Raw genomic sequence first — 121618 nt, forward strand, 5'->3', positions numbered from 1 at the left:
CATCAAAGATCTGGGGCAGCAGGGGGGACAAAAAGGACGCGAACACCTGAAGCAACGCATGCTGGTGAAGGGAAAGTTTCCCATCAAAAGACGCAGGAGTCAGGAGGAGAGTATTGTTCCTGCTAAAAGATTTAGGAGCCTTCTCCCCATGACAGTCTCCCGCTTCACCTTCCATTCCGTGCTGGGACAAGGAGCCTTTGGAAAGGTTGTTTTGGCTTCTGTCCCTACCAGGGACTCCCCGGTAGCGGTTAAGGTCATCAAAAAGAAAGCCATGAAGACTGAATATATAATAAGAGAGAGGAAGATTCTGGAGGTGGCTCGGAACAGCCCATTCCTGTGCCATGGATACGCAGCCTTCCAAACACAGAGATGCGCAGTCCTTCTCATGGAGTATATGGCTGGAGGGAGCCTCGAGTCATATCTGCGGAGGTTGGGCTCCTTCACCGAGACCGCCTCTGCCTTTTATGCAGCAGAAATGGTGTGCGGCATCCAGTTCCTCCACGCTCGGGGAATAATACATCGCGACTTGAAGCCGAGTAACGTCTTGCTTGATGGAGAGGCTCATGTAAAGCTCGGCGATTTTGGGTGCGTTGCAGAAAATATTTTCGGGACCGCACAGACCACAGGAATTTGCGGCACATTTGCCTACATGGCCCCAGAAGTACATCTCAAGCAAGCATATGGCGTTGCCGTGGACTGGTGGTCCTTCGGGGTGATGCTCTTCCGCATGCTGAACGGAGATTACCCTTTCTTTGCCGGCGATTGCAGGAGGACACATTTCCTTCATATCGTGCATGGCAACCCCCGCTATACCAAAAAGCTGAGCAAGAAAGGTCTGGACATCTTAAAGCATCTCCTGAAGAAGGACCCTCAGCGTCGCCTCGGGGTGAAAGGAGACATCAGGCGGCATTCGTTCTTTCAAAGCATCAAGTGGGACGACATAGAGAGCCGACGTGCAACTCCCCCGTACCGGCTGGAAGTAAGATCAGATCTCCACCAGAAGAAGCTCTGCAATATTCCGTCAATTCTGCGGACCCCGGAGGACATTTCCTCTTCATCCAGTAAAAAAGACCTGTCTGGCTTTACCTTTGTAACCCCAGACTGGATGAATTGAAGGATGGACAGTGCCCCGGCCAAGTGACTCCCAAACTCTTGTTTCCAAAGACAATCCCAATAAATGAAGGAAACAAAACGCACTTTTGGTTTTTGTATCTTCAATTCTATAGAACTCTGGATGGCTGTAAGTGGGTGTGACCTCACAATACAGTCTCTGCCTTTGTGACATCATACACCGTGACACCTTTCATATACTCTGAAACACGGAGTATAACAAATAAAACTAAATATCAAACATGTACTTTCTGCACCTCGCAATTAACACAATCCGGGTGATACTTCGGCCAGCTGACCGGCAAAAAAGGGCAACACAAAATCTGCCCCAAAACAATGAATTCCGAGGCCAGAATAAATATTAGTACCCCCCATGTCCAAGTCAGAAAATACCCCACAAATAAATAAAACGCCCACAGTAACCCTTTCATTTCCAGCAACACAGCCACATCTTATGAGCTGGATTATCAATTAATATATTACCATAATTATATATAATTACCATTTATTTACACATTATTACTACTTATATAGAGCCACCATATTCCGCAGCGCTGTACAATGTCTGTTATTATTATTGATTTATATAGCGCTATCATACGCTGTACAATGTATTTTATTATTATTTACACATCGCCACCATACTCCATAGCGCTGTACAATGTTAATAACACCTGATCCTCTAGATCCCTCTAGACTGTAAGCTTGTTTGAGCAGGGCCCTCCTCACCTGTTGTCTCTGTTAGTCAATTTATGTTACATACTACTTGTTATGTCTTGTCTACCCATTGTACAGCGCTACGGAATTTGATGGCGCTATATAAAACAATAAATAATAATAATAATCTCTATATATTGCTGTATAGATTAAATAAACAAAATATAGCAAACCTAACTGCGGATTTATCTAACAAAACTGTTGAAATAGAAAAATCTGGCAATGCTCATTTAATACATAGAGTTAACAAAACCGTGACATTTTCTAAAAGCAAATGTTGCTATAAAGGGAATAAGGTCGATAAATTAATCACAAATAAACTTAAAAAAGAAAACAGCAAATAGGTTATTCACTAAAATTATAGATACTGATAAATAAGTTATGAACCCTGATAAAATCGGCCTACGTTCTTGAAAATTTTAGCAAACTCTGTACAATCTCCTATCAATACTTCACCGAGGAATATTTTAAAGATAAAAGATCAAAAGTAACTAATGAACAGATACTAAATATCAAGATTTATACAGCAGTATTAGCAGATGGAATGAAAATTATAATTCAGTCGTTGATTCATTCAGACCAAGTAGGTTTCAGTGAATAATAGAAGAAGAGTAATAGACACATTAGACTTTAGCCTTTGACAGATTCAGATGGGATCTCCTCTTAAAATCTCTGGAAACCTTTGGATTTAATGCTAGAATGATAGACGCTATCAAGGCTTTATATACTATCCCTACTGCTAGAGTAACGGGATCAGGTTTCTCCTCATCACCGCTCTTATATTTTCTCTCATTGGGACCCTTGGCCATCTCGAATAGAGAAAACCCTAGCATCAAATGCTTCACTACTGCACACGGGGAGCCTTTATGCCGATGATATACTAATCGCCAAGGGAAATCTGGAGAACCCGGTATAAGAAATAGTGAAAGCTATAGACGAATACGCCATATATTCAGAATACAAGCTCCATTTAGAAAAACATCCCAAACCACGTGAAATGCAACTTGATAAACAAACTTTTCACCCGGGCTAAAGATGACATTAAACACCTAGGAATACATATCTTAAATAAGTGCTGGAAGATAACTTCCTACCACAACTCCAACAAACAAATAAAAATCTAAAAGAGTGGAAAACGCTGGAGATTAACTGGTGAGGAAGAATAAATTCTATTAAAGACAATATTCTCTCAAAATTGACATATCTTATTCAGATGATCCCACGTTCCTAAACCCTGATTAAAACTATTACAAACAGCATTCTCTAAATGTATTTTATTGGGTAGAAAAGCGTGATATAAAATATTAGAATGCTAGCAGGTTGGTCCATGTTCTCATTACCCAAAAACACAAACTAGAGAGGTGACAGATGGCCCCATAAATAGCTGGATATCGCTAGTATTAAAAATGTACTCACTCTGTATGGCGGCCTGATAAAACGAATGCCTCTTTGATGCTGTTTTCAGTTGTTTAGGGTTTTCGGCATCCGCTACGCTCTTCCTCTGTATGTCTCCGTGTTTGAGGCGGTGCGTGTTATTGGTGTGATTGTTAATATTTGTGTTTTGCCTAAAGATCAGTAATACATGTATTAGAGAGCTACATATATGTTTTCTCTGGAAGATGAATAGTGTATGTGTGTTACAGAGAGCTGTGTATATGTTGGGCTCTCGCCGTGTCTGTGTGCAGGAGCGTCTGTGTGTCAGAACTATGACATCACAAGACATCGCTGTTCCATCTCTCATTTCCAGGGGGAAGATCATGCTGCTGCCGGATATAACCGGTTTCTTTTTTAACTGTAATTTGTATTTGTGTTAAACACACGAGTCAGAACCCAAATTTTAAGGACAATATGGAGATGAGGGATAGTTAATACTATAGACTGTCAGCAATTCCTGTACATATACCAGGGAGCCGGTCCGTGTATATAATACAAAGCAGAGAGGGGCACAGCGACGGGTTCTGGCCTAGGCACAGGCCTCCACAGTTTCCTTGATTCCTTTAAAAGTGGGGCACCAGGATATGATGTCATACCCTGATGCCCAGAATGGGATGGGGCGGCAGGAAACACTATCCCACTTAGGCCTCAGTCAGCACCAAAGGTAAATACATCACTGGGGGCCACAGGTAGTTCTCTGTCCTCCATCCATCCTCAGCTCCAACGATATTTATGGAGACATCATTAGGATGAAGAGAGTTGCTGGAGATCAGGCTGCTGGATACCCATGAAATAATCTCCCACGAGGCACATAAATAGTTAAAACATTATTAAAGATTGTAATGTATGTTTATGTGTAATAAATAGTTTTATGAATTCCAGGCTGTTGTGTGTTTATAAGCGGAGAGAGGATGAGGCTCCCCGTGCGGCCTTGTAGGGTTGCGGCCGGTAAAGTTGTTTCAAATCAGGCTCCGGAAACTAGAGACATAACGGAAATTGTTACAATGTCACACTGTGTGCGGAGGGGCAGAGATCAGTCTGTTGTATTACGTGTGTAGAGGATCTGGATATTATGCCAGCAGGTGCTATTACAGATGTGGTGGAACTACTCCAGAGCCTCTGTATTATGCCACCAGCTCCTGTATTGGGCTCCAGACCCTCTATTATCTCCCATTATTATCCCACCCAGCCTCAGTATTGCCCCCAGGACCTTATAATACCCCCCTCACAGTGTCAGAAGCGTGTGAGAGGAAGCTGACAGGTCTATGCTTCATTCCAGCGGTGGATATAGAGCCTGAAGTCAGGAGGGGAACTCACCATAACTCATCCAGACACTCACACTAATAAACACACACACCCAGACACTCACACAACCAATCAGCAGTAATACACACACAGACACTCACACAACAAGGCCCATACGTTAACACACATGTGCACACTAACACAACCTAGACACTCACACTAACACAAATGAATGCTATCCTACCCAGAGACACACACAGACACTAACATACCCAGACACACACAGTAATAACATACCCAGACACACACAGTAATAACATGCCCGCACACACACTAACATATCCAGACACACACTAACATATCCAGACACACACTAACAAAACAACAGGAGAATTCCACGCATACTCAGCAAGTAAGTATTGGGGATCCCATCACACTATATGGCTATATAACACTCATCCTGTCTAACAAGCCTTAGATATAGCCATATAGTATGAAGAAATCCCCAATATATATTCCTTAGAGTACGGTATTTTTGAATGATATTCACTGGGTATGCTCTTGCTTTGTTTTGTGTATTTATTAGCTGGGAACTCTTCATGTTTCGCCCGGAGACTCCGGGGTAAAGCGTTGCTTCTCTAGGTCTTCGGGTCACTGTACAAAATCTCCGAGTCTCAAACTCCACCCCTGCTTATTTCCTTTTTTCTACCCCTTGCAGATATAATATATTTGGGGGTTAGCCCCACCCCCAGCATCATCAGCCCTGTCCACTGACTGACGGCAACGGGCCCACCCCTGATGGCATAAGACCCGCCCACCCATCTGCCTGCCGGCACTTTATAATGAACGTAATACGAGCGATGGCTCTGGGTAACCAGGACCTAGCTGTCTTATATCCCAGCCGTGGAGTCTCTGTCTACATCCGTAGCCAAAAAGTCACACGCGCTCACGTATAGGACAGTCAAACGACGGGCTTCTGCGTGTTCGCCAAAGGGAAGCCCTTGACCACCGGGTCAAAACTGCCCCAGACAGATAGACATGCATTAGCTCTTAGGAAAAAAGAGGAAGGGTAAAGATTTACCGAGACATACGTTCTACCACAGTAAAAAAAAACATCAAGAGACCGCTGAACGTTTCGAATCAAAAGCCCCGCTAAATCACGCCAAGTCCCAGAGGAGGATAGAGTTTTGGAACAATATATCCGATGGTCTAAGATAAGAGGTTCTGCTTAATTTCTTGCAGGTCACAATAGGTCCAAGTGTTTTGTTTTTTTATAAGTCTTGGTATAATAATAATTCTACTCTCTCATTATATGAACAAGTTCAGAATCAAAGTTAATTATTACTCCCTATTTCAGATGTTGAAACGTGAAGTTAGAAGCTCTCGGAATACGTAAGTAAAGCAATTATATGTTATAATTCAGGGTGACAAATCGTTACTGTCGTTTTTATTCAAGGAAAACATTATATAAAGCTGCTTCCAAAGGTCGCCCGTTATCTACGGTGATAATCAATACAATCAGCATCGTAAATCTACAGATATGGATCTTTTCTGATAAATGGCAGGATTTTCCACTCCCACATTTTAACTATGGATATTTTTTATGACATCTGGCAATTATGTGGATTATTTAATTCCACGCCATACCCTAGATGAGAGTGCAAGTTTTCATATACATTATCCCATAGCATCAAGTAGGGTAACCTCTATGTTCTAGAATCCTGTGATCATACCTGGGGGGTCTCGGGGGTTTGACTGAGTCTCAGGGGTTTTGCCCCAATCTCGAGGTCTCGGGGTGAATCTGACTCCTTTCTATCCCCCCTCTGTGATCATATATTAGACTCCCAATTGGTGCTTTGCTACCGAGATGTTACAATTGATATGTTACTGCATGCAAATAGGTGCCTCTGCTGAAAAAATGTAGCATAAGCAGGAAGCATACTTCTGCGCATGCTCAGTAGCTCTCCTAAAGAAGTCAATGTGAGCTGAACCCCCATTGACATCAGTAGGCGTTTTAGCCACCACCAAATTCTCAAGGTTGTTGCCCCAGTCTCAGGGTAAAGGGGCAGATTCTCAGGATCACACAATCTGGAGCTGACTCCTTCCTATTCTGCCCCTGCTGTGGTCAAATATGACTCCTTGCTTGGATGCAGGTGACTCCGAATGAATGAAGTTTCCATGAGGGCCGGTATTAGAGCCATTTGGAAAACACATTTGGCCAGTCATGGAATCTTCACAATGAGCTATTATTGGGAGGGCTTGATCCACTGCCGTCGCCTTAGATCTGCCGCCTAGTCGGCCTAGGCCTGGGTACGTCACCGATCATTAGCGAACATAATTCCTCTTGTTTCTCGATTATTTTATTTATTTTTTGTTGCGCTCAGAATGTTATGGCGAGAGCCACTCTGGTCTGTTTAATTATTTATTCCATTTCAATTTAATACTATTTTTATTTTATTTTTCTATTAGTTTTAACTATTTTAATATTTTTTAACTATTTTTATTTTACTTTTTTAATTATTGTTTAAAATATTTAAATTTTTTCATATTTTTGGAAGAGGAAGAAACATCCTTTGTCCCTCTTTTTTCACTGTGCTCACATAATTTAATGATAAAAAATAAATAAATAATAAAACCCATAAAAATATTTTTCTGCCTCTGTTACCGTATCATGATAGCAGGGATCAGACAATTGTTCCTGCAAGCTGACATACTGATCTAACACAAGGTTCCATGTCTCTCCCCTTCAGTATGTTTCCCGAAGGGGGTCCTGAGCCAGATAGAAGCTGTAGAGGAGGGACGTGGAACCTATTGTAAGATCAGCTTCGGGAAACAATTGCCTGATCCCTGCAGTCATGGGATAACAGAGAGGCAGAAAGAGTAATAGTATGACGTGGTTTCCCGAAAGGGCACCCAATTGTGTTGGATTTTATCTTACAGTTCATAAAACAACAATGTAATCTTAATGTAGCAAAGAGACTCGTCTACAAAGGCTAGGTTGGTGTCTCTTAACAGAGAGAAAGCACTATATGTCCATGGATAGATCGCCACGCAAATGGTATTATTGGCCCTTGGTACAGGTTTATAGGTCTGGGAAAGCAACCACAAAGAGTCAGCGCCAACCGGGGAAAAGGTGTCTTCTTGTATTATTAGATAACTACAGGGATGGGCAACTAGAAGCCACATAGCAACGGTAGGGCAAACATTTCCACCACCTACAACCACCCAGTGCTTAATGGGAGCCGTCGTCCGGCGGCAAAGCCATAGATACGCCTCTGATACAGCCATACGCACAACATTTAGAAATGTAGGGGAAAAGCAAGGAGGTAAATTGCCAGGAAAAGTGTGAAATAAGTATTCCTTCACTGAGAGGGTAGTAGATAAGTGGAACAGGCTTCCGGCTGAAGTGGAACATGGAGGAACTCAAACATGCATGGGATAGGCATACGTGTTCCTGAGAATAGGGCAAGAACCAAGTAAGGCTTGAGGTCTTATAGTTAGCAGTAGTAGTTTTTGCTGTAAAGTTTCAGCCCTTAATCAGCCCTTGGTCCAGGCTTCAGATGCAGGAGCCATACAGCTATTCCATTCTTTAAATTCTCTCACTGTATTAGCCTCTACCACCTCGGCTGGGGGGCTGCTCCATTTATTTATCACCGTTTCCGTAGGGTAAAAACCCTACAGTTTTTGGGGGGAGAAAAAATACAAATTTAAAATAATTTATGTATCAAAAGCATTAGCAGACACAGACATGAATCCAAAATGCACTCATGTTTTGCTGTTTATCCTTAAGAATCTGTAGCATTCCTATCTATTTGATCACCTGCAGATTGCAGATGATAAAGAGATGGCAGGTTAGATAAGCCTCTGCTATCGTAATGATCTCCTGCCCCGCTTCTTGTTTATTTACTTTCCCCATCGAGTATTTCAGGATGCGTCATTAGATTGTGAAACTGACCAAACCCTAAATGTCCTTCTTTATTCGCCTTTGATCCACACACCACGTCCCCGACTTTCTTTCCTGTCATATAATTTAATTATTGAACGCGTATCGGTTTACAGCAGGCAAGCCACCGAAAAAGAACAACTTTTATGTAAGGGGGTTATCCCGTATCCGTATCCCCCCCCTGTGCTATGTACTGTATGTCACGAGGTAGAAAACCAGCAAGTCTCCTGGGGTAGCTCAGATTCTAGGTTCTAGAGTGCTTGGAGAACAATGTTGCCTCCTTTGGCTGGTCATCCCTAATTAATGCCAAATAACCTGGAGGGGGGGGGTTTATCAAATAACTTTTTTGCCCTAATATGTTTGTCACACATTGACAAACCCATGCGTTTCTGCTATGACATACATAGGCCCGGACATTGGCCCGGGAGGAGCACCGCTTCTCTGGTTCTCCAGGTCAACACTGGAATCCGCAAGGGTAGGTTCCGGGTAGCCGGAGCCCAAAAGTTCCCAGGTAAGGGCGTAACACAAACACACCTGCATACACACTGATGGCCATTGACACAGATCCTACCTTCAGAGTATCTCTGCTCTGCTAGCTGCAGGCCGCTGACCGGGGGGATCCTGACGCAGTAACTCTGACCATTGCGCTTGCCTTACAGAGAGCCACGGAGCTTCCACTTTTACTCACTGTAATATGTGACTACAAAAGGTTCTAACTGGAAGCCCACCCTACTATCACTGATCAGTCTACGATAAATAAGCCCCGATCTGGACACCCACGTCTCCGACCAATTCTTTACAAGGCTTGACACCAGAGGCCTTGGGGCAAATAGAATTGTTATTCCATCCATGTAGATGCTTACAAACCCCTTGCTGGAACATCCGGAAAAGTGTTGCGGTACTGAAAACACGCATAACCCTAATGTATCTACACAGCATGACTTATCCTTCACTTGGGAGAAGCTCCATTGTCAATGTCAAAACATAAGACTCTCTCGGGAAAGGTAAAGGTCAGCCAGAGGGCCAAGGACAGCCCCAGGTGCCCCACCGGCGGCCACCCTAATGACGACGGATCAGCGGGACCATACCATGACTTTCCATGTCTTAAAGACGCACAGGGGCTTTTAATCCAGGTCCCTTGTAATGAGCAGTGGCATACCACAGGTCTGATCACCCAACAGGGCAATATGCCCCCCCCTACAAATAAAAAATAATACATATATTGCAGTCCATTTCAAGGTGAAATTGTAAAATAAAAGTAAAATTTCTAAGAAAAAAATGGCCTTGTCATGCAGGTTTTCGAAACAAAAAATGAGTTAATAGAAAAACGAAGAAAATAGAAGAAAGAAGAAAATGTCTCTTTGCCCGTGGAAAATGCTATGTATGGACCTTAGGGGATTCTAGGTGATTCAAACCACACATTTTGGTACCCAAGGCAGTAATTTAAACCTGGTTTGCGTTAACAAGGTCCTCGTTACACATGAAGGGGTTCAGAAAAAGAATGAAAGAAGCAGCGTTTGAAATGGTCTGTTCTTATATATCTTTTCTTCACATTCCAAACGTTAACATCCCAGGAGGGTTTGATGTATGGAAAATGTTTTTTGCCATAAACTGTATGTGTTTTGTTGCTAATGGATACAAACTTGTCATTATGGGGAAAAAAATCAGGGTGAGATCATCGAATCACAAAACCGTCTCCTGACCTTTGTGACATTTTTCTTTAAAGAAGAAAGATAACAGCAAAAAAAAAAAAAAATGTGTAGTAAAATATATAGAATATATTAATTCATATTTTTTGAGATGTATTTGAGATTGTAGATTGAATTGTCACACGTAAATAAAAAAAATTACTAAAATATTGAAATAATTCTAATTTTATTATTCTTTCTGTAATATAGCTACAAAAAATTACATTGTTCAACTATTTTATGGGGGAAGATTTTTATGTATCAGTATTATATTTTTTTTAACATCACCAGAGGGCAGCTGGTACCTTTTGCCCCGGGAGGGGCAAGTAAAGCCATGTGGCACCAAGGCCTCTTGCCACCTCCATGTAAATGTCATGCAAGCCACTACGCTGATACCACCAGGGTCACGAAACATGACGTTACATGACCCCACCATGTTCCCAATTACAATAGCAGGCCAGCCAGTCGGACCATCTATTTAGACCAGCCAAGGAGGCAATTGCCCGGCCAGCCTACCCCAGCCCACCACCCAATACCATACCTCCCAACTTCTACCCCCCAGAAAGTCGGCAAAATACTACATAAGCATAAAACCTACCATGCAACCACACAGTCGTAGGCCTGCTGGCCCGTAAAATCTCAGTGCCGGCCCGCCATCGCCAGTCCGGCCCTGAATATAACCCACACCTGCTGGGTGTTTCAGCATTGTATCTACTATCCACACGATGTAGAACGGCTACAAAGATTTTTAGTCTGGATCTTTCAATTTTAAAATATGATGTATTTTTTTTAAAATACTTAAATGAATCGGCGTCCAACACGGGAGAATGGTATGGAAAACCGGATCAGCTCATAAACTTGAAACCCAAGAGTTCAATCTATGTTTAAGTTTCCAAATCACGGGCCGCTGAAAATGAGACATTTACCAGGCAATGGAACAAAGCATTTCGATTCCTGCCCTACAGGTCTCATGAGACTTTGTTTCAAACGGAAGACGGAACTTGGAATGATTGACAACTACATTTTAGAACTAAAAGAATTAAAGATCAATAATTTGCACCCTTACACCGACAAAGTAAAGTAATTGGATGTTGCTTTAGATCAATATTACCCAATTAAACAGAGGCTCTGGAACGTTACAAGGGATCTAGATTATAGAAACTGTTCAAATAATCAATTCATATTTACTAATGTTGAATCTAGGAAAGAAAGCGGTTATGGGCCTCAACACAAAGAGTTAAAATTCCGCCTGTGAATGATGGAAACGACATGAATGAGGGCACTTTGTAGCGGATCCCTGAAGTTTTGGACAGAATGAGACCTCAAATCAAAGGGAACCTTTTCAAAGTGAATCAATAAATTAAACAGCTGCAGATATATTTTTTATATATTAAGAGAAAATATACATATGTCCGGCTTGGAGAAAAGAAGGGAGAAGGGATGGGATAGAAACTTTTAAATTCTGTTTAACAGAGTACAGGGAAGCTTATTCCAAATGAGGAGAAACATTACAAGAAGAGGAACAGCCTCCCAGCAGAAGTGGTAGAGGGTAACACAGCGAGGGAATTTAAACATGCATGGGATAGACATACGGCTCCTGAATCTAAGACGAGACCAACGTCTGATTAGGGTTTGAGTCTTTACAGCAGGAGAAACGGACGACTAGACGGGGGCCGAATGGGTCAGCAGAGTCTATGTTTCTATCTGCCTAGGAGAAAAAGAAGGATTTATTAAAAATTTTATTTTACATTGATTTTGAATATATTTGGGATATATATTTATTCAGATTTTAAGAAATTATATTTAATTTAAAGCAAAAACTTTGTAGCCACAGATACCCATCATCAATAATGGGACGGAGCGCTGAGGGAATGTGAATAATATATAACGTCAGTGGCGGAACTACCGGGGTCGCAGGGGTCGCGACTGCGACCGGGCCCTGGAGTTCTGCCAGTCAGGGGGGCCCAAGGGGTGCCGAGCGGTTGCTGAAAACGACCAATCGGCAACTCTTGGGCCCCCCTGACTGACAGAAATCCAGGATGCCTCTGCTCCCCGCTGTCGCCGCCACCTGCCTCAGCGCTGCCCAGAGTGCAGTGTTGGGAGCGTGAGGCGTTTGTCTCGGGTGCCGGCGCCGGCACTCGAGACAAACGCCTCACGCTCCCAACACAGGAGTTGACGGTAAGTGACCTACAAAGGGGGGGAGGGAAGGAGTGGGTAGATCGTGAGAAGGGGGGGGCAGGGAGGGAGAGGGTAGATCATGAGAAGGGGGGGCAGGGAGGGAGAGGGTAGATCGTGAGAAGGGGGGGAGACTGTGAGAAGGGGGTAGGGAGGGAGAGGGTAGATCGTGAGAAGGGGGGTTAGGGAGGGAGAGGGGAGATAGTGAGAAAGGGATAGATTCTCGCACCGGGGCCCTGGGGTTTCTAGTTATGCCCCTGTATAACGTGCAGCATTTTTTTTCTAGTACAATGTATAGATCAAAAACTCCGACCATAGAGCTTGTCTTCCACTTTTTAGAGAAGAAAAGTGCAAATCTTTTTGCTGCTTATGCTTTGATGTGTAGCTAAGTCACCAGTGCCTTATACAGTTACCGTGTATATAACTGTGGAGGTGGGTTTAAGCAGCTGTCCTCGGGGGCCAATACCGATTGTTACCAATACTTAGTGTCCCCACGTTACTTCACCCACATCACGGAACACTTTTGGGTCAGCCCCAGGCAAGTGATCATTTTACCTTCTGCTTTCATGATGCCCAGCTTTCCAACCTTTGCACAGAATAATCACGTTGTCGACGTCAATCGTTTTCTTCGCTCAGCCGGTGTTGCTGCAATGAGACATTCACTCCACTGATGTCACCATGACATCATTAGGGGTAGCATCCAGTTCCAAGAAAATGTAAAAACAAATTGAAAAAATATTTAAAAAATAATATAAATTTAAAAAAAAATAAAAAATAGGAGCCCAAACACCTCCCGATCCTTCTGCAAGAAATATTCATTTTTTAAGAAAAAACCTTTCTTACCCCAAAGTACAAAAATAAGAAAAGATTGGTTAGCATGTAATGGGCACTTTATGCCATTATAAATAAAAATACGCTACGTAAAAGGTTTTGTAGGAATTTTTCTTTTTTTTATTATACATTATATGATAGGATGAAAATAATGGTGCCTAAAGAAAGCCCTTTTTGTCCTGAAAAAAAAACCCCAATAGGGTACATTAAAAAAGAAAGAAGAAAATTACAACTCAACACAAACACCGCAGCAATGTTAAAACGTACAAAAGACTTCTGTTTCTATGGCAACAACCTATCAGTGGCTGCTTACTGTTAGATGGTTAAAATTAGAAGGGGGAACTTGGTTAATCTGAGAATATCTTAATGTGACATCTGCTTAAATACTCCATGGACACCGTAATGGGACTGAAGTTTTATTATTTAGGGATCGATGCAGCACTTTCTTGCCTCCCATTATTTAAAAAAAGTGTAAAGTTTGTAATATGCCCTTAAACGGCTACATGAAGCAGGAAACACGGAGAGCTGCAGCCGAGTCTCCCAGTCATCTGCAGCAGTGCGGGGCTCAAGGCGCTAACAGCCGCTTCGCGTTTCAGGCCGGTTTGTCTCTCTCGGCTCCCCGTCCCAGCTGCTGCGTCCGCCCTGCACGCGCTGCCACGTCACATTGGTTGGCCAGACATGGCGTTCACGCTGTACACCCTGCTGCAGGCCGCCCTGCTATGTGTCAATGCGATGGCCGTGCTGCACGAGGAGCGCTTCCTGAGCAAAAGTGAGGAGGACGTGCAGGGGATCGGGGGGCAAGGAGCCGGGGAAGGAGTGATGGAGGGGGCAAGGGAGCTGGGGAAGGAGTGATGGAAGGGGCAAGGGGGCTGGGGAAGGAGTGATGGAAGGGGCAAGGGAGCTGAAGAAGGGGTGATGGAGGGGGCAAGGGAGCTGAAGAAGGGGTGATGGAGGGGGCAAGGGAGCTGAAGAAGGGGTGATGGAGGGGGCAAGGGAGCTGAAGAAGGGGTGATGGAGGGGGCAAAGGAGCTGAAGAAGGGGTGATGGAGGGGCAAAGGAGCTGAAGAAAGGGTGATGGAGGGGGCAAAGGAGCTGAAGAAGGGGTGATGGAGGGGGCAAAGGAGCTGAAGAAGGGGTGATGGAGGGGGCAAAGGAGCTGAAGAAGGGGTGATGGAGGGGGCAAAGGAGCTGAAGAAGGGGTGATGGAGGGGCAAAGGAGCTGAAGAAGGGGTGATGGAGGGGGCAAAGGAGCTGAAGAAGGGGTGATGGAGGGGGCAAGGGAGCTGGGGAAGGGGTGATGGAGGGGCAAAAGAGCTGGGAAAGGAATAAGAGAGGAGCAGATATCCCGGGCAAATGAGCTGGGGAAGGGGTGGTAGAGGAGCAAAGGAGCTGGGGAAGGGGTGGTAAAAGGGCAAAGGAGCTGAAGAAGGGGTGGTAGAAGGGCAAAGGAGCTGAAGAAGGGGTGATGGAGGGGCAAAAGAGCTGGGAAAGGAATAAGAGAGGAGCAGATATCCCGGGCAAATGAGCTGGGGAAGGGGTGGTAGAGGAGCAAAGGAGCTGGGGAAGGGGTGGTAAAAGGGCAAAGGAGCTGAAGAAGGGGTGGTAGAAGGGCAAAGGAGCTGAAGAAGGGGTGATAGAGGGGCAAAGGAGCTGGGGAAGGGGTGGTAGAAGGGCAAAGGAGCTGAAGAAGGGGTGATAGAGGGGCAAAGGAGTTGGGGAAGGAATAAGAGAGGGGGCAAATGTGCTGGGCAAGGGTAATAAGTAACTCCTGATGAAGTTAAGAATCCAAACCTGTTGTCTCCAGGGGTAACCATGATTTAGCGAGCACCCACTGCACAGGGGTACATGTGATGGCTTCCAAGCCTGGCTCATTCTTTCCCATATGTTTTTTGTATTTAGAGGCAGTTAATCCTGTGGAATAATTTTAAAAAAATAACAAACAAATAATAATAATAAAAAAAAAGTTAAAACAAGTGAGAACAACAGAACCCAGCATTCTAAGGGCTCCCTGTGTGTTGGATCCCATGAGGGAAACAGGCGGTGTGTGCAGACGCACATAATATAACACGGCTTATTGCAAAGGAAATATGTTTGAATATGTTGTCAGGATAAATAAATAGTTTCTCCGTTCTGACCTCTCTCTCTCTCTCTCTCTCTCTCTTCTTGGCGTGCAGTCGGCTGGGGAACGGATCAGGGGATTGGAGGATTTGGAGATGAACCAGGAATCAAATCCCAACTGGCCAATCTTATACGATCTGTGCGGACAGTAATGAGAGGTAACGATACGTGTTCTACTAACTTTAATATTCGAGTGCGTGTGGCGTACCCCAGCACGGTTGGAAATGCTTACAGGGGGGGTCTTTAAATGAAACCCCTTTACCTGTACTTTGCAATGTTCTGATTAAGAATGTTGGGGTTATGACATCATGTCCCAGCTCCCTACTTCAGAACATTGCTAGGTGGCCTCAGGGAACTGATGATTGGGGTCTGCGCTGCCTAAACACAGAACGGGATCCATTCCGCAGCTCAGTATGACAACCTCAGCGGAACCTCTGATCTTCCCGACCTGCCCTTTATCATCACTGTCAACAAAAGATGGGGCAGGGGTCAGGAAATGGGACGGTTCCACTAAAAAATGGGGTATATGGTCCAGGAAATATATATATATATACGGGCAAAATGCTTATCTATTAAAATGCAACAAAAAAAGTATGAGAGCAAACCAATTAGCAAGCACTCATATTAACTATTTCTTCTATTATCTTGCTTTCTTCACAGTGCCCTTAATTATCGTCAACTCGATAACGATTGTGCTGCTGTTACTCTTTGGATAAAGAAGAAAACCTCTCACAGCAACATGGAGCATTCTAACCGCGTCTCACGGACTTTCTACCCATCAGCCCTACACTTCGCAATAGCATTTCCTCTTCGGTTGTTTTTTGAACACGGATGAATGCGGCAGTATATATGAAGATACTGACTGGTGCTATATACCCTTAACCAGGGGCAACTCTTCATTTAACCACAACCGTCAACAATACGGAACTGTATTCGCTATAACGGGGTCCTTGACCTCATTACGATTACAGCCCCTCCCCCCAATCCTATAGTGATAACAGTGATAGTTAATAATCTAACAATGTTATTTTTAACTATTCTGAGATCTGGTCCCGGATCCCCATCGCTTGCCTGTCATACCCCTTGGTTAAGAACCCTCTGCATTATAGGGTTTAGACTCGAGTTCGGTGATGTCACCCGGAGCACTCCATTGGAAGCCTGAATAAAACCCAGCAACGTTATTCCCCCTTGGTGCATTCATTTACACAGCGGCCCAGACGTGAACTGTATATTATAACCAGTAGGCATACCCTGCTGTAAAACAAAGAGTTTCTCCCCATATTGTGTATATCATTTTTTAAAGGAAGCTGTTGATCAAGAGCACGCAAGTCCTCGAAGTCGTATCGCGTGGCCTTGTTTACAGCCCGGTGTATCAAGCACTGAAATGTATTGTACATGCTGTAGAATAAGTGTGTTATTGCGCTCCTTTTTCCCATCAAAACCAATAGCTTGAAGATTTTCATCAGTAACTATGGCCGCCTTGATACCATAATCACAGTATCTTTGTAGTTTTGTGTTGGCTTAATGTAAAGCGCAAAAATACTGTACATTATCTTAATGCATAAATCAAGGGAAAGTTTTAACAATTGTTTCCTCCAACCCATGATGTCATCACCATGCAGTCAGCTGAATTAAATCACCTGCTTTTGCTTAATGCAGGCAGCATTCTTATTATGTTTAGGTGATGTCTTGTAAGAAGTATAGAGTGTATGTTCAAAGGACCCTTTTTTGCGCATTCCACAACACCTGAAATATATAGGATTGTGTTACTATACCATACAAACCTATTGCACAGATGTGTTCAAGGACAATTTGTATTAAACCTTTGGTTGTTGTATCTTTATTGTCGCATAAATCTTGTTAATTATAAAAATATGCAAAAACAGATTGCTTAATGTGCAAAATGTGTAGGTTTCAATTAGGCCTTCCTGTAGAACAGTATCCGGTTCTGATCCGCAGTACGCAGTGATTTATATATAAGTAACCAGTAACGAGGAGCTTGAAACAAACCATTGTCCGAATCGTGCCTGGGTCCGTGTATAGATCATACGTGCTTTGTGCGAATGACTCGTATCCGATGTTCGTTTCTTTATCTTGCGAGTGTTGACTTAAAAAGTCTTTGTCCCTTTTAAAAAAACAAAAAAAAAAAACACAAATTTTAAAACCGTTTCAGAATTTAATTTTGTAAAGACAGATGTCTTTTTTTCCTGTAAATACATTTTATTAATGTGGTTAAGGATCCATAATTAAGTGATATGAGAGAGAGAGAGGACTCGGCGAAACACACAACATATTATTATTGTATTTTTCAGATATAAGAATAAAACCCATGTTATTTTGTGTTGTGTCCTACCTTTAACATATTTGTGACAATAGCTTCGTAAAGGAACTACAAAGTGGTCGATTCACTAGAGAGTTGTGTTTCAGCTCCTGGTCTTCATCAATGGTCAATCCCCGATGAGCTTCTTTCGTGGCTGGCCCTGTATAATGTATGGTTACAACAATGAGTGAATTTCTGCAAAGTCTCCTCACACATTGAATTATATTATATACAGGGCCAGCTCGATCCATCTGCTAGGGTTTCCCTCATCTTAATAAATAGTAAGTTAATAGATTTAAAACCGCAACTCCTTATATAAAGGTATTGATATATTTCATTTGTCTTGTAAAAACCCCGCTTAAGAAGTTACTCCTCCACCCAAAGCCTCCATAACAGGTAACCAGGGTCACTGTTTCTTAGATACCCTGCTTAAAAAATGCCCAAATATCTCTAAAAATTAAAACAGCCTCCGAAGCGGTACTCCATTTATTTATTTATTTATTTTAAAAGCATGAAATTAAACACTGAAACTATTGCCTCATCAATACGTGACAAAACGTCACCGTTTTCTGAAAACGAGGCTTGGAGCGCATCGATAGTCCCCGCATTCTGGCTCACGGGGTCCTACGATGTATTAAGCTGCCTCCACGCTGCCTGATTGTCTTGGCCGGTGAAAATACACCTAATTTCGCGTGCTGTAACCAGGATAAATTGCGTAACTTATAATGAAATAATAACTCGAAACGTATAGAGCTAAAATAACGTACCTAACGTGATTAAAAACAAACAGGCATGCGATGGGGCACCCTGGTCCGTCAAGCGCGTTGGGTCCTGCGCGACTGTGCAGGTATGAGAGAGGTGTCTGTGCAGGGCAGACCTGCGCTAAAAAATGGCGGGCTCTTTGTTATTTGTCGGAATTATCTCGTGTTATGAGAATGATGTTATTATTGGTGTTTAATAACTTGTTTTATATTAATATAGATCGTTTAGTTTCATCCATGTGGTAAATGGAACTCAGTGCATTGCAATAATTTGTATATTTGTCTGTGCTACTGACGTGGAATGTCCATTTAATACTTCATATCAATGTCACAGGATAATATAACAATATACTTTGCCGGATAATAACACCGGGGCGTTCGTTTTGAGAAGGAAATCTAATTCAAAGTTCTGTGGGAGATACAATTCAGAAATTTTAAAGTCTATTAAAAAGCAAGTATTGGGGGGTGATTTATAAGGTGGGGCAAACTTAAAAACAGGGGAAAACCCCCCAAAGTTGCACCTGTGCCGATGTGCGTATTTTGTGGAATTCAGTAAAACTGTAAATGACGAAGCAATGACATCATAAAAAGAGGTCGATCCCTTGTATAACATGCCTGGCATGGGGGAGAGAAACATTTAAGAGATTTAACAAAGAATGGCGGCTAGACTCAGACCACGGAGAAGAAAGGGAGCTGCAGTTCTGTAGCTGAAGCTTCTCCCTAAGGTAAGTACCGCAAAATCTTGGGTATAATACTAGCAGGACTTGTGGAAATGGGCTGCGTATTATATACTTGACCGAAAGATATGGTTATGCTCCACGATAACGCCATGAGAGCGAATGTGCAGCGTTAACCCATTCATTGCTGTGACCTTGACTGGTGGGGGACCCAGTCACAATCAGCATTGAAAGAGTTAAACTAATGTAAAGTAATCTCCAACAGCACTGATCTAGAAGTCAAGGGTACTGCCAGGTCGGTTGCTGTCAGTGATGACCCCCTTCCATCAGAGTAAGGGTTCATCCGAATAAAACACGTAATTAATAAAAAAGAAATATATAATATTTTATTATTCTTAAATTTTTAGTGCGTAACGGATTATTTTGTTATTGTTATATAGCGCCATCATATTCCGCAGCGCTGTACACTGTGATCACTACCTGGTCACTGATAAATGCCTTTTTAGCCGCTGATTTTTGATCAGATTCCCTGCCTTGCAAGTAATCTGATGGTGGAAACAGATTTTTATTTTGCAATATTTATTTTATTTTAAAAATAAACAGCTTCTCAACTCAAAAAAATTCTGATTAATGACTCTTTAGATCATTGATGAGTCTCACTGGTCATCGGCCACCGACCCGATCTGGCGGGTGCGTATTTTGCGCTGCTTTGTTTTCTTAACTTTAACTTTATTTTCTTACTTTAGTATGCATTGTCTTGTGGTGAGGCTGTCGGAGGCATTAAACTGCAAGGGAGGACTTTATAATAGCATTAAGTTGCATGTGTACAGCATGGCGGAATATGATGGCGATATATAAAACAATAGATAATAGTGCGATAGCATCAAGAAATATATTTTAATGTCCTACAGGTTTAATGGCTTCAATTACTCTTGAACCAATCAGGAGCCACTTCTAATATGTCTTTATCCTGATTGCAGGTGTCGAATGCTCTGGTTCACCTGCTGAGAAGTGGTTTACAGATCGTTTGCACACAGCCTTCCACACATCCATCCAGAAGTTTAACCTTAACCTCGAGGCTCCTGATGTTAATTCCTTGCTGATAAGGTCTGTGTAATCTGGTGTCATATGGCTTGCACTGTTTAACCCCTACGGCTCACGAGAGTGCGTGTAGCGTGATACAGGATCGTGACACATGTGTCGGTGGAGGTAGTTAGAGGTTAATGCCGCTGTAGGAGGCAATGGAGTTCCTGTGTTAAAGCTGGTACTGATAACAGGGGCTCTATAATCAGGGCCGATAAACCAGACTGATTGCGGATCAGGGCTGTAGGTTCCTGAACTGAGCGCTGGCCAATCATCTGCTGCTTGGGGTGCTTCTGTCCCAGGCAAAGGAGGAATTTTACTTTGTATGTACTTAAAAAATAAATAAAATAAAGAATTTCAAATATATGTATATATATATATTTCTCCTTGAGCATATCCCCCAGCGCTGTATACAGTAATATCCCCTGCAGCGCTGTATACAGTAATATCCCCCCCAGCGCTGTATACAGTAATATCCCCCCAGCGCTGTATACAGTAATATCCCCCCAGCGCTGTATACAGTAATATCCCCCCAGCGCTGTATACAGTAATATAACCCCCCAGCACTGTATACAGTAATATAACCCCCCAGCGCTGTATACAGTAATATAACCCCCCAGCGCTGTATACAGTAATATAACCCCCCAGCGCTGTATACAGTAATATAGCCTCCCCTCCCCCCAGCAATGTATACCGTAATATAACCCGCAGAGCTGTATACAGTAATATAACCCTCAGTGCTGTATACAGTAATATAACCCTCAGTGCTGTATACAGTAATATAACCCGCAGAGCTGTATACAGTAATATAGCCCTCCCCCCAGCGCTGTATACAGTAATATAACCCCCCAGCGCTGTATACAGTAATATAACCCGCAGAGCTGTATACAGTAATATAGCCCTCCCCCCAGCGCGGTATACAGTAATAACCCCCCAGCGCTGTATACAGTAATAACCCCCAGCGCTGTATACAGTAATAACCCCCAGCGCTGTATACAGTAATATAACCCCCAGTGCTGTAAACAGTAATATAACCCTCAGCGCTGTATACAGTAATATAACCCTCAGTGCTGTATACAGTAATATAACCCCCCAGCGCTGTATACAGTAATATAACCCTCAGTGCTGTATACAGTAATATATCCCCCTCCCCCAGCGCTGTATACCATGATGTAGTTTGGCATTGACAAAATCCTAGTTTTATCTCATTTGGCCCCAATAAACCCGTTTTATCGGCAGACCTTGAGGCGGCTGCTATTGTCAGTCATTCAGTATTTTGAGTGACTTTCCCGGCTCAGACTCCACACCGAGCTGATTCTGGATGGCAATGCTAATGAAGTCCGTTCCTCCGTAGACTTTCATAAGTCTTTGTGTCTGACTGAGTGATTAGCTCTGAGCCAATAGATCTAGTAGATCGGGGTCAGATAAATGAGCAAGAATTCATACAAATGGCTGATATGCAGCGGCCGGAAATCATTGTAACAATTAAATCAGGAGGCTCCCATTACCTGCTGGTTACATGTTAACATGAGGCAGGAAGAGAAAATACATGCCACAGGACTTGATTAAAACATTCTGCCCTGCATGGGGCATTTGTTATAAAGCTGGCCATTAGCCCTTTTTTTTATTCCTATATATCATTACCTGCTGCTGGTTCCTCCTGCCTTATGCCCGCTCTCTGCTTCTACATAAAATGTGTGTATTAAACCTACATGGGATCTTAATTCATGCAGAAGTTCTGAGCTTCTTTTCTTTTTTCTATGTCTCAGTTGTGTCGTTTATTTTTGTGTAATGCAACTAAACCACGAGTTTAAACTCACAGCGCTGTGGTATATGATGGTGCTATATAAATCAATAATAAAGATCATACCTAGGAACTGTTTAGGTTTGTGTCGGAGTCTCCGGGGAAGTCCTGCTTTTTCCTGGACTCCAGGTCAGTTTCTTCGTTCTTATGGCTTTTAGGTTTAGACATGCACCCCCCCACACACACACACACTAAAAGGGTATCTGGGGCAAACTGCCCCCCTACCGCCCCACTCCTCCCAATCGAGTAGCCTACTCTGGGAAGTTTCCAGGTTGACATAATGAATAAAGCCACAGGTAGGAATGAGATTTGGTTATAACTCCCACATACTGCAGGGGGCAGCACTTTACATGTAATTGTGTCCTGGAAGGAAATGGCCGGGGTGGTCACACTACACAGGGGGATATTGTTGAAACCCCACTAAGTACTGCAAGGTTCAGATGTTAATAACATTAACTAATAACATTCTTTATGTTCCACGTCCTTATATCTCACAGATACGGTTTCTTTTGTTACTGCAGATGGCAGCCCGGCGAGTTCTCAAGGCCGTGTTGGTGGATCTCAGCGGCACCCTCCACGTCGAGGACACAGCTATACCCGGGGCACAGGAGGCTTTGAAAAGGCAAGTTACTAAATCATCCATCTGTTTTACTGCCGCAATGGATATGGTTTGCAAGAATGGAGAGATCTCAAGAACCCTTAACCCTTTTTCTTCGATTAACCCCTTAATATGTTCAAGTAACATGTTTCTCCTATTATTTCTCTATCCACGTTCTATTATCTCCTGTTATTATTCTACCACCTCTGACACCGCTTTTTGATCTTCAGGCTCAGGAATGCCCCCGTTGTCATTCGCTTTGTGACCAACACAACCAAAGAGTGTAAGAGAACCCTCCTGGAGAGGCTGAGACGTCTGGGCTTTGACATCAGCGAGGACGAGATCTTCACGTCATTGACAGCCGCGAGGAACCTGGTGGAGCAGAGGAACGTGCGGCCCCTGCTGTTAGTGGACAGCAGCGCCTTGAGTGACTTTGAAGGTGCGGTTACTCTTCCTTTAAGTGTATTTCTGGGGGTATTGGATCAATACACATTACACACGGGTCTCTATTAACTCATTAATGAATAGCCGATAAGACAATAAGTTTAGCCTTGTTATTAAATAATTACACCAAAAAAAATGGTCTCAGAGAAGACTGAGCGAAGACATTCGTGTCAACATTCACAGATAGCATATTAACCTATGAGACCTCCGAGATCACTTCTGTAGCTCTGATGAGACATTACGTCTGAAGACGGGACTTCAGAGGTTTACACGGCGTATGTTTAACATTGAACGTTAAATTAACCCAACTTGTCCATGGAGCTCCGAGGTCCTATTGCATAATATTTCCCAGCATGCACCTGGCACATTCCTCCTGGTCACTTCAATATTTTATTTCTAACTTTATAAATAAGTTAAAGATACGCCTTATGTGCCACCGACCACTGATTGCATCAAATATATCATGATCCGTCATACAGCGCTGCAAAATATATATAGCTACGGCGCTATATAGGTCGGTAAATAATAATTATAGCTACCTTACGATATGCTTAGTGTGTTGAAGCACATTATGGTATATTTTTTGGTCTGCTGGAAGTTGACTCGTAGCTCCTGGTCAAAACAAGTAGTGTGTTGAACATATAGATTATTGTCCATAAACCATTCGTTCCTGAGCTACATAAATTCTACATTTCAAATACTACTAAAATTCTGATCCGCCTCCAAGGACACTTACAGGTCCTGTTGTTAAGTTGGCGGCATTAAAACTTTCCTTCTATTTCCTCGTTTTTCACCTGTAGCTTTATCTTGAACAAGAGCAGCTAGAAACTTGGCTTCGGGATGCAGGTCCTTGCACGTAGTGGCAAGTTAAAAGTGATAAGATTAGTGATAAGACTCTGGTAGAATAATGGAACTCGACTTCAGTCATTTTCTTACTGAAAGAAAACTCTATCTTCACAGAATCTTGTTCTTCTAATACACTTTGCACATTTGAGAGGGTGGTAGATAAATGGAACAGCATCTCAGCAGAAGTGGTAGAGGGTAATACTGAGAGGGAATTTCCTTCCCCTAGGTTTAGTTTATGATCTCTTGTTCTAACATTTCTTATTCCTTGAAATGAGCCTCCCTCCTGTACCCCCTCAAGCGGAGATTAAGGTGAGGAAACGGGGGCACAGGGATTTGGGACCCCAACAGAAACTGTGCTAACGTGGGAGAAATGCCACACTCATAATTTAAATCATTTCGTGTAATCCACTACCCTTGTCATAAAATTCCATGAAAAAAAAAATCTGGTTTTGCCCCAATAAAATCCCTTCATCTGCAGACCTGCTGTCTGTCGTCAGTCATGTGATATTTTGGGTGACTTTCCCGGCTCAAACACCACACTGAGCTGATGCTTTATGGCAATGCTAATGAAGTCCGTTCCTCCATAGACTTCTCTTACTCAGTGTCTGACTTGGTGATTAAGACTGAGCCATTCTATTGTTTCCCACAGGCAGTATGATAAGGAGTCGGGGGTGTTTCGTAGATCGGGGGTCAGATAACAGAGCGAGAACTCATACAAATGGCTGATATGCAGCTGCCTGAAAACATTATATTATGAGGGAAAACGAATAAATAATTTCTGTCTCGCACTAGTAATATATTGGCAGTTATTGACCTTTAATAATAATTGTGTTATACAGTAAGTGCTGTACTGAACGTATCACAAGAGAATTTTGCCATTTTTTCACCACAGTTAAAATGGCGTTTTTTTGCTTTGCTAAATTTCGTCCCCGGGCTCTGAATTGAAGCGCGACTAAAATTCCATATTTGAATGTACAATTCAATTATTTCAGGATCTTTGCTAAACTGACCTCTATTCTTTTCCGTTCGCAGGAATAGCCACACACAGTCCCAACGCGGTGGTGATAGGATTAGCTCCAGAACACTTCAACTACCAAACCATGAACGAGGCCTTCAGGTGAGGATTGTCCTCATTCCGTTTCATGATTCATATAATTGTCTGGCTGCTTTTTATCAGACAGATTAATTCTGACGCTCCACGGGGACCTGAAATGCATCTCAATACCATTCAGTTTATTGGCATAGTGCTCCGCAGTAGCCTAGACTAGCAGTAAAGCAGATATACACTGTGAGGCTGTATATACCGTGTTTGCTCCATTATAAGGCGAGGTTTTTTCAGAGCAAATGCTCTGAAAAATATCCGTCGTCTTATAGTCAGAACTCAAATAGAGGTCTGACTATAAGACTAAGATCCAGATCCCCCGCAGCACTGCAGGGGACCCAGATCCTGCTCTCCGGAAGCCGGTGGAGTTCCGTGCGACGCGCGCACACCACCTCGGCTGCTGGCGGCACTTCCTCTGGGGGCTTCTATGACGGAGCACCGGCATCACATGACCTTCCGGTGCTCCACCATAGAAGCCCCGGCAGAATTGCCGGCAGCAGCGGAGGTTGTCTGCACATTTTGTTTTTACACTGGTCCTTCATAACTCTTCCTAGATAAATCCCATCATCTGTAGTAAAGATCTCCTCCATCCACAAGGAATGCCTTGGCTCGATATTCACCTCGGGGGGACAATTGTGGCCCAGTGATAAACGGGCCCAAAACACAATTGGAAGCCAATAAAGCCCAACGTGCACCAATTGGTCTGCGCTAAAACACATTACCAGAAATGTTATGCATTAAAACACATTGAAAGGATACAGTCCCCGAGTCTCAGACACCCTAGTGGCCATGTGTGGAATTGCAAATAAGCAGACAGCTTCAGGCAGTGGCCCAAGGTCTTTAAATCAGAGCAGCCCAGCAGACAGTTGCCCCCCGGTCCCTTGCCAGTCCCTCTTTAAACGAGCCCAAGGGATTACCCAGAAGGCCCTGTGCTCAACATGTCCTTCATCAGGACCCCCACATGCACAAACCATCGTTTTTACCCGACTCCAGATAGAGAGGGAGTTGATGTAAACGTGAGGCCGCGCATGCTGTTTTCTCAGGGTTACGACGCTTTATTTAATTTTATCTAATCTGGTAATAGCTCTTATCTTATCATCCCCGTATCTGCTGTTAAACTCAAGTGCTTTCATGGTTGAGCATCTTGGCGTCTTCTATTTTACACTCGCCTTTCCCTTTTATATCGTGAGGATGATCCCCCGCGCTGTCCAGGTCAATGCTTTCACTGCTGTTATGAACTGTGTGTTATTGCCTGTAAATAGTCCATATCCCACGTCGTATAACCACAATATAGCCTCGAGCTCAATATGTTTTGTAACATTTCTGTGTTTGTCTGTCTCAGGAAGTGAACGCTGTGACTCTATTCAGAGATTCATTCCACACGGAATCTTGTGTTAACATTCTTTTTTTTCAATTCATTATTTTTGGGGGCATTTGTGCAAAAGTCTACTTCTCATTTATTTTATTTTTTTTTTTAAATAAAGATTATATAATCAATATTGTGACTCATTTGCGTCAATAAAAATTGCGCAATTAGAATTTATTTTTAACCTAACGTTTAGAGGCTATTTCTAAAAATGCTTGAATATATATATATTACTTTTTTTGTTAAACTAAGTTGGTTTTCTGAAGAAATAAAAGAAAAATCTTTGTTTGCAAGGTGGAGCAGCCCATACTCCTGGCGGCCCTGTATTGTTTTTTGGCTTCCTTTAAAGATGCTCATTGTATTGTCAGGCTGGCGCTGGACGGGGCTCCAATCGTGGCTATCCACAAGGCAAGGTATTACAAGAAGAAAGATGGCCTGGCCCTCGGCCCCGGGCCCTTTGTCACGGCGCTGGAATATGCCACGGACACAAAGGCCACAGTTGTCGGGAAGCCAGAGAAGACCTTCTTCTTGGAAGCCCTGCGGAGTACCGGCTGCCTTCCGGAGGAGGCGGTGATGATCGGTGATGTAAGTACTGATAGAGAAGCGGTACCCGTTATCTGCCGGCGGAAGGTACCTGTAGCTCATCCTATTGAATGGTGTTGGTGGACAAGCCGTGGCAGGGCAGGAGAGCGTGCAGGAGCTACAAACCTCTCTCCTCCGTCTTGTCAGACCACCCAGCACCTCAAATCTGCTTCCCCCCAGTCTGAGGGTACTTGTGTCCATCCCCATTCCTAGACTGTAAGCTCTTTGGGCCGAGCCCTCCTCACCTTTTGTTTCTGTAAGCCCAAATTGTTATGAGATGCACTGCTTCGTATGTTTGCCCATTGTACAGCGCTGCTATATAAATCAATAAATAGTGGGGTAGTTTCTCTTTCTGTATCTGGATGGACGCCTGTGTTCCCTGGTGGCCGCTCGTAGTATTACAGTTACCGGCACCTTTATAGATGCAGGTTTGGGGGAAACGAGACAAGGGAGCAGAGTTCTTCCTGGAAACTTTATTTAGAACCTTTAAACAAGAAGAATGTAACTCATTATTATCTCTTTCTTAGTATTCATTAAAAAAAAAAGTAGCTGGAAATAGTGGTTCTCAGCCTCTGTGATTTGTGTAATAGAAGTAGGGTTGCTGTAATTTTTTTTACAGCTGGCTGCCTACAATCTACCTGCTTCCCTGGGTTTATACATCATACATACTGCAGGAGGCGGCGTTATAGGTGCTGATCAGCAAATAAAAAATTGGATGTGTCCAGGAAAAAAAATAAATGTTGATATGGCAACCTTAAATAGAACCCAGAAAATGCTAACGAACTCTAGATTGTAAGCTCTGATGTATCGGTTTGTCTTAGTCTTCATTTTCTAGTCTCATCACTCACCTTGAATATGTTTATTGTAAGAAGCGCTGCGCGAATTGTTTGTGCTATATAACTAAAAAGATAATATTTATATTAATGAACTCTAGCTTGCGAGCCTGGCTCGCTGTCTCAGTCTGTAGTCTTCTAGTTTTGTCAGACCCTTTGAATGGAGGGACTTTACGGAGCGCTGCAGATGTTGTAAGTATAGTAAGAAATGCAGCAGTGCCCTCCTGTGGTGTGAGCTGGTAACTACCATCCTGTATGACATCACGCCGGGCAGCTGCCTGTCTTTCACAGATTTAGCGTTTCTTTAACACCTCTAATGACAATTGACGGTCTGGACACGTCACGTGAAAACAAGCGGTTAACGACAATGGACGTGCCAGGACCGTCATTACTTCTACGTTCGCTTTCTGCACCCAAACGGTGGTGTTGTAATGCCTCATTGTCGGCATAAGGGGCCACGTCAACATCCGCCAAACTGTATGGCAGTGGACGCCTGTTTTTAAAACTTCAATGGTGTCGCTGAAATGCCTCGATAGTGAGATTGTCCCAAGCAGTCATAACAGCTTGTTGCGCGGCTCTTCTATTGGCCGACGGCCTGGTCCTACCTGGATCGTTTAAGATCGTTAGTCTTTCACACGCCGGCCGCACGCAGGATTTAGTTTTTGTTCCCAGCGCAAATAATCGTTTTATATACGCTGCATTCACTCTCTGTAGGATGTATCCTATCTCTCCAGAGCAAATTCTGCTCACCTCTCACCCGACATGGGTCTCCTCTAATATTTGCCCTCCTCCTCCTGGAGCCCCTTCAATTCCCCAAATCCCCCCTTTTACACACAGACTGCGGTGGTGTGAGAACGCCCCCTTATGAGTATACCATGGGAGCAGCCATTGTAAGTGTAAGCTCACTGGGTCATTGGTTTGTAACTTTCCGTCTCTCTCCTGCAGGACTGTCGGGATGATGTCGGAGGAGCACAGGATTCTGGGATGCTTGGGATACTGGTGAAAACTGGTAAGTTTATGGGACCAGTGGAAGGCTTACTGGTCCTTAAAGATCTTAACTCAGAACATTCCTGTAGAGATACTTGGCATACAGAAAAAGCTTCGTGAAGGTACAGCATTGAGTATACCTGTAGCCTTTTTTGATGTCCTGTTCTCTGTATTACGTTGCTGTGCGTTAAACAGACTCCTAAACGTGTTTTCTTTGTTGGCCGACAGGAAAATATAGACCGGGAGATGAAGGTAAAATCCAGCCGGGGCCGCACCTGACGTGCGAGAGCTTCCCGCACGCCGTGGATCATATACTCAAAGACCTCATCTAGAAGGAAGACGCCGAACCGGAACCGTTATCCGCGCAGCTCGCCGTTTGCTGCTAATAAATGAAACTTCTTTACAGGACGGAGATGTATCGGATGACGGAATCCGTGTTTCCGGCTGAATAAAACCATTAAGATGCTCTTGGATCTCTTGCGATGCCTGTAGGTAAATTGTTAAAAATCCTGGTTCCAGGCTGAGGTCTAATTGACCAAGGGGGGGCGCAGTTACACATCAGGGGGAGATTTAGCGTCGACGGTTGTCATTAACCTGCTCAGAACAGCCCAAGATTTTAGCATCTCCTTTCTCTGATTTTGCTTCAGGAGTTGTGGATGCGTGAAGCAGCTTTCCAGCCTTACGATGTGTATTTCAACTCCTTGACTGCACCATGGGTCACTAAACACCACGTGGCCCTGAACTTCACCAAACATGTCCCACAGTGCGCCCTTAGCTCCTCAGCTTGTGAGTGCCACCTTTGCCCCAAGCAGCTTTAGTGTCCCCAAACAGCGTGCATGTGCCATCTTTGCACCAGCTTGTCAGTGTCCCCAAACAGCTCGTCTGTGCCATTTTTTCCCTTCGCTGACTGTGCAAGCAGGGTCAACTGATGTAACAGGACCCCACCGGGAGACGGCCTTTCTGTGTGGGTTCATAATTGTTTAGAAAGTGCCCTTTTCTTAACAATTTTGAAGGGGCACGAGAAGACAGAAATAAATGGCTGCAGGGGTCGCCCGGGCCCCGTCGCAGCTGCAAATCCTGTAGTTAAGTCCATCGTCTGTAAGCCTCTGCTGCAGGTAGAGCTTGGCTGGCCCTGTATAATGCAGAATTAAATGAGTGAAAAATCTTTTCCTTGTGCATTGAATTATGCATGGTGCAGGGCCAGCTCAGCTCAAACCCCTTAGTCTTCTAACTAGCGGATACTGGAGGGTGAGGGCCCCTTACCGGAGGTCTTTCACCAGACACAGGAACGCATGTTTTTTTTCTCTTTGGTAGGCTGCCCCACACTTGGAGTATTAAACCACATACCCAGCCTTAAAGTGCCAGGGCTGCAAGGTCGCCCTCAATACGACCCCACACACACACACTCTCTATATATATATATATATATATATATATATATATATATATATATATATATATATATATATACATACACACACACCACCCAAAGCCCACATGCTACGCATAACAAAAACAATAGAATTTTTAATTCATTTAAAAGCTTTACACAGTAAAGTTAACTTTCAAAATAAAAATACTTTGGTCCTTACACCCCATGCGCAGCGCGGTCTCTTTGGTAACGCGTCCGAGCTCCGTCACACATCCGGAAGGCAGTTGTCGCGGTTTTGTAAAGAGCTTCTCAAACCGACTCGAATTCCTTCTGCCAGGCCACGTATTTCTGGGTCAGACTCTTGGCCGACGGCTTGGTGTGAGCCAAGACCTCCAAAAAGTCAGAGGTGGTGACCGTGTCCAGCCGGATGACCGGCAGATCCTTATCTAACGGGGAGGAAAAAAACGCACGGTTATTACATCTATAGTTCTTAAACTAGAAATGGGTTTAATAGAAATGAATAGAAAACTAGAAATGGGCATTTCAGCCATTATAAGCATTTGCCCCTAAACCCCATCCCCGCCCCCCGCCATACATGTGATGCACTCCCAGGCACAGGAGACGCTGCAGGAGAGGGTCTGTTCATTCACATGGGTGCAAAGTGCTCTCATTGAGTTTAATAGGGACACTTTCCTGCCAGTGATCAACTGTTTCAAGCAGCCAATCGGTGATAAGAATAGTCAGAGGAGGGCATTGCTGCAGTATGGCTGCGTGTTCTGCATCTATTTTTCTTTTCAGTTTTTGAAGTCACCCACAGAGTACTTTCCACGCATTCTTCCAGACGTAACTCCTTATACCCCTCTCCGGGGCAATACTTACCCGGCTGGTGATTTTCAAGCGCGTCAAAGATTTTTCTCACCGGCCGCATGGCTGCCTCTTTACAAACCAGTTTAACGTCAGACCCGGAGTAACCCTCCGTCTCCTGCGAGGAGGAAAACCCGTCGACATTTTCAGGTATAAATTTATTGAAAATTATTAACATTATACGTAAGGACGGCTTTGGGGCCGGAAAAGGCTGCAATAAATAAAGTAGAGGGGAAGGGATAGGAACTTTAATGGTGTGTGGAGGGTTAGTGCGTCTGCCATAGTTTATAATATACCCATGACTGTCACATGTTGCTGCATTTTGTGTGTAAAGTGCTGCCCCCTGCAGTATGTGCGAAGTATAACAGAGTAATTGTTTCCTGCTGTGAGTTTATACACCCTTTAAGAATTTAAATGTTTTAAGTAAAGTGCAGAAATGTTACCAGAATCTAACACTAGAGGGTAAGAGGCTTAGGTGGAACATAAGAAAATTTTACTTTACAGTGAGAGTGGTAGATATGTGAAACGGCCTCCCAGCAGAAGTGGTAGAGGGTAATACAGTGAGGGTATTAAACATGCATGGGATAGACATACGGCTTCTGAATCTAAGACGAGACCAACGACTGATTAAGGTTTGTGTCTTTACGGGCGATGGGGGCCGATCTGCGGGTAAGTTCTGTGATGTGTGTCCTACCCTGGCTTCCAATGGATTGAAGTGAAGGTGGGGTGTAATAAATAGCAGGGGGGGCACTTACGTCTCCCAGGGTGCTGTAATCCAGGTCGGTCCTGAGCTCCACTCCTCCGCTGTTGCTGACGGGCGGCAGCCAGTGCTGGATCATCGCCTGTCTGGCCTCTTTGCTGGGCAGGTCTACTAGAATCCTCTTCTCCAGGCGCCTTAACATAGCGTAGTCCAGCTCCCTGCGGGCACAAGGGACCCCCCCAAAACTCAGCGACATAACGGAGAACGCTACGGGCCGTCTGCCCACTAGCTTCAGAGTGTGTGTACGGGTATCACTAGCGGGTAACACACTCGCCGATATCTCCCCATTTTAGGCTATAACTGGGAAAAATAACCTGAATTACGGCTCTAGTATAGATTCACATAGACTTCTGTCTATATGAGTAACCCACTGACTGCCGGAGAAGTGACCAAGACATTCCACCTCCGAGGGTTAACGAGGGAACGTCTGTAATAAGAGTTTACAGAGTGTAATAATAATAATGAACGGCTGGTGGAAAGGGAAACAAGTTCAGGGCTGGTAATGTTCGTGCAGGTCGTTGCCACAACAGAAGCTCATGACATAAACATTCATGAAAACTATTGGCTGTTAATATTCCTTGGGCACATAATATGAATCAACCAATATAGTTTAACATAACATAGTAAGATATATGTAAAAGTTTCATAAGCTTTTGGAACCTCGGAGGTCTCTTCTTCAGAAGTGACCCTTTTCATTATTTGCCCCTAAAGCTTTCCGTGTCTCTCTATGGAAGTGACTGAATATCGTACGGTTATAAACAAGCTTATGTGATGTGTAATTCAGTGCCCGCGTAGGATTAGTATCGTGGCTTCTCGTACGGTATAGGCCACTGTCAGCGTTGTTAAATGGCGCATCATGCATCGTCAGCCACCATGCGCAGAAAGTGCCTTCACTGATGGGGAAAGGAATGAGCAGGCATTCCGCTAGAGCTGCAGCTTCCCCCAAAGGTAAGTCATGCATTTTTTTTTTTACAGCTTATAAAGTACCGTAATTGGCGTTCTTGACCTAGGAGGTGACCCGGCACTCCGGAGCGGCCCCTGGGTGAACACGGGGCTATTAAATCTACCCCAAGATGCTTTGCAGGACACAAGAAAGGAGACGCGTCGCTCACTTCTCTGGCCGCCGTGTTCTAAACTCATGGGAACAGATGGTACGGAGATCTTGCTCACTGGAGCTTACAATCTAAATCACTGAGGACCTGAAACTTGTAAATACTTTCCATTATCCTTTATGTTGCCGTCTATTTATAACGTGAAAGATTACACAGAGCTCCACTTATCCAGTGAAAGATCAGCCATGTTTGTGGCGTGCGCACTTACACTTAAATCAGATTACGGGGCCACTGGAAGCTTTAAGTACTTTACACTTGAAAGTTAAAATCCTTCTTAGCTAAACCGTAGTAAATAACTTGAGAATGAACTCTGACGGCGTGTTTTAAATACTGGCATATGGTTCGTGTTTATGAAAGATTATTGGGCGTCCAAAAAGGAGAGAGAGAGTTCACAATTAATCTTTAAATGCTTTAACCAAAAGCAAGATGGCCCCGCGCTCTAAATACAATCTTTATCTGTGCTTAGAGGATCACGGATATGTATTCACAAAAGCATTTTCTGTGATCTCTTACCACGGAAGATTGGAAGCAGCTAAAACAAATACAAGATCATCTGATCGGGACAAGCCGTCCATCTGCACCAGTAATTCGGTCTTCATCCGCCGGCTTCCCTCGTGTTCCCCCCTGCAACGGACAAAGACTCGCTGACTTCTGCGCAAGCAAATGCTTCACCACCATGTCTGAGTGCAGGTATTACATATACATACGAGGGCGACGGGGTTTGCTACAGGTAAGTATGCCCAGATATGTAAACACAGAATCTGCCGGCAGATCGGCCCCATTCGGCCTCTGTCTAGCCCCCTGTAAAGAATCAAACCTTAATCAGTTGTTGGTCTAGTCTTAGATTCAGGAGCCATATGTCTATCCCGTGCATGTTTCAATTTCCTGACTGTATCAGACTCTACCACTTCTGCTGGGAGGCTGTTCCACTTAAATACCCCCTCACTGTAAAGTATACCCTTCTTCCATTCCATCTGACCCACTAGTTGTAGATTATGGCCTCCCGTTCTAACATTGTTTCGCCTTTGAATTATTGTGGGACGTTATACCTACCTGGGGAATTCCTTTTGCAAAATATCCCCTGATGGGTGGTAGAGGTGTGTATATATATTATATATATATATTATATATCTATCTACCTCTAGATTATAAACTGGCAAACTGGTCCCTCACTCCCTAACGCATCGTTATATCTTAGTCTGTCAGTTCTAGTTTTGTCAGACCCTTTGAACGTAGGGACTGTAAGAAAAAAAAAAAAAAAAAAGTATGATGTTCAATAAATAATCCCAAACTCACCCTGGACCCGCTCCCCTCTGACTCATCACAGACTCCAGTTCATCCAGGAAAATAGTGGAGGGAGCGTGATATCGGGCAAGTTCAAACAACACCTGTGCAAAAGGACACATCGTATAATGTATTGGTCCAGCGTCATGTTCTTTAGGTCATCGTACAGATTGTATCGTGCAGAAATGAGATAAAACGACAATCCTCCGCTCATAACTCGCGTAACGCGATGGGGGTTATAGATAAACGGTGATTTTACAGCAAAGTTTGGAAAGTGATCTTTCCACCACGGCAAACAATGGAAGGATCCTGGCTTAATTGATCCATAAATCGGTTGCTATGGAGATAAGGTCCTTTTTATAACCATTATTATTATTTTCTCCTAGAAAAATGCTCCTACCCGCACGAGCTTCTCGGAGTCTCCTCGCCACTTGCTTACGATGGTGGAAGCCGAGATGTTGAAGAACGTGGTGTTGCATTCCGTGGCCACGGCTTTCGCAAGCAGCGTCTTCCCGGTGCCTGCAAGATGGACATACAAGCAATACAAAAAAAATTACCGTATATTCCGGCGTATAAGACGACTTTTTAACCCCCAAAAATCTTCTTAAAAGTGGGGGGTCGTCTTATACGCCGGGTACTTACCAAGCCGGAGGTTCCCACGAAGCCACCAATCTCTCTAATCACTACGCGCCGACTATTGAGGCCGAGCGCAGGGATGCCGTCATGTCCCGGCGCCCGGCATCAATTGCCGGCGCGTAGTGATGAGGGAGCAGGGAAGCCCGAGGTCTGGCACTTGAGACCTCGGCTTCCCTGCTCTCTAATCACTAGGCGCCGGCTATTGATGCCGAGCGCAGGGATGACGTCATGTCCCGGCGCCCTGCATCAATAGCCGGCGCGTAGTGATTAGAGAGCAGGGAAGCCGAGGTCTGAAGTGCCAGACATCGGGCTCCCACAACTGGATCGAAGAAAGAAGACAGAAGATAAGGTAAGAGATGGGGAGAAAGGGACAAAGGGGGGAGAAATATATATATATATATATATATATATATATATATATATATATATATACACACACACACACACACACACACACTGGTGTGTATATATATATATATATATATATATATACACACACACACACTGGTGTGTATATATATATATATATATATATATATATATATATATATATATATACTGGTGTGTATATATATATATATATATATATATATATATATATATATATATGTGTATATATATATATATATATATATATATATATATATATACACATACGTGTGTGTGTGTGTGTGTGTATATATATATATATATATACATATACATATACATGTGTGTGTAAAGGCAGGGGTGTGTGGTGAGGGCAGTGTATAAATGTGTATGTATGGACAGGCATACGTGTAGATATATATATATAGATATATATATTATATATGTGTGTGTGTGTGTGTAAGGGCAGTGCATGTATGTATATGTCAGCAAATCAACCAGCAAATCACCGGTAAGGTACATCGCTTGCCGTGATTGGCTGGTTGTTGTACGCTGGGTAGAGGGGTAGTCTTATACGGCGAGTATAGTCCAAACTCTATATTTGGACTGTAAAAGTTGGGGGTCGTCTTATACGCCCAGTCGTCTTATACGCCGGAATATACGGTACTAACAATATAAAATACGTTGATAGGTTGTTCAGTGTAGATGTTGGTGCCACAAAAGCATCCGAGAGATTTACCCGGGGGTCCGTACAGCAAGAGTCCCTTCCAGGGCGAGAGAATTCCCGTGAATAGCTGCGGATACTGATGAGAAAACGTAGTGATTAATCAGACGCAGGTAAAGTGCAACGTAATTCTATTCCATATATCTAATTTTTATATTATTGATAATGAGTGTCCCTTGGCTAGCCTTTGGAAATGGCTGGGGATAGTCAGAGTTGGAAGCCTGGATTATGGATTGTGTGTTAATACGGAACGCGTCAGTGTCGAGAACGATCTTGTTTTCTTCTAGAATAGAATGTTTAATCATCTACGGTAACATCATAAACGATCCGTACGAGCTCTGCAGAACTCGTTCCTATTAACCGTACTGCCGTGACGCTGTTTGAATGGAAACACGATGCAACTCTGAGTCTGCCGGGATGCAACTTGAGGTCAGATCTAAAAACTGTGTAAAATCGCACACATTCGAATCGATGTAAAATGAGACCCGCCTGCCACGTCTCACCCTTATAGGATACACCACGGCCTCCTTCACCAGCCTCTTGGCTGAATCGAGTCCAATTATATCATCCCACCTCACGTTAGGGTTCTGGAGGTAAATGTCCTGCAACCAAAAAAACAGGTTTTTGCCAATGCTGACCTATATTACTGTATACAGCACTGGGGGGTTGAATTACAGTATACAGCGCAGGGGGGGAGGGTTGTTTTGGGTTATACAGAGCTGGGGGTTATGCTCAAGGAGAATGTTTTTTTCCCATGGGTCTTTTTAGGAACACTCTATCCACTGCCATATATCTGTACGTAAAGTGTGAGCTTATCTTGTAAATGCGGTTGAAATAGAAGGTCGTACCCGGCTTATCACGGTGGCCAACTCTCTCATTTCGCTGTTTGCCCCGACAAAGGCGCTTACAGGTTTGATGAGACGCTCCTGGGAAGAAGAAAAAAAAGATATATTTAAATAACAGATTTTGTGGGTACCGAGATGAGATTTCTATCTTTAGTTTAAAATACTTCCAAATTATTTGGTAAGTCGGTATACGTTTCCGGTCCCAGGGAACTCACCGAAGGATCTGGATTGGAATTTAGGCTGTTCAAAGAGATTTCATTACTCGCCCCTTTGATCGCATCTTGAATCATACTACGGAAGTCAATTATTTGCCCCTGAAGGGTTAAATGATAACGAATAAAGATTATAAGAACAGTTACAGAGATATCACCATAAATAATAAAAGAAACATAGAGATTAAGGTGTCGTCGGGCTGTTACTATGTGGCCGGTTCTTTGTTTGAGTTGCCGGAACACATTTTTATGGCACTTGTAGGCATATGGGCAACAAGCCAGGGTTTTAGACACTAAAGTATGATAACCTGTTCACGAGAATCCACCTTAGGTACTTTATAACATTATCTCTGGCCAATTTGAAGACTGAATGCTGAAGGATCCTATAGATGCTGAAACTCTGCCGAGGTCATCGTAAACTGTATTCATGTCTCATCCAAACAGAACAAGCTATAAGATAACTGATCGCCTGATCCATTTGCAGGAGTGTTAACAAAAGCAGAATAAAGTCCACTAAAGCCAAACACAATATTCGCTACAATCGTACCCAACTCAAAATCTGTCTTCGGTGAATAAACTGTTGGTATCTCCGAGTCAACCAGAGGCCATTTCACCGTAACTGCTATATTTTAGATCATAAATACATGCAAAAAGCAGCATCAGGATGGACAACGTATTTTAAACATTAATTATTCCCCAACTTTTACTGGGTTTATTTTTATCACAAGGAGTTGTGCTTTTTCAGTAATAAATAATAATAAATAGTATATATATATTTTACGATATAAAATAGTATTTAACAGCAATTAGGATAGAAGAGCCTCTTCACTGTCATCTGATTTTACGAGCGGCCGCATGTTACTGACCCGTCTTGGATGGCTTCCATCTCCACTCTTTCCAGTCTTGTTCATGGATGAAACATTCAGACCGAACTCAGAAGTCTCAGAGGAGCCGGCGCTGCCGTTTTCCTGCAACAGAAATAATTTACGGAAGGTAAAGGAATATCCGTGAATATATTTCTTTAACTTATTTTTATCTTTACAGAAATTTAGAGGCACCCTTACTCTTCTCTGTAATCTCCCAGAAACGTTTAAACTTGGGGATTAACTTCTCACCCTGCCTAACCATCTTCTGAACCTGTGACTTCGACGGGTTCTTTGGTGATCCCAGAAGGAGGGGAGACGTTCGAGTACGCATGCGCACCCTGCACTCCTCTCTCTGACTGGGTTCATTCACATAACAGACCCCCCTAAACTGTTCTAGTTACAGGTTGATAGAGTTAGGTAGGTTTATTCAATTGTGCTACTTTAATATGTTTAAAGTGGGGTTTTTCTCCCCGTTGGACTTCACCTGTGACGTGTTACCCACCTGTTTAGCTCCCTCCCTGCTTGGCGTCTTCCCGTTCTCCGTTGTTCTGGTGTTGTACCTGGACAGCGGTCTCTGCACCGGGTGATGCTGATGGATCCTCGGAAGGCCTTGTGAAGAGTTACTGCCTGCTCTGCGACACGGAGGTTTTAGCTTAGAAACAGCAGTGAAATCGCTCTTCAGACCCACGATGAATAGAGAATGAATCATACATGTGATCGTGACCCCACGCATGGCAATACACGGGCAATCGGTGATGCCTTCCAGCAGGTCCTTAACAAAACTCGTATAGCACTGCTAAGGGGCAATTATTTCACTCATTATCCCCACCCTGTGGCAGAAGACGAGACCAAGTGAAAGGAATTCATGCAGAATGCTAAAAACAGTGATTATTAAAGTCAGGTCTCAGGACCCCAAAATAGTGAAGATTTTAGGATCTGACCCCCTGTACCAATCCCAGTTTAATCTCATTATATAAGAGAGTGCATTGCCTTTCGTATTTAATCCCAGGGACTTCATTTGCAGGTAAAATCTCCTCCGCCGCACCCCTTACATTATATTACGGCTGTTATTTATCCGTAAGGTGTGCGGCTGCGATCAGGATTTATCTCTGGCAGATCACACATGTTATAGAGGTTGTTATTTTTCTTCTTCTTCACTACATGTCCCTTCAGAACGTATTATTCCTTTACCAAGCATCGCCACAGACCGTGATGTCCTTGTACTTTTCTTACTCCTGATCAGGAATACATTTACCCCACCATGCAGAGAATTCTATCCAGATTCCCTACCATATAGTTTATCTGATATAATGCTAAAAACATAGAATCTGCCCACAGATCGGCCCCATTCGGCCCCCGTCTAGTCGCCCGTTTCTCCTGCTGTAAAGACTCAAACCTTAATCAGTCGTTGGTCTCGTCTTAAATTCAGGAGCCGTATGCCTATCCCATGCATGTTTACATTCCCTCTCTGTATTAATGTCTACCACTTCTGCTGGGACGTTGTTCCACTTATCTACCACCATCTCAGTAAAGCAAAACGTCCTTACAATCCATCTAAGCCTCAGACCCTCAAGTTTTAGACTATAGCCTCCTGTTCTAACATTTCTACTCCTTTATAATAAAACTTCGCTCACGTGTATCTTCAAAACTATACCAGCCATGAACATTTTTCCACATTGAATAAGCGGGATACTTGCCGACATCCCCTTATTCTAAAATACGAGTCTGATGTTTTCTGCTGCTGGGTAAAATCCACCCAGTTCTGAGTTGTAATGTAAAATCACCAGGCAGAATTACAAATGTTAGCTCAAAGTGCGCTTACCTCCTGAATTTTCCTCCACTTTGGGGTTTAGAGTTTAGCCGACTGTCTAAAATAAAACAAAAAATCCATGCATTACAAACCCATCCAACTTCAAAGGATAACAGAGAACCTGCAAGGGTTTGTTATACATCCAGTAACGGTCTTATCGGGGGATCCACTGTTGTTGGGGGGACTTGAAAATGTAATACAATCTGCATTAATAGCGCTGGAGCCGGCTGCCGGTAAGTACAGCATGGCAAATAGTTGAGGTGGAGAGATTATGCAGAATCCCCCCCCATGCATTTACGGGGGGGACACCGAATAAATGTAAAGGGTCAGATTCAGTAGTGGAGGGGATCCCCCATTTGATGGTTAGCGTGTCCCCTTATCACGTAATCAGACGGACCCGTCACCTACGCAGCCTTTTGGTGTCATTTAAACTCATACCTGGGTCGGCCGCCCTCTTAGTGACTTTGGGGTACTTCTGAAACTTAACGTAATAGTAGCTTTCGTATTCCAGCAAAATGCTCTCCAGATCTATGTTGTCGCAAACTTCGAAACGTCTCAGATCTAATTTGGTTTCTTGCTCCAAAGCGTTTGCGGAATCCACATACCTGGAGATTTAATAACACGGAGCGCAGGTTAATAAGAAATAATAAAAAGTCACTCGGGCGCCATAAATGAATAGAATCTTTAATAATATATAAAGCCATCTCCTGCTGTTTCTATACACATTATCGGGGCTTTTAGGGCTGTAGAACCCTGCGATCCCCTCATACCCAGCAAACATTCTGACCTCCTAGAAAAGAGGGGCTTTGGGGGGGGAAGGGCCAAAGGGAGAGCTGGGTCCCAAATAAGGACCGGACAAACTAATCAGACATTAAGATGGCATGTAAAAAAAAAATAGAAGTTAAAAAAGGAAACAAGTGAAAAAATATATATAATTCATGGCCCAGCAGACATTCCCACCAAATGTTTTCTTCCATTATGAAGCAAACAGATCATAAAACTACCCACCCTTCCTGCATCAAGTAATGCATGATGAGAATAAGGAGGTTTTTGCGTCTCGCTTCCGTCCGTAACTCATCCTGGAAAGGGAAGGGTTAAGATTAGAAAATGTTTCATATTTCCCGCATTATTCGCCGTTTAATACACCAAATAAATCTATATCACTGTTTGCATTAATATAAACAGTATTATGTATATATTACACGCCTTCTTTGCGTGTACCCTATTGGAGCGACCACGTTAACCCAGAATATATATAATTATTCCTCCCCATTAAGTTATCTTACCCTATTGCATACCTCCAAAGTGTCCCAATTAAAGCGGGATAGCCCAGATCTTGAGCATAGTCCTGCTGAGCGGCCCCACTGATTTTGTGGGCAGCGGGGACCAGCAGCCAGTTAGGAAGATTAGGGGACTGAGTATGCCTACCAACTGTCCCGCTTTGCATGGGATAGTCCCCGTTTTGCCACTATACTCCGGAAACTTCCATCTCTGTCCAGCTTTTCGGGACGGACGTAGAGCTCAGTGGGTCAGTGGGATTTGGGACCACAATCCCGGGACCCCTTATTTCATTCCATGCATAGTGCGCAGGCACACAGACAGTAGAGCTGCCAGTTTGAGTGACAATCTACCTCCTAAGCTCCGCCCCCTGGCATCTTGGCTGTTGGGAAGTAGGGACTCGCTTTTTTTTTCGTATTTATGGAACATTAAATACTGCATTGTTAGTTACAGAGTAATGACGGTTTTAATTGGCCCGGAGTTTATGTCGGCAGCGATTATTAAAATGCAAATAAAAAAATAAATAAAATGTTGAATGTTAAGTAAGATAAAACTGTATAAAAAAAGCTAAGTGACAATGAAGTAATTAAACAGAACTACCCTGCTGCTATCCGAAAATAATAAGCAAAACGCTAAAAATGCACAAAAAAAATTATCCAATTTAAAAAGCAATTAAACCTGCGAGGGCTGCAGTAATTGAAAATATTTATTAATGTGATTAAGTTAATGAAAGGGATCCGTTACTAGCGCGTACAGCACTTCATTCTCATCTAAAGCAGGAAAGCCAAAGGGGATTTACAGTCTTCGATTCAGGAGCCATATATGCCTATGCCCTGCGTGTTTAAATTCCCTCACTGTACTGTATTAGCCTCTACCCCCTCTGCTTGGAGGCTGCTCCACTTATCTACCCTGCTTTACATTCCATCCAAGACTCTTTAGTCTTTAGTCTTAGATTCTGGTCTCTTGCTGTAACATTCCACCTTCTTTGAATAAACTTCCCTCCTGTACTTTGTTAATCCCCTTTAAGGATTTAAATGTTTCTCTCCCACTTCTCCTCTTCTCTCCCCCAAGCCAGACATATTGAGATCCTTTAGTCGTTTAGTCCTTAGATCTCTCTCCAATGTGTCAGTATCCCCCTGGAGATGGGGTCTCCAGAACAGCCCCCAGTACTCTAGGTGAGGTCTGACCACTAATGCCTCTCGCTATATAGCCCGGCGCCCTGCTTGAACTTTGTTACATTGCTTCTTACCTTTAAATACTCAGATATAATTGTAATCCTCCGAGCGTCATTTCCACATCTCCTAACCGCATGCACTATATGGGCAATGTTTGGAGGAGGTTGGAGCGGAAGAACTTGACCGGCCGTACAGAGCCCCGAACCTCAATCCCATCGAACACCTTTGGGATGAACCGGAACTGAGATTGTGAGCCGGGCGTCTCGTCCAACATCAGTGTCTGACCTCACAGACGCTCTACTGGATGAACGGGCAAAAATTCCCACAGAAACTCCCCAAAACCTTGTGGAAATCCTTCCCAGAAGAGTGGAAGCCGTTATACCCGCAAAGGGGGACACCAACTTCATATTAATGTCTGTGTATTTAGAATGTGATGTCATCAAAGGCCCTGTTGGTGTAATAGTCAGCTGTCCCAATACTTTTGTCCATATAGTGTATGTGATATTATTATTACGAATTGTTTTATATAGCGCCATCATGTTCCGTAGCGCTGCACATTACTAACAATATATGTACATAAAGCAGTCTCCACTTTCAAACTGCTATTATTCTTCCGAACCGCGTAACAAAAGCAGATCGTGGTAATGAAAGGGCTGTTGTTGCCATAGCGGCAAACGTGGCTGCCTCGTTTCCCCGCACAGCATTTACCTGACCCCACGCGGAGTGAGAGAAAGACTCACGAGGCCTCAGGACAAAACAGTAAGAACCCACCGAATGCTGCCCGGAGCGAGACCATAAAGCATTCTCTCTACACTCTACGCAATATATTATAGTCGTTATAAAGGGGCCGACACCGGCAAGTATCCCCGGCGCGGAGGGCTGAGCTGGCTCCTACGCCGGACCTTCATAATGTTTTGCGAACTCAAGAAGCACAAACGCAACTCTCCACTTAGTGAATAGACCCCAATGAGATTGGGACCCCTGCCCTCTCTTCTGTAGCCCAGGCCTTACCCTCACTTGCCAAATACCCTAATGCTGTTACAGTGACCGGTGGGGAACAATACCGGTACCGTGACAGATAAACACGCAAGACACGGCCCACAATATTCCTGCCGGCATTTATTATTATTGTTATATATAGCGCCATCAGATTCTGTAGCGCTGTACACAGGACTAAATAAGTAGTATATAACTTGACTTATAGGAACAACAGGTGAGGGGGGCCCGGCTCAAAGAGCTTACAATCACTTAACACGTTTTTTTATTAGAATTTTGGGTTCATAATATTAACATATATATTATATATATATACACATACATACTTAATGTGGGGAAAGTAACTTAAATACCGAACTGAGCCGGCTCTTTGTAAAACCGATAGGCGTCTCCGAACTATAAAACTACCTCAGCACGAAGGTCAAAACCAAGCGCGGCTTCCAGTCAGAGGCTCAGAGCATGCGCAGTGCGCACTCCCGGAAGCCGGTGGAACGCATGCGCCATCTCCATAGCAACCAGGAGAAACTCAAAAACCCTTCCGTGCAGAATTGCCTTTATAGCTCACATAAGAAATGGGGGGTGCAAAAGATGGTCTAACAGCCAAATGCTGGATTAACCCTTCCGCTTCCACCCATTAGATACTTAAAGGAAGGGATGCACCCTGACCTGTATCACGCATGCACAGAGACAATGTATATATTGGGTGCTGCCAGCCCACGGTGTCCCCGAGCGCCCACACCGCCCCACAGCTTACCGCCTCTCTGCTCTGGGAAGCCGCCTTCACGGCCCGGTAGGAGAGCTCCATGCCGCAGAGCCCGAGAGCTACGAGAATCGTATGCTGGAAAGAAAAAGAAAAACAAAAAAAAGAAAAAGGGGTTTAGCCGGCGGGCGCGGCCTTCTGCTGCATGACAGCTAAGTGAGCCAATAGGGATCAAGGTGGGCTGACACTGACCAATGAGAAGTGAGTTGCCGGCAGACTCAGTGTATCGGGAGTGTGTGTTGTACGGTATCGTCTGTAAGGAGCAATACTAAGGCAACGTGTTTAATATGGAGCAATCGTCATAGCAACCAGCGGAGTTTTTTCTACACATGTTTTATTAATACGGTTAATTAGTATTTTTGTGTGCCATATACTAAATAAACAAATTTAAATAAAATGCAGTTGTAAGCAGCAGAATGAGTTTGATGTTGCACATAGATGCTCACACACGCACATTCATGCTCACACATATGTGCTAACACGTATGCACATACAAATCCATGCTCACACACACTTACAAATACACGTACACACACACACATGTAGTTCAGGAACATGTATTGAAGGCTCTCTTTATTTGAGTTACTGAGGGAAGGTGTCTGGGCAGTAGAGAAGTCATGGGACGAAGCCGGGTCAGCAAACAAATCACACTGGGCAGGAACCAAGCCTCATCAGCAGACAGAAGATGTGGTCACTGAAACAGGCAGGAACCAAGAGAACACTGCACCAAGAGAGCGCTGCACCAAGAGAACACCGCACCAAGAGAGCGCCGCACCAAGAGAGCGCCGCACCAAGAGAACGCCGCACCAAGAGAACGCCGCACCAAGAGAACGCTGCACCAAGAGAGTGCTGCACCAAGAGAGCGCTGCACCAAGAGAACGCTGCACCAAGAGAATGCTGCACCAAGAGAACGCTGCACCAAGAGAGTGCTGCACCAAGAGAGTGCTGCACCAAGAGAACACCGCACCAAGAGAGCGCCGCACCAAGAGAACACTTCACCAAGAGAACGCTGCACCAAGAGAACACTGCACCAAGAGAACACTGCACCAAGAGAACACCGCACCAATAGAACGCCGCACCAAGAGAACGCCGCACCAATAGAACGCCGCACCAAGAGAACGCCGCACCAAGAGAACACCGCACCAAGAGAACACCGAACCAAGAGAACGCTGCACCAAGAGAGCGCTGCACCAAGAGAGCGCTGCACCAAGAGAGCGCTGCACCAAGAGAGCGCTGCACCAAGAGAACGCTGCACCAAGAGAACGCTGCACCAAGAGAACGCTGCACCAAGAGAACGCTGCACCAAGAGAACGCTGCACCAAGAGAACGCTGCACCAAGAGAACACTGCACCAAGAGAACACTGCACCAAGAGAACGCTGCACCAAGAGAAAACTGCTCCAAGAGAACACTGCACCAAGAGAGTGCTGCACCAAGAGAACACTGCACCAAGAGAAAACTGCACCAAGAGAACACTGCACCAAGAATCCACCAGCTACGCCATCAAAGGGCAAGGAGAAAGTGTAGGTCTGGGATTTAAATATAGGAATCAAGGTCAAGCAAAGTCCTGAAGTTATGAATCAGCAATGTCATGTGCATTGCATGGTCATGTGACCACTGTACGTCCTGGAAACGTGCCTACTTGCACGGCAATGGAGATAAGGCCTAACAGTGTGCGTCTATGGCCCATAGGGCGGAAAGAATTATGCCCAATGCTGGTCAGAGAAAGGGGATTGGTACGCTGCCAACAACCGCGTTGTACAGACGTCTAAGGTTAAGAGCCACGACTGTTCCCAAGGACCCGGCCTTGCCATCGGAATCTGGATTCCAGTATTGATTGGATCTCATATTCATATTCTGGTCCAGGATTTGGTGGAGATTTGGCAAAATGATTAAATTCCTGGATAGGGAAAGTTAATAGGAGACTGGATTAATCTGTTTTACAATACATTAGGGACTCATGTATTTGGGAGCCAGTTTTATAGATGGCATATTGAGATGAATATATCAAGTAGACAAACAAACCCGGTCTGGAGAATAAGTAGGTGCTGGTAATCTCTTGCGGTCGGCCTGAGCTTTCTGTTTAGTGGAGGGCGAGGGCAGGGTAGACTATGGCGATGGGCATGGACAGCAGGGATACCTGAAGAGTTGGACAAGAAAGGAACCGGGTATTGGCCGTCGACAATGGTAAGTATTGTTGAGTTGTGATCTGAAGTGGGTAGCTCCGCCATATTGGCTGTTGGCCGTAGACACAGGAAAAAATAGGAGCTACAGAAGGACTCCACGCTCCCATTCTTTTGCGGGTGGTAAGCCGTGAGCTTAGTATTCTTGGAACCAGGCCGGTGAGAAATGATATACTTGAATCTAGAAAGGAATAGCGCCCCCATCAGGCCTGCTGTGGATTTAGACATTTGGCATTGCTGATGTACTGTAGGTTTTTATGATCTGGAAGTATAGTAACAGTTACTTGAGCCCCCTCCAACAAATGCCTCCATTTCTCCAAGGCAATAATCACTGAATTTATAATTCTCAATTCCCTACTTTTTTAATAATTAACAATTCTGAATTAATAATTCTTGATTCCCAACATTGTAATTCCTCTCCGCTGGAGAAAACTCCTTGGAGAAGAAGTAACAGGGATGTAAAGGGACCTTCACAGTTCCGGCGCTGATCTCTGACGCGTCGGTTTCAAGGATGAAGGGCTGGCTTGGGTCAGGATGGATGAGCACTGAAGCAGAATAGTCATTTTTATGTAGAAAATGGTACAATTGCCTCGAGCAGCCAGTTGTGCTGATCAGACCCATTTTTGGGTGCTCCTACTTTAGAGAAGTCCTGTATGAATCTTCTGTAATAGCTGACGAAACCCCAAAAACGCTGCAAAGCCTTGAGCCCTTAAGGTTTAAGACATCTTCCAATTTAGCTTGGTCCAACTCAAAGCCTCAGGCACTGATGACCAATGACGTACCCCAGAAAAGGCACACTTTTCCAATTTGGCGTACTTGTACAAGGTTACACGTACCCTGGAGATCCTGTTTGTCAAACAGTATTTTTGACAGTAAAATGGTTTTGTCCATGGTAATTGATACAGGGCCATAGTGTAAAATCCCCTTTCTTCGTAACGAAGTACAATCCAGCTCCGGCAGAAGAATGGCGGATAAAGCCCTTCTCTAAATTTTCTCTTAAACATTCTACTCCTTGGCCTCGGTTTCAGGTGCCGACAGGAGATACACCCTGCCACGGGGAAGCATTATCCCAGGAAGATCGATGGGCCATCCATAATGACAACGTGGGGGTAGTTGGTCAGCCTTCTTCTTGCTAAACATGTTCAGATAGGTGTGATAGGGCGCTGAAGCGTTGGACGTCTCTGTAGACACTGTAGCAATGTGAGTTATTGGCTTGATACATGTAGTTGTAAGGGATATTGTAACCAGTATATTGTAACCGTTAGACCAAATATTTTGAAATAAAGACAAACACACTCAATTTGGAATAACCAAGACGTGGACTTTTATTTAGCTTAACCCCTTAAGGACAATGGGCGGTCCCTAAACCCACCTTCATACAATATACACAATATATATATATATATACACAAAGCCGACCACCCTAAAAGCCGGAAAGCAAACCACCACAGAACCAGTTAATCCCTATATGGGACAACTTTAACCACAATAAAAATATTTTTTTGGGGGGGGGGGTTGCTTTTCAAGAAGTTCCATCTTCGCCCGCGGCTCTCCTGCACAGCCAAAATTACCAGCCTTTAACAGGTTAGAACCTCAGCCTGCAGTTCGCCTTGTGGCATGAGACGCTGCCCCTTCCACCCCCTGTATTTATAGCACAGATTCGCTAACGGAAAGTCATGTGGGGCAGCCCAAAATAATGGGAATAAAGGACAGAAAGAACCTGAAGTTTGGGTACAGGGTGGGGGCTTATATTCTGTCTTTTAAGTGCAACATTATACCCAAGCATCCATCATCAATTAATTCTATAAGGTGAGAGGCTGAGGATAGAGTATTGAATAGTAGAGAAGAGAGATTGCGAAATAAGAGAGGAGTAGATGAAGACAAGACTAGAAAAGTCAAGTGATCAGCTTGGGGAGGGGGGATAATCGTGCACCAAGGCTTTGTGCTTCCATGTTAAGCTATGCCAATTAGGTTTTACCTTTTCTCCTCTACAGGCATAACTACACAGTGTCTTCAGATTGAACGACAATCCCTCAAGCCACGGTTCCCCAACAGGGTTGGGGATTTTTCCTCTCCTGGGTGCTGACTCTTTGTGACTCCAGAGGTAGCTCTCACAATTAATATTATTATTCAGCTTTTCTCTCATAATATTTGTCACTGTTGGGGTTTTGACTAAAAGTAACTATTACATCTGTAATATAAATAATGAGTTAAGTTGCAGGATTGGCTTCCCTAGGTCTTTTAGCCTGGTATTTCACAGAATGAGCCAGATGTTATACCTCAGAGTTCTGGAAAAGCACCAATGCAATTGCTTGTAAGGTTGTGGAAGCCTAAAGCCATTCTATCATTGTTGATTTATATAACACTATAATACTCTGCAGCACTGTACAATATTGACATTCTAGACTGAAGCAATACCTCCTGAGTGACAGAAGCGATCGTTGATCACTTCTGAAGCTCTTGCCAGGGCATTTAGGAAGTGATCGTTGATTTCTCTCCGCCGGTGTTGCTGAAATGCCTCGATGTTGCCCCATGTACGATCTGTGGGTCTGATAAGACCCTGCGTAGGTATGCACAGAAAGCGCTCTAATTGATTTCAATACCAGAACTTATCTGTCACTGATTGGCTCCTTCAATCAACCAGCCAACCAGTACCACAAAACGCCAGAATGTAGAAGAAACCTTTATTTATTTTTAAAGAATATTTTTAACCATTCTCACAAAGTACTTTATTAGGCATTTTTATAAGGAAGCCTGGGACATTAAACTATCCCTTTAAGTTGTTACCATAATATGATTCTCCGCAATAACTCAGTGCCTGTCTAGTTGCTGAATGTAACACCGTGCATGCGCTAAGTACCTGGGATAAGAGCGGAGCCTCGGACTCTTGTTTCAGTCTATCTAGGTCCTTCAGAATATAATAGGGGGGGGTCAGGAGAGTAAGGACTGGGGATTGATCCTCTTCCTAGAGACAAGGATGGAGTAGTCTCTTAGGAAGCGGAGGATCAGCCCTTTCAGACAGTGATCTGTTACCTACCCGGGATCAGGCGGTTCCTGGCGAACCACAAAGCGCCCTTAACACGGTCTCATTTAACAGGCCCCATTCTAAACCTGTTTGAGTAAGAGTTATACAGAACAATAAAAAGGTACATTTGCAGCTTTGTTTTTAGTTGCTGTGAATCCCCCCCCCCCCCGTTGTGATTTTTACAGACAATGCCACAAAGGTAAGCAGCATAATACAGTAATAATAATAACGCTGTTCTTTTATGGCTCTTTGTATACGTAGTCAGCTACACAACATACAAAAATGGGTAAGGCATTCACAGCCCCCGTCACGACTTGCTCAAGGACTACCTTGATCAAATCGGGACAGTTGGCAGCTTATAACATAGAAGAGACTTACATTCACCGAGCTGCTACTGTGTAACATAAAGCCCCTGTCCACAACTGATTACTGTGACGTTTTTTATTGATTTTTATGCAATAAAGTGAAACATTGAAACAGCCGTCCAAGACAAAAGTATTTGCTATTAAGGTCACCTACACACATACGCCAAACTTGCTTTCAGACAACCCCCCCTCCCCATTCACGGAGGTCAGGCCCCCAAATTATAAACCACCTGCAGCAGATCAAATCCATAGGGACCCCTCGATATTTCCCATCTGCTCCTGTTCCAGGACTCTACCCGAACAAATTACTCAGTGCTGTACAATTTAACGGGCCAACGACACACATAAAAAACATACATTAATGAACACAGACACGTCAGGAGTCAAGAACCAGGCGTGATCCGCCATCTAGCCTTATAGTACTTTATTCAAAGTTCCAGGCAGGAATTGTGAGCTTCTGTGGACCCGGCTCGTGAGCTTACGATCTAAAGGAATAATAAGGGTAATTAGAACAAAAGGAAGGGTTTAAGGAGGCAGTAGTAGTCCTTTTGGGTAAGCGCTTGGCTTGAGATGGTAGTAAGCAGACCGTTTCTTATGAAGCAGGAAGGCTACAAATATTTTTTAACATATTTAAACAAATGAACCAAGACCCCACAATGAATAATACGGCTGATATCTTTAATGACTTACAGGTTTTAAACATGGCAGTCATAATACATCACAACTAGGGTTTGCGTGACCTCATAGCTTTTTGTAACAGGAACACAGACAGAAAATATTAGCCATTTTTCTTCAGATTTCCTTGCTTAGAGACATCATTGGGTCTTCCTCCGTTCAGGACCTGATGCGGGCCTTTAATCCCTGACCGGAAGTTGCTGTTATCCACCCTAATCATTTTCGGTTTTTTTTTGTTTTTTTTAAAGTTATTTACTTTTGTCCAAATTAAATTACTACGTCACGCGTTCAGCGAACATTAAGGACTATCCGAGGTAAGTCTAACACGGGAAGCGGCATTTCGTGTTAATATTTACAGGCCAACCTGTTTTTTTTTTTTTTTTTTAATAGGGCAGAGAACAGGCGCCTTCACAGACTTCCATAGAAACTGCTCACTGTCGCTCCCCGCACACACTGGGCTTTGTATGTTTCGAAAACCCCAACTAAATGCACTGCTATTCCCGACGGCTGGCTGAGGGTGATGAGGTCCGTACTCCGGCACCCAACACGCCGCCGCTCCCTGTAAACCCGGAAGACCGGGGCTGGTGCGCGCGCTCGCCCCTCCCAGCTCTGCCACGCCTACCAGCTACGCGCCCGGTCACGTGACTCTGCTCCGGCCGGCCGCAGGATGGTGGCTGGACAAGATGGCGGATGCCGAGGAGCTGAGGGTGAGAGCCGGGTGGGGTGTAGGAGGGCAGGCATGACAGTCACTGCGTGCAGCAGGAGTGTTGGTAGTGGGGGTACCTATACTGACTACGGGGGCCGGGCAGGGGCAAAATGGCACCCTTTCAGAGATTTGCGTTCTTTACAGTGCGTGACATACATGTTTCTTCACACACTTTGAGTGCCTTTATTGGGCTGTCAGTTCGGTTCAACGGGGTTTCGCTTCCATTTGTTCTGTTGCATAATGCATTATTTCAAAGTAATGTTTTGCAGGACCTTCAGGTGCACAAAGGGTTAAGGTACAGCAACAGAAAGTGAAATGCCATGATTGACAGGTACAGGAGGTCTGAAAAAATAAATAAATCAGCCGGATACCGTCTACAGGCCGTAATACGTCCCAGTGCATGATGGGACAGAAATGCGTCGGGGCCGTGCGTAGTAGGAACCCTGCGGGCCGGGTCGCGTTAAACGCGTTTTTGTATTAATTAATGCAGAGTCTGGGTTCTGACAGATCTTCAAGTCGTGTGTCTGTCTCCGTACGGGACGTGTATATAATATATAGATATATCACACGTTACTGTGCTTTTATTGGATGAGGCGAGTCCTCATTCCGCAGGAGTCAGTCTGTGACACGGATCTCGCCGACGCCTTCGCCCGGACTTACGGTAATATTGGGAGTTATGTATAAAAAGTGATTCCGGTGCAAAGTTTGAAAATCCGTTTACTCGCCATAGCAACAGACGCAACAACCCATTCCCAAGGTTCGGTCCATCTATTGCGTTGGTATTCAGACCGCTTTACGAACTTTGCCTCCGAAACACTTTTTTATACAGATTCCCCTCCCCCCATAGTATTTCTCCTTGTGGCAATTTTAAAATAATGTACCTGCCTTCTACAAAACACGACAGCACCTGGAATAAAGTTTTAGATTTCAAAAATGTATACATAAAACATTAAATAAACGCTAAAAAAAAAAAAAGACGTCAGCAGTGAATATATTGAAGCCTGGCGCCCGTGACGCGTCGAACGTGTATATAAATGTTATGGTTGATGTGTTGCCGATCCGGTCGCCGGAGTTCATTTTTAATTCCTAGTAATGACCTTGGTTATTGGACGTTTACGAGCTTTTATATCCAGTGGCCATTGGCTTATACTGTAGAGTTGAATTTTTTTTTGTGGGATTTGTCAAAAAAAAAAAGCTTAAAACTATGCCTGTGTCAGCGAATAAACCTTATCGGCGTCAAAAAAAGGCTGCGAACCTAAAGACACGCCACGAAATGACATAACGTGGATAATTTTGTGTCTATATGCATTTTAAAAAAAAAATTTGCACCCAAAAACGTCTATCTCCCGCTAGGTTTATCAGCCAATCAAATAAGAGCTTTTATTTTCTCAATGGGAGTTTCCAACCTCTCGGCCATATATATCATGAAGTAATCTTGGGCCGCTCTTCGATGCAGAGCTCTTTTATCTCCGTGATGTTTGTGGGTTTTTTGAGTATGAACGGCCTGTTTTGGTCCGGATTTTGATGGGGTCGTCCCAGAAATGTGAATTCCTTTATTTTCAGCCGTTGCGCTGTCCGGCTGCTTGTGTGTTTGGGATCTCTTACTAGGTGACCCAGCTGAGGATAGATATCATGACATTCTCCTGGTAGAATTCTCTGATACAATTCGGTGATGACCACTGGTTCTTCATGTGGAATGCGGACACAGCAGGCTCGTGTTGTCTAAAAATGTCCACTTTTGCCTTATTTGCCCACAATACGTTCATATTCTGCCCTGGGTACCATCTTTACCCGGTGGTGAGGGCATCGCGAGCCTCCGCTGGAGCGAGAGAGGTCTGCAGAAGCCTGGATGATGACCCAGCGACCTTCGTGGCTTCTTGGGTTATCCAACGCCCGCTCTTTGAGAGATTTTGGTGGCACGGCCGCTTCTGTAAAGGCTCGCCGATGTTTCCGTTTCTTGGTGGAGTCGTTGAGCGCGTGTAACCCTTTCCTGTCCAAAGCTAGTTTTTGTAGTGGTCCAGGAATGACTTTTGGACGGGGCGTAATGGACTTGGATTGGAAACCTTATGCTCTGACAACTGGAATCTGACCGCAAGGGCCAGTTTATACTTGTATCGGACAGGGCCGGCCCAAATAGGATTCGGACATTAAATATATATATATGCTGTGCCCTGCAGCGGGTTTCTTTGTTACAGGAAGTAAAGTTCTGTTTTTCTTTTTTCTTTTTAATGCACGTCGAGGTCTGTTTGCTCTGGATTCTTGTCTTTTCTTGACTCAAAAAGGAGATCTACTGAGCATGTGCAGTATGTGACGAATGCCCCATTGCTTTCCATCGAGGCCGCGGAGGACGGGGTGAAGTCTAAGCCTAACTTTTATAACTCCAGGACCTGCATAATGTCTGGATGGATTTCCATGCAATAAAATGTATTGTGGACCGTGGGAGATGGACTCCGAAGCTGCGCATAGCATGGAAAAACGGGCTGGAGGGGAGCATTAACTCTGCAGAACTTCTTTTCCCTTCTCATTCAACGTTCTTGAAGGAGATTACTAAGGATCTTTAGGGGGGTAATGTTTTCGGAGTATTGAGCAGAACGCTGGCTTTTTTACCCTAACACTTCGCGTGCTCTCCCCTGGTGTAAAGCTGCTGACTGCTGCTGATTGGGTGAGCTGAAGCGCAGAGTTTAGTTATTCTAAATGCTTTGGATGTGTTTATTCTCGTTTCATAGACTGTTTTTTGTTTCTGTGTTTTTTTTTTGTTTTCTTTTTTATAGTTAGCCTGCTGCTAGGCTTATCGACCAATCAATGCCTGTTGCTAGGCTTATCGAGCAATCAAATGAGAGCATTTTAGCAATGCTGTTTCACAGATCTTTTATTTTGTCCCACCTCTTGGCCTGACATATATACGCGCCATGGTATTCTACGCCTTTATGTAAATTATTTATTATTATTATTATGAGGTTATCGCATCGAGAGGTCTGTTTTCTCGCATTGTGAGTTTGTTAGAACACCTAATCCTTGCCTCCGGCTGTTATTATGCAGAATCCCTCGTATCCCAAACCTGTTGGGTTACATGCATCCAGCCGTTCTCTGATTCAGCAGTACCGGGTATCGACATTATCGGCATTAAAGGGTTCCACCTAGATGTTTTTCCCCAACTTTCCTAAGAACTATTATTATTACGCCCTACACTTGTATACATCAATAAAGATATTCCTGATTTAAAACAACTTACCGTTTTTCTGTAGTTTCTACCTATTAATGTGAGGATCAAGGGAAAAAAATAGGCCGATGGATTTCTTTTAGTTTTGTCTACATGATGCAACACTTGATGATATTTTAAGAGCTGTAACCTAGGTGGAATAAATATATATAATATAAATATTATTTATATTATATATATATATTTAGATTTTAAATATTTATATTTGATATATATTATATATATTTAGATTTATATATAATTAGATTATATGTATATAATATATATAGATAATATATATTTAGATTAATATTTATCATATTTATATTATATTTATATTTATATATGATGGCCATGTTCAGGCCATACGTAGGCTCTATGTGTATGGATAAACAGTTATTTTAGTGAAGGGGTGGAGGGGTCTCCTCATTAGAGTTTTCCATGCAATTTTATGTCGTGTTCATGAAGGCGCGTTTATAAAGGATGACGTTTATTAGGGGACGCGGACCATTGACTTGCTGCCATGCGTTCTTTTTCTTTTGCAGAATATGGTGTCGAGCTTCCGAGTTTCAGAACTCCAAGTCTTGTTGGGCTTCGCCGGCCGTAATAAAAGTGGCCGCAAGCACGACCTGCTCATGAGAGCGCTTCACTTGCTAAAGAACGGGTGCAGTCCTGCCGTTCAGATTAAGATCAAAGAGCTGTACAGACGCCGGTTCCCCAGGACGCTGGACGGCGTCTCCGGATTATCGTCCATTAGATCGAATGCGTTCAGTTTGGACAGCAACTCTTCTGTGGACTCCGACCTCGCGGTGGCCGGCATCCATTCCTTACCTTCCACGTCTGTAGCCCCTCACTCTCCCGCGTCCCCCCTGGGTACGGTACTGCTTCAGGACACCAAACCTCAGTTTGAGATCCAGCAGCTTTCTCCACCGATCCCACCGGTACATCCAGACGTCCATCTCAAAAGTCTTCCTTTTTATGAGGTGCTTGATGTCCTCATCAAACCAACTAGTTTAGGTAAGCTGCACGCGGTCCGAAGGAGAAATGGGGTGGAAATACAGCTTAGATGTAGTTTAGGTCCAAAAAGGGTGCAAGTTCAGCCTCAAAAGAGAACATGCTCTGCACTGTCCCATAATCCCGAACCTTAATCAGTCGTTGGTCTTGTCTTAGATTCAGGAGCCGTATGCCCATCCCATGCATGTTTAATACCCTCACTGTGTTACCCTCTACCACTTCTGCTGGGAGGCTGTTCATAATGCTTAGTGAACTCACCGGCTTCTCCTTTTAGAATTCGGAAGCATATATAAAATCACAGCATGAATTTCACATTCCAATTATTAACACAAAGTGGTTACCTGGAGGTCCGTTTTAATCTTTTGATTGCCCCTAATTTAATAGCGGATGGTAAATGAAATGTTTGAATGATGGGGTCGGGCATGATTTGCCGAATCAGAGATTGTCGTCTTGCTGTCTGACCCAGCGCAGCTCCAGGATGGATATTAGACGCAGCGGCTCGGTGTCGTGTATAACCGCCGGTGTTTGCCCAAAGTATGTTCATGTTCTTGGAGACAGGATAATACAGTGAGGGTATTAAATATGCATGGGATAGACATACGGCTCCTGAATCTAAGACGAGACCAATGACTGATTAAGGTTTGAGTCTTTACAGCAGGAGAAACAGGCGACTGGACGGGGGCCGAATGGGGCTGATCTGCCGGGTACAGGGGATTGTCTGAGACGTTAGAACGAGAGCTGCAGCCAGCAACATTTTGCCTGAAGCTGCATCTGCTACAAAATCAACGCGTTCCCCTTTGTTATTGATGTCATTTTTCTGTAAACTTGTGGCCTTTGAGCAAAATTAATGACAAAAGTAACAAAATACTTCTATAAATATTTTAGTAAGCGGAGCGTTTCCGTTCCTCTGACCGTAGACGGTGCGTGTATCGTATGGACGGTGCGTGTATTGTATGGACGGTATATGTATTGTGTGTGACGTAGCTCTGTTGGATCTGTTACCCATATGATCAAAAAAACATATAATTTGTTCTCCTTTGCAGTGCAGAATAATATCCAAAGATTTCAAGAGAAATTCTTCATCTTCGCTTTAACCCCCCAGCAGGTCCGTGAAATCTGCATCTCCAGGTAAAGTAAGAAGCCAGCTTGACTTTCCTTTATATTCTATATGGTGTATGCAGTCCGGCATCATTTATCATCTGAAAGGCATGCGAGGCAGACTTGGTTGTTGTATTTTGTATTATTTTTGTATTATTTTACTATGTTGGGATTTACATCCGTTGAGCCGTGTTCTGCGTTTCCCTCCGTAGAGATTATATGCCCGGCGGAAGGAGAGATTATTCAGTCCAGGTTCAGCTAAGGTAATTTCTAGTTCACGCCATTGTGATGATTGATATCGGTGCGTTGCATTTGTATGGATTGTCAGTGCCTATTTAATTATTTTTTTGCCCCAAAACAGGCTGTGTTTAGCGGAGACGAGCTGTCCGCAGGAGGATAACTTCCCCAGCAGTCTGTGCGTGAAGGTTAACGGAAAGCTGTTCCCTCTGCCGGTGAGCTTAACCAAACTAATGGAGTTATTATTGATTATTATTATTATTATTTTATTACTAGTATCAGATTCAATAATGCATATTAACCCTTTGTATGAGTTCTCTCTCTTTTATCTGAGCCCAATTATCAAGCTATCGCAGGACTACATCTCCCATAATGCTCAACTAAGAGGCTGGCAGAGAACTATGGGAGAAGTAATCCTGCAAAAACAGGAGGGTTGCAGTTTGGAGACCCCTCCACTAGACAAAACACCCTGACTTCTTATGACACTGCCTGTCGTAAACAATAGAATGGCTCAGTCCTAATCACCAGCCAGACTCTCTGACAAATGAAAGTCTATGGAGGAACGGACTTCATTAGCATTGCCATAAAGCATCGGCTCAGTGTGGTGTTTGTGCAGGGAAATCACCCAAAATATCACATGACTGACAACAATGGCAGCCTCCAGGTCTGCAGATTACTGTATGCAGCGCTCGGGGGTTAAATTACTGTATGCAGCGCTCGGGGGTTAAATTACTGTTTGTAATGTTGTCTTGCAGGGATGTGCCCCACCACCGAAAAACGGAGTGGAACAGAAACGGCCCGGTCGCCCACTTAACATAACTTCATTAGTCCGGCTGTCGTCGGCCGTACCGAACCAGGTCTCCATATCATGGGCTTCGGAAATCGGAAAGGTGGGTGAGTTCATACAGTTACTTTCTGCTGTTACCGCTATTCATGGCAATTTTAGTGTAGCAATAATTTGTCAACCGTGACGAAGCTGTGGTCCTCCCGCAACGTTTCGGTTGCAGTATGAAGAATCTTGCTAAGGATCATGGGAATTGTAGTACAGCAGTAACTGGAGGTGGACACGTGTCGCTCCGGTGCTGGATTATCTACGCGTTTCGGTCCTCTTGAGCCATGGGGTTAATAATTAGCAGCCGGCCTGTGTTCTCAGCAAGACGACTATCTTTCCGTTCTATCGGCCTGTGTGTTTTGTCAGCACGGCGATATCTTTACACTCCACTCGTTCTGTCCGTAGAGCTACTCCATGGCCGTGCACCTCGTCAGACAGCTGACATCCGCGGTTTTGTTACAGAAGCTGAAGATGAAAGGCATTCGGAATCCAGACCATTCCAGAGCGCTGAGTAAGTATATAAAGCGGCGCTTACTCCGCGGTGTGTGATCGGCTCGGACGCTGCAGAGGCTCAGAGCGTTTACCATGCAGTGCGATTCACCCGGGAGCTGCCGAGGCTCTCAGAGCTTACGCCAGGCCATGGGATTCGCTCTGGCGGTGCAGAGGATCTTGCTTGGGCTCGGGCACTGCAGTGGCACATCGCTTATCACTTATGATTGAGCGGTGCCAGAACTTGCGCGGTGCCTTGCGGGTGGCCCGGGCATCACGGAAGCTCAGAGTGCCTCCACAAATGCCTTATACCCTCCTATATGCCACTCTGCCCCATGATATGCCTTTTAACCCTCCTATATGTCACTGTGCCCCATGATATGCCTTTTAACCCTCTTATATGTCACTGTGCCCCATGATATGCCTTTTAACCTCCTATATGCCACTTTGCCTCCAGAAATACCTTATACCCCTATATGCCACTCTGGCATATAATGGGTTAAAAGGCATATCATGGGGCAGAGTGGCATATAGGGGGTATAAGGCATGTCTGAAGGCAGAGTGGCATACAGGGGGTTAAAAGGCATATCGTGGGCCACTCTGCCTCCAGAAAAGCCTTATGCCCCCCTCATATAACACTCCAGCCTTGCCAGTGCTAAAATATGTTCTGTATTATACAGCGTGCTTTTCTATCTTTCTGGGAATGACTCTAAATATATCATTGTTTTCTCAGTCAAAGAGAAGCTGACAGCGGATCCTGACAGCGAGATTGCCACCACCAGCCTGCGGGTCTCATTGATGTGCCCTGTAAGTAGCGCTATGTAGTAAGTAAATTTTATATTTTTCCAGCCCTTAACGTGTCACTTTTCTGTGTACGACAAAGTAAAAACAGTGACGGCACGCCAGATATAATCTTTATCCGGGTGCAGCATATAAACGCCATTAGCAGTGCACTATGTTACAACACACAAACGCTTCGGGGGCCCTATATTAAATGTCCAGCCCTGCTCACTAAAACCTTTTATTTAAAAAATATACAATCGTGTACAATTCAACAAAATGTTAAGAGGAAATGACATCACATCCTGTAGAGAACTGAAGCCACATTTAGTCTAATAAACCTGTTCTTCTGCTCATGGAAACGCATCACTGTGGAGTTACAAAGTTACAATTAACAATGTACCGGTATGATTGAACCAAACGGATACCTGAATGTCATTGTACATAAAGTGACACGCCATGCCGTGTGGAAATAAAGCACATGAAGGTATACCGCTTTGTCTCAATTATAGGCCGCGCCCCCCCCCATGAATTTTAATCTGTAAATCCGGGTTTAGATAGTCTCAACATCTCCCTCCCTTCTCCGCCGACTGCTTCCGTGTCCCCGTCTCATTTCCCACAGCTCTGCTTCTTCTCTTTCCTCTTCTTGTCCTTGTTTCTTCGTCCGCTTCTCCCCGGTATCGTCTCCGTGAACCAGGCCTCCTGGAGCGCTTCCGCAAGAAGGCGGGGCCTCTCCCTCTGTGGCTCCGCCCTTTTGCAGAAGTACTCCCAAGAAGCGGAGAAACAGAGCTGTGGAAAAGGTGACAGGGACGTGGCGGCCGTCAGTGGAGACGGTAGGGAGACATCGAGAGAGAAGGAGAGAGTGAGACTGTTTTACCCTTTACTGTATTTCTGTTTTTATTACATTTTCTTTAAAATTGCCCCAAACTCTAGTGTTGCGGCCTATAATTGGGCCGCAACACTAGAGTCCAAAAAGTATCATAGTATACCAGTCTGATGTCATGCTTGACAGATATGACATCTACTGCAGGCAGGTATGAGACCCGTCTAAGAAGGCTACTTTAGGCAATCACCCATGTATGCAGAATGCAAAAATAAAAACAAAAAAAAACTTTTCTTTATAGCCTCATGGAATAAAATTTCATTCCAAAGCAGTCATTATAGCATTCAAAATACAAACCCGTGACTAGATGTATATATTCCATGATCAATGTGATACCAAGTTTATAGACCGAAGATAGGCAGTTTATCGCCAATAATAAAATACAACAAAAATGGGAAAAATTAAAATTAACAACCTTCCTCCGGCCCCTGTGACAGGGACAAAAAGTATGTGTCCTACAACGGGTTTCCTGTAAGCATACCCTAGTGTTCAAAAGTTTGGGGTCACTTAAAAATGTCCTCGTTGAAAGAAAACCACATTTTCTCCATTAAAATAACATAATGGATCAGAAATCTAGCGCAGACGGGGTTAATGTTGTAAACAACTATTTTTTAATGGAATCTCTTCATAGGTGTACAGAGGCCCTTTATCACTCCCATCACTCCTGTGTCCCAATGGCCCTTTATCACTCCCATCACTCCTGTGTCCCAATGGCCCTTTATCACTCCCATCACTCCTGTGTTCCAATGGCCCTTTATCACCCCCATCACTCCTGTGTTCCAATGGCCCTTTATCACTCCCATCACTCCTGTGTTCCAATGGCCCTTTATCACTCCCATCACTCCTGTGTTCCAATGGCCCTTTATCACTCCCATCACTCCTATCACTCCTGTGTTCCATTGGCCCTTTATCACTCCCATCACTCATGTGTTCCAATGGCCCTTTATCACTCCCATCACTCCTGTCTTCTAATGGCCCTTTATCACTCCCATCACTCTGTGTTCCAATGGCCCTTTATCACTCCCATCACTCCTGTGTTTCATTGGCCCTTTATCACTCCTATCACTCATGTGTTCCAATGGCCCTTTGTCACTCCCATCACTCCTGTGTTCCAATGGCCCTTTATCACTCCCATTACTCCTGTGTTCCAATGGCACGTTGTGCTCGCTGATCCAAGTTTAAGTTTAAAAGGCTAATTGATCGTCGGAATCCCTTTCGCAAATTATGTTACAGCCAGAAATGTTCTTGTTTTTTGAGTGACCCCCAGACTTCTGAAACAGCAGTGTATGTTGGGATAGGAGGGTCCTCTATCACATTATTGCAGATTCTAGAAACCTTGCGCAGTCTTTACCTTAAATTGATACGGGTTTCTGGAAATATTCCACTCCGCAGCTGGGGAAAATGAGACTGACGATCCCTTGCCGAGCCGTGACCTGCACTCACTTGCAGTGCTTCGACGCCGCTCTCTACCTACAAATGAACGAGAAGAAACCCACGTGGATCTGCCCGGTGTGCGACAAAAAGGCTGAATACGAAAGTCTCATATTAGATGGGTGAGTACGGCTTCAGGAGTTGGACACTCGAGCCCATACACTGCCGCGATGACCTGTGACATCACACATTATTGGCATGAATCTGAAACGCCTTTCCAGGATTGCCATTATCGTCCGGTATTCCACGGCTGGACCTCATAGAATTTGCTGCCTTCATCCCTCGTTGGTCTCAGACCTAGTGCCCCCTATAGTTCAAGGTGCTGTTCTGCTTAAAGCCTTAATTGCACTCCCTACTACAGTAAGCAACTACAACCTGTCATTTATTTTTTTCAATGAATGTCAGTCCCATAAAATGACCTGCCTGTGCCATTGCGACCCCCAAACAGCCTGCCTGTGCTGTTGCGACCCCCAAACGGCCTGCCTGCGCCACCTTAATTGTAAACTAATGCAAACAAATATATATCCGGCTTTGCCCTGAATGCCAAGTAGCAGGGTTTACAGCATAAGCTGTTTGCGCAATGTGTTTTTCTGTAAGCATTCTGTAACACAAAGGACTCCTTCCCATTAAGAAAACGTTTATATCTTCACAGACTATTCATGGAAATCCTTAACCAGAGTTCAGATGCAGATGAGATTCAGTTCCAAGAGGATGGATCATGGTGCCCCATGAGGCCCAAAAAGGAACTCCTTACCCCCTCCGGCTCACAGTATCCTCACATTGAAGGTGTGTGAGAGCCACGTCCCAAACCTTTGCCCATGTTCTAAAAATGGCGGAAAAGCAATGTCTGCCCAGAGGTCTCGTTACTTGCGTGATGGGAAAAGTAAAACGAGGCGTCCGTGACTGCCCCGGCGAGAAAAATAAATAAAAAAGTTAGCGAATTTGGAAGCTTTAAACACTTTGAACGGTTAATTTAAAGGCGTAGAAGGATTAGGATTGTAAATATAGAAATTTAAAATTCAGCAGTGAGTAAAAACACTTATTAAGTCACTAAGGTGATAGTGCTGTGAAAAAAAAAGTATTTGCCCCTTCCTAGCTTCTTCACATTTAAATGTTTCAGATCATCCAACTAATTTTAATCTAAAAGAGATGCAGCTTTTTAAATGATTATTTCATTTGTTGAAGGCAAAGAGTTAATAAAAACCACCCATGTGAAAAAGTAAATGCCCCCCTAAACCTAATGACTAGTCGTCCACCCTTGGCAGCTATACCTGCAATGAAGCATTTGTGGTAACCGGCAGCGCGTCTCGATGGGGAGGAATTGTGATTTTTCGCTCATCTTGGCAGAATTGTTCTAATTCAGCCACTTTTCGTGCAAAAACTGCCTTTTTACTTTTCATGCCGCAGCATCTCAATCAGACCAAAGTCAGGACTTTGACTCGGCCTCCAAAACCTTCATTCTGTTTCCTTCGAGCCATTCAGAGGACTTGCCTGTGTGCTTCGGATCATCGTCCTTCTACGTAACCCAACTGCTCTTGAGCTTTAGGTCATGAACCTATGGCCGACGTTCTCCTTCGGGATTTTCTGATAAAGAGCAGAATTCACGGCTCCATCAGTTATGGCAAAGCAGCCCCCAGACCATCGCACGACTACCACCACCGTGTGTGACCGCTGGGATGATGTTCTTAGCTTCACGCCAGACGTAACGGCTCTCATGTCTTCCAAAAACTCATCAGTCCAGATAATATCATCCCAAAAGTCTTGGGGGTCATCAAGATGATTTCTGGCCAGTGTGAGACGAGTATTTGTGTTCTGTTTCTTTGGTCAGCGTTGGTTTTTGCCCAACGGCTCTCCAATGGTTGCTGTTTATTCCCAGTCACTTTCTTATTGTGGAATCGTGAACGCTGACCATAACTGAGACAAGCGAGGCCTGCAGTTCTTTACGTGTCAGTCTTGGGTACTTCAGTGACCTCCTGGATCAGTCGTCGATACGTTCTTGAAGGAATTGTGGACGGCCGGCCACTCCTTGGAAGGTCCATTACTCCAAAGTCTTCTCCATTTGTAGATAATGCCTCTCACCGGGGATCGCTTGAGTCCCAGAGCCTTAGAAATGGCTTTGTAACCCTTTCCAGACTCATAGAAACCAATGACTTTGTTTAGAAATCATCATTTTCAAACTGATTTGTAACGATTTAGAAATCAGGAAGGGGGCAAATACTTTTTTACAGCTCTGCTTTTTTCGTTAACTTTTCTAGCACAAGGATCCTCCCAGAAGTAGACGATATATTTTATATATTTTTTTTATGTATTTTATAAATATAAAATATATTTGCTTTCTGTGTTTCAGGGATTTTATAATGCATTACGTTTTTATTATGTGGTCTCGTCTATCTAGGGCCTGTCAGTAAAATATACTCTGTAGTGGAGGCCGACGAGACCGCCGACAAGAAGAAGGCCGAGGTTATAGACCTCACCATTGAAAGTTCATCAGATGAAGAGGAAGAGCCGCCCGCCAAAAGGAAATGCATATTCATCCCAGAATCGCAGGGAAACGCCATCAAAGGGTTAGCCAATCAAGCTTTTGTTGAGTTCCCCGTCCATTTCAGCCAAGCCTGGAACCGAAACCCTCAAACATGGCAGCTGGCGGTGGGCTTGCCGATAAACTGCTATATACCAGCCCGCTATATGCAGGGAATATCCCGGACACCATCAAAAAGTTTAGGATTTTCGGTTATTTTGATACATTTTCTTTTTCTGTAGAAGGAAAACTCAATAAAAAGTTATTACCGAGAAAAGAGAGAAGAGCACCCGTAATATGTTTTGTCTTCCCTAAAGGGTGGTGACGTACCAGCCGTCAACCATCAGATCATCCAAAGGAATGGCGCTCGATCCAGACTCCATTCATCCTTCGGTCTCCGAATACCCGGAACGCTTCCACCATCCGCCCATCGCTGGAATCTCTGCGGATCTGCAAGGTACGTCCCGGCATTGAAGTACAATAGGAACTTTAATATAAAAAAAACCTATGTGATTCTATGTATTAAAATAAGCTACATATATGTATTAAAACCACCATATGTGTATACCATAGAGTCCTGTTCTTGTGATCTGCATAGTTATTCCTCCCCATTGAGTTAACCGTTCCTTGCTGACGTTCTACAAAGAGAATGTTAACGTAAACCGTTCATCTTTTGCAGGACTGGATTTCCTCTCCCTCGTTCCTGTCGATTCGCAGGTAAATCAAGAAAAGAGTATTTCACCTTAAGCTTCGTTATCTGAGACGTGGAAGTCCCCGGCGTGCTCATATTTTCTGATTTACCATTAACAAGTCATTGATGGCCTGGGGGGGGGGGTTGTCTCAAAAGATGCCTGCGCGGTTTCTGTAGATCAGCTGTCTTTATCTAAAACCAGAGGGGCAGGGGTTTAAGGCTTTAAAAGAATAATGTGTTATCTGCCCTGACCCCTCCCCCCAGACTGCTAAATAAATTAAATCATATACCAAATATTTAGGTATAATGCAGGATTATATGAGGGGGGCTAGAAATCCAGGGGCCATCCGTGCAGCGAGACCCCAGGGACTGTTAGACTTCTCTTGATATATCTTTGTTCCATCTCTTATAAGTACCGTTTATTTCAAGCAGTACTATCCCCCTATGTTTTTGGATAGTCTCAACTCGGCCCTTCCAGCCAACCTCACGCATGGCAAAGCCGGAATCTCGAACAGCCCCCTTGAATCCTGGACTCGCGACGTTCCATCTCCGGGCGACAGGACTCACCCCTGGATTCAGACGGCCCCCCGAGAAGCCCCCCGCACTCCGATGCCGCCGAGTTCTTGAGTAAAATCCCCAATTGTGAATGTTATTATTTATTGAACTATTTCCCAGACGTGCGACACGGAAAGGAGAGAATGTTGGGTCGCCCGGGCGCGCTGCGGGTGTTCGAACGCGGGGAATGTCTCTGGCATTGGATCCGGGCGGACGTTGGTTTCGTGCAGGGGTGTCCAACCTGCGGCCCTCCAGCTGCTGCAGGACTACATCTCCCATACTCCTCAGCCAGCCCCTTGGCTGAAAGAGCATTATGGGAGATGTAGTCCTGCAGCAGCTGGAGGGCCGCAGGTTGGACCCCCTGGTTTAGTGGTTTGATCCGCAGGTTGCACACGTTCGGCTTGTGTAAATATGTTGCGCTGCACAAAATGTAAATAAGTATTTTTATAAATTAAAACCTCTTAAAAACGCATTGTGTTGATAATTCCTGGTGTGTGTGTGTGTGTGTGTGTGTGTAAATTGTGCGTTTATATATTGGGGGTTATGTATCAAAATGATCACCATAACAACCAAAGGAATCGCCAAATCCGTCGGAGCATTCCATTGGTTGCTATGGTGTTAAGGCCAACCATTGCCCACAATTGCTTTTTTTTTCTTGCAAATCCCCCGCGCATCCATCATCTACACTGCAGACAAGATTGTAATCATTTTCCTAAGAAATGGTAAAAAAAATAAAATGGGAACGTTAGCATTTTACATATAAATCCATAATGTAGAATATTCTGCATGGGCTCTAATGCATTTTACTGCATGCAAATCAGAGCAAGCATTCTTTAGTTGATGGAGGGGGAAAATGAGGCTTGACTGTCGTGTAACTCCTCCCCCGGCTGCCCCGACAAAGAACAGGAAGTGAACTCCTGCATTCTACAGTCCATTCTGTTTACAGGAAATGCTCTGCAGCACTTCCTTTACAAACAAGGGGAGTAGCAGCACCCATTCACATGTAGGCTAGCTAAACATTGACAGAGCATGTGCAGTGACACTTCTGGGGCAAACATAGTGGGGGGGATTTAAAGTTACACGAGTTTTTGGGACCTCATGTGAAGGCTGTATACAGTAAACATTTTGTCCAAAAAAAAAACCTTTATCTGCAGACCTGGAGCCGCTGTTGCTGTCAGTCATGTGATATTTTGGGTGACTTTCCCGGCTCAAACACCACACTGAGCTGATGCTTTATGGCGATGCTAATGAAGTCCGTTCCTCCGTAGACTTTCATTAGTCAGAGAGTCTGGCTGGGTGATTAAGACTGAGCCATTCCATCATTCCCCATAGGCAGTATCATAAGGAGTCGGGGTGTTTAGTAGATTGGGGATCAGATAACAGAAAGAGAATCATACAAATGGCTGATATGCAACTGCCTGAAAACATTATATTATGGGGCAAAATCTATCATTATTTTTACGTACAATGCACAGAGATCTATGATGCGTTCCTCCAAAATACTTGAGGAGATTCTGAATGTATATGGCGGACAGGGGCAATTGCCCCCCAGGCCGCCCGAAATCTAATCTAAACGGCCGCTGGGTGCTGATGCCGCCGGCCGGCGCTACTTTAATACTTTATTTTTAAAATTTAATATGGGAAGCCGGATCGGCTATTAAATGAAAAAAAAAATAGTATTAAAGCAGCGCCAGCCGGCGGCATCAGCACCCAGCAGCCGTATGCGATGGCCGCCAAGTGATGGGAGCAGCGTGAGGGGTGAAAGCTCCGCCCCCTCGCACTCACCTTTCACCCCTCACGCTGCTCCCATCACTATGCGGCCATCAGATTGTTGGAAATCGAATCTAAACGGCCGCTGGGTGCTGATGCTGCCGGCCGGCGCTACTTTAATACTTTATTTATTTATTTTTAATATGGCAAGCCGATCCGGCATATTAAATAAATAAAAAAAAGGATTAAAGTAGCTCCGGCCGGTGGCATCAGCACCCAGCGGCCGTTTAGATAAGTTTTCCAGCAGTCTGATGGCCGCATAGTGATGAGAGCAGCGTGAGGGGTGAAAGGTGAGTGCGAGGGGGCGGAGCCACTTCACTTGACTTGCCCCCCAGGCCTTAGGCTGCCAGCCCTCCCCTGATGGCGGAGCTGGTGTGTAAGTCTCTGCACGCTTACATTTATTCTCTCTCTGGCCCTCGGCTCTGGCTGGCTTTGCGGTCCGGCAGATGAAAAGCCCCTTTGCAGCGTCCTGGTGCTGCTGCCATAGCTGCCAGTGTTCTCGAATCTCTGGCTTTATGAAGCGACCAGATTTCTCTGGTTTCTTTAAACTTAACGTCCTTTTTTTGTTGCTCAAGTAAAGACCTTCTTACCCAGTGGAGGGGCTCACGGTGGGCAGCAGGGGGCATGATTGTGTCAGTATTTATGCTAACCGGGTGAGTTCTCAATGCAACAAGAAGTGCCAACCGCGCGAATATTTACACCATCGGGGCTTTCCTGATTTTTGTCTAAAATTGTTTTTCCAGCTTTAACAAAGTGCTGGAGAACACGAGCAGGGCGCCGGGCTGTATAGCGAGGGGCGTTAGTGGCAGGAAGAGGGAGGAGGTTCTGCCATCTAGAGTATCGGGGGGCCGTTCTGGAGGCCTCCATCTCCAGGGGGCTACTGACACATAGTAGGGAGTTCAGAGGAGGACGATTCCAATGGGGAATGGTTTCCAGGATAAAAATGATCAGAAACTACTAAAGGATCTGAATATGTCCGGCTTGGGGGGAGAGAGAAGAGGAGGGGGGATATTTAAATACTTAAAGTACCGGAGGGAAGTTTATTCAAAGAAGGTGGAATGTTACAACAAGAGACCAGAATCTAACACTAGAGGCATCAATGGAATATAAGTAAATTTTACTATACTGGGAGGGTGGTAGATAAGTGGAGCAGCCTCCCAGCAGAAGTGGTAGAGGGTAATACAGTGAGGGTATTAAACATGCATGGTGTAGACATACGGCTCCTGAATCTAAGACAAGACCGATGACTGATTAAAGGGGCAGACTAGTAGTGGGCCGAATGGGTCCGATCTGCCGGTAGACTCTATGAGTCTGTATATTTATTAAAACGTAAGATCCTCTCCCCTCCCTCCATCATAAAAATCAACATATAACATGATATTAGATACTGCCTGGGGGGGTTTATCTCATGGGGGGGTCTTATCTCAAGCTCTCCTCCCTATTCTTAAAAGCACATCCTTTTCTGAATGTTACATTTGTATTTAGGGCTCGTTCTTTTGCAAATAATATAGAATTAAATCAAGTCTAAATCCCTAAATGAGCAGAAATAAAATTATATCTTAGAACGTGGGGGGGGGTCATGGTAATCATTAATGTCTTAATTTTAGGGCTACCTAGAACCATAGGGGTCTGATCACAGCTACCCCCCTATATTCACAAGGTGGGGATCAGAGGTGTTTTAACCCACTTATAGACAGACAAACAGAGTCAGTCCCCTAAATCTATCATTCCTCAGTAATTTTATTATAATCAGGACAAAAACTCCCTGGGGGGGGCGTGGGGGAGGGTGCGATCTCTCAATATGTTGAATGGTCGGGATGACTCTTGCGGTTTGAATGGCCGGAGACCAATGTGACCTCGCTTAATATAAGCCTGAGGAGCGGTGTGAAGATCACGAGTCGGTAGCAAAGTACCGGCAGATTCCGTAGCGTTATTACAGTGGGGACAGAGGGCCCTGTTCTTGTGAGCCTACAATCTATTAGCCCTTCTCTCGCTGAGGGGGGGGCTTCTTTGTCCCATTACAGACAGGGGAATCGCTAAAGTCTTCGAGGCAAGGTGGAGGCGGGAAGTCTGCCCTCCCCCCCCCCACTCAGCAGAAAGATGGACAAAGAAATAGAAATAAAAATTCCAAAAAGCAATGAAATCAAAGGCACGTTTACCCAAAACAGCGCCTTCCTAATCAGCATAATGGATTTTATTTTTATATATTTATATGTTTCTATACACATTATCGGGGGTTTTAGGGCCGTAGAACCCTGCGATACCCTCATACCCAGCAAACATTCCGAGCTCCTAGAAAAGAGGGGCATCAGGGGAGGAAAGAGGGGCAGGGACTTTTATAAGGGCCCAGGCTCGGCTTCTAGCACATTAGGCACCCGGTAGAAATTGCCACAGCAGCAGCAGCAGATCGGGTGTGTAGCCCCTGGCTTGATCAGGCTACCCAGTTATCCCCAGTCCGGCCCTTCATAGATTGTAAGCTCACAAGACCAGAGCCCTCCCCTTCACCCGTAGCTGTATGTGTCTTGTGTGTTATTGTTAAAGTTTTACTTAATCTGCTAGTAACAATAATTAATGGATTCAGGCGCCATCACACAAGGCCTAATCAATGACTGCAGCACTACCCGCTTCGGGTCGCTATGGTTACTGACACCCCTCCCCCGGTCATACGTCATCAGATGCGCATGCGCAATCCGCATGCCGGCCCTGAGCGCGCAGTGACGTCAGCGCGCCCGCCCCTTCTTCCTTCTCTTCCAGTCCTCCATCAGCGAGGCATCTCCCATCTCCGGCCTGCTTGTGCAATCCGGGAACATCCGCAACCATGGTGAGTACCGGGGACTTTACAGCCCTGTATGGGGAGCCTGAGCTTTCCAGCTACCGGTGCAGCGAGATATTTGTTCGACAAAGAGGAGATAGGCAGGGGAATGGGGAGAGGACGAGGCCGCCTCGGTCCATTGATGCTACCATACGGCCATCTTGCCTAATGGTCGCCTAGAGGGGAGCAAATATAGCCGGCTGGGGCAAAGGGTTTCAAATTCGAGCTCCTTGTGCCCTTAGGATGGTAGGAGAGGGCTGCCGCAGTGTCCGCTTGCGTCATCAGGGTGCCACGTTGCGGCATTGTTTTACTGTGCTGCGTCACTCCTAGGAGGCTGAGAAGCCCATTTGGTACCGGCCGGAGGGTATAGGAGCTGCTGGGCATACTCCACTCCAGTCAGCCTCTCTGCCCGCTAAATGGTTAATAAAGCTTATTGATATCTAACGCATAGGCTGCTACTTTATCATCTAAAGGGTTAAATTATCATGTGGCGGGCTAGTTGGCTGCTAAAGGGTTAATTGTGTAAAGCTTTCGTTGTTCCCTATGCCGTGTGAAGGGTAACTTGATCTACGAAAGCCTAGGGCTCCCCTTTGCCCTTTAAAGGGTTAAGTAACCCACAAAGGGTTAGGGATCCACTCTGTTCTATGGCCTAGTGATCCACTCTGTTCTATGGGCTCGACACCCACTCTGTATTCTATGGCTTAGGGATCCACTAAATGGCTAATAAGGTTCCCCCTGCATCTGAGGGGTTGATAAAATTGTTTTATTGGCCCTATCAGTAGTTGGCGCCATATGTAAAGTGTAGGCACCGGCTGCGCATGGTCGCATGTATACCTGCACATAGTCAGCGGGATATCTCATAAGATGTCTCTTCCTGCCCTGCTGGTTACTAGGGTTGTTGCCCCATGCTCACACCTGACGGTAGGGTATAGGAAGGCCATGGTATAACTTCCTCTAGTCAGCCTCTGCCCACTAAATGGTTAATGAGGGTAAATTATAGTTAACAGGCTGCTTTGTGCCCCAGGGCAGCGCGCTGTCCCTTTAAGTGATTGCGCAATGCTGCAGGCCTCCGGGGCTGCCCCAGTTCTCGGGCACGCCGGGCGGGCCGGGTTTAACAAACGTGGATTATTGTCACGTTGAGCTGACTCATTGCTGCTGAAGTAGCTTTACAGTGCGCCGCGTCCCAGCGAGGCCAGGCGTAGTCAGCCAATCCCATCCTTTAGTGCGGACTGTGAATGCGGTGCAGAGTCTCAGCTGGCATTTAAAGGGCCGGAACTACAGCCTGGATAACCAGCAGGGCTAGATACTCATCTCAGTAGTAATTATACTGTCTGCCATATCTCTATAGAGGCAGGCTGGGGTATATCAGAGGGGTACTTATAGTGGAAGGTGTCTCTTTAGATACCCCTGTCATGTGCTGCGGGGGTCCGGTGTCTCTAATGCACTGCCGGGTAATTCAAATAATCCTTGGTGTGATCAGAGTGCAGTGAAGCTAACAGTCTAATCTTCCAATTAGAGCGCTCCTCGGTAACAGCTGGGCCTTGTGTTACTTTACCCTGCTTACCCATTGTACAACGCTGCAGAGTATGATGGCGCTATATAAATCTGACTCCCTGCAGACCGTCGGCGCTGAGGCCCAAACGCAGCTCATTCTAGTATTTAAAAAAAAAAAAAAAATTGGCTCAGGGCTGTTCAAATCAGGATTCACTGTCTCCCGGAGAGTGTAGTACATACAGTGTGTGGACTCTAGGTGGGGGCAGCAATCACCAGGGATCCCTAGTGAATTTCCACTCCTGATTGAAGCTGATGCCGAGACACTGGAGGGGCTTTATTAACTAAAGGAGAAGTTGTGTATGTGGGGGGCTGGCCCTGCAATATGCATAATTCAATATGTAAGGAAACTGCAGTAGTCTTATGGGTTCAGCTATACATAATACAGGGCCAGCCAAGCTCACTGAGGTTGGACCATTGATTTATAGTGAAGTTGGGGCGTTAAAATCCTTTAAGTCTGTAATTGGTGAATAGGCCCCACCTATGTACTGAGAAACATCCAGCTAAGTCCTGCTATGTATAAAATATAAAGCAGGTTGTAGCGGGGGAGGGGGTGTTCCGCTGTAGCACTAAAGAACATTTAAATTCCCTTGCTGATTTCACCTGGTTTAGTGCTTTGTCCCGGGATTGACTTGCACACGAAGGCAGGTGGATCTCTTTAAAACACGTGTGTACTAATTACCTGCATGCGTTCAGGTGAAACAAACCTACATGCTGCACCCGAGAAGGCGCAGCTTCTGGCAACCCGGTCATTCCCTCGCAGTGTTCGTCCTCCCAGATTACTGTGTCTGGAATCCTCTCCTCTCCTCCCATGATGAAATAATATACACCTGTTGTAAAGTCTAACCCAACAAACAATCCCCCACCCATCGCAGTCTAATTAACACAAGGTGGCCGACCTGTGTTTTGGCAAGCTTTGTGAGAAGCTGCAGCCAAAATAATCTCTATCCCAAGTTTCTCATCAATGTTACTTTCGGGGCGGACGCGTTCTCTGTAATAAGTGATCTCCCAACTACAGAAGCGAACTCTTTATCACAAGTAAAAACGCTGCAGCCGGGTACGAAGATTCCCAGATGACATAAGATATCCCGCTATGATGTCATGTGAGTGAGCAGCAGCAGGTTGACCTCTCCTGCACTGACTCAATGCACGTCGGCACCTAGCTGGCAGAGCGTGAGTTAATGTGACTGACCGTTGGACCTCTGAACCGCTCGGTGCAGCCGGGCCTGCTCCGGTGGTGCGCTTGAAGCCGCCACAATGGTATTTTATCCCTTCATCTTTTAAGGGTCTGTTTATTGTAGCCCTCGTGAAGGTCCGCGGGGTGTATTCTGGGGGCCGGCGCCGCCTCCGTTACCGCAGACGGGTAGAATACGAATGTATGACGGTGTTCTTAGTTTCTGTGTATGGCTGCGTCTCATTCACTGTCTTTCCGCTGCGCAGGTGAACTTCACCGTAGACCAGATCCGTGCGATCATGGACAAGAAGTCCAACATCAGAAACATGTCTGTGATTGCCCACGTGGACCACGGCAAATCCACCCTCACCGACTCCTTGGTGTGTAAAGCCGGTATCATCGCCAACGCCAGAGCGGGAGAGACGAGGTTTACCGACACGCGCAAAGATGAGCAGGAACGCTGCATCACCATCAAGTCTACGTAAGTACCCGACTAAGCGGGGGGTCCGGGACGTCACGGAAGCCCACGCCACTGCGTTGTTATTGAACGTCTTCGTCACAAAGGGGGATAGGTTTGAGCTCCTGGCCGACTGTTCTTGGCTTGTGCTTTATTCAGGTTTAGATTGTAAGCTCATTTGAGCACGGCCCTCAGTCTGTCAAATTGTTATATAATATTATGTCCCGACGTTATATAAAACAATAAAGAGGCTTCTAGAACAGAAACAAGGCTGGGAAGCTGGACTTCAGTCTGTATAATAGTGGAAGCTGAGGCTGTAAATCTTGTAGCCTCTTCTGCCTGTAACCTCCCTGGATAGAGGGTCTTGAGGACTTTGTGTGATAATTAGGGGGTCCTAATCTATCTTCCACTGGTGGCTTGTCCACACCGTACCCTAAATCGCATCTAGCGGGTGATGGGAATTGGTGGGATGGCTAATTCCAAGGTTAATAAATAAAGCCACTATGAGTCTCTAAATTTAGGGCTGTTCCCAGTGAGCTTCCGTAGGCAGATACCCGTTAAGTAAGCTGGGTTGAATACCTTTTAAAATCTCTGAACTCGAGCGGCACTGAATATTCCAACTTCCAAGGTGGTTCTCAATACCTGGACCATATGTAGGGGTTGAATGCAATCTCTGGTCTCTTGTTAGCGTTGTCTGTTTTTACTGGACTAATAAAGCTTTGGCTAGGCAGGTCCGTTGCCGTTATCACATGGTGTAGGGAATGGCTCCTCGTTCTGTTCATGTATTGTATGGTAACACGCTTAACAGGTGAGATGGTCTAACGAGGTGTTGCTTGTCTTCCAGGGCTATTTCCATGTACTACGAGCTGACAGAAAATGACATGGCCTTCATCAAGCAGTGCAAGGATGGCTCCGGCTTCCTTATCAACTTGATCGATTCCCCAGGGCACGTGGACTTCTCCTCCGAAGTGACCGCTGCATTGAGAGTAACAGACGGAGCTCTCGTGGTGGTTGACTGCGTATCCGGTAAGAAGACCTTCTGGGTGGTTGAATGACGGCCCGGTGCCTGTATCTAGTATATTAGTGTCTTTAGTCTTGGGGGGGGGGGGGGAGCGTGGCTGTGACTACCTCCTTTTTAATGGGGAGCCGTACAAATATTTCATAGCACTGAGCACCGTCTTTGTTCTTGTGTTTAAGGTGTCTGTGTGCAGACAGAGACTGTCTTGCGTCAGGCTATTGCCGAGAGGATTAAGCCCGTGCTGATGATGAACAAGATGGACCGCGCTCTCCTGGAGCTGCAGTTGGACCCAGAAGAACTGTACCTGACCTTCCAGCGCATTGTGGAAAACGTCAACGTTATCATCTCCACGTACGGAGAGGGAGAAACTGGTCCCATGGGAAACATCATGGTGAGCGGCTCCGTCTGAAGGCCTTAACACATTTCTCCCGGTAGAGGGTCCATAAAATGGCTACAGAAAGCGAGACGCATGGACTTATATAAAATTACATTCTTTATCGGATTAAAGGGAAAGTATCATAATTTAGTTTTCAATAGGTTTTTACTGTAATATAGTCAGGGTGGGTTTTAAAGAAGTCCCATAGAAGAATAGTTGAGCAACGATGAAGCTTCCATTATCTGCAGACCTGGAGCTGCCGTTGGTGTCAGTCATGTGATATTTTGGGTGACTTTCCCGGCTCAAACACCACACTGAGCTGATGCTTTATGGCAAGGCTAATGAAGTCCGTTCCTAAGAACACACCAGGCATTTTTTTTTGTTAATGGAATATTACCCTTTTTAAGACTGCTTTTCTTCCTGGTTTGTAGATTGACCCAGTTATTGGTACTGTTGGCTTCGGATCCGGTCTGCACGGCTGGGCTTTCACCCTGAAGCAGTTTGCCGAAATGTACGTTGCCAAATTTGCTGCCAAAGGTGAAAAGTCTCAGCTCCCTCCTGCCGAACGCGCAAAGAAAGTAGAAGACATGATGAAGAAACTGTGGGGAGACAAGTAAGTTGTCAAAAAGCAGACCACCTTCACATAATCATCTAAAACATGACGCCGGGTAGAACAAAGCAGTGCAACGCGGGGCTTCTGCAATTACGCTCGGGGCAGTTAGACCAGGGTGCCGCTGTTACTGCATCAGTGTGCCTCACAGGTGTCCTCTCCATCACGGGGGCATGGAAACCTTATCGCACTCCCCAAAATAACGTTCAACAATAAACTGTTCGCAGAAAATCAACATTGCATTTAAATAGAGAATGTCGCAGGAGATTGCTATTTCCTCCTCCTCATGCCTTTGCTTGTGCGACATACTCATTAAATATTTTTTAGGTACTTCGATCCAGCTGCCGGTAAATTCAGCAAATCAGCCTCCTCTGCCGATGGGAAGAAACTTCCTCGCACATTCAGTCAGCTCATCTTGGACCCAATCTTTAAGGTAACTAAGTTTATTAATGTGACACTAAAGCCGTAGGTAGTGTCCTTTCCCAGCTTATGTAGTTCCCGAGCAGTCCCGTGCAGCTTGGGTAGCAGTCTGACGTTGGGTATTTATGCCGTTCTTTTTGTCTCTAGATATTTGATGCCATCATGAACTTTAAGAAGGATGAAACTGCCAAACTGGTGGAGAAACTGGACATTAAGCTTGATTCGGAGGACAAAGAAAAGGAGGGCAAACAACTTCTTAAGGTGAGGAGCCGAGCTCTATAGACTGTAACCGGCTAGCGGGTAATCCAGGGGGCTTGATTAAAAGAAGAAACTAATCTGCCTGAGCCAGACCTCGTAGGCAACTTCAGCGGTTTAAGTGCAAGTGAGTCCTTGTTTTTGCACTAATAATGCCACATGTCCAGTACCCTGTGGGAACAGACGCCATAACTGTTTCTCACTGCGTTCAGCACAAAGTAATAGTAAAGGTAGTGGGGGGGGGCTTTAGACTTCCTTGCTTGGGTATTTGGGTATTTAAATGGCTTATCGCTCGTGCGTTCTCCTCCCCAGGCTGTGATGCGCCGCTGGCTGCCAGCTGGTGAAGCTTTGCTTCAGATGATCACAATTCACCTGCCTTCCCCCGTGACGGCTCAGAGATACCGTTGTGAATTGCTGTACGAGGGACCTCCTGACGATGAAGCTGCTATGGGTAAGCCCTTAGAAAATGGCTACAAATTTACACCAATATAACTTGCAAATATACTCATTTGAAAACACGGTGGCCGTGATGTAGCGTTGTTGTGGCTTTTGTTTTCATGATGGCCGACAATGCTGAATACGTTTTTATTTTTTCTTTGTCTGTTATCCTTTGTGCTAACTTTTTTCTTCCCTTTTAGCTGTCAAGAACTGTGACCCCAAAGGACCACTCATGATGTACATCTCAAAGATGGTCCCCACCACCGACAAAGGACGTTTCTATGCTTTCGGCCGTGTGTTCTCCGGAGTCGTGTCAACTGGCCTGAAAGTGCGTATTATGGGACCCAACTACACCCCTGGAAAGAAGGAGGACTTGTACCTTAAACCTATCCAGAGGTAAGACCCTCTCTGAGCTGTAACTTAATTCTGAGGCTGTTCTTTGCTCTTACCTCGTTGGTGGGGGCTTGAATCAGATCTTCAATGGTCATGTGTCCTAATCAAATTATTTTGCTTTGCTAGAACCATTCTGATGATGGGACGTTACGTTGAGCCCATTGAGGATGTCCCTTGCGGTAACATCGTCGGACTTGTTGGTGTTGACCAGTTCTTGGTGAAGACTGGAACCATCACAACCTTCGAGCACGCTCACAACATGAGGGTGATGAAGTTCAGTGTCAGCCCTGTCGTGCGTGTGGCCGTAGAAGCAAAAAACCCTGCCGACCTCCCCAAGCTAGTAGAAGGCTTGAAGCGTTTGGCCAAGTCTGATCCTATGGTTCAGGTAGGTGATCTGTATGAATGGGCAGGGGGTATATTGGCTCTTTTGTGAATCTTTAGCTTGTTTTCTCCTATATCCCTAATCACAAGCTATAGTCCATATGCCTACTTCTCTGTTGGATTGCTTCCTGTTCTGTCCATGGAATTGGCGCTCATTTTCAGCCCATTTGTTTAGTTTAGGCTCTGGGATGGGTTACAGTTGTAAGGCTTTTAGTTTCCTTTGTTATACTGCCTGCAGGTAACCTTCCCCAACCCCCCGCTGGATTCTGATAACCTTTCAGAAACCCCTGCGTGGTACAAAAGCAACCTTTACCCTGAAGAGCACCAAAGGGACATCGCTGCCTTTCTAGAAGCTGGTGCTTATGAATGAAGAGGTCCCGCTAACTTTAGTGCTGCAGCAGCCTCACTTAATTGCTTACATTCTGTCAATGCTGCAAATATATAAAACTTGTTTTCATGGTCTCTTCCTAGTGTATAATTGAAGAGTCCGGGGAACACATCATCGCAGGTGCCGGAGAACTGCACTTGGAAATTTGCCTTAAGGATCTTGAAGAAGACCATGCCTGCATCCCAATCAAGGTAAGAACCTTCACAGTAGTGGGGAAAATCTCTAGTACAATAAAGCAACAAAATGCCACTTCCCTAAACTTTAACCATGTCGGCAAGAGTGCTTAACCCCTTAATGACAAAGCCTGTACATGTACGGGCTCAAAATGCATTGTTTTCAGTGGGTTTAGGGACCGCCCCTCGTCCTTAAGGGGTTAAATATTCTGTGCCACCGTGGTAGGACCTTTACAAGGCTGACATCGTACGTTTGTTTTGAGCTCTGTCGTTTGTGCTCGTGTTTAACAGCATTGCCCCTACAGCGTGTGCAATGTTCACCTATAGAAGTGATAGAATTAAAGCTATATTAAAATTAAACCTGTTTGCTCTCCAGAAATCGGACCCCGTTGTCTCATATCGTGAGACAGTGAGTGAGGAATCCTACCAGCTCTGCTTGTCCAAGTCTCCCAACAAGCACAATCGTCTGTACGTGAAAGCCAGACCATTCCCAGACGGCTTGGCCGAGGACATCGACAAGGGCGACGTGAGCGCCCGCCAGGAGCTGAAGCTGCGCGCCCGTTACCTGGCCGAGAAGTATGAGTGGGACGTGACAGAAGCCCGTAAGATCTGGTGCTTTGGCCCCGACGGAACAGGACCCAACATCTTGGTCGACGTCACCAAAGGAGTCCAGTATCTCAATGAGATTAAGGACAGCGTTGTGGCCGGATTCCAGTGGGCCACCAAAGAGGTGAGCGTCTTCTGCCAGGACAGATGCTGGCAGTATACTTTGGGCTGTACTATTGGCAATGTTATGCATGTTAAATAAGTGGAAATTTGTCTGACTCTTTCAATCTGTCATGCAGGGTGTTCTGTGCGAGGAGAACATGAGAGGCGCTCGCTTCGACGTCCACGATGTTACCTTGCACGCTGACGCCATCCATCGTGGTGGCGGCCAGATCATCCCCACCGCCAGGAGAGTGTTTTATGCGGCTGCTCTCACCGCCCAGCCCAGGCTGATGGAACCCATCTATCTCGTGGAGATCCAGGTAAGAGCGCTCGCTGGAATGTCTTATTTTTGCTCCCTGGGGATGGGGGTCTTTCAACTGGCTTCAGAACGGACTTCACTCACATAGAACGAGAAGGGCGCTATATCTGCGGGTGACGATTCTCCTTTTACTCTCCTAAATTCCAAATGCTGGTATATTGCAGAAAATTGTTGGGCGCTGGCCCTCGGAACTCTATTTTTTTTGCCTTCTACCAACTTAAGGATTCCTTGTCTATAACCAGTTTGTATTTTCGAATAACCCCCGTTTCTTTTCTCGCTCCCAGTGTCCCGAGCAGGTGGTCGGTGGAATCTATGGTGTGTTGAACAGGAAGCGCGGCCATGTGTTTGAAGAATCCCAGGTCGCCGGAACACCCATGTTTGTCGTAAAGGCTTATCTTCCCGTCAATGAATCCTTCGGTATGTATTTTCCCCTCTTTGTGCTTTATTGCTTGTCGGTACCTTAAATCCCCCCCCCCCCCCATCATGAATTTTGAAAGGAATATCCAGCACGTGTCATCAGATAAATGCTGAAACTGATCAAAGTTCAGTGTAATATACTGTATCAGGTGTTAAGGTGCTATCCCATTGTACAGCGCAACAGAATTTGGTGCTTTATAAAACAATCACGCCAGGTAACTTAATTTCTATGAAAGGTACCCGGTTCTTAGTTCTAATATCGGCTGAAATATACATTGTTTGCTGGTCGGTCAGTGCCTCGGTTCCACCCCAGATATCCTGATATTAACTGTTCCTATAAAGTGCTCCTCGTGGGATTCATGTTAAAAACTTCACTGTTCAGGGCTAGAATGCCTCTAAACATGCGCAATTCATTAATTATATATCTCAAGTCCATACACTGTGATATCTCGGATATTCTAACGATCTATACTATAATTGTAGCTACTGGTGGTGACCCCTTTTTCCTCCCTATTTTCTTCCCAGGTTTCACTGCAGATTTGAGGTCCAACACTGGTGGCCAGGCTTTCCCGCAGTGCGTGTTCGACCACTGGCAGATTCTGCCCGGGGATCCCTTCGACACCACTTCTCGCCCCTGCCAAGTTGTTGCCGAAACCCGCAAGCGCAAAGGATTGAAAGAAGGCATCCCGGCCCTGGATAACTACCTGGATAAATTGTAATGTCGTCTCGAACGCTGGCATCTCGTTTCACGAACTCATCGTCACCGCGACCTGAAATTTCTCATTTACGTCTAGTCTCATCACCCAGCTAAGGCCGGCACTAAACTGCTGACGACAACACAAAGGATAGACTGTCCACGCTCCAGAAAATTAATAAAAATGACAAAAGCCTTCCTAAAACGAATAAAATATGTAAACATTGAACGTGGTTTTGTTTGTTCCCTTTCGAGCTGAAACTTGGTATGATATGACTTAATGCATGCGAGTGTATGGAAAGGGTAGGCTTAACCCTATCAGTGCCAACACGCTTTAGAAGGATTCCACAGGAGCTAATTAATGCGTCGTGCTGTGGCTGCGGGGGTTGCTTTGATCATGCTGTGTAGGCATGACTGATGGTCAGCTCTTGAGCCCACCAGCAGCCATGTTTGTAGGTCCTGTGGAAGTCCTGCACAAGGCTGTTAAAGGAAAGCTGCACGTTTAATTCTCGTGTTTCAGCTTCACTTAAACACAAACTAATCCAATATGGCTGCCTTCGACCATGGTCATTAAAGTGCCAGAATGCCGACCAGCTGATCTGAGGGCAACTGGCTGGTAAAACGGCCTGATCTTCGCTACCATGGCGGACTCGGTAATTGTTGCCAGTGCCATAACCACAAAAAATATTTAACTTTAAAACACTTGTGTGCTACAACTCTGATCACCTTCAGCCTTCGGAGGCTTTTAAGAATGAATCTCTGTTACTCTTACAGCTGATGTACTGGGCTGCAGTTAACACTTCATGGCAAAGCCTGTACGTATACGGGCTAACAATGCATTGTTTTTAATGGGTTAAACACTTAGGCCGGTGGGCTCAAGATGCTCATTAATGTAAAAGAAATAGGAGGGGGGAGTAGATTGTTTCGAGGCAACGGTTCTCCTGTTCTAAATGTTCATGTACAGATAGAACACTTTATTCCCCCCCCGCAAGTACGAAAACTGAGGCTTTCCATAATCTCTGGGAGGTACCTGCTTTTATCGCTTATGTGCACAACGCCTCGGGTTAGTCTGGTTTTTGACGTCTTAATTCTACACAAGACGTGGGACGAGTCTTCCTGCAGCACTAAGGTGCTTATAAATTATACGTTTATATAAAAAGTGCGATTTTTGGCGGGGAAGGGGGAGAAACCATATCGGTTGCTCACAATGTTATCAGCAACCAGTGCTCCATAGCCATGTCTTGATTGCTTTGATTGCAATCGGCCACCAGAGGGTGCCATGGGAGAACTCGGCACACTCTCCTCAAGTGAACTCCTGTTGGGTGTCTGTGGTGACTCCTGCTGGAAGGCTGATCACATGATTTACCATTCCTTCAATGATAGTGTACCGTGTGCCTGCTGACGTAGCTGTACGTCCTAATGAATGGATGTCCGAATAGTCCAGTGTAGCTCATCTATCCTGTGTGAAGAACATAGTTGCATAAAAACAAAATGGTCTGTAGCTGTGTTGGCTTCCATGGCAGTGTAATTGATAGAGGTGTTTAACCTTTTAATGCCCTTACTGGTGTTACATCCACCAAAACAGAATCGAATGGCCTTTAGGGAGCGTTTACTAGCTTGCTCAGTTTAACTCTATGCATCCAGTAAAATTATATTTAGAAGCGCCAAACCTATAGCGCTGCTTTATTATTACGGCGATCCCATCTATTTAACATGCAGTCGTGTGAGAAAGAAGTACACCCTCTCTGAATTCTGTTTATACATATAAGCACAAAACGATCATCCGTTCCTTAGCGGATCTAAAAATTAGGTAAATTCGACAACGACCCATGACGTATTACACCGTGTCATTTCTTCAACAAAAATATAATTCAATAGCTTGTAGCAGCCGTTACTTGAAGTATTTTTCTTTCACATAGTCGTGGAGGAATTTTGGCCCACTCTTTAGGTTGTACAGCTCTCTTTAGGTCCCACCACATTTCAATCGGGTCGAGGTCTGGACTTACAATTCCTTGATTCTTTACTTTTTCAGCCGTTCTGTTGTAGGTTTGCTGCTGCGCTTGCGATCATTGTCCTGTTGCAAGACCCAGCAGCAATAGCCTCGCTAAGAACATTGCTGATCACACACCTGAATGCTCCAGACCAGCAAACTGCTAAAACTCCGGCTTTTATAGAGGTGGCCACACTTGCTGATGATTAATCAAGGGCATTTGATTAGCCGCACCTGTCTGCTACTTAGCATCTTCATTTCCACAGGTAGTAATGGTGTACTTAGTTTTTCACACATGGCTTCTCCATTTTGGCTTTACTTTTGTTGAATAAATCATGACACTGTGTAAATTGGTATGTGTTGTAGTTCATCTGAGGTTGTATATACATAATTTTGAGACCTGCTCAGGGACAGATGATTGCTCGTGTTGTTGTCCTGATATGTAAAACCATAGAATTCAAAGAGGGTGTACTTTCTTCTTTAAACGACTGTACATAAGCACGTTGATGAACCTCCATCCAGACCCAGAGTTCTAGACCAATGCTAGACATGAGACGAGATGCTGCGACCTCTGTTCCAGACGGTGTGATGTAATAATTCAATCCAAACTTCTTTTGTCTATCATTCCTTTGGCCTGACAATTAGTAATTTAAGAGGGCCAAAAACACCCCTATCAAAAACTCTGATAACATGAAAACAACCACTTCCTAACATGTTCTGAAAGCTGCAAACATTTCCCATCTGCTGTCAGAAGATGTTATAACCACCCATAAAGTTAATGTTTATTTATACCCGGCTATAGTTAAGCAGACTCCACCCCCAAAGAGCAAGTAAGCCCCGCCCACGAGGAGTCTCCAGCCATCAACAATTGAAAGAAAGCAAGAATAGAACTCCAGCGAAGGATCTCGGGTGCACAATCTCAGAAGCTGTTATATTTCAGATGATGAAAAATATGGCTGCGGATCAAATGTGTCAACTCGTAAACAAGAACACAATGTTTTCTATATTTTTAGCCGAAATTGACAAGCACACTCGGAAAGCATTGACAGGCACAGATGTGCGCAACTAATATCTATAATCAGTAACAAAGCTTAATCGGAGGTTTGTGCCAGATGGCTCTCTGTCGTCAGCCTCGAAGAATGGGATTGTCGATCATCTCGGTGGGAATGTTACGGTGCCCCCGTACATGTCTTTATAACAGCTTAACCGAAAGCGGCGTTCCTCCCACGGAAATACAGCCTTCCGCTGCGAGTTTCAAAGGAACCTTGCTGAAATATCGAGCCGAGGAAGTATTAATGCAAGAAACACACAGATTTATATGAGTAATGCTGTGTCGCTCAGAAAAAAGAAGGCTAATACTTCTATATACATCTCTGGTATATAATGAGCATGGATCAGAACTTTCAGATATACTTTGATGCCAGACGTTGACCTGGTCTAAAGTTGGCTCCATTGAAGTCTCCATTCTGTCTCCATTAATCTGGGCCGGTGCAGAGTTCTTACGGAGAGAACAAAGGGAATTGGTTATTCATATTACGGGGTTGGGGACCAGTAAAGACTGTACTGGGCTGTTGGTTTAATACACTGGTCCGGTACACACCTGGTCCAGTACTTTTCTCGGAGACACAGTTGTGGGTTGGTGACGGCTGCCTTGGATCTCATCTTTATCGCCCACCAAACTGGACCTTAACGCTGGTCCCAGCAGTTAGAACAACAGAATTATTGTGAAATAAAAAAAAGGAATCCCCAAACAAAATAATATATTGGCTCGAATATAGGCCGCACCCTAAAAGTTTGGTGCTTTTTTAAAGAAAAAGTTTTGTAATAGATATGCTGCTACTCTGCCCTCCCCCCGAGATATGCTGCGACTCTGCCCCCCCCGACTTACCAGAGCAGACTCCCGGGTGTCTTGCGGGGCCAGCGGGGGACATCTACGTAATACGCGTATACAACTTCCGGTGCCGGCACTCAGCAGTAGTGCCGGCACGGAAGTTGTATACGCGTATTGCGTAGATGTCCCCCGCTGGCCCCGCAAGACACCCGGGAGTCTGCTCTGGTAAGTCGGGGGGGGGCAGACTCCCCCCGTGGGAATTCCCGGCAAGGGAGATTGTTAAAGCACATCGTGCAGACGTGCCGGCAGCGGAGGCTGTTTACCCGCATCGCCGCATCCGGTGACCGTCCGCACGATGCGCTTAGACAACCTCCCTCCGGCACCCCCCCCCGTGGAAAGTGCTGGCAGGGGAGGCTGTCTGAGCGTATCAGAGAGTAGGATACGGGTCCCCTGCACCGCGCTAGACCCCGAATATAGGCCGCACCCCCACTTTAAAGACTTAAAGTGGGGGAAAAAAGTGTGGCCTATATTCGAGCCAATATGGTATATATATATATACACACCGTATATGTCTTTGCTTATATTATGGATTCATTGGAATTAAATGTTATATTTATATATTTTTTGCAGAATTACGGATTATTTCAATATGATGGGAACAGCGGAGGGAGCAAAAGGTAAAAAGCACTTTCTCTATCAGAAAATGAATGCACTTTTGTGTCCACTGGGTGGCGCCATATGACAGAAGCAGGAGTTATTTGTGAAAATAGGTAACACTGTAGCTAATTTATTGGCGCTATATATATATATATATACCGTATATACATATATTGTATATTATATATTACATACATACATATATTATATATATATCACATACAGAGCAGTAAGAGTACATTAAGATTGAGGTGTACTCCTTGCCCTGTTTGCGGGAGAGCTGAACACTCCATTTCACCCTCTTTGCTCTTCATAATAAAGGCCGACCTCCAGAGAGCTGAAAAAGCGCTGAGCTGGCCATGTCTAATACGTCATTTTCCGACGATGCTCCTCACAATGAAATATGGATCTGCATGATTATTCCTCCCCGTTAAACTATCTCTCTGCTTCTGTTGTTGATTGGTTCAGGTAGCCTTTAGTAGTGTAGTGGAGCGAGGAGGATAAGTCCAGGACAGGAAATTCAATTTTTTGCGTTTTTTTTCATTTATTAAAACACTTTCAGCAGACTGGTTCATGTTATAGAAACACAGAACCTGCCGGCAGATCGGCCCCATTCGGCCCCCCGTCTAGTCGCCTGTTTCTCCTGCTGTAAAGACTCAAACCTTAATCAGTCGTTGGTCTCGTCTTAGATTCAGGATCCGTATGTCTATCCCGCACATGTTTAATACCCTTACTGTATTACCCTCTACCACTTCTGCTGAGTGGCTGTTCCATTTATCCACCCTCTATAATAATGCTGTATTATATGATAGACATCTCATATGCCTCAATGCTGGATGTTAGTAGAACCTTAGTGAAACATCCATATAAGAGAATCGAGGATTACGGTTTATCTGCTGTAAGTATACTGGTGGGATCCCTATACAGTTAACCCCTTCAGGCCCAGGGGTTTTAATACACAAAAACCCAGAGTTTTTTTTACCATGTGTTTGTTAAACCCTGTTTCCACATTTCCTTATTAGAGGAACCCTTGCAAGTTATAGGTCAGTTTGTTTAGAAGTCAGGCCTTCTTTTAAAATCATCGCAATAAATAAAACATAATAATTATTAGTGATAGTATGTAAAAAAACAAAACAAACAAAAACACCCCTATATTAAAATAGATTTTTTGAGGGGCATTTTCTCCAAAAACATTCACCTGCACAGTAGGGGCCACAGCTGGACAATGACCCAATTCTTTTTTTGGAAGAGGTAGAAGGTTTGTTTCTCCCTTTTCTCGGGCGATCGGGCATTCGTTATATAACGGTGTACCGGTGCTCACTCCATTTACACACAATTGGTCTGATGCCAAAATTTCTTTTTTAATCCTATTTTTTTTTTTTATACCCACGAGTTGTGGGTTTTGGTTGGGGGGCATATGTGTTGAATTAGTCTACATACTGGATGTTGTATTTTCAATGGCTTTTCCCCAGAAGCATAATAGATGCTTTCATTGGAAATTCACTTTCCAGTATTGTCTGGAAAAAAAAACTTTTTACGACCACAGTGAACGAAAAACAAGGTTATCGGGTTTAAACGAAACCATGAACTCGGCACGTGTGTTAAATACGACACTGCGGTCAGTGTACGCAAGGAACACGTTTTGTATTTAAAGGGACCTTAAAGCCCCGTGACATAAACCATAAAGATTATTTGTGGGCACGAATATCCTCTTTTACTTTGCGGGTCCTCATTCTTCGCAACGTGTTGTATTTTCTGTTATTCCTACTGCATAAAATGCCATTTTTTGCACGCCCCCCCCATTGTCAACGCCACTCAAATTCATTTTTTTCTCTATTTCTATTACCTCCACTTTTTCTATCCCCCCTCCCCCCACCCACTTGTATAGTGTTCATGTCTGCGTGATGCTGCGTGTACACAGACAGGCATTAGGCGTGGACGCTCTTTAGTTGAGGATACCTTTTATTGGACCAACATAGAACAAGATGTAAAGTTGCATAATCTTTAAAGGCCTCAGAAGTCTCTTCTTCAGATGGAACAGTCACATGCTCATAATACACCCCCCAGAGGCTGTGTATAGGATAAACTGACTAAGCGGACTAATGGAGCGGGGCATAGGCTCTCTGCAGAGCATTTCACATAGAAGAGCTCCTCAGGGAGAGGGCAGAATATACAGTCTAAGAGAGATTTTTTAATAAAATAAAATAACATTTGGGGAAATTTAAATGCTGTTATTTTTTTTACAGGCATTGTTTATATTTCTGGATTTGTGGTAAATTCACCCATTTTTTTTTTTTATAAATTTTGACGCACATTAGGGAGGGGAGGGCTGGCACTGTTCAGCCTGGCCGGGGGGGGGGGGGTCAAGTCTAGCTGAGTGGCCCCCTTATTATAGTGTCCCATACATTTGGTGGACAATATGCTTAGTGGCCCCTGCTCAGGAAGAACATACAGGGATCACATAAAGGACCCAGTCATGGTTTAATACCACTATTAATCCTTGTAACGCTAGACGCCCCGGTGGCGACATGTGGAACAGCAATTAATGCCAAAGAAATTGGCTATAGTATGTGGCCCAAATCAGAGCTCAAATACGGGCAGCCTAAGGAGGAATTGGCCCATTGTCGGCCCTCCCTTTGCCCACTAGATGTAGAATTATTATTATAATTATTACAGTTGTTCCTACAATCATTTTTACATTTTTATGCATTATAGGAAGATTCAGATCCATTTATAGTTTTTAAGAACCCTTAAAGTGAGCCGGCAATAGGCCACATTTATTTAAAATATTAGTAAATGAATTATTCATTGGGGGAGATAAATAAGATATTTAAAGCCAAAGTCATGTTGTCCTTCCCAGAAGTGCAGCCAGCAAAGATCTGCAGCTCAGACCATGAATATAATTATCTGCGGCCAGACCCTGTCACTGAATGTGTGTGATCGTGCACCTTATTCACAGACATCGAATTCATTCAATGAATTAAATCCGCCGTCATAAATATTTGTTTATTCATTTACTGGCAATTACTCGCCCGATTATTATCATCACTCCTATAGATTCCATATTAACACACACCAGCGCAAGAGGTTTCATATACAGAAACAAAAAGCAGGGAGTCAGAGGCTTAGATGTAACGTAAGGAAGTTTTGCTATACTGAAATGGTGGTAGATAAGTGGAACAGGCTCCCAGCAGAAGTGGTAGAGGCTAATACAGTCAGAGAATGTAAACATGCTACAACGGGCAAGAAACATACATTTAAGATTTATTTGTGGGAGCTTACAATCTAAAAGCTCATTTTAAGCTAAACTATCACATCATTAGACTGTAAGCTTCTAGGATCACAAAAATACTGATGTCACCAACGCATATACCCACAATATATAATCTGTGCGTAAAGGATAATAAAAAATCCAATATGTTTATGTTTAATTTCATCTCGATATCCAATCTTATTGTCAATTTTGTATATTGTCACTTTTACGGTTATTGTCGGTTTTCCGCCCGCTTCTGTTGTGACAGCGCCGCGGATGCTGTTGGCGCCCTATAAATGAGACGTAACGTAATGCATCTTTTGTGCCGTGTACCCCTCTGGCGCTGAAAGGGTTAAGTGCTAAGGACGCTTGATCTTTTTCTCTTGCGTCTCGGCATCAATCTCCCGGTCCTGTGACTTTAGACGTTGCAGTAATGAAGCATTGCAGGAGCCGTGTCCTTGAACAGCGCTGCTGTGACCTTCACTCTGCTTTGATCGGGAAGAGGGAGAGCGAGAGACAATGAAAGGGAGAAAAGAATTCTGTGACCGCATGTCGCCTTCATTCATACGTTCTATTCCATGTAGAATAGAATAAACCCGGGCAGGCAGCGACCGCTGTAGATCATTGCAGGGAATTCTTTCTATCCTTGTTCAAAAATAACAACAACAACAAAAAAATGCAAACAAAAGTATAAAAAAAAGGTTGTGGGGGTGTGTGCGTGTGAATGAATGAGATGAAAAGGAGAAAAGCGCATGCATGGGTGCTTATGCCTGCTTTAACATGTGCATTTATCCTTCTCAGATGATGTGGAGCATCAGCCTGGAACTGGAGTGGAGAGCTGCAAGCAGAGGCTCCTGAAAGGGGGAGGAGAGAGTCTGGGAGAGACAGGGAGAAGAGAAGGGGGAGAGGAGGAAAAAAGCTGCAAACCACTCATCTCCATTTATTCCTCCAATCTTGCTTTTTTTTTAGAAGTTGGGGAGGGCATCAGGGTTATTTTACATGTTACCCACGTCGTGGGGTCCTGGATATTGCCCACTGGGGCACAGGGCAGAGAAATAGCCACTGAGGAGACACAATGGGGCACTTTGTCCTCTGGATCGTGGAGCTATGGGGGGGCTGGACAGGGGGGGTTGTCATGTTTCCACTGTGAATAACAAGGACACGGTCCCTGCAGTCCTGCAATAACACCCACCAGGACCCTCTCTCACCCAAGCATGGGGTATGCAGACCCCTCATCCAGCAGAGACCTGCTGGGCAGCAGAACTTTATTCTTCATATTCATCTGTGCCTTTGCTCTGGTGACCTTACTGCAACAGATCCTGTACGGGAGAAACTACATAAAGAGGTAAGGAGACCCCCTTAAGCCTGCCAGGGGACCCCCCACCACCCCCCCAAACAGCTGATCCATTCGTATCCGGAGCATGCAGTGCACGGGCTACCTGCCAAGGTGACATTTATTAACCCTTTCACCCCCGAGGATACTAGAGCTAATCAATCAATGGCTGTGATTTTTAGATTCTCCCCTCAGCACGGGATAGACTTTTATCTTCTAAATCCCACTGCCCAAAGAAATAATTCTGCCTTCACCTGGCACTTAAGGGTTAACATGACATCACATTGTCAAGTACATCATCTCTGTATGTTATACTCAGCACTTGAAATGAGGAATGACAGGGGGGGTCCAGGATAAACATTAAAATGTATGTAGATATATATATATATAGTTTTATATATATATATAGTTTTATATATATAGTTTTATATATATATATAGTTTTATATATATATAGTTTTATATATATATAGTTTTATATATATAGTTTTATATATATATAGTTTTATATATATAGTTTTATATATATATAGTTTTATATATATAGTTTTATATATATATAGTTTTATATATATATAGTTTTATATATATAGTTTTATATATATATAGTTTTATATATATAGTTTTATATATATATAGTTTTATATATATAGTTTTATATATATATAGTTTTATATATATATATATATATAGTTTTATATATATATATATACATTAAAAGAGACAAGTGAATGTTACTTTGAATCAGTATTACTGTCATGTTATTTAAGAATGTATTTTAAGGTCAGTTTGGCAGATGTTAGGGACCTTCTGATGGTGATTATTATTATTTATTTATTGTTTTATATAGCGCCATCAAATTCCGTAGCGCTATTACAAATAATAGTAATAATAGAAATAATGGTAATAGTAATAATAATACATTGATATTTCAGGGGTAAAATCTCTGCCCTGACTCGTAGTATAAAGGTTTATTATGCTGTTGTCATGTGTAGAATGCTGATGCAATATAAATACCTTGGATTCTGGTCAGAAGAGCTTACAATCCAACTATAATAAAGTTTGTTTTTTTGGGGTTTGAGGATTTAATAAACATATAAAACAGGCTTGTATCTTTCTGAAATCCCAGAATTAAAGTGCATCATTTGTTAAGTGCTGTATCTGGCCATTTAACCCTGTGATGAAAGGATCAAACGGTGAATTAATTTGTATTAATTCCACGCACCCTTTGTGTAAATGAGTATAATTGTATGTCGGTTACAAGGCATGGTTGGTTGTTGTCTTATGGCTGTTGTTACCCCATTGCCCTAAAACCATTATTGAGGCAGCTACCTGATCCATAACAAGTTTGCCAAGGCTTGGCTGAGGGTGATGAGTGGAATCTCTCCTTGAACTCACAGTATACTTATTAACACGCCTGTCCTCTGAGGTGGACGTTATCATATCATTTACCTTAGAGGGTTAAAAGCTCATTTTCTGTTCATTATTTTTTATTGAATATATATATATATATATATAATATATATCATAGGCCATATTTAGAAACCTATATCCTGCAGTATTATATACAGGTTATCTGTTATTATTGCCTATATTATGCCAGGCTCCGTTATGTGATATATTCACACTATAAATTAGCTGTTTTTTTTAAAAAAAATGTTTCATTTGACCCAAGTATAGTTATTCAAGTTATCATCAACATATGATGCATGTAAAGCACTAAATATAATTGGAATAAATATATCTGCAAATAAACGCATTTTGGGCAACCAGCAGGAGAGCTTACAATCCAACTGTTATTTAACGGTAATAAAAAAATATTTTTGGGATTGTGGATGAAAAAAGATAAAAATAAACAGGTTTATTTTATATAATTATTATGAGCTTTCTGCTTGTATTTTGGGTTAATGTGTAATGAAAATATAAAAGTGTTAAAATCATGCGCTTTATTACATTATCGGCAGGTCCTATTCTCTTTAATAGTCTATTTATAGAATATATGTACTTGCCCCATAACCTATCGTTATAGGGTCCCTGTAAGAGATCAGAGTTTTTCGGGAATTGTATTTTCACAGGTTTGTGCTTTTTTTTTCCTTTCTCGAGTATAATTTGTGTTATATGCGTCACTAAATTAACCATTTTTTAGGGCCACACTTTAAATTCCAGTCTTCTCCCCCGCCCCTGGGACAGTATGGATTCTATAATGTGTTTATACCGGTACTTTGTGTCTTTTCGGTATTATAATATCGTCAGGCAGGAACATAAGGTGGAGAGGATCCTACTTGTAAACGTTTAGCGTGTGCCATGTATGTGTGTACGTTGTATGTAGACAGAATGTGTGATGTCATAAGTCTTGATGAAGCCTGCTATGAGCTTGGATCGTGTATACATGTAGTATAGAGCCGGTTGAAGATCCAGCGACATCACAACAAGATTTTTCCTGAAACATAACAAATGTTGTGATGTCATGAATGGCCACTCAAAATTTTTTGGGCCAAGTACCAATTTAGAGCCGTGGCCTCCAGTCCATCATGGTCCATCATGTTAAGCCCCCTAGATGTTGTCCTTGTTAAAAGAAGTCCACCCCCTCTCCCCAAAAATCCATTTTCTCCCATGGTTCTCATGTTTAAGAAACTCCAACTTGCAGCAGGCCCCGTGATAAAGAAGTTCAGCCCCAAGTGTCTACCTTGAATGTGGTTTCAAGGTTGGGATGCGAGGAAGATAACCAGTTTGGGAGAGTTGGGCACCAGAACCTCTCCAGAGGCTGGACTCCAAAAGGCTGATGGTAACTCTGAAGAAGACTTTAATGAACCAAATAAGTGGTTCTTCTCAAACTAGTCTTCATGGACCATCGATGAAGCTGGATTTGGTAAAGTTTCCATAGAGAACACAGACCCAACCTGGGCCATTACTGGCCCTTGGGGTCCATAATTTCTGTAAAATATTATCAGAACATATTTATGAGCGAGGCCCCCAAGCAAACCTTTGCTTTGTGATTCCAATCCTCCAGACCTCGTACATCTAATTGTCCATGGTGTCCACACATCACGAGGCACATTCTCTCAATTGGTCCAATAGATCTGCAACTTTGTTACAACATCAATCTGACGGGTTTGGGAGTCGCAGATTGGTCCGTAATTAGGCCACCTCTAATCTCACATATGTATTACATATTACATATCATGACATATAGGATTACTTATAATTGCATTTATTTTTAAACCATATACAGGTCTGCAAGATTTGTATACCCAGACCAGGGACATACATCAGCATTAACAGTATTCTATAAGCTGATGGCCCAAATATAAATGCAGTATGCATTTTCTTATCAGGACACCCAAGTCCTTCATTAAATTCATCAGTCTTAGTCCAGTTTCATTCCCAAACCCTTTCCATAAGTAAGTCTTTATTCATGTAAAATTTTGCCTCATTCCTAATTTTTACTGAGAACACTTAATTGTCATGTGACATGAAAAACAGGCACCGATTGGCTGTTGCCATAGCATCAAATAAGCTTCTTAAAATTGTCTGTCTTTTTATATCCAATTAAACCTTTCAGAGGAAATAAAATATTACATATGTGATGGTTTATATGCTTCGCATACCAGTCAGCGCAATAAATATTTTTGTTTTTTTTAGTGGAACAGCAGCTTTAACCAAAATACCTCTGCGGTCTTCCGAATCGATGCGACTCTGAATCTTGTTCTGTGAATTTGTTTCTCCCACTAAAAGTTATCGCACACTAACAGTCCTTTATTACAATAAATGAATTGCTTTGGTTACTGTTTTTATAAATTATCGTATGTGGATCTTTTTTAAATCCAAGCTGCCTTTGAGTTATATATATATATATACCGTATATATATATATATATATATATATATATATATTCAATATACAGTATATATATACAAACATTCAAAGTTCTAAAGTTTGGGGTCACTTACAAAAGCCGATTTTGCCCATTAAAATACCATAAAATTATCATAAATCCTATAATAAAATATTATTATTATTATTATCTTTTATTTATATAGCGCCAACAATTTACGCAGGGCTTACTACAATACATATATTCAAGGGGTATGACATATATTATATTACTTTAGAATTAGACCATTATAGAATTACATTATTATATAGTATTATATATTATAATAGAATTATATTATTACATATTATATTTTAACAGGATTATATTATATATTATTAAGAATTATATTATTATATATTATATGTTAACAGAATTATGTTATTAATATACACCTTGCTTGCAGGAAGACACATATTAGTTTCTCCACATAACATTTTTCATTATTTATTGATTATTGATGAGCCTTTCCCTGTGATAGTCCGTACCGGTAACGATGAGCGAAGAGGCAGAGTAGAACTTGGCCGCCGTCTCGTGATCGGCAGAAGGGAACGCGTGCGAAGTCACCTTCTATTTTAAGATAACCGGCTGTAAGTGGCAGCGGAAAATCAGCTATTATAAGGTCGGAGGCATTAACCTCCGGAGAAGCGACGGCTCCTTCTGATCTAAAGGCTCACCTGTTTTTTTTTATAGCATAGCTGCCAAATGTCTTAGTTTAGTTCGGTCAGTCCCTCTTTGGTCCTCAAATCCACATGTAAGCATTATCCCCTGACTTTAGGGTATCAGCAGTTCCTCTGATCCAAAGAACCTTTGGCTCACCTAATGTTTAAACGCAGAATCTGCCGGCAGATCGGCCCCATTCGGCCCCTGTCTAGTCGCCCGTTTCTCCTGCTGTAAAGACTCAAACCTTACTCAGTCATTGGTCTCGTCTTAGATTCAGGAGCCTCTATCCCATGCATGTTTACATTCCCTCACTGTATTATCCTCTACCACTTCTGCTGGAAGGCTGTTCCACTTGTCTAACACCCTACTACCTGTTTAGTGTCCCCAGGTAAGTTCTGTATCAAGTAGAGAGAAATCTGGCATTTGGGTTTTCTCCTTAATGCTCCCTGTCTCTTGTTCATTGAAATACTACATCTTCTAAGAATCCTATGATGGATTTGATGCTTTTTGCACACCCGTCTAGCGCTGTAATGGTTAATATCGTCATTAATTTCCCCCACGTCGAGCTGAGTCCCTCGGCCATATACCCTTCACAAGGACAAACAGAGACCCTGATCTTGGCCGCCGCGCATGCCTGCGTCTAGTCATACAGCTACATACTGGGCTTTTTATTGGCCGGAGGGGATCACATGACACATTGACATTAAACCCGATACAAACACATATTATACGCTTAAGACATAGGTCATAAAATAAAACATTTATAAAGCATTTATACCCCTCCTCGAAAATATCCGCTCCCCTCTCCTTTTTTTAAAGGGACCCTTTAAATTTTCATAAGCCCCTTTTCCTAATGAATGAGGGGATTCTGCCCAATTTCCGCCATTTACATTTGCCTCCCCTTCCAAAGGAGATTCCTTTAATTCCTTGTGTCCGAGGTCTCAATAGGGTTATAGCACCCATAAAAATAGCTTTGCTTGAGAAAGATATAATGGTGGATAAGTGGATCAGCATCCCAGCAGAAGTGGTAGAGGGTAGAGGGATATTAAACATGGGATAGACATACGGCTCCTGAATCTAAGATGAGACCAACGACTGATTAAGGTTACAGCAGGAAAAACAGGCGACTATAAATATAATTATTTAAATAAGTCAATATTTATATTATTATATTATTATATTATAATCAATATTATTTATATGACTTAATATTTTCATTATTATATTATAATAAATAACATTTCTATTAGTAAAAAAAATCTTATAATAAATATTATTTATATACGTAAGTATTTTTATTATTATATTATAATATATTTTATTTGTCACTATTTTTCATTATTATATTATAATAAATATTATTTATGTGAGTTAATATTTTTTATTATTATATTATAATAAATATTATTTATATTAGTAAAAATTGTAACAATATATCTTCGTTTCCCCTGAGAGCAGAAAACTCTAAAGTTCAGCAATTTTTAAGGAAGCCGGCTTTTCATTTCCGTCTAAAGCAGCTTTAGCCAAATTAAATGGTTTTTAAAACGTATTTTCTTTATAATTTATAATCCTCACTCTGGGCTGATTATGGAAACGAGTCATTTTTAACCATGGCGTTTATGAGTCGTTAGGGATACATTTTCACAACGCGTTAAAACGTTCTGAACATTCTAATTGAATTCATTAATATGCCCAGGAAAAAAAATATGGCTGATATGGCAACCGTGTTATGTCACAGGGAAACAGGATGTATCAGGACCGTAATCCCTAAACCCATCCAAAAGCATCCAAAAGAAATACAAAAATGGCTGTCGCTGACCTCACTCCACTAGAATTCACACTCATTAGAATATGTGGGAGGAATAAATCTATCATTATTCATCAAATAGAATCAGAAATTAATTAATCTATACTGTAAGTGCCTCACAATACGCTATCTTGTATACAGAGCGCTCTCCCAAGGACTTCACTGCTCCCGATGCACTTCCGCTAAAGCTTCCAGCCACAGCCCCCCTCGCCTGATTGGAGGAACTGGAGAGAGGCGGTCCCTGTGGCTCCTTTTGCGGAAGTGCAGCGAGTGGCCAGTAATGCAGATAGATTTGTGGAGAAACAGAGACCCATGTAAAGCCTAGGCCAAGATACAGCCCTGGGGTTATTACCGTATACAGCGCTGGGGGTTATATTACTGTATACAGTGCTGGGGGTTATATTACTGTATACAGCGCGGGGGGTTATATTACCGTATACAGCGCTGGGGGTTATATTACTGTATACAGCGCGGGGAGTTATATTACTGTATACAGCGCTGGGGGTTATATTACTGCATACAGCGCTGGGGGTTATATTACTGTATACAGCGCTGGGGGGTTATATTACTGTATACAGCGCTGGGGCAGTTATATTACTGTATACAGCGCTGGGGGTTATATTACTGTATACAGCGCTGGGGGGTTATATTACTGTATACAGCGCTGGGGGGTTATATTACTGTATACAGCGCTGGGGGTTATATTACTGTATAAAGCGCTGGGGGGTTATATTACTGTATACAGCGCTGGGGGGTTATATTACTGTATACAGCGCTGGGGGGTTATATTACTGTATACAGCGCTGGGGGTTATATTACTGTATACAGCGCTGGGGGTTTATATTACTGTATACAGCGCTGGGGGGTTATATTACTGTATACAGCACTGGGGGTTATATTACTGTATACAGCGCTGGGGGTTATATTACTGTATACAGCGCTGGGGGATTATATTACCGTATACAGCGCTGGGGGTTATATTACTGTATACAGCGCTGGGGGTTATATTACTGTATACAGCGCTGGGGGTTATTACTGTATACAGCACTGGGGGGTTATATTACTGTATACAGCGCTGGGGGGTTATATTATTGTATACAGCGCTGGGGGTTATATTACTGTATACAGTGCTGGGGGTTATTACTGTATACAGCACTGGGGGGTTATATTACTGTATACAGCGCTGGGGGATTATATTACTGTATACAGCGCTGGGGGGTTATATTACTGTATACAGCGCTGGGGGTTATATTACTGTATACAGCGCTGGGGGTTATATTACTGTATACAGTGCTGGGGGGTTATATTACTGTATACAGCGCTGGGGGCGTTATATTACTGTATACAGCGCTGGGGGTTTATTACTGAATACAGCGCTGGGGGGGTTGTATTACTGTATACAGTGCTGGGGGTTATATTACTGTATACAGCGCTGGGGGTTATATTACTGTATACAGCGCTGGGGGTTATATTACTGTATACAGTGCTGGGGGTTATATTACTGTATACAGCGCGGGGGGTTATATTACCGTATACAGCGCTGGGGGTTATATTACTGTATACAGCGCGGGGAGTTATATTACTGTATACAGCGCTGGGGGTTATATTACTGCATACAGCGCTGGGGGTTATATTACTGTATACAGCGCTGGGGGGTTATATTACTGTATACAGCGCTGGGGCAGTTATATTACTGTATACAGCGCTGGGGGTTATATTACTGTATACAGCGCTGGGGGGTTATATTACTGTATACAGCGCTGGGGGGTTATATTACTGTATACAGCGCTGGGGGTTATATACCTGTATAAAGCGCTGGGGGGTTATATTACTGTATACAGCGCTGGGGGGTTATATTACTGTATACAGCGCTGGGGGGTTATATTACTGTATACAGCGCTGGGGGTTATATTACTGTATACAGCGCTGGGGGTTTATATTACTGTATACAGCGCTGGGGGGTTATATTACTGTATACAGCACTGGGGGTTATATTACTGTATACAGCGCTGGGGGTTATATTACTGTATACAGCGCTGGGGGATTATATTACCGTATACAGCGCTGGGGGTTATATTACTGTATACAGCGCTGGGGGTTATATTACTGTATACAGCGCTGGGGGTTATTACTGTATACAGCACTGGGGGGTTATATTACTGTATACAGCGCTGGGGGGTTATATTATTGTATACAGCGCTGGGGGTTATATTACTGTATACAGTGCTGGGGGTTATTACTGTATACAGCACTGGGGGGTTATATTACTGTATACAGCGCTGGGGGTTATATTACTGTATACAGCGCTGGGGGGTTATATTACTGTATACAGTGCTGGGGGTTATATTACTGTATACAGCGCTGGGGAGGTTATATTACTGTATACAGTGCTGGGGGTTACATTACTGTATACAGCACTGGGGGTTATATTACTGTACACAGCACTGGGGGTTATATTGCTGTATACAGCGCTGGGGGTTATATTATTGTATACAGCGCTGGGGTTATTACTGTATACAGCGCTGGGGGTTATATTACTGTATACAGCGCTGGGGGTTATATTACTGTATACAGCGCTGGGGGTTATATTACTGTATACAGCGCTGGGGTTATATTACTGTATACAGCACTGGGGGGTTATATTACTGTATACAGCGCTGGGGTTATTACTGTATACAGCGCTGGGGCTTTTTTCGATCATGGAAAAAATAAATCTTCCCATTTAAACTACATCCCACAGCTATCAAGGGGTTAAACTGACATGTGATAATACCCCAGCCATAAGCCTTTCCGCTTCTCCCAGTCCTCCAGCCTTTAACGCTCCGCATAACCTTCATTCTTATCATTCTCGAGCAGTTGGCAGCGTCCAGTTATTTTATCTGCGCCCGCAATAATGTGATTTGCATTCTTTGATGTCGCAATAATAGCGACAGGGAAGAAATTGGAACGTTAACCCCCTCCAGCTGTGCGGAATGTAAAACGTTATTAACGCGCACATTATTTTATCTGTTACCAGCATTTGAATTCATTTAACTGTTTGGGTGCAGAAGGGTTAGTTGCGCAACTTCGTGGTGGGCGACGAACGATTGTGTATTTTTTTACGAAACATGACTTTTAGTTAAAAATGTAAGTCCTCCCCGGGCCCAGGCATCAGGTAGAGAAAAGTAAAAGAAAACTATCTGACATTTGGTTTTTCTCCTTAATGGTCCCTGTTTCTTGTTCATTGAAATACAACAGCTGCCTAGCAACAGAGTCCTGTCATTCCTCCAAAGCCCTCCCCTGTGCATTGCGTCACGTCAGTCTGACTGCCTACAGCCACGCCCACTTTCCATGTCCTGCTCCTGCGTGTGAAACAGCAACGCTTTAGTGATGGCTAGTGAGTGTGAGTGAGTGTGACAGGTCATAGGCCTCATTGAACAAGAAAATACAGCAAAATGGGAGATTTTTTAACGGAATAAGCTTATTTAAGATGAATTCCATATTAATACATAATATTATAAGAAATACCGGTATATAAAATCATTTATCTGGAGCAGCTCCTTTTAAGTAGGTTATGACCCTAAAATAGTCCAGAGCTCTCCTTAAAATAGGGACTTTCTTAAACTCCATACACCGATTGGTTGCACTGAAATCCCTGCTGTTCTGCATGACACATTTTTAGTGTCTTATCACCATTTTTCTTAAACATTTACAATTTATGGTAAACCCGGCCAATAAAAAATCAAATATTTTAACGACACTTTCTATATAATGGCGCCAATCATTCTCGTTAGCGTTTCTGTTGATTATATCAATTTAGGGCAAAAAGGGGCAAAATTAAGATAATGAGTTTATATCTCACCTGTAAAAGGGATTTGAATCCCCTAACACTGCTCTGGGGTTTGGAATATTTCATACTCGACGAGTTGGGGCGGAAAGGGGCCGGCAGATTCTTCTTCTACGTGAAATACGTCTATAAATTACTAGTCTAGTTACTCAAGATTTTGTCATCCAAGGAAGTAGACAACGCGTTAAAGCAACTAATTACTGTTTAGAATGTTTGTGGCTTTGTGATGTGCAATGAGATTATCATACAGAAATTCAAAGATGCAGTTTATGCCCCCCCTCTCTCCCCTCCCCCCTCCTCTCCCCCCTCCTCTCTCCCCCTCTCCCCCCTCCTCTCCCCCCTCTTCTCTCCCCCTCCTCTCCCCCCTCTTCTCTCCCCCCCTCTCCCCCCTCCTCTCTCCCCCTCTCCCCCTCTCCCCCTCCTCTCTCCCCCTCTCCCCCTCCTCTCTCCCCCCTCCTCTCTCCCCCCTCCTCTCTCCCCCCTCCTCTCTCCTCCCCTCCTCTCTCCCCCCCTCCTCTCTCCCCCTCTCCCCCTCCTCTCCCCCTCTCTCCCCCCTCCTCTCCCCCTCTCTCCCCCCTCCTCTCCCCCTCCTCTCTCCCCCCTCCTCTCTCCCCCTCTCCCTCCCCTCTCTCCCTCTCTACCTCCCCCCCTCTCTCCTTCCCCCTCCCCCGTCTCTCCCTCTCCCTACCCCCCCTCTATCTATATATATATATTCTATGCTCCAAGCACTGGGGATGATAGCGAGGAAACAATTTAAGTAATCATGTTTTATGCCAATCACTCATCTTTTCTGTTTGGAATCAAGAACTTTCCAGCCTACTGCCTATAAGTAATGCCATTTTTAACTCTTCGGTGGTTAGGTGTGTATTGAATGCAATTTGCCAAAAAGAACAGATAAATATTAACTTAATACCACAACTAATAGGCCTGTAACTGAGAATGTTTAGTAGAATAATAATGTATTTTATTCACACATTGACAAGTTACATTCATGGAAAGTGCTGTTTTTCCCTCTTTTTGCCCGATATGCCTCCCAGCATAACAAACATATGCATTTTTAATATACATTTTGCATGTAAAGCTGTCTTTCCATACACAGATTTTTTTAAAAAAAACATATATATATGTATAAATTTTATTTTACCTGTTTTTCACCAAAACTATTTTTAATCAGTAACGTGTACGCTACTAAATAGTAAATGGGCAAAGATGCAAATTGCAATTTTTACTTTTTTTCTGTAGATTAGATTGAATTTTTTTGTGATTTTTACTTTTTTTTACATAAAATTAAATTTTTTTTGATTTTTACTTTTTTTTTGTAGATTATATTTTATTATTTTTGATTTTTACATTTTTTTGTAGATTATATTTAATTATTTGTGATTTTTACTTTTTTTCGTAGCGCATTAATGCTGCAGTTACAGTGACAAACCATTCAAACAATTTCACAACAATTTCCTAAATATATAACATAATATTCCAAAAATACCAGATCAATAATTAGTATTAATAGTTATTTTTCACTCTGATGCAGGGGCTGCTGACCAGCGCTGGTAAAGTGCTTCCCTGCAGCGTGTAACATATATGTGTATGTTCCCGAAAGGAAATCAATTAATACGATGGTTCCTGTAAGATTCTTGTCTTCCATAATCAGCTGATTCCCTTTCCTGGGTCTATAAACCCCACGGACTGGCGGGAAGCACATTACGCGTGTAAAGCCTGCCATTGTTACTTATAAAATGTAGACACATATGGAAAAAATGCACTACATTCAAGTTATTTATGCCAAAGCATTTTTATAGAATTCCTTGGATAAAGAGATCAACGAGTTCCCATACCTGGCTTTTGCTACCGGTATTTTATGGTTGATTTTCCTGCTTGAATGTAGGTTACTCAAAGAAGGGTATCTTTAAATAATGGCAAGTCACTGTTTCCATGAGGACCAGTTTTAGAGCCATTTGGCAACTGACTCGCTACATATAATCTTCACTATGAGCTAGTAAGGGGTTAATATTTCATTAGCCTCAGGGCCAGCACATCTAGAAAGTTCCCAAATTGGGGCAATATATCAGTAATACAATTGCCCCGCTGGTGCGTTAATAGGTATAACTTCAAATTCTTGACCTTGCACTTTGACGTGAAAGAAAAAAATATATATAAGTAGAAATACAATGAATAAAACAATGTAGAGAATTCCAAAAAAAAAATTGATCCAAGAATGAAGTGACCAGTTCTCCCCTTTAAAATGGTACATTCCGGATGATTGCATTGTACAAGGGTCCACCACAGGTTGGCAAACAGGCCTCTGGGTCTTTAAACCTGTCAAGAAATGGAGGACCCCCTGATTGATTCATGTACTGCCCCATCTGTGTAAAAAGCAGGAACGCGCTAACATCTCGGTTTGGATGCACCATGATCCCTGGGATTTGTCAAACATTGGATTTACCCTTGTAGAATGCATTTACCAGGACCGTACCATTTGGAAGGGGAGGACAACCAGGCAAGTCAGAGATTAGTTTTGTAAAATCCTTTACATTTTTTAGATATCTTGTGAAATGTCAGGCGTCCCAGTAAAGATCTAAATCTGCAGAAAAATTAGAAGTCCGGAGAAAAAAAAAACAAAAAAAAAAAAACAAAAAAAAAAAAACAAAGTGAACTTCATTCAGCGTTTCGGTGAGACGTCGAATGCCGGCTCCGGTTAAACATATACCGAGAATAAATGTGATCTTTTCGTTGTATTATGTCGTGATGGAAGAACAGAGAAACACAATATAAACTGCCTCCTTTTCTTATTAGAGGACTGCAGTTTAGCTGGCAGAATGGAGAGGAATTGGGAAATTGGACCAGGATCTTTAATTTCACGGATGACGGAGCGGTGAAGACTGGCGGTGGCGCGGGCGGCAGGTACAGACTCACTCGGAATGACAATGGCTCAGAGAGAACAATGGTGAATGGCTGGTGCTCGATCACAGAACAGCTGCACTTCGCAGTCTGGAATATTAATTCACGGGGACTGCGGGAGAAATGAAAAAAAAAAAAAAGTGTGGACTACAACTCCCAGTAAGCTGTTAAACATACGAGTATAGAATCTGCCGGCACATCAGACCCGTTCGGCCCCGTCTAGTCCCACTTCTATAAAGATTTAGACCTTACTCAGTCCTTCGTCTTAGACTCGGGAGCCGTATGCCTATCAAGCATGTTTAAATCCCCTCGCTGAATTAGCCTTGACCACTTCTGCTGGGATGCTGTTCCATGTATCTACCACCATCTCGGTGAAGTCGAGGTTACATCTAACTCCCTGAACCTCTAGTTTTGGATGAGATGTTCTAACATTTCTCCTTCTTTGAAATGATGAAAAAAATAAAAGGACATCTTTGTCTCTGATTGTTGCCCAGCTGGTGATTGACAGCATGTATCGTACCCCCAAAGCCACCAATGACCTTATAATTTACAAAAAGAAAGTCAACCACCATGATGGGAATTGTAGTCCACAGCAGCCACGGTGCTAGAGGTCGCCTACCCGCTGGAGAAATTTAGGAGAAAATGAAAAGTCTTTTTTTTTGGGCCATTTTATTAATTTCCTAAAAACCTCCTAATTCTCATAACTTTTATCAATTCTCCAGACATTTATTATTCCAAGACAATCAATGAAAGGAAATACGGAGTTAATCTCCCACAGGTCCAATCCTCCTACACAAATGTAATTGAAGAATCTTATATATATATATATTATTCTCTGATCCCGTGTTTCACCTATGTTTTTCAAAGTCATTCAAGGTCAATATTATTTTTATTATGTCATTATTGGCGGTTCTATCCTTTAATTTCCAAATTTTGGGTTTCTGTACCTCCACTTGAGAGGGTGGTAGATAAGCGGAACAGCCTCCCAGCAGAAGTGGTAGAGGGTAATACAGTGAGGGTATTAAACATGCATGGGACGGACGTACGGCTCCTGAATCTAAGACGAGACCAACGACGGATTAAGGTTTGAGTTGAGACTAGATGGGGGCCGAATGGGGCCGGCAGGTTGTATTTTTGTTCTAACCTGGCTTTGCGGCATCTATTTGGATCCAGGGCAGATATCGTGACTTTTCAGGGGGCGTTAGGCGAGTCGGCCGCCCGTACGCTCATCATCCGCCGTAGAATTCCCGATGTGACTTTCCGCTCCGAAGGAAGAACATTCACAGCTGAGAGCGGAATATCCCCGTTATATAAATCTGCCCCGAATATCAGCCCCGGCTGCCTTCTGCTTGTCTGAGCTGAATCGCGTTAACCCCTCGTCTCCTACCCCCCGAGCCTGGCCGGCAGAAATAGGGCATTCGTCACGCAGAGAGTCCTTTATTCTTCGTTTCAGCGTAAAACGGATCATTTCTGTTCTGTATCTTTTAGTTCGGAAAGCCGCGTTTCTTCAGGAATTCTGTAAATGTAACAATTTTTTACATTTCGATAAAATTATATATCTGCAGTTACTAGGCGCAGTTTGTATGTTGTGATGTTGTGTTGGTTGTGCGGTGAAAGGTTATGATATATACATTTTCATGGGCGGGTGGAAAAATCCTACAGGCGTCGATCACCGGGGCAGATGGCCGGCTGGGGCATTAACCCCCGACTCACTGGTACAAAAGGAGAAGAGGGTGCTGGTCCTGGGAGCTTACAATATTGTTGGTGGTTGAGGGTTAAAACGTCTCGTATCTCCACTTTTTTTTTCCTATTTTTAGCTACATCTATCTATTTAAGACCAAAAAGGCTTTAATTGTGTGCTTGTGTGAGTCGGCCCCCCATTGTGTCTATGGGGTTAGTGGGGGTGGCTGAGCTGAGCTTGAGTGACAACCCATAGCAGCCTTTATCTGTGAAATGCGTCGGGGTGAAATAACCACGGCTGCCCCCGAGACCTGTGGCTTCCTTGCCTTTAATTTTATCCAACCTGGCCTTTGTTTGGCTAATTGACCTGAACTAAGCTTAGTAGATACCTCCCCACTCCACACTCACCCAGCTTTTGCTATTAATCCCCTAAGGACAATGGGTTGTCCTTTAAACCCATTAAAAAACAATGCATTGTGAGCCCGGACATGTACAGCCTTTGTCATGAAGGGGTTAACGTGTGATTGGTAACCCAGTATAGAAATGGGGGGAAAAAAGCATTTTTTTTTTTGGCGTGGTGTAGAAATGCTCCTTGGGGTTAATATTATTACTTTCCCCCCATAAATCTCACCCAGTGTAGGACGTATTTGTTTGCTGACGTTTGATGACCTCACCCTGACATCAGAACAATGATAGGAGGGGGCAGCTGGTTCGGCGAGAAATGCGTTGGGCCATAAAGATAGGCTCCTCCCACAAAACCTTCATGTATATTTTAAACACAGAAATAGCCATTTTCCTCCCCATGGAAATTTTTGAGCAAAAACCTGTATTTCTTTCCGGATATTTACATTATGGCGTATTCCGCTTAGAGATGCGGCTTTTGTCATTAGGTCACAGCGAGAAGAGACCAACGTGCCCTCGCTCCTTCCATAGCCTCTAACTACTCATTTCTATCTCAAACCCCATGAGGACTTGCTGTTTATTGCGGTTTTTGGGGATGAAAGGTAGCAGAAAGGGAAATTTCATGAGACAAAAAAAACATAAGAAGCCCTCAAACATCCAGACGTCGTGAAAGTTGGCCAAAACCTATGAATATGCCTGGAAATAGAGCCGTTGGCACGGACGGGTATCGCGAGGAGCCAGGAGAAGGCACTCGCCAGCTGGTAAAGTCATTTGGCTTGGAGTGCGTCGTTTTATGGACGGGGTAACAGGAAATAATTAACACCCCCCCCCGTCAAACCGGATCTACTCCAAAGAGCTGCCAAAGAGCTCCGTCTAAAAAAAGGTTTATTTTGTCTGCCGGGGGAAGCACCCGACATCCGATCTGGAGTGAGATAATTCACCGAGAACGTCCTCCTTACGCAGAACAAACTTATCGAGATCATCTTCGGCACCGAGAGGTCCTCTGGAGCAGTGGTTCTCAACCCGTGTATCCTCAGGACCCACATTTGTCTTTGGTCATTAAGTCGCGACCCAATAATAATTTCATTTCCGAAACATTATATTTTATTCCATAAAACTTGTGCAGTATTCCACACAAATATATATATATATATATGCACTTTTTAAACAGTAAACAAACAAACAAATGCTTTGCACAATGAATAATGCAGTGCTAAAGAAAATTTATGGGGGTGGGGGGACAGGGGTTGTGGTGGTTGGGTACCTGGGGCTGAGATGGTGCATAGGGGCTGTGGTGGAGGGACAGGGGTTGTGGTGTCTGGGTAACTGGGGCTGAGATGGTGCATAGGGGCTGTGGTGGGGGGACAGGGGTTGTGGTGTCTGGGTAACTGGGGCTGAGATGGTGCATAGGGGCTGTGGTGGGGGGACAGGGGTTGTGGTGTCTGGGTAACTGGGGCTGAGATGGTGCATAGGGGCTGTGGTGGGGGGACAGGGGTTGTGGTGTCTGGGTAACTGGGGCTGAGATGGTGCATAGGGGCTGTGGTGGAGGGGCAGGGGTTGTGGTGTCTGGGTAACTGGGGCTGAGATGGTGCATAGGGGCTGTGGTGGGGGGACAGGGGTTGTGGTGTCTGGGTAACTGGGGCCGAGATGGTGCATAGGGGCTGTGGTGGGGGGCAGGGACTGTGATGGTGGTAACTGGGACTGTGTCCTAGTGGGGGACAGAGGCAATAGGGACAGCAGAGCAGATTATATATATATGCCGGTATATATACATATATAATATATACATATACATATACATAATTAGTACACTAAACAAATATAAACTTACCTCAGAAAAGATGAGGGAGTGGAAAGGCTGTCCGCGGGCTGCAGCAGGAAGAGGGGAGGAGCAATCAGAGAAAAACTTTATTCAGCTCCCACTAGGAGCAGACAGCGACCGCAAAGCAATCAAGCAGCTTGCTTTGAGGTCGGGGAGTAATACTAAAGTACATGCCGGACCGGAGGCTGCCTGATGGCCCTGATTGTTGCGACCGCGGCCCTGACAGCATGCGGCTCGCGGATTGCTGCTAGAATGTGTAGAATTTTCCTAGTATGCCTCCAGTCCGGCCCTGACCCTCGGCGACCCACTGAAGACAGGGTCGTGACCCACTTTTGGGTCGGGGCAAACACTTCTCTATACCTTATATCACAATTTGGCCAATCTAGTGTACAGATCAGTGCTATCCAACAGGAGCTGAGCCGTGCTTGCTCCATACTTAGGGGTGTTTTGGGTGTTTTTCCCCAATTTTGGATACTTCTTTACTGCAGCTGCCTTTTTTTTATAATCAGTGCAATTCACTTATTACAAAAATACAAAGTGAGAGCACTAATATATACACTAATATTAGACCTTTAAAGAAAGATTTAGCGTGTAAAAATCCATACCAAAAGACAAAAAATCTAATAAACTTAATAATGTGAAAAAAACAGTTACTATATGTTTGTGTATTCCATTAAATATTGTTTCAGATATATATATATATATATATATATATATATATATATATATATAGTTATCTAAATATATTAAAATAGAAACAGAAACATCTTCAGGATTTTTATAAAAGTAAAAAAATAAATAATAATGTCAGACACAAAAAAGTACTTTATGAGCTCAATGCACTTTGATAAATTAGATAACTTGGGTTTTTTCTCTCTAGAGTTTAATCCCAGGACCCGTTTCTCTGCATTCTCTTTGTAGGAAGCTGCAGGGTGAACGTTACAAACCTTCACAACCTAAAGAGCCGCCTGCTTCACGTCTTCTTTGTCTCTCTTGGTTGCAGGTACTTCGAATTTTACGAGGGTCCCTTGGATTTCAACTCCACGAAATGTTTGGAGCTGAGACAGGACATCAAGGACGTGAAAGTTCTTTCTATGTGAGTAGAAAAGGAAAAATGAAGATATGAAAATATTATTTGTAATAATATATAATGTATATTTGTAATATATAATATAATAGAATAATAATATATATAATACAATGTTAATAATAATATAATGTAAATATATAATAATAATATAATGTAAATATATATAATCATATAATGTATATATATATATATAATAAATATAATAATAATGATAATTTAATGTAAATATATAACAATAATATAATATAATGTAAATATATATATATAATATATATATATAATAAATATAATAATAATAATATATATAATAATATAATGTAAATTTATATATATATATATATATAATAAATATAATAATAATGATATATATAATAATATAATGTAAATATATATATATAATAATATAATAAGATATAATATATATAATGTATATATTATAGTGTATATATAAAATATATATATATATATAATATCATGTATATACATATACTATATTTCTCCATAATAAATATACATACCCTTCCGTGTATTATCGCCTGGATGATGTTCTGCGGTTTGACGGGGAATGATTTGCTTTCAAGGGTCGGGTGGTTGTCGTGCAGGAAAATAAGTGCCTATTTGTGTACAAATTTCATCTTTTTTTTGGAAGCCGGTTGCTATGGAAACCCTAGAATTACAATTCAACGTTTTACCAATACATGTTTTTTTTTCTTCTGACTGTATAATTCTTGTATTAAGTGTTGCGCTGTCATTTTATTATTTTCTTTGGGGCTTCAGACATTTAAGAAAGAATTGCTATGGTAACAATGTATTGGCGACTGCTTTTGTGTCACATGACAAATTAAGTGTTCCTGCGAAAAAAGAAGAAATGAGGCAAAATTCGTAAACAATTGCGTTTTTCCTGTTTTTTCTGCATTTCAGGGTTAAAGAATCGGAATTATTTGACAGATGGAAAAGTCTCCAGATTTGCAAATGGGAGATGAACGCGTCTGAAGCAAATATATTCAAGTAAGAAAAAAGAGGGGAAAAAAAACAAAAAGTACACATATTACAACGTTTTCAATACATTTTAATATATATTTGTATGTTTTTAATACATTTGAATATATATATTTTTAGTGTTAGGATTTAGCTTACATTGTACCCTCATCCCAGGGCCTCTCGTGCCCTACCCAGTGGGATGGGGGTTCCTGGGGGGGGTGTTAAAGTCATATTAACCCTTTTGAGTGGCATGGAATGGAAGAAATCTTTGTCTCTTTCCCCTCTGCTAAATTCCCCGTATGGTGCTATGGAAGGGTTAACAGAGGTAAAAATACATTTGACTTGCCTACGTACCCCCTACTGAATCCCCCAGGGGTGGAGGAAGACAAAAGGTACCCAAACCCAATGCAATTTTTGGGTTGCAAAAGTGTATACAGTAAAAAAAAATCACTTTCACCCCCCAAAAGAACATTGGAAGAACTGTAGATAGGGCAATGGATTTTTTTTTCTTTTATACTACTTCTACTGAAACCTAAAAAGTAGAAGGCTAAGGATAAAGTTAATTTTACGGAGGACACGGAAACGTTTGATTTTGTTTTCTGGTGATAAATATGTGAGATACCGAATTCTTTGGGAGAATGAGTAAGTGATAAAGTCGTAAGGTTCAACATCAATAATTGAAAGGTTATGAATTTGGAACAAAAGTGTAAAGATTCACGAATGCAGAACCACAAAGAAATATTAGCAGCGTTAATACCGTAAACTTGGTCTCGTCCCTTGTTTAGCTCAGGTAGAAGTCATATATTCTGGCCTAGGCTGATGGCTCCTGGGGGGCCACAGCCTCTCTCTACCTGTGGGGGCAGCTGGGGGGAGCACCCTTAGACCACCCCCTTAAGACTACCAGTACTCAGCAGTGTTCTCTATAGCGACGCTCCCTTTGTTTTTCAGGACGGCGCTGTCAAGGTGCTGCAACGCCCCATCCTTTCTCTTCACCACCCAGAAGAACACCCCACTTGGGACAAAACTCCGATACGAAGTAGACACCAGTGGCATATTTCAGATCACTTCTGAAGTATTCAAGATCTTTCCCAAGGTACCTTATTTGCTTAGAAATGAGTCAATTCTGGTAAAGTATGGGATGTTTGTATCCGAGGAATCAACATGTAATCAGCTTATAGAAAGTACTTCGATATACATTCTTCCCACCTTAAAAAAATGTTCTTTAGGGAGAAGCTACAGCTCCACAGCTCTAGGCTCCCCCCAATCATCTGATGTCCATGTTTCACCCATTGCTGACTGAGTTCTCATGTTCTCGGCATGGCTGGGTGATCACGGCTCCCATAGTATCTTTTCCATATAGTGACCTCGGCACTACAGCAGAAGCGAAGGTCCTTGGTGGATTAAATAAGAGCAGGTCCTTGGTGGCTTATATAAGAGAAGGTCCTTGGTGGCTTATATAAGAGAAGGTCCACGGTGGCTTATATAAGAGAAGGTCCACGGTGGCTTATATAAGAGAAGGTCCACGGTGGCTTATATAAGAGAAGGTCCACGGTGGCTTATATAAGAGAAGGTCCATGGTGGCTTATATAAGAGAAGGTCCATGGTGGCTTATATAAGAGAAGGTCCACGGTGGCTTATATAAGAGAAGGTCCATGGTGGCTTATATAAGAGAAGGTCCACGGTGGCTTATATAAGAGAAGGTCCACGGTGGCTTATATAAGAGAAGGTCCACGGTGGCTGATAGTAGAGAAGGTCCTTGGTGGCTGATAGAAGAGAAGGTCCTTGGTGGCTGATAGAAGAGAAGGTCCTTGGTGGTCTACTGCATATACAATATATGCCAGCTGTCCTGAGTCGATTCGGGCAGTCCTGACTGTAAGGCTACCATGCTGCTGAAGGCCTTCTCAATCAGTGCCGCTAATTCTGAGAAAAGGTCCGGACGGGATATTGTCGCTCAGATAATGTATCCAGTACAGTTTAACAAAGTAGGTCTAATTTTTACAGGTTTTACTTTTCTATTTTTATGTTTCCTCTCTCGATGCTTCACTCAAGGTGTTGGCCTTGCTTAAAAAAATTAGGGAGACATTTAAAAATGCTAATTACCAATCCCAGTCATGTTCTCCTTTGTTTTAGGAGATGCCTTATTCCCGTTCCCAGTTTAAGAAATGCGCCGTGGTAGGGAACGGCGGAATCCTAAAGAACAGCAAATGCGGGAAAGAGATTGACAGCGCCGATTTCGTATTTCGGTATGTCGGGTGCTGTTTGGACTTAATGTTTTTTTTTAAATATGGAATGTTTTTTCCATACGTTGCAATATATATTATCACTTTATCACTCCCATCACTCCCGTGTTCCAATGGCCCTTTATCACTCCCATCACTCCTGTGTTCCAGTTGCCCTTTATCACTCCCATCACTCCTGTGTCCCAATGGCCCTTTATCACTCCCATCACTCCTGTGTTCCAATGGCCCTTTATCACTCCCATCACTCCTGTGTTCCAATGGCCCTTTATCACTCCCATCACTCCTGTGTTCCAATGGCCCCTTTATCACTCCCATCGCTCCTGTGTTCCAATTGCCCTTTATCACTCCCATCACTCCTGTGTTCCAATGGCACGTTGTGTTCGCTGATCCAAGTTTAAGTTTAAACGGCTAATTGGTCGTTAGAAACCCTTTTGCAAATTATGTTACATCCATAAATGTCCTTGTTTTCCATGAAAACAGCCAAGTGACCCCAAACATTTTAATAGCGGTGCGTGTCCGGTGTTTTTCTTAAAATGTTACTTTTAGCAAATAGTAAGAAGTAGAAATTAAGCGTAAAACCCTATATAATATGAAATAGCTTTATTTTTAGGTTTTCCTAGATATTTATTGAGTTTTGCGCTCGTATTGCTCAGCGTGCCTCGTTTCTTTCAGATGTAATCTGCCTCCTGTATCCGAGAAATATGCGGACGACGTTGGGAAGAAAACAGACGTGGTGACAATCAACCCAAGCATTATCACGGAGAGGTTAGTTTTGTGCTTCTCTTGCTGGAAATCATCAACTTCTTCTATTAAATCGCCCAGATTTCAGTCTATTATATTTGTCTACTTTTAAAATAAAATAGATAATAATAATATATTATTATTGTTTATATTAATAAAATAATAATATTAATAATAATAATACTAGTAGTATTAATAATAATGATAGTATTAATAATAATAATAGTATTAATAATAATAATAGTAGTATTAATAATCGTAGTATTATTAATAATAATAGTATTAATAATAATAAAAATAATAGTACTAATAATAATAGTATTGATAATAATAATAATAGTAGTATTGATAATAATAGGAATAATAATAGTAGTAGTATTAATAATAATAATAGTATTGATAATAATAATAGTAATAGTATTAATAATAACAATAATAATAATAATAGTACAATTGCTGTCCCTTTTGGTCCTTCATAGGTTTCACAAACTGGAGAAATGGAGAAGACCTTTTTTCGAGGTGTTGCAAGAATACGAAAACGCGTCGCTGCTCCTGCCTGCTTTTTACAACACCCGCAACACGGACGTGTCCATCCGGGTCAAGTATGTCCTGGACGATTTTGAGTCCCAGCAAGCTGTGTATTATTTCCACCCCCTGTATCTAATCAACGTGTCTCGCTTCTGGCTCACCCAAGGCATAAGAGCGAAACGCGTCAGCAGCGGCCTGATCCTGGTGACCGCCGCCCTGGAGCTGTGCGAGGAGGTCCACCTCTACGGCTTCTGGGGCTTCCCCATGGACCCCTCAGGGATCTTCATTACTCACCATTACTACGACAATGTGAAACCTCGCCCTGGCTTCCACGCCATGCCTTCGGAGATTTTTACCTTCATACACATGCACAGCCGAGGCATCCTGCGCGTGCACACAGGCACCTGCTGCTGAGGAAGCCCTAGATGCTCCCGCATCCACCAAACAACGATTATGCAATAATGCCATGATACAAACTACGTAGGACAAGGCCTCCATTTCAGCTGGCGATTTGCCAGCATCGTCCAAAATGACTTTAAAAAAGCCAACATAAAACGCGTTGGTCAAGTGAACGGGAAATTCCATACTATAAAACCCTAAGGCACACTCTGCATTGATCAACATTTAAATATTTATTTGGGTGCAAAGAGGGGTGGACGTCTCGTTGCATCGGGCGCTCCCTCTGGCACTCACCCCGTTAGGACTGATTATTGATAACGCTGACGAGGTAAGGGTGCGTTTTGGCCTCCGGAATCACCTTTGTGCTTTTTTTCTCATGCGATGCTTTACAACCCTCTTTTTTTTTTACTTTGCTATCCTTTCCACAGTGGGAATGAACGGGTTAAGCGTCGTTCTTTTGGTAAAGGGTTGGTAGGGGTTAGTAAAATAGTGGCCGGATTATCGAATTTGTGAAACGCGTCTCCCGTGTGTTAACTTTCCTTAGTTTCTGCTTCTTCACCACTTACCTTAAGGTCGCATTGCAGTATCAGGGTAGAACTATTGAAGTATTCCCAAGAGAATATAGGGATTTGTACATGTCTTTGAGTTGGAAAGCTTGGAATCAATTTATTTGTCTTCAGAACGGCCCTTATGGACAATGCGCGTATGTGTATTTATCTATACGGTACACTGTAGGCAATTTTTTTGAAAGTTACATCAGTGATTTACCTGGACAGCCATTTGTTTTCCTTGGTAAAGCTGAAACTTGTGGACTGCTTGCACTAAAGTGTGATTGCAAGTAAAGCAGCCGACGCGTTTCTAGGCATGTGGTTTGATTCGTAACAATGAAACCCTTTAAAATGCACCAGCAGCGATGGATCTGCCACTCCTGAGCTTTCATTTTTGCAACGACTCTAAATGGCAGATAGGGGACGCTATTGCCCTAATCGCTTCACAGATAGTAGGTTACATAGAGCACAACCAACCCTGACTCCAAAGGGTATTCCTCGCTTAAAATGACAAACAAGACTTCACTCATTGGGATGTTAAAGGTGAGAACAGTTACCCAGATCCAAAGCCCCCCCCAGCAGTCTATAAACGGCTGGTTTCCTGGTAGCCTCTCTCATGGGACCTTTGAGAGCCTCCAACATCCTGAGGGTAAAATGCGTCGGGGAAGCAAACATTGATCCGCTCTACCCAACATATTCCGAGCTGTTGAAAGCAAATTTTTAGACATAAATCTTGTCCAACTGATAATCTTAAAAAAATAAAAATTAAATAAATCTTGTAAAACTGATAATCTTAAAAAATAAGATTTTTTTTTTTAAGTAGAAATTTTTTTAAAATTATTAAAAAATAACCTTAAAATTTTAAAAAATAAATAAATGTAACAGACGCGTTTCTCAAGCATTTCCCTATACGGCTCAACCATAGATGCTGAAACAAAACACCGCTGTTTCGGTCTCAGTATCTATGAGTAAGCCGTGTAGGCGAAACGCGCTGGTACATTTTTTTTTTTTTTTTAATTTTAATTCTGTGGATTAATAAATACTGAAGTTTAACAGTCGCGGCCGGAGATTTTTTTTGCATTTTTTTATTTCCCGGATATGTTAGGGATATAAAAGTAACCGATGATTTGCCGGCTCGCTGCCCAGGCGTTCGTTTTAATTATTTAGTGAATAAACCACCTGATTTGAAGACAGGAGAAGGAACCCTTTCAAAAAAAAAAAAAACACATAAAGGGGATTAGATACATGATCTCAACGGATAACAGAACCCGTCAATAATCTGTTCAGTGCCTCTCATTGGAGATCCCTCCAAAATGCTAACACGTTAACCCCTTGATGCACAGAACTGACATTGCCGGGGCACCTATAAGTTAGTTTTTTTTAAATTTTTTTACGGTCTTTTTATTGTAGACCAGAAGAAGCAAAATAAAATCGGGGGGTTTCTGTATAAAGAAAATTTCCAGAATAACAGTAGAAATTCCTCTAAAAATATCCAAAAGATCCAAAAAGATCGAAAGAAAGGGACACCCAAACTCACGCATTTCCAATCCTAAAATCATGGGTAGGGGATAGAAAAGTGGCATAGCGTGTGCGTGTCTTAGACATGTTGGTAATAGTTTATTTTGCTTCTAAGTTTTATTAAGGAGCCAAGGTGGAGTTTAAGGCTTTTTTTTCTGTTTTCAAAGCCAATATTAGATTAATTTGATTTAAAGGGCTACTGATATAATATATATGGAAAAATGTGAATTGTGTATTATAGATAACTTTTGCCGAGGGAGAGCAGCGTGGCAGATGGGATGCAGTTTGTGATGTGCCTTGACTGTTGTGCAGCAATATACAAAATGTATTGCAATTATATATATATATACACACAATTATATAATACCATTGGTTTGGGGTCACTCAGCTATTTTCATGGAAAGCAAGCATATTTCAGGAACACAGGAGTGATGGGAGTGATAAAGGGCCATTGGGACACAGGAGTGATGGGAGTGATAAAGGGCCATTGAACACAGGAGTGATGGGAGTGATAAAGGGCCATTGGAACACAGGAGTGATGGGAGTGATAAAGGGCCATTGGAACACAGGAGTGATGGGAGTGATAAAGGGCCATTGGAACACAGGAGTGATGGGAGTGATAAAGGGCCATTGGGACACAGGAGTGATGGGAGTGATAAAGGGCCATTGGAACACAGGAGTGATGGGAGTGATAAAGGGCCATTGGAACACAGGAGTGATGGGAGTGATAAAGGGCCATTGGAACACAGGAGTGATGGGAGTGATAAAGGGCCATTGGAGCACAGGAGTGATGGGAGTGATAAAGGGCCTCTGTACGCCTATGAAGAGATTCCATTAAAAATCAGCCGTTTCCAGCTGCGATAGTCATTTACAACATTAACCCCGTCTGTGCTGGATTTCTGATCCATCGCATGTTTTTGTAATGGACAATATGTGGAAAAGGACATTTCCAAGTGACCCCAAACTTTTGAACAGTATTGTGTGTATAAATATATCTATATCTATAAATATCTAATCGTAGTCCAACAAACGCGTTGGGCACATTAGACCTTGTGAGCATATATATTCATATGTTTATTCAGAGACAAGCATGTGGCCTAAGAAGGATGAGAGTTTGGCCAACCTTCTCTCTGACGCGTCTGACATGATATTTCATTTATAAAAGTGCCTTTTCTCTTGTGTTTCTGCTTTAATGTTTTAGGAGGCACTAATATTGCATTAACTGTCATAATGTTGTGTTTAAGGCCCAGGAAATGCAATATGAGTTTTAAATGTTTTCGAAAGAACATTACTTCAAGGTTACATAGTTAAATAGAGAATAATTTATTCTGCTATAAGGTGAATAATAATTTAAAAATATATATATATGCTCCTTTACTCCGAGACCCTGAATTCGGGGTAAAAACCCTGAAACTCAGGTTTCCGCTCCTGACAGGTCCCAGGTAAAGTCATAAGATGGATATTTTTTTTCTCATGATTCTTAAAACATGAATTATAATGCGAACTCTGCCCAATCTGCCCGTCTGTGATGTAAGGACCAGGATATCGAAGCATTCATCCAAAAGGGTTTTAATATCATAAATACAGCCATAGACGTATATATATATATATATATATATATACATATACCGTATATATATGGGTGTTTTGGGGCATATTTATAGGATATATGTGTTGTTTTATAAAAGTTAGAAGTAGTATTTTTGTCGACGTGTACTGGTTGTTTCTTCACCAGCCTATCACTCTAGGATGGACCTCGCCGGCTGTTAAAGGACCTTGGCCAATGGTAAAAACGTCAGAATTGTGATAAAGATGTGGTTTTTCGGCAGCAATACCACGGACAGTTTTAGAAACCGAGTGTCCCAGCTGTCTGGGGCGTCTGAATCCACCGTGACACCCATTGTGTGGACAGCCCTGATCAAACTGATGAGTGCAACTCATTAAAAGGATCAACTCGCCCGCTCACAAGAATACACTCAATGGTGAAGAGGTCCAGGTTTCAGGTTGACTTAACTGAACTGTCAACCCTCATTTACTGTTGGAAAGCATAGAATGTTCTAGTATTTACAGGAAGTCGAGTTGATAAACGGTTCCATCAGACACCTCGAAGGAAGGTGAGATGACCAAGAACTGGGCGCACAGAATCACTCAGCTGGAAACTCTACTGTTGAATGCTTTTCTGCGCGAGTGACTTGAGGGGGACTTGAAGTGGTCTTTGACTTACAGTTAATTAACGTTGGTTTTCTGATTACTGGTTACAGTTGATTTACAGATTAGAAACCTGCAGGGGGGTAACTAGAAGCCACAGAGCCCTGGTGCAAAAACTACCCCTGGGGCCACCCAACTTCACCAAGCAACATGTGCCACCTTTGCCCGCCCAAAAAGCCTGTGAGTGCAACCTTTGCCACCAAGCAGCTTATCAGTGCCATCCTAACGTCCAAACAGCTTATATGTGCCATTTTTGTCCCCAAACATCTTATCTGTGCCATCATTACCCACCCCCCAACATACACTCTAGCACGCATATATAACATACACACTCATTCTAACACACACTCCCTCTCACACCACTCTTGCTAACCCACACTCAATCTCACACCACTTACACATACATGCTCACACGTAAACACTTATGCATCCATGCTCACACACAATTATACGTTTACATTCATGCTTAAACACACTTATACATACTCATTCATTCTCACACCCCTATACATAGACATTCATCCTCCCATACACTTATAGATAAAGACACTCATGCCAACACACACACACTTACACATATATATTCATGCTCACACACACCTATACATACACATACATGCTCACACACACTTATACATAGACATTCATGCCCCCATACACTTATACATAGACATTCATGCCCCCATACACTTATACATAGACATTCATGCCCCCATACACTTATGAGACCTCTGAGGTCTTTGGATGGAATGACAGACTGTATTTGGTCTAGTCATATAGAAAGGGTGCTGCCCAAGTCTGACCAAGAGCAGCGCCCCCTATCCTCCCAGACCTAATTACCCACATTTTTTGGAAAAAGCAATAGGATTTAATGGTGCTCTGTAGACCCAATTGGCCTATAATTAATCAGACTACCCTCCAAAAGTATTGTTAGGTTGAGGCCCTCTGGAGAGCTCCATGGAAAGAATGCCTGCCTTCTAGACCTTCCGACCGAGACATAGTTGGATACCACTAAAATTTTCAACATTTCAAGATAGCGAAGGTCTCATCTTCAAGACATCATCCAGACAATTCCCTATATCGGCTGGAACTTATATGTGTTATTTAATGGAGACCTTTCTGGCGCTGTCCAGGTGGATAAACCATAGGGGGTCTTCCATAGAAAAATGTGATTTTGGTAAAAAGTCATTGAAAAGTGGTCTTATGACCATAATAACCAGTGGAATGATCCCGCTGATTGGAATATTCCATTGATTGTCGATGGATAATAAGAAACTCACCTTGCATTAATAAGAAAATAATTCTAAACAATACAAAAAAATCATTTTAACTCTTTCAGAGTATTATCTATTTTATGTACAGTAGGTTTGCAATGACATTTAAAAGTTTTGGCTCAGAAATATACATTTTCCCTTTTTTTTAACAAAAATTCTGACCAGATGTACAACTAGGTCATAGGATTTGTGCATTATGTTTCACGGACGTTGATTTAATTTCCTTAGTCGTGTTTGTATATATTTATATTGAAAATATTTATTTTTGAAGAAAACAGAAAAAAAAATGCAGAGGATTTAGTAGCTTTAAGCACATGGTTTAATTAGAAATATATTAGGTTTAATATTATTTTGTTATTTAGCAGTTATTCACCGACAGAAGAGAGACTTTGGTTTCTTGCATTGTATTTGCAAATGGAAAAGGCTTCTTTGTTCTTTGATACGTTGGGGTCCAAAGGGTATCCAAGTTGAACAGATAACTAACAACAAGCCTCGATTTCGAGAGACAGTCCCAACGACAGGCTATCCCTGCTAGTATCTAGAATATATATATATAGTCAATGCCAAAACTCTATAGGAGAAATGAGGACGTTGGGTGGCAAGTTCCGGGGTCAATATCCAGAAAGTTGGTCATTATTATGGTTTATTGTGACTTTTAACCCCATAATGACAAATGCATTGTTTTCAATGGGTTTAGGGACCGCCCACTGTCCTTAAGGGGTTAATGTATTTAATATAATATAGTTGCCTCTATTTTTTTCAATGAAACGGCACAATCAGCACATTTACGAGTCTTTTTTTTTAAATATTTCTGTCGGCAGATCTGCTGGGCATTATATTCGTAGATGAACGCAAAGCCATAGGCTATGGTTTGGCCCCCGTAGTCCTGCATGGAGTAGAGTCATTTAATTATAGCGTCCGCTACAATAATGAACGAGCGTAAATAAAATCGCCATGCGGAATCAAAATTGGGATACCCGTAGTAGGACTCGTGACAACCACGTTGAGTGTAATTTTGGATATTTCTGGACACGCAGAAACATTACTTTCCACGTTTTCTTGCGGTTGGGTTGTACTGGTGAGGAGCTGGCAGGGCGTAGGGTAAGCGTGTGTCGCGGGTGTACAATGAGCAGAGCAGGGCAGGGATAAATGCCCCTTACCCAGAATAAAAATAAATGGATAATATTGCAATTTATTTATCCATTTTAACGTTTTATAAGCCATGCTGTCTATAAATGAATATCAGACCTTATTATATCATGCAATCATGTGACTATATACTGTATATATATATCGCATCCATCTGTCAGAAACACATATAGCTCCATACAGCAAAAGGCTGAGCTCGGTGTATATTTTAATGTTTATTTTTGTATTTTTATTTTTTACCATTTAGGCTGAAATAGGATAAATCTGCTGCTAGATTGTAAGCTCTTGTGGGCAGGAGCCATCATGTTGTTCCTGTTTGTCCAAATTTTGTAATGTCACCTGTCGTTACATGTTGTGTCTGTCTGCCGTTGTATAATTTGTTGGGGCTTTCAAAATAAAATAGTAATCATTTATTCTGCCTCCCCGGGATGTCTTCTTAATGACTTCGACTGAAATGGTTAATAGGTGGCTCGTCAACTTTCAGAGCCGCTAAATGTGTGATATGTTCCCAAAGTTAATAGAGACTTTTCTTGTACTTTCTGTGAAATTTAATGTAATGATGTGGTATGGATGACATGTAAGGAGGTTTTACTTTACTGAGAGGGTGGTAGATAAATGGAACAGCCTCCCATCACAGGTGGTAGAAGGTAATACAGTGAGAGGATTTAAACATGCATGGGATAGACATACGGCTCCTGAATCTAAGACAAGATCAATAGCTGATTAAGATCTGAGCCTTACATAGCGAGCCTTATAGCGCCATCATATTCTGTAGCAATGTACAGAGGGTACATCAGGATAAATAGGTAGACCAGACGGGGCAAATGGGGCAAATACTATGCTCTGTGTTCTCGGCAGGCAGGACTGTCTAGCTGTTACCCTCTGTGATCGGCACGCTGGCGATTTTTGTCAGGGACACAAATGCATTTCGCATGTAAAGTGCTGCCCCCTGCAGTGTCTCAGCGGTATCACCAACTCATTCTGTGAGTTTATACCTCTCACATCCTGCAGGGGGCAGCACTTTGCATGTGCCGGTCAGCAATGTGTGAAATGTATGTGTGACCTGGGAAACATGGATGATGACGGTATAAACCCTGGAACCAGCGAGTAATGGTGATGTGGATGCTACTCAGATGGCTGAAATTATAGGAATCATTGAAGAAAACAGTTTACTGCGACAACCCCCCCGCCGACTCCTTACCATACTGCCAGTGGGGAACAATAGAATGGCTCAGTCTTAGTCATCCAGTCAGACACTATGACCAATGAGTGTCTACGGAGCGTTGCCATAAAGCATCAGCTCAGTGTGGTGTTTGAGCCGGGAAAGTCACCCAAAATATCACATGACTGACAGCAACGGCGGCTCCAGGTCTGCAGATAAACGGAGTTTATTGGGACAAAATGAGATAAAACCAAGCTTTTGCCAATGTCAGCTGACATTACTCTATTAGCGCTGGGGGGTTATATTACTGTATACAGCGCTGGGGGTTATATTACTGTATACAGCGCTGGGGGGTTATATTACTGTATACAGCGCAGGGGGCTATTTCTGTATACAGCGCAGGGGGCTATTTCTGTATACAGCACTGGGAGGTATATTACTGTATACAGCGCTGGGGGTTATATTACTGTATACAGCGCTGTGGGGTTATATTACTGTATACAGCGCGGGGGGGTTATATTACTGTATACAGCGCTGGGGGTTATATTACTGTATACAGCGCTGGAGGTTATATTACTGTATACAGCGCTGGGGTTATATTACTGTATACAGCGCTGGAGGTTATATTACTGTATACAGCGCAGGGGGCTATTTCTGTATACAGCGCAGGGGGCTATTTCTGTATACAGCACTGGGAGGTATATTACTGTATACAGCGCTGGGGGTTATATTACTGTATACAGCGCTGTGGGGTTATATTACTGTATACAGCGCGGGGGGGTTATATTACTGTATACAGCGCTGGGGGTTATATTACTGTATACAGCGCTGGAGGTTATATTACTGTATACAGCGCTGGGGTTATATTACTGTATACAGCGCTGGAGGTTATATTACTGTATACAGCGCTGGGGGTTATATTACTGTATACAGCGCTGGGTTATATTACTGTATACAGCGCTGGGGTTATATTACTGTATACAGCGCTGGAGGTTATATTACTGTATACAGCGCTGGGGGTTATATTACTGTATACAGCGCTGGGTTATATTACTGTATACAGCGCTGGGGGGGTTATATTACTGTATACAGCGCTGGGGGGTTATATTACTGTATACAGCACTGGGGGGGTTATATTACTGTATACAGCGCTGGGGGGTTATATTACTGTATACAGCGCTGGGGGGTTATAATACTGTATACAGCGCTGGGGGTTATATTACTGTATACAGCGCTGGGGGTTATATTACTGTATACAGCGCTGGGGGGTTATATTACTGTATACAGCGTTGGGGGTTATATTACTGTATACAGCGCTGGGGGTTATATTACTGTATACAGCGCTGGGGGTTATATTACTGTATACAGCACTGGGGGTTATGCTCAAGGACAGCAATATTTTTATCATGGGACTTCCTATTTAAATACTTGGCGTATGATAGAAATCGATGTCACATTTATGTATCCACCTTCTATAATTGTATGAAAAATGTTTTGGGGCGTTCTGCTTCTTCTGCCTAATGGTCTTATTTCTATCTATAATATTATCTATAATGTCTCGATAGGCGTTATAATAAGTGATGTCATGATAATGTACTCATAGCTTTTAGCACAAACTATATGTGCTTGTGCTGCCTGATTGTCAACAACCATCTTCATCCATACAAATCCCATAAATACAACTTTATATTATTAATTCAAATGATTATTAATATTACTATTATTAATTTGAATGGCTGCCCTTAGGCAGGGGAAATAGGGATCCCCCACTTGATCATAAGGATTGTGTGTGTGTGTTGTATGTGTGTGTGTTGTGTGTGTTGTGTGTGTGTTGTATGTGTTGTGATTGTAGAATTCTTCTTCTTATCTCTGGTAATGGAGATGGGAATCATAGACCCTGCATTCCAGAACCGGTTCCTGCCTCTGTTACTTTGTTTCCATCTAATAAAATATTATTATTGATTGGTATTATTTATTATTATTATTGGTTCTCTCTAAGTACTTTGGTGTGCAAGACAACTCCAATCACGCTAAGCCACATGCAGTTGCTCCTAGTGACTGCCTCTTCCTGCCCCCCCCCTCACACACCTACCCCCCCCCCCCCCCTCACACACCTACCCCCGCCTGGGGCTGTTTGCAGCAACCACTGAAGCGTCCTTAGCAACAGCCCGGCTCTCAGGAGATGTCCTCCCCGCTCAGCAAGTGACACCCAGGGGACTCCAGCACCCACTGATCCTCCAGATACCACCCGATCCTTCTGCCAGATCCAGGGATCCACTGACACCTCCTGCTCTGTTACCCACCTGAGATCATACATTTGGTTTTGGATCTGTAGGAGGTATTTGAACCCCTCCCCCTTCTTGCCGAGAGGAAGATCACTGGCTGTACTACACAACACACTGGCTTTATTTCTCCAGGGATATCCTGTCTTAAAGAGATACTCGGCATGCATCTATAATCCAAGTGTATACCCCCCCCGGATCTTACAAGAAGAAGAAGTGCCATACAGCAGACCACTGGATACAGGTACCTCTCAGAAACAGACCTCACACCTACAGTACATGCATCACAGCATGCAGCAGCTAATGGGTTAATACACACACACACACACACACACACACATATTTATGAGCCTCACACCTACAGTACATGCATCACAGCATGCAGCAGCTAATGGGTTAATATATATATATATATATATATATATATATATATATATATATGTGAGCCTCACACCTACAGTACATGCATCACAGCATGCAGCAGCAGCTAATGGGTTAATAATTATATTTATATATATTATAATATATATATATGAGCCTCACACCTACAGTACATGCATCACAGAATGCAGCAGCAGCTAATGGGTTAATGAGGCAATATTTAAGTGAGCCTCACCCCTGCAGTATGGGCATCTCAGTATGCAGCAGCAGCTAATGGGTTAATGATACATTGGTAATGCAATAATTCAACCACCCCAG

The 121618-nt window shown here is 43.4% G+C and overlaps 7 protein-coding genes and 1 long non-coding RNA gene across 14 annotated transcripts; 6 read left to right on the plus strand and 2 right to left on the minus strand.

The window, feature by feature from the left end:
* Positions 1 to 13752: 13752 nt before the first annotated feature.
* On the plus strand, positions 13753 to 17098 carry IER3IP1 (immediate early response 3 interacting protein 1). Its single transcript, XM_053448247.1, has 3 exons — positions 13753 to 13912; positions 15318 to 15419; positions 15922 to 17098. Exons 1-3 carry the CDS (start codon positions 13822 to 13824, stop codon positions 15975 to 15977), a joined length of 249 nt encoding a protein of 82 aa, XP_053304222.1. The 5' UTR covers positions 13753 to 13821; the 3' UTR covers positions 15978 to 17098.
* A 1921-nt stretch (positions 17099 to 19019) lies between these two features.
* On the plus strand, positions 19020 to 29124 carry HDHD2 (haloacid dehalogenase like hydrolase domain containing 2). The gene is made up of 8 exons (XM_053448246.1): positions 19020 to 19067; positions 20000 to 20126; positions 22428 to 22528; positions 22735 to 22943; positions 24827 to 24911; positions 26631 to 26847; positions 28623 to 28686; positions 28893 to 29124. The coding sequence occupies exons 3-8, from the start codon at positions 22428 to 22430 to the stop codon at positions 28994 to 28996; spliced, it is 780 nt and encodes a 259-aa protein (XP_053304221.1). The 5' UTR covers positions 19020 to 19067; positions 20000 to 20126; the 3' UTR covers positions 28997 to 29124.
* Positions 29125 to 30188: 1064 nt separating this feature from the next.
* On the minus strand, positions 30189 to 43778 carry KATNAL2 (katanin catalytic subunit A1 like 2). Its single transcript, XM_053457967.1, has 16 exons — positions 43722 to 43778; positions 40527 to 40597; positions 39957 to 40123; positions 39531 to 39576; positions 38211 to 38340; positions 37709 to 37810; positions 36846 to 36944; positions 36634 to 36711; positions 36289 to 36387; positions 35801 to 35864; positions 34457 to 34575; positions 34069 to 34160; positions 33286 to 33396; positions 31656 to 31818; positions 30916 to 31018; positions 30189 to 30482 (listed from the first exon to the last, which is right to left on the minus strand). Exons 1-16 carry the CDS (start codon positions 43770 to 43772, stop codon positions 30346 to 30348), a joined length of 1632 nt encoding a protein of 543 aa, XP_053313942.1. The 5' UTR covers positions 43773 to 43778; the 3' UTR covers positions 30189 to 30345.
* A 94-nt stretch (positions 43779 to 43872) lies between these two features.
* Positions 43873 to 45621, plus strand: LOC128472722 (axoneme-associated protein mst101(2)-like). Its single transcript, XM_053454655.1, has 3 exons — positions 43873 to 43883; positions 44431 to 45235; positions 45418 to 45621. Exons 1-3 carry the CDS (start codon positions 43873 to 43875, stop codon positions 45619 to 45621), a joined length of 1020 nt encoding a protein of 339 aa, XP_053310630.1.
* A 4934-nt stretch (positions 45622 to 50555) lies between these two features.
* On the plus strand, positions 50556 to 64874 carry PIAS2 (protein inhibitor of activated STAT 2). 6 transcript variants are annotated; one of them, XM_053448251.1, is made up of 15 exons: positions 50556 to 50680; positions 54424 to 54895; positions 55936 to 56020; positions 56203 to 56253; positions 56352 to 56442; positions 56983 to 57117; positions 57465 to 57570; positions 58282 to 58355; positions 60604 to 60764; positions 61295 to 61428; positions 63038 to 63206; positions 63478 to 63504; positions 63541 to 63617; positions 63840 to 63877; positions 64281 to 64874. In XM_053448251.1, exons 1-15 carry the CDS (start codon positions 50657 to 50659, stop codon positions 64476 to 64478), a joined length of 1842 nt encoding a protein of 613 aa, XP_053304226.1. In that variant the 5' UTR covers positions 50556 to 50656; the 3' UTR covers positions 64479 to 64874. The 6 variants fall into 6 exon arrangements, with proteins under 6 accessions (XP_053304226.1, XP_053304227.1, XP_053304229.1 ...); XM_053448252.1 differs by having other exon boundaries at positions 64284 to 64874; XM_053448254.1 differs by having other exon boundaries at positions 64310 to 64874.
* A 3991-nt stretch (positions 64875 to 68865) lies between these two features.
* EEF2 (eukaryotic translation elongation factor 2) lies at positions 68866 to 78982 on the plus strand. The gene is made up of 15 exons (XM_053448255.1): positions 68866 to 68997; positions 71980 to 72194; positions 73015 to 73196; positions 73368 to 73579; positions 73996 to 74177; positions 74502 to 74607; positions 74742 to 74855; positions 75162 to 75300; positions 75488 to 75683; positions 75807 to 76065; positions 76533 to 76640; positions 76999 to 77352; positions 77468 to 77650; positions 77934 to 78066; positions 78592 to 78982. Exons 1-15 carry the CDS (start codon positions 68995 to 68997, stop codon positions 78783 to 78785), a joined length of 2580 nt encoding a protein of 859 aa, XP_053304230.1. The 5' UTR covers positions 68866 to 68994; the 3' UTR covers positions 78786 to 78982.
* A 2675-nt stretch (positions 78983 to 81657) lies between these two features.
* Positions 81658 to 82409, minus strand: LOC128466656 (uncharacterized). The gene is made up of 2 exons (XR_008345461.1): positions 82183 to 82409; positions 81658 to 82018 (listed from the first exon to the last, which is right to left on the minus strand). It is a non-coding gene; the product is annotated as an uncharacterized LOC128466656 (long non-coding RNA).
* A 5111-nt stretch (positions 82410 to 87520) lies between these two features.
* ST8SIA5 (ST8 alpha-N-acetyl-neuraminide alpha-2,8-sialyltransferase 5) lies at positions 87521 to 110973 on the plus strand. 2 transcript variants are annotated; one of them, XM_053448256.1, is made up of 8 exons: positions 87521 to 87836; positions 100791 to 100898; positions 105803 to 105895; positions 106811 to 106897; positions 107819 to 107963; positions 109001 to 109113; positions 109783 to 109875; positions 110331 to 110973. In XM_053448256.1, the coding sequence occupies exons 1-8, from the start codon at positions 87706 to 87708 to the stop codon at positions 110791 to 110793; spliced, it is 1233 nt and encodes a 410-aa protein (XP_053304231.1). In that variant the 5' UTR covers positions 87521 to 87705; the 3' UTR covers positions 110794 to 110973. The 2 variants fall into 2 exon arrangements, with proteins under 2 accessions (XP_053304231.1, XP_053304232.1); XM_053448257.1 differs by lacking the exon at positions 100791 to 100898.
* Positions 110974 to 121618: the final 10645 nt, after the last annotated feature.

The sequence above is a fragment of the Spea bombifrons genome, chromosome 1 (genome assembly GCF_027358695.1).
Source record: "Spea bombifrons isolate aSpeBom1 chromosome 1, aSpeBom1.2.pri, whole genome shotgun sequence".
Lineage (NCBI taxonomy): Eukaryota > Metazoa > Chordata > Amphibia > Anura > Pelobatidae > Spea > Spea bombifrons.

Bases quoted from the DNA above. Each gene is read 5' to 3' on its own strand.
- IER3IP1 (XM_053448247.1), top strand. From the start codon at position 13,822: ATGGCGTTCACGCTGTACACCCTGCTGCAGGCCGCCCTGCTATGTGTC. The intron at 13,913-15,317 runs GTGAGGAGGACG...CTTGGCGTGCAG, and splicing joins GGAGCGCTTCCTGAGCAAAA to TCGGCTGGGGAACGGATCAG. The intron at 15,420-15,921 runs GTAACGATACGT...CTTTCTTCACAG, and splicing joins TGTGCGGACAGTAATGAGAG to TGCCCTTAATTATCGTCAAC.
- HDHD2 (XM_053448246.1), top strand. From the start codon at position 22,428: ATGGCAGCCCGGCGAGTTCTCAAGGCCGTGTTGGTGGATCTCAGCGGC. The intron at 22,944-24,826 runs GTGCGGTTACTC...TTCCGTTCGCAG, and splicing joins CGCCTTGAGTGACTTTGAAG to GAATAGCCACACACAGTCCC. The intron at 26,848-28,622 runs GTAAGTACTGAT...TCTCTCCTGCAG, and splicing joins AGGCGGTGATGATCGGTGAT to GACTGTCGGGATGATGTCGG.
- KATNAL2 (XM_053457967.1), bottom strand. From the start codon at position 43,772: ATGGAGCTCTCCTACCGGGCCGTGAAGGCGGCTTCCCAGAGCAGAGAG. The intron at 37,811-38,210 runs GTGGGTAACACG...TTTCTGTTGCAG, and splicing joins GCAGGGAGGGAGCTAAACAG to GAAAACGGCAGCGCCGGCTC. The intron at 34,161-34,456 runs GTAGGAGCATTT...CCTTTTGCACAG, and splicing joins ACTCCGAGAAGCTCGTGCGG to GTGTTGTTTGAACTTGCCCG.
- LOC128472722 (XM_053454655.1), top strand. The intron at 45,236-45,417 runs GCAAGGAGAAAG...TATGGCCCATAG, and splicing joins ACCAGCTACGCCATCAAAGG to GGCGGAAAGAATTATGCCCA.
- PIAS2 (XM_053448249.1), top strand. From the start codon at position 50,657: ATGGCGGATGCCGAGGAGCTGAGG. The intron at 57,571-58,281 runs GTAAGTATATAA...TTGTTTTCTCAG, and splicing joins AGACCATTCCAGAGCGCTGA to TCAAAGAGAAGCTGACAGCG. The intron at 63,878-64,280 runs GTAAATCAAGAA...GTTTATTTCAAG, and splicing joins TCGTTCCTGTCGATTCGCAG to CAGTACTATCCCCCTATGTT.
- EEF2 (XM_053448255.1), top strand. The intron at 73,197-73,367 runs GTAAGAAGACCT...CTTGTGTTTAAG, and splicing joins GGTGGTTGACTGCGTATCCG to GTGTCTGTGTGCAGACAGAG. The intron at 73,580-73,995 runs GTGAGCGGCTCC...CCTGGTTTGTAG, and splicing joins GTCCCATGGGAAACATCATG to ATTGACCCAGTTATTGGTAC.
- ST8SIA5 (XM_053448256.1), top strand. From the start codon at position 87,706: ATGGGGTATGCAGACCCCTCATCCAGCAGAGACCTGCTGGGCAGCAGA. The intron at 87,837-100,790 runs GTAAGGAGACCC...TTTTCTTATTAG, and splicing joins GGGAGAAACTACATAAAGAG to AGGACTGCAGTTTAGCTGGC. The intron at 107,964-109,000 runs GTACCTTATTTG...CCTTTGTTTTAG, and splicing joins TATTCAAGATCTTTCCCAAG to GAGATGCCTTATTCCCGTTC.